The 139,441-nt window shown below is 52.7% G+C and overlaps 4 protein-coding genes, 1 non-coding gene and 1 pseudogene across 7 annotated transcripts in view; 3 read left to right on the top strand and 3 right to left on the bottom strand.

Annotated features, from left to right (window-relative positions):
• HEXIM2 (HEXIM P-TEFb complex subunit 2) overlaps positions 1 to 2,417 on the top strand; it is an 8,688-nt gene extending 6,271 nt beyond the window's left edge. Inside the window, 1 exon segment of the mRNA XM_059997758.1 lies at positions 1,428 to 2,417. Coding sequence (XP_059853741.1) covers positions 1,428 to 2,216 — 789 coding nt within the window. The 3' untranslated portion in view covers positions 2,217 to 2,417.
• A 26,758-nt stretch (positions 2,418 to 29,175) lies between these two features.
• Positions 29,176 to 54,853, top strand: FMNL1 (formin like 1). Of its 2 annotated transcripts, XM_059998760.1 has the most exons (27): positions 29,176 to 29,367; positions 38,669 to 38,752; positions 40,308 to 40,421; positions 41,164 to 41,237; positions 41,591 to 41,674; positions 42,011 to 42,148; positions 42,446 to 42,463; positions 43,981 to 44,089; positions 45,061 to 45,137; positions 45,348 to 45,441; positions 46,317 to 46,391; positions 46,706 to 46,816; positions 47,912 to 48,061; positions 48,554 to 48,655; positions 48,835 to 49,087; positions 49,341 to 49,640; positions 49,842 to 49,966; positions 50,631 to 50,833; positions 51,290 to 51,524; positions 51,685 to 51,753; positions 52,288 to 52,368; positions 52,458 to 52,587; positions 52,723 to 52,886; positions 53,141 to 53,242; positions 53,391 to 53,486; positions 53,757 to 53,877; positions 54,386 to 54,853. In XM_059998760.1, the coding sequence occupies exons 1-27, from the start codon at positions 29,239 to 29,241 to the stop codon at positions 54,487 to 54,489; spliced, it is 3,342 nt and encodes a 1,113-aa protein (XP_059854743.1). In that variant the 5' UTR covers positions 29,176 to 29,238; the 3' UTR covers positions 54,490 to 54,853. The 2 variants fall into 2 exon arrangements, with proteins under 2 accessions (XP_059854743.1, XP_059854744.1); XM_059998761.1 differs by lacking the exon at positions 42,446 to 42,463.
• Positions 54,854 to 54,917: 64 nt separating this feature from the next.
• LOC132414952 (uncharacterized) lies at positions 54,918 to 60,175 on the bottom strand (annotated as a pseudogene).
• LOC132415592 (U6 spliceosomal RNA) lies at positions 57,237 to 57,343 on the top strand. The gene has a single exon (XR_009517315.1). It is a non-coding gene; the product is annotated as a U6 spliceosomal RNA (small nuclear RNA).
• A 1,454-nt stretch (positions 60,176 to 61,629) lies between the features above and the next one.
• Positions 61,630 to 73,049, bottom strand: SPATA32 (spermatogenesis associated 32). The gene is made up of 6 exons (XM_059997952.1): positions 73,011 to 73,049; positions 72,813 to 72,909; positions 63,878 to 63,932; positions 63,023 to 63,077; positions 61,909 to 62,706; positions 61,630 to 61,830 (listed from the first exon to the last, which is right to left on the bottom strand). Exons 1-6 carry the CDS (start codon positions 73,047 to 73,049, stop codon positions 61,630 to 61,632), a joined length of 1,245 nt encoding a protein of 414 aa, XP_059853935.1.
• An 884-nt stretch (positions 73,050 to 73,933) lies between these two features.
• Positions 73,934 to 116,959, bottom strand: MAP3K14 (mitogen-activated protein kinase kinase kinase 14). 2 transcript variants are annotated; one of them, XM_059998753.1, is made up of 17 exons: positions 116,856 to 116,907; positions 96,183 to 96,315; positions 93,435 to 93,710; positions 92,160 to 92,229; positions 90,825 to 91,035; positions 90,083 to 90,703; positions 89,373 to 89,510; positions 83,451 to 83,580; positions 82,868 to 82,999; positions 82,318 to 82,422; positions 80,849 to 81,012; positions 80,217 to 80,367; positions 78,042 to 78,431; positions 77,771 to 77,877; positions 77,192 to 77,336; positions 75,916 to 76,016; positions 73,934 to 75,553 (listed from the first exon to the last, which is right to left on the bottom strand). In XM_059998753.1, exons 3-17 carry the CDS (start codon positions 93,688 to 93,690, stop codon positions 75,389 to 75,391), a joined length of 2,886 nt encoding a protein of 961 aa, XP_059854736.1. In that variant the 5' UTR covers positions 93,691 to 93,710; positions 96,183 to 96,315; positions 116,856 to 116,907; the 3' UTR covers positions 73,934 to 75,388. The 2 variants fall into 2 exon arrangements, with proteins under 2 accessions (XP_059854736.1, XP_059854737.1); XM_059998754.1 differs by lacking the exon at positions 96,183 to 96,315 and having other exon boundaries at positions 116,856 to 116,959.
• Between the last annotated feature and the right edge of the window lie 22,482 nt (positions 116,960 to 139,441).

Raw genomic sequence — 139,441 nt, 5'->3', positions numbered from 1 at the left:
ACTTTGGGGTCTCCAAAACGCACGTTAACACACCTCCAGCTCTTAAACAGGGCTGCGTGCACCCCCCAGTACACTCCCTACGCTCGAGTAGACTCTTAAACAGGGCTGCATGCACCCCCCAGTACACCCCCTACACTCGTGTAGACTCTTAAACAGGGCTGCGTGCACCCCCCAGTACACTCCCTACACTCGTGTAGACCCATGCTCAGATGTCTCTGAACCGTGTTGAACATTATAAAACACTGTGCCAGTGGTGGTGGTTATTATTAGAATTCCCCAAACCACAAACTTCCAGCAATTCATTCTCCTCCCCCAGACTCAGTACTTCCACCCTCACCACGGCAGAGATAAACAGATGCCCTGAACACACGCACGCTTGACAGAATCCTTTCCGCCTCTTAGATAAGGTGTAGAATTCTCTGGGCTACAGACTGGAGATTGGCCCTTCCTCTCCCTAGTGCTTTCCTGCCGCTCATGTAGAAGAGTGATACCAACTTGCCTGGAATAAATACACTCCATTCACCCTAGAATGACAGAAGCGAGAGTGTCATGTTCCAATATCTTTTGGATCCCCCCCCCACTTCTGGGCTTATGTCATTTAACATATATTTATTGAACACTCACCTTGGGCCATGCTTAGCGACACAGTGGTGAGCTGAACAGACACGACACATTCTTCTAGGAGAAAGACAAGTGGTAAATGGTAATGTGCTAAATGCTAAGTGGGACATTAACTGTCACATGACAGGGAGTCACCGGGAAGGGGAATGGGGGCTACTTAGATAGGGTGGTCAGGGAGGGCCTCTCTGAAGAGCTGACATTGGAACTTAACCCTAAAGGATGAAAAAGAATCAGTTATGCAAGTAGCTGGAAGCAGGATTGGCAACATGATTTGTGGGGTCAGTGCAAAGGGCTCTTGATTCAAAAATTACTAAGAAGTTCAAGACAATGACAGCAGAGCATTAAGCAAGGCGTGGGGCTTTTCTGAATGGGGGGCTCTGGGGGACTGTACAGGCCACTTGCAAGGAAACCAGCTCTGTCTGAAAGATAAGCTTTCTAGGAAGAGGGAAGAGCAAGCGCCGTTTGGGCTTCTGATCAACCAATAATATATCAGGAGCCGCTTCCCATCCCATTTCAAAGAGTATTGAATGTCTGCTCTGTGCCAGGTGCTGTTTCAGGCGTTGAAATTACAGAGTGAAATACACAGGCAAGATTCTGGCTCTCACCATGAGTTTGCTTGGGGAGGGTTGGGGGACAGACAGCAGACAGGTAAGCCCAGAAACAGACAAATGGTTGTAGAAGGTGCGAGGCTAGAGAGGGACCAAGTGAGCTGGGTGTAGGCAGGTCGGCTTCAGGCTGGATGAACAGAGGATTGTACCATGGGACGGGCCATCTGTGATCTGTCCTCCATTTTCCTCTCTCTTTAGACCTCTCGTGTTCCTGGGAGCCCCAAAACATCCCCCGAGCCTCATGACCCTGGAGGTTCCCTGCCCCTGACACCCCGGGTGGAGAGCCACTCAGAGGAGGAAGATCCTCCCGGCAGTGGCCTAGGCTGGAACGGTAGGGGTCCCCGGGCCCAGAGCCCAGGGCGCTGCTCAGTGGAGGCCGTCCTGGCGCGGAAGAAGCACCGCCGGCGGCCTTCAAAGCGCAAGCGGCACTGGCGGCCCTACCTGGAGCTGAGCTGGGCCGAGAAGCAACAGCGGGATGAGAGGCAGAGCCAGCGGGCCTCCCGGGTCCGAGAGGAGATGTTCGCCAAAGGCCAGCCCGTGGCGCCCTACAATACCACCCAGTTCCTGATGAACGACAGAGACCCCGAGGAGCCCAACCTGGATGTGCCCCAAGGGGCCTCCCACCCAGGCTCCAGTGGGGAGAGTGAGGCCGGGGACAGCGACTCGAGGGGCCGAGCCCATGGGGAGTTCCAGCAGAGGGATTTCTCCGAGGCCTATGAGCGCTACCACACTGAGAGCCTGCAGGGCCGTAGCAAGCAGGAGCTGGTGCGCGACTACCTGGATCTGGAGCGGCGGCTGTCGCAGGCCGAGGAGGAGACGAGGAGGCTGCAGCAGCTGCGGGGCTGCACCAGCCAGCAGCCCTGTCGCCAGGTGGAGGAGCTGGCCGCCGAGGTAGAGAGGCTCCGGACGGAGAACCAGCGGCTTCGGCAGGAGAATGAGATGTGGAACCGAGAAGGTGGCCGCCGTGGTGGGGAGCGGGGCACCTAGGGGTGCCCCCCCATCCAGGCTGACCCAAGGAGAAGGTCCCGTTTTGTACACACTCAGGCCAGCCGAGTCTCAAGGAGGCAGGTCTCAGCACCTCTGCGCCCCCTGAGAACAGCTAATTTAGGTTCCGGCTTCCATCTTGTCGTTTCCACAGTTTGTTCTTTGATGTCATCTTATTTTTCACAAAGGAATTAAATGATTTTGGTGAGATCACTTGGGAGTGGCTAGCATTGATTTCACTAGGGCTGCTCTGAGAATCAAAGCACTTCCATCGCAGAGAGGCCTGGGGCTGCCCCCAGCCTGGGAGGACAGCAGACCCCTGCATCGGGGGCTTCTCAGCGTCTCCAGAGTGCCTGAAATCTGCTCCACGTATCTGGGGGCCATCAGACTGCTCTGAAGGTTTTAGAGAGGGGAAGGCAGAGGCGGGAGGGGTCTCAGTCAGGAGTCACCAGGTTCAGCCAGAGCCTGACTTAAGATGCAAGATCGCTGTGAGGACCTGGGAACTCCCCCGGGAGGGGAGAGGGCTAGGCCCAAGTACAGGGGTTTCTTCAGGGTTTGTTCCCAGGCTCCCTGTATTTTCCCTGTCCTTCCCACAGTGTAGACGGCTGGGCTGGACAAGGTCTGGGTGCCTTGTGTCTCTCTGTGCTTGACAGCCTCCCATCACCCAGCTGGGGGTTGGGCAGGAGGTTAGGTTTGCCCCCTGACCTCCTAGAAGAGCGCTTACAAGTAAGCGCTCAAGGGGACTTTTCTCCTGATGGAAAATAAGCCCAAGGCTGGATGGACAGGGGATCGATCCTTAGCAGAGCCGGAGGCTTGGCCTTCGGGGTGCCATCCTGCTGCTTTTAGCCTAATCACCTGTGTGGTTAATTCCCTCTGAGGTGAGCCCCTCACCTGTCTGTCTGATAGAGAGCTGAGTCAGCCCGGATATGCCACCAACCCACCAGCAGTCTTGGGCTCTGAAGCGAGCTCACACGCCCCTCACACGCAGACCCACCTCTCCCCAGACACCTTGTCTCTTGTTCTTGTGCTGCGGAGTGTCAGGCTGCGGTGGTGGAGGGGAAGTTAGTCAACTCACCAGTGAGCCTGTATTGGCTCTGCCACCGTGCACAGGGAGGGGCAGAGGCCTGGCGGGCCCGGCCTAACCTCGGTTCCAGGAGAGCTCATCTTGACAGGCCACACTGGGCGAGAGAAGGGCTCAGGCCTGGGAGCCGCTGGGATGGAAATGTTGAAAAATCCTGTGTGTTGCCAGGACAACTTTCATTTCTGCCCTGTCACACCCAGACCTCTCCAGCGTCTTCTACAGCGAAGTAAGGCCAGAACGGATCCTAGGAAGGGATGGGTTTTAAGAGAGCAAAATCTCCCATCTTTGGGGTCTCCCCCCACCCAACCCTGGCTGGGAGTCCTAGCCCCCTCCCCTTTGATCCCACACACCTCTGTCAGGAAGGGCTAGAGGAAAGATTGTCCCCACTTTGCAGATGGAAAACCCAAGGCTCAGAGAGGAAGCGGCTTTTGGATTCCAGGAAAGCTGGCCCTAGGCCGGCCTTCCCCTGTGGGGTGCTAGCCAGGGACCTGAAGGCCCCTGGGCAGGGTGCAGGCAGCCTCCCAGCTGCTGCATTCCTCAGCGTGGAGCTGGAGGGAGAGGGGAGGGCCAGGGCCAGGACAAGGTTGTTTACCCGGAGGCGCGCGCGCGCGCGTGTGTAAAAGTAACTAGGAGGGGAGAGGAGATTCCAGAGGGCTGCCGGAGTGTGGGGGAGGGCTGTGGGTGCAGCGTCGAGGGAGAGGGTGCTGGAGGTGTATCCCTGAGCAGGCAGGAGCTGCACACGGGGGAGGGGAGAGGTGAGGAGCTTGGCCTTTCTTGGTCAAGGAGCTGAGGAGCCTGGAAAGAGAAAAGCTGCTGCAACCCCAACAGACAGACAGACAGACAGACACACACACACACACACACACACAATGGCTGAAGGGCTCTGGGTCAGGGTCACACTGAGGTGGGTTCATTTTCCCAAGGCTGGTGGGGCCCAGGATGGGGCAAGAAAACAGAGGAGCAAAACAAAAACAAAACCAGAGCAGAAGGGTGTGGGATGGGAGAGTGTCAGGAGGGGCCGAGAGGGATCAGTGAAGAGTCAGTGCCACCTCCTTCCCCCCACCTGGGTCCCTGACCTCAGTACCCAGAACCCAGGGTACAGCTGGCGTGACTCGGGGATCGGCACTGGGGAGGGCCAGCTCAGCCCCGGTGGCCAGATGTGGGTTCTTTTTGCTTTTCCCTCTCGAGCTGCCTGGTCCTGGGACCCCACCTCAGTGAGGAAGCTCCAGTTTACAGCCTTCACCACCCTATCTGCTGGGGAAACCGGGCTTAGACACACTCCCCTTTTCTCCCCAGGCCTTTCCAGAGCAGATGCTCAGTGCCTCATTCCCTCATGGCCATTTGCTTTCCAGGACCATCTCGGTCAGCTGGGCCGGGGGAGGGAGGCCCAGAGAGGCAGGTAGTTCCCAGGAGGGATTTCGTACCCTGGTCTGGGATCCTCCTTTCTTCCCCACCCCAGGTGGACACCCCTGTGTCCAGTGGACAGTCCCTGCCTGCAGTGGGGTCAGAGAATGAGAGGTGATGGGGTGCACAGAGCAGCTGAGGCGGCGGGAGGAGCTGCCAGGACGTGGGGAAGGGGGTCTGAGGTGAAGTAGTTCGGTATGAGTGAAGAGGGTGGCCAGTTCCCATTGCGCCCCGTTGGGCGCGGGCAAGGATGGCACTGGCCCTTTAAGTGGGGATGCCAGTCAAGGCCCTCCCCCAGCCAACCCAATTCGAGGGCACACTGAGCATGTGCAGGAGCTGTGGGAGCCGGAGGGGAGGGAAGTGGCTGGAGAGTTTCCGGAGGGAGCACCTCTCCCCCCCCTTACTTCCTGTAGCTGCCCCCTCTCTCCTTCCTGGGTCTGACAAAGGAGCCCACGGTGCTCAGCCAATCCCTTCCCCCCCATCCTAGACCCCCGGTGGGTGCTGTCCTCTGGGGGCTCTGGGGCCTGCAAGGGGGTGACAGGTGGCCCCTCAGCCCTGGGAGGTCTCCGCAGCCCCCCTGCTGCCCGGAGGTGGCACCCACACGCAGCTCAGTGCTGTCCTCACTTCCCCGCTGTGGGAGGGTGGTGGGTGCTCTTCCTGCTGCTTAATGTGTTCGATTTCATTCCATTGGTGCCAGGATTTCTAAAGGAACTGCCTACCTTGATGATGCTCTGCTCTGAAAATTAAAAGCATTTAAGAAGATGAGGTCCCTGCCCCCACCCCCGGGAGCATCCAGTCTAAAGTCTGAGAGGAAGCAAACGGCTCGCAGGCTAAAAGCGCCTGCCCCGCTCCCCCTCCTGGTTCTCCCTCCTTCCTCTAAAGGGCAAGGGCTCCCAAGTTCATGGGATCAAACTCTGCTTCCTCAACCAGCTGCATCCTCCAGGCCACCCTCCCCTGCAGCCTAGGAAACCGCCCCCCTCAAGCCTTTCCCCCACCTCCAACTCCCCTGTTTCTGCAACGACGTCCTCCTTCCTCCCTCACATCAGGCTCTCCTTCCCTTCCCCCTTTGGCACTTGCCCACTCTTCTTCCTGTAATCTCTTATCTACAGGTACCCTTTTTTCTTTTTTTTCTTTCTTTATTTTTTTGCCGTGCCCCAGCGGCTTGCGGGATCTTAGTTCCCCCGACCAGGGATCGAACCCGCGCCCCTGGCCGTGAAAGCGCAGAGTCCTGACCACTGGACGGCCAGGGAATTCCCCAGGTACCCTTATTTTCAATTGAGGTGAAATTCACGTAACATAAAATCAACCATTTTAAAGTGAACAATTCAGTGGCGTTTAGTACCTTCACAATGGGTACAACTGCCACCTCCGTCTAGTTCCAAACATTATCAACCCAAAAGGAAGCGCCGTCCCCATTTCTGCCCAGGCAGCCATCAACCTGCGTCTGTCTGTATGGTTTTACTTATTCTGGGTATTCCGGTGGTAGAGACAAGAGGGAAAGACTCGTCTTCTGGGGCCTGTATACCGAAAAGCACAGATTCCCTGAGGGCCTTCTGTGAAGGGAACGGTGGACCAGGAGTCCCGAGCCCTGTGATCCATCCCAGTTCTGCTTCTAACTCAGGAGCCTCCCCTCCCCTGTTCAACGGGGCTGGGGGGGCTTCAGGCCAGGATCCTGGGCCCTCCAAGGGCTTACCCCTGCTGGGAGCTTCTGTCTGGGATTGTGATGCCGGGCCTGAAAAATCTTCCTCTTTGGGCTTCCCTGGTGGCGCAGTTGTTGAGAGTCCGCCTGCCGATGCAGGGAACGCGGGTTCGTGCCCTGGCCCGGGAAGATCCCACCTGCTGCGGAGCGGCTGGGCCTGTGGGCCGTGGCCGCTGAGCTTGCGCGTCCGGAGCCTGTGCTCTGCGGCGGGAGAGGCCACAACGGTGAGGCGCCCGCGTACCGCAAAAAAGAAAAACAAAAAACCTTCCTCTTTAATACTCTTGGCTCCTTGCTGCCGGGTCCAGGCACTGAAGGTGGCCCCAGGAGACTGTGTGATTAGTATCGTGGGGTTTGGGGTCAGAGGCATGAGATGAGGAAACTTCGGCTCAGAGAGGTTGAGAAACTTGCCCAAGGTCCCACAACTCCTGCTTCACTGGGGTAGCAGCTGGTGCTATCTGATTGTATTCGAGCTCTTGACCACTGTGTTCTCCTGTTTTCAAAGAGATGAAGGAAGTTAAGGGCTTAGCAAAGCGCCAGCCGTGTGGGAAGTGCTCTCAACTGGAAGCAGCCATACATTTTACTACTTTGCGGAGCCTTGCATAGCCCTGAAGTGAATAGCTCCATTCCAAGGTGGTTCTTGGGAGCTCCCCTCACCCCCCCTTACCTCATCTTTGTCCTCCACTGGCCTCCTTAGGAGGACAGCTTCTGTGGGGACTGAGGGGCTGCCTGCACCCTGAGCCTTTAAGGCAGGCGGGAGTGAGAAAGCGTGGCTCCCCTCTCCCCTAGAGAAGGAGATGTTATTGCTGCTTTCAGCAGAGCTCAGTTCACCCATTTCTCCATGGCTGAACGTCCACCCCTGCCCCGCAAGCAAAAAGGACTTTGTGGACCCAGGGGAGGGAGGGGACTGCATAGGCCTGGCCTGGCAGCGGACAGACTGAACAGCTGGCTCCCCAGTTGGCCACTGTGTCCAGGCTGCCTGTGAGCATGGACATTCCAGAGACCACCTGCCCCAGAGATCCTCCCGGGACCCCATCCAAGATGGAAACGCCCAGATCAGCCCCCTGGGCACCTGCTGTCTCCTGCCTCAGGACAACCAGGATGGGCCCCCTCCCCTGCCCCATCCCTACCCCACTCCAGTGGCTCTGAGAGGAAGTTCCCAAGGAGACTAAGTTGTGAGGAGACGTGATGAGCGTGTCCAGAGCCTACCGCGGCCACAGCCCAAGGTTACACGGAGAAGGAAGGGAAAGGGGTCTTTGGGGGTCTATAGTCTGTCCTGGCTCCTGATCCTTCCAGCACCCTCCTTGGGGTTCTCCTTAGGCCCACACACACCCAGTCAGCCATTCAGACTCCTTTACCATAGTGTGAGGACTTGGACACAGGGAAGCTGCCGGATTTCTCACAGCCGTGCCCGGAACCAAGCCCTGTGGCTGCCCAACTGGCCAGCATCCTCTCTTACTGTTGTGCCCTCAGCCCCACTGTCCTCTCTGGCTGGACTTCCCTTCCTTGGCTTCTCCGTCCCAGCCTCAGCCATTTCCCTCTTGGGCCTTTGATAAACAGGATCTTTTCCTCTGGGCCCCTCGTCCAACTGTCCTCACTTGTAATCCACATCAACTGTGTTTGTAGCCACAGGCAACACCCCTCCCTGGATTCACCCCACTTCCAGGATCCTTCTCAGCTCCCCTTCCTCAGCTGCCTCTCCCCCCTCCTCCCCTGGGCTTCAGATGCTAGACGCCTTTTTTTAACCTTCCGCATGAATTCCCCAAATCTTAACACTATTGAAAAAGTCTTTTCATCACGATTTGAAATTCCATGCTTGTCAAAAACTACCTTCACAAATGCATTTGTGAGTTTTCTATTCCACTAATTTTAAATCTATCTCATTTATTGATAAACTAATCACATTAAAAAATTCTTATCGCTACTTAATACGCTTTAATATCTGATAGCTCTATTGTCTCTCCTTACCCTTCTTTTACTAAAAATTCCTGGATATTCTTAGATTTAAAATTTTTCTAGAGTACATTTAAAAGCAGTATGTCCACTGCCTGCCGATGCAGGGGATGTGGGTTCATGCCCCGGTCCGGGAAGATCCCACATGCCGCAGAGCGGCTGGGACCGTGAGCCATGGCCGCTGAGCCTGCGCGTCCGGAGACTGTGCCCCGCAACGGGAGAGGCCACAACAGTGAGAGGCCCGCGCACCGCAAAAAAAAAAAAAAAAAAAAAAAAAGGCAGTATGTCCAGATACCCTCCCCAAAGCATATCTTTATGTATCTATATATAAAGATATAGATAGATATGCAGATATAGACACAGATATAGGTATCGTGGAAGGAAGCATGTGAGAGAGTTCTAGATGTTACCTAGTTCAATATCCTGTCTTTAGGCTGAATTAAATATCTTTCTAAATCTGTGACTCTTTCTTACATTCTTTTTTTTTTTTTAATAAATTCATTTATTTATTTATTTTTGGCTGCTTTGGGTCTTTGTTGCTGCACGTGGGGGCTACTCTTCATTGTGGTGCACAGGCTTCTCATTGCGGTGGCTTCTCTTGTTGCAGAGCCCGGGCTCTAGGTGCATGGGCTTCAGTAGTTGTGGCTCACGGGCTCAGTAGTCGTGGGTCGTGGGCTCTAGAGTGCGGGCTCAGTAGTTGTGGCACATGGGCTTAGTTGCTCCACGGCACATGGGATCTTCCCGGATCAGGGCTGGAATCTGTGTCCCCTGCATTGGCAGGTGGATTCTTAACAACTGTGCCACCAGGGAAGTCCCTCTCTTATGTTCTTTAACCTTTTTTTTTTTTTGGCCACACCACGTGGTTTGCAGGATCTTAGATCCCAGGATCCCATCAAACTTCTCCCCCTGCAGTGGAAGCTCTGTGCCTTAACCACTGGACCCCCCAGGGAACTCCCAGTCATTGGAATTTTAAAGGCTTGGTGCTGGGGTGGGGTGTGGGCGTAAAGTGCAGGTTCAGCCAGGGCTGAGAACTAGAGTTCTAAGAGTTCCGAATGTTCTCTCTGCCCAGCTTGCCTTGGCCAGGTGTGTAGGTGCCTGGCATCTGTCCACATCCCTAGGAGACTCCAAGATGGCATGACCTCCAGTGGGCAGACGCCAGCAGTGAGTCAGGGTGTCAGGGTGTTTGGGGAGCCTTGAAGGGCAGACCAGGGGATGGGCAGAGCTCAGGTTAAAGAGCAAGGAGGAATTTCCACCAATCAGTGGAGGGTCCAAACTGTCCCTGGAGACTCGCAGCCTCCATCACTGGATGTGCCAGAGCTCATGAGGAAAGGCAGGAAGTGAGACCAGAAAACACGCTGAGGGCCCCTTCAGCAATCAGATTCTGAAATTCTGCCTGGCAGAGAATCATTGCCTCATGGCCACAGCGGCACAACCACTTGTGGTTTGTGTGCGATGACGATTCTGCCCCATCTGGGCGGGGCTGGGGTGGGAGCTCTGGACTGGGGATTACCCGGCCTTCTGCTACTGGCATCCGTCTGTGAGCAAGTGTTGTGTATGAGTCCGCCTGAAGTTTCAGGATCATATGCTATCCTTGCTTCCCTTTTTAGTGCCTTCTTGATTATCTCCTGTCCCATTTTTCCTTGCTTACCCAGAGCAGAGGTAGGGAGGGAGGAGGCCACTAGGAGGCTGGGCAAGGAGGGTTCTCTAGGACCAGCTGGGCTTCTCCAGTGCAGAGGTGAAGAGCACAGACTCTGGCATGGGACTACTCAGGTTCAATTCTGCCTTATTCTGTCCACTGCTGCTCCCCACCCACTGCAGAGTAGGAGAGGCACCTTCCCCGTCACCTCTCTGGACACATACGTCCTCCTCTGCTGGTGAAGAGACGCCGTCTCTCACCAGAAGCACCATTTTTTCATCCAACAGATATTTACTGGCTGCGTTAGTCTTCTAGGGCTGCCATAACAAAGTCATGAACTGAGTGGCTTGAGACTGTAACGTCTCACAGTTCTGGAGGTTAGCAGTCTGAAGCCAAGGTGTAGGCAGGCCGTGCTCCCTCTGAGACCTGTAGGGTAGCAGTCCCCAACGTTTCTGGCACTAGGGACTGGTTTCGTGGAAGACAGTTTTTGCATGGTCAGGGGGCATGGGTCAGGTGGTGATGCGAGCAATGAGGAGCGGCAGATGAAACTTCGCTCACTTGCCCACCCCTCACTTCCTGCTGTGCAGCCTGTTTCCTAATAGGCCTCAGACCGGTATGGGGCGGGGAGGGGGGGTGTAGTTGGGGACCCCGGCAGGGGAAGAAGTTTCCTTGCCTCTTCTTAGGTTCTGGAGGTTTGCTGGCAATCTTTGGCATTCCTCGGCGTGTAGATGCATCTCTCTGATTCTTTGTCTTCCCTCTCTGTGTGTCTGTCTCTGTGTCCAAATTTCCCCCTTTTTTTTTTGTTTTGCGGTACGTGGGCCTCTCACCGTTGCGGCCTCTCCCGTTGCGGAGCACAGGCTCCAGACGCGCAGGCTCAGCGGCCATGGCTCATGGGCCCCGCTGCTCCGCGGCATGTGGGATCCTCCCGGACCGGGGCACAAACCCGTGTCCCCTGCATCGGCAGGCGGACTCTCAACCACTGCGCCACCAGGGAAGCCCCAAATTTCCCCCTTTTATAAGGACACTAGTCTTGTTGGATTAGAGCTCACCCTGATAACCTCATTTTAACTTGATTTACCTATGTAAAGGCCTTATTTCCAAATAAGGTTACATTTTGAGGTATTGGGGTTTGGACTTCAGCATATATTTTTTGTAGGCGGGGGACACAAGTCAGTTCATAATAGTAGGTGTCTGTGCTGTGCCAGGCACTGTGCCAGGCACTGGGGGGTAGCACAGTGATGGACACAGCTCCTGCCCTCATGGAGCTCACCTTCTCTTGTTGTCTTTTTTCCCCTACAGCTTCTTATTTATTACTAACTCTTGTTGGTGAATCACACTTGAGTGTTCAAAGCGCTTTCATTCACGTGAGTTTCTTTGGGCGATATGACGAGGTCCCCACTTCACAGATGGGGAGACTGAGTTTTGGAGTGACTTGTTCAGGGTCACGTGACTAAGCAGTAGTAATGCCAGTAATGACAATATTCAGCAATTGCTAGATTCCAACCAGTGCAAGTGTCACACACTACATCACACACTTGATCCCCTCAAGCATTTTTCAAGATGAGGAAATTGAAGTCAGTTACCCAATGTCATGGGCTGATAAGAGGTTGCACCGGGACTTAAACCCAGATGGTCCAGTTCCAGCGTCCATGCTCTTAGCCACCACCACATGGCTCACTACAGCGAGATGCAGCCTCGTGCCTTTTTCTCTGCCCTCTGCTCCGCACCAGCAGTCAAACCTGATTTCTCAATGTGCCCTCCATGCCTAGCAGAGAGCAAGTCACCTCTGTTCTTTCTTATTGAACTTCTCTAAAGCTCTTTCTCCCTTCCTGCTGTCTTCTTGTCCATCTCACTCTGGACACAGTTGCTTTTTTAAATGTTTAATTTATTACATAATATTTTAGACATAAAACAAACACCTCACCACCCAGTTAAGGAAATAGCAGTATTGCTATTATTGTTGAAGCCCCAGCAGCAATCCCTCCTCAACTGCATTCCATACCCTAAAGGGAACCAGGATCCTAGATTGACGACAGTCATTTCCACACATCTTTAGAAACACAACATTGCTTTTGACTGACAGTAAGGGATTTTTGAGTTTGATTCTTGACAAGGAAACATAGCAGGAGGTGGGGATCAAGGTGGAGGTGTAGCTTGAACTGACTCTTTTTTTAAAAAATAAATTTATTTATTTATTTATTTTTGGCTGTGTTGGGTCTTCGTTGCTGCACGCGGGCTTTCTCTAGTTGTGGCAAGTGGGGGCTACTCTTCATCGCGGTGCGTAGGCTTCTCATTGCGGTGGCTTCTCTTGTTGCGGAGCTCGGGCTCTAGGCACGCGGGCTTCAGTAGCTGTGGCTCGCGGGCTCCAGAGCGCAGGCTCCGTAGTTCTGGTGCACGGGCTTAGTTGCTCCGTGGTATGTGGGATCTTTCTGGACCAGGGCTCGAACCTGTGTCCCCTTCACTGGCAAGCGGATTCTTTTATTTATTTATTTTTAACATCTTTATTGGAGTATAACTGCTTTACAGTGGTGTGTTAGTTTCTGCTGTATAATAAAGTGAATCAGCTATACATAAACATATATCCCCATATCTCCTCCCTCTTGGGTCTCCCTCCCACCCTCCCTATCACACCCTTCTAGGTTGTCACAAAGCACTGAGCTGATCTCCCTATGCGGCTGATCTCCGCAGGCTATGCGGCTGCTTCCCACCGGCTATCTATTTTACATCTGGTAGTATTTATAAGTCCATGCCACTCTCTCACTTCGTCCCAGCTTACCCTTCCCTCTCCCCGTGTCCTCAAGTCCACTCTCTACCTCTGCGTCTTTGTTCCTGTTCTGCGTCTTTATTCATGTTAGGTGGATTCTTAACCACTGTGCCACCAGGGAAGTCCCTGAACTGACTCTCTTTTGAAAATACATTCCGGGGCTTCCCTCGTGGTGCAGTGGTTGAGAATCCGCCTGCCAATGCAGACGACACGGGTTGGAGCTCGGTCTGGGAAGATCCCACATGTCGCGGAGCAACTAAGCCCGGGAGCCACAACTACTGAGCTCGCGTGCTGCAACTACTGAAGCCCATGCGCCTAAAGCCCATGCTCCGTAGCAAGAGAAGCCACTGCAATGAGAAGCCTGCGCACCACAATGAAGAGTAGCCCCCATTCGTCACAACTAGAGAAAGCCGGAGCGCAGCAACGAAGACCCAACACAGTCAAAAATAAATAAATAAATAAAATAAATAAATGTATTTAAAAAAAAGAGAATACATTCCGATGAAATATTTTAGACACAGAAAGGTATATAGGATGATAGACTGAACCTCCTCCTTAGGAAATAAAACATTAAAAAGAATCCCTAGGGTTTTCCTCCCTGATCGCATCCTCCCAGATGAACCACCCACCTGAATTTAGGGCTTATTTTGAGCTGAATCCTGGGGGAGGAGCAGGGGCTTGCAGTCAGGTGGGGGTGGGAAAGGGCATCACTATCAGAGAGAACGGCAGGGCAAAGGCTCGGAGGAAGGAGTTTGGCAAGCGGGTGTTGGGCACGATGGCAAGCTGGGTACGGGTGGGGGAGGAGGTTGTTTGGGAGGTAGCAGGCAGCCCCGCCCTCCTCAGGGACCTCACTTCCGTAATTCCCTCTGTCATTGCCCTAATTACATGGACTCACAGTGAGCTGTTAGCTTCACTCTGAGATCCTAAGGGTAGTGACCCTCTTAGTCATCTTTGTCACCCCTGCATCTAACATGGTGGGTGGCACAAATGGGGAATTTAGTAAATTTATTAATTTATTTATTTGGTGGCGCCGCACATCTCGCGAGATCTCATTTCCCCAACCAGGGATTGAACCCAGGCCACAGAAGTGAAAGCCCAAAATTCTAACCACTAGGCAACCAGGAAATTCCTTATTAATTTGTTTTCTCTCTCTTTCTCTTTTTTTTTTTTTAGCCCACCGCCTGGCACGTGGGATCTTAATTCCCAAACCAGGGATGGAACCCGTGCTCCCTGCAGTGGAAGCACGGAGTTTGAACCACTGGACCGCCGGGGAAGTCCCCCTATTAAATTTAAATTGGTAACTGAGTGAATTAGTAACTGTTTAACTGATCGCAGCCTGCCTTGGTCGGGGGTGCTGGTGGCAAGAAGGCAGTCTGAATGGAAAGTCTGAATGAGAGTTTTGGAAGAGAATCGTCATCTTTTTCCCCATCAAGTACAGCGTGGCACTGCCTTCATCTATGTTACCAAGCAGAGACCGTGCTGGAAGGCACATCAGTGAGGGGGAGACATCTGCTGTGCAGACAGGTGTGTGATGATGTGATGGATGACAAGACGGGCTTCTCCCAGCTCTGGCCGCCACCAGTGTCACTCACAACCCTTCAAAAACTGTTAGCTCTGGAGGTAAGTGAATAATCAGTCTCCCACAGGAGTAGGTAGGACCTATTTCTCTTCCTTAAAAATAACCCCCTCCCCTGTGTTCATCAGGCAGTTAAACTCTGCTGATTGCTGTAGAGGCAGCCGCTTGTTTGCATTCCTAGAAGACCCTCTCAGGGCTGGGCATGCTTCGGTGGGTTTTGAGTGGTGAGAAGTGCTTTTCTCAAGAGTCTACATTCCACAAGGGGCCTAACAAACAGATAAAACGCATCTGCAATTAGCGGCATCTCTTCACACACAAAGAATTAATGTGCTGAAGGCTGTTTGTTTATTCTCTTGCATGCGTCAGATATGACCCACAATCCTGTTTTGGTCAAACCTTGGCTTAGAAAGCCCCCTTTTTCTGTTCCATGGAGAGATTAAATGCACTAATACAAAAAAAAAAAAAAAAAAATTGAACAACCGTACAGATAAATCTTAAAAGGTTTCGGATAAACAGCAAGTTATTAAAAGATTTTGGCAGTATGATTCGCAGAAATTTAGGCCACCAGATTCTGAATTTGCAGAGTTCCGATTAATGAAGCCGTTTTGTTCCTTCTCTGTACCCTGTAATTCAGTAATTCTGTAATTCATCTCAGATACAGAGAGTGCTGAGTGAGGCTGGGGCCTGCATTATGGCTGTTCCCTCCCAGCCTCCCCGGACTTGAAGGCTGGGGAACAGTGTGTGGGGTGTGCCCTGGACTTGGGATTTGGCGTGGGGAGACCTGACATTGAACTTTGGCTCCGACGATTTTACTGGCCAAGTGATCTTTCATTCACCGACATTTGTTGAGTGCCAGGCACTAGATTGTCACCAGAAAGACAAAGATAAATAAGACACAATTCCCCCCCCACACACACTTTTGTTTTCCTTTTTTAACGCTGAGGGGTACTTTTAAATATGTCAGGCAATCAGAAAAGTATAAAGGATACAGAATAATAAAATGAACACCCACGATAAGAACAACCTAGCTTCTGAAAAAAAGCTAGAAAAACATTTGAGGTCCCTTGTGCATAACTGAGTCCCCTGTCTCCCCCTAAAATGGAGCCTCTGTTCTGCATTTGGGGTTTATCATCCCCCTGCATGTCTGTTATTTGTACAACCTGGGTATGTATGCTTAAACAAAATGTAGTGTTAGGTGCTTTAAAAATTTCTATGAATCATACGACCCAAATCTTTTCATAATGTGGTCTTTGCACAAAAATGTTTTCAGATTTATTGATGGGATACAAGTAGCTCAATTCATTTGTCTTTTCTATCTTAGTGTATACTTTTTATTGAAGTATAACATTTATTCAAACAGGTGCATAACTCATTTGTACAGCTTAATGAATTTTCATAAGGTCAATACACCTGTGTAACCACACCCAATAAAGAAACAGGACACTACCAGCACCCCAGATCTCCCCAAGCCTCGCTTTTAATCACCAAGGGCAACCTCTATCCTGACCTCTAACATAGACAAGTTGGCTGTTTTGGGACCTTCTGTGAAAATAAACATGCTATATGTACCTTTTCTGTGCTCGGTTTCTTCCCACCAACATTATGTCCGTGAGATTTATCTATGTTGCTATGAGGAGCAGGTGATCATTTTTCATTGCTGTATAGTATTCCATTGCATGAATATCCTAAAATGCATGAATTCATTCTGCTGCTGCTGTGCATTTGGGTTGTCTCCAGTTTTGCGTGGATTATGATGAGTGCTGCTATGGAAATTATCTTACATATCTTTTAGTGCCCATGTGCACACATTCCTCTGGGGCATATATCTAGGAGTGAAAGTGCTGGGTCGTACTGTATGCATACAATTAGCTTTGACAGCAACTGCTAAATGGTTTTCCACTTCTACCAACTGAGTATGAGAGTTCCTTTGCTCCACATCCTTGGCCAACACTTGGTGTCTGCTCTTTTCATTTTAGCCATTCTGGTGGGGAAGGGCTTCTTTTTTTAAGTTAAATTTACTGTGCTAAGCACTTTCTATGCATTTTCTTATTTTACTGTCACATCAACCTCATGCGGAGGGTACTGCCATTAGCCCTGTTTTATAGATGAGAAAACTGAACTTGAAGAAATGAAGGAACTTCCTTAAGGCCACATAGTGAGGACAAGAGCAGGGCTCCCAGGTTTCACTGTCTCCCATCAAGTGGTCTGGAACCCGCTCTGGCACGGGTGGGGGGACCCAGGAAGACAACTGCAGTAACTGAGACATCATGTGAGGTGCAGGGGTCACCCCAAAGCTGAATGAGATCAACCCCACTGGGAGAGTCAGGAAGAGTCACAGTGGAGCACTGGATTGAAGTGGATCCCTGGACAAGCCAACTTAGAGTAATAGTGCCCGTCTCCAGTGGTCCTAGTGAGGATTTTTTTTTGGTTGTGAGGGCGGATTTAAAGTGCTGGCATTAGCTAAGACTCCTTGTACCTCGCACAGAGCTGGTGCTCAGTGAAGGGCTCTTGTAGGCCTTAGTGATCACACAGGATTTGGAGAACTTCACACAGTTAAATGGTCCTTCCTGCAGCCAGAGGGATGGACCAAATGACCTCTCTAGGCCCCTTTCACCCCGAGTCTGGGAGTGCCGGGGAAGAGTGGGAGTAAAGGGCAAGCTCCACCTCCCAGGCAGGGGAGACCTCTGAATGCCCACCCCAGCCCCCTCTACTGCAGAAGGGCTGTGAGAGCAACTCCCTTCCACACAGGAAAAAATAACCTCACTGGGCATCAGGGCATCTCTCCACCCACCTCAGCACCCTGTCACCCCCTCTCCATCTCCATCCTGATCCCTGGACCCAGCAGAAGGAGCTGGAGTCTAGGAAAAACAACTCCTGGAGAAAGGCCCAGGGAGGCTGGGGGTGGGCTGACGGGGTGCACAAGTTTTGAAAGCCCTGGGGCCGCTCAATTGGGAAAAGGAGGAGGGGGAGGGGAGTGAAAGGGGGAGAAGAGGAGGAGGAGAGGGAGATGGGGCAGAGAAAAGGGGAGGATTAATTTGCTGCTCGGATTCTAGGGCCAAGGACTGAAGCCTGTTCCTGCTTATCCCCTCCCCTCCTCCACCGGGCGTCAACCAAGAGAATTGCCTTTAGGACATCCAAGGTGGGGGAGGGGGTGCGGGGAAGCTGAGGCCCCCGGAGTGGGAAGTGCAAGGATGTAGGGGGAGCAAGGGTGTGCGAGGCTGTTTACAGACCCCAGTGGGCTGGGTTCTGGAAAACACCCCACGGCTGACCCTCTCCAGGTGCCGCCTGAGCCCCTGCCAGGTTCTGCCAGCGCTGGCTCAACAGCGACACCTGCTGGCCGGGCCCCTCCCTGCGGGGCGGGGCTTCCCCTCCGCCCAGGGAGCCCAGCGGGTGAGTCACTCCTGGCTGGATTGGCGACCGAGCGCACCAGCTGTCGGATCAGAAAATGTCGCGGCCGAGGCGTGTCCCCCAGCGGCGTGCCTCGTCTCTTCGGGTCGCCGTCCCCGGCCCTAATGCTGCCCTGTACACCCAGGACACCGACCGAGGGTCCGCCCTGGGCCAGCCCAAGGTCAGCGTTGGAGCAAAAGAGCAGGATAATGGGCGCTAACCTCAGGAGGCTCCTGGTTTGGGTAGAGTTTTTTTTTGTTTTTTAAAAGTTTTTATTTGGAAAAATTTTAAGCTTACAGAAGAGCTGCAATAAGATACAAAGATCCTTCATATACGCCTTACCCAGATTCACCAATTGTTAAAATTTTGTCCCAATTGCTCCCTCTCTTATTCTCTGTGAAATATATATTTAATATTTGTTTATTTATTCCCTGAACCGAGAGAAGTGGCAACCGTCATGCCCATTTACCTGTACATACTTTAGCGGGTATTTCCTAAGAACAAGGACATTCTCTTGCATAAGCACTCTTTTCAACTTTGGGAAATTTCAAGTTGATACAATACTTTCATCTAATTTACTGTTCATATTCCAATTTTACCAATTGATTCAATAGGGTCCTTTAGAGTATTTTTTTCCCTCTAGTGTACGATCCAAACCAGGATTATGGATTGCATACAACTGTCATGTTTCTTAAGCTTCTTTAATCTGGAACAATTCCTTATCTTTTTTCATCTTTTGTGACATTTTTTCAGAGTAGACCGCCCTGCCTTTTCTTCTTTTAATTGAGTGTTCCTCATTTGGGGTTCGTCTGCTGTTTCCTTAGGGGTAGATTCAATCTACACACCCTGGGAGAGAATACTACGTAAGCAATATTTTATGTTCTTGAGGTGGGATTCTCCACCTTAAGGAGTTCGTGGAACTCCTGAACCTCTAAGGATTAACCCATGAGTTATCTGTAAAAACTTGAACCAGATTTTCAACACAGGTTAAGAATGGCACCATAAATTATGTGTGTGTGTTTTCTGTCTGCTGGTGGCTGGCTTAGATTTTTTTTTGCGGTACGCGGGCCTCTTACTGCTGTGACCCCTCCCGTTGCGGAGCACAGGCTCTGGACGCGCAGGCTCAGCGGCCATGGTTCACGGGCCCAGCCGCTCCGCGGCATGTGGGATCCTCCTGGACCCGGGGCACGAACCCGTGTCCCCTGCATCGGCAGGCAGGCGGACTCTCAACCACTGCACCACCAGGGAAGCTCTGGCTTAGATTTTGACCCTCTCTTCTCCCCTCACCTCCCTCCTGCTGCCAAACTTGCCCTTGAAATTCAGAGCTCCCATGGAAAGCATTATTCTTTTTGAAGGCTACTAGGGACACCCTGATTGCTCAACTCAATCGTCTTCATAGTCCTTACCCTCTTGACCTCCTCCCAGGGCTGGAATCTAATCCTCCTCCCTGACACCCCCCAGGCCCTGCTTCCCCAGTCTCTGCCCATCCTCCCTCCTCAACAAATGATGGAGTGCTGGCTGGGCCTGCTGGCTTCTCTGGGAGTCAGCCTTGCAAGTGTGGTTTATCCGGGGAAATCTGCAGGTCCTGGTCTTTGTTGTAGCCTCCCCACACCCCAGTGGGGACATCCTCCCCGTTCTTGTCCTCAGATGGGTCTCTGGACTCATTCGCCTCCCTGTGAGAGCTCAGCCTTCTCACGGCGTCTACATCCCCTCTCTTCTTCACTAACATAGGAGGGCAGGACTGGTCCAGTGTCCACCCCCTGTCTGGCCCAGTGGATGCCCCTCAGATTCTAGGAATCCCAAATGGAACTGTTTATTTCTCTCCCCCTGTGACTCCTCCTTCGTCCTTGTCCCTGTTGTGACCCACCATCTCCCCATTATGTCCTCCCCAAACATGAGCTGTTTTTCACCCTTACATCAAAGCCATGTCTTCCCTCCTTCCCCACCCCTCTGCTTCTCTCTCCTGGTCTGTTGTTCTGTTTTGTTTTGAAATCCCTAACTGGTCTTCAGTTCTTCCTTCTCTTTCTGATGTGCCCAGCTGGCCGTGTCTCTCTTGCCCCTCCTGCCCCCATCAGCCACCAGCTCAAGTCTCATATCCTTAGCATGCCCTCCAGGACCTTGAGGATTGGGCCTGTGGATCCTTCCAGACTCCCACCCTCCCCCCTCTAATCCCATGCCCCTCATTCCAGTGGCCACTGGACCTTTGCATATGCACATGCTGTTCTCTCTGTTTGAATGGCCATTCACATTCCTTTTTCCACCTCCACCCACTAATTTGGTCAAGTGCTCAAATGACACCCTCTTTGTGAAGACTTCCTGACATCCTCAGGCTGTGCGGCCTTTACATCTGGGCAAGAGGGGTGCAGCTCTGACCTCTTCCAGGTGAGGAGCTCACTGGGAGGCCTGCCTCACCGTCTGGACCAGCGCTGTTCAGTAGAACTTTCTGCGGTAATAGAAATATTCTTTTTTTTTTTTTTTTTAGAAATATTCTTTATCTGTGCTGTGGCCACCAGCCACATGTGGTTGTTGAGCACTTGATATGTAGTTCAGTGGGACGGAGAAATTTTATTTAATTTTAAATAGTTTAAATCAAAATGCAAGTAGTTACATGTGGCTAGTGGCTACCATATTGGATCACCCAGGGCTAGCACATGCCTTAGGGACCTGTTACCTCTGGTTCCCTACCCAGAGGGTCCCAAGCCTGCTTCCAGGGCCAACACAGGCCACCCTCCAGGTTTATTCTCCTGAGGGCAGACTGTACAGCTGGTGTGCACAGCTCTAGTGGTACAGGTGGGTCAGGGTGCTTGGAAGGGTGTGGGTGTGGAAGGGGCTTGGCTATGCAGCCTGAGGGGTGTGTGTGTGTGTGTGTGTGTGTGTGTGTGTGATTGTGGCTCCTCTTAGTGCAGGACAGAGCCGGGGGTGTTCCAGTGCAGAGCTCTAGTCTGAGGATTTATTTTTATAACTGGCTTCCCAGGTCCTCTTGAAGGTGTATTTACAAGGGTGAGAGGATAGAATGTATTTATCTGGGTTGGCTTGCTGTATTTACTTATTTAATATTTATTTATTTGGCTGGTTTGGGTCTTTTTTGTTTTAAAGAATCATCTTTTTTTTAAAAAATTTATTTATTTTTGGCTGCGTTGGGTCTTTGTTGCTGCACGCGGACTTTCTCTAGTTGCGGTGAGCCGGGGCTACTCTTCGTTGCGGTGCGCGGGCTTCTCATTGCGGTGGCTTCTCTTGTTGCGGAGCACGGGCTCTAGGTGCGCAGGCTTCAGTATTTGTGGCACACGGGCTCAGTAGTTGTGGCTCGCGGGCTCTAGAGCGCAGGCTCAGTAGTTGTGGCGCACAGGCTTAGTTGCTCCGCTGCATGTGGGATCCTTCCGGACCAGGGCTCGAACCCGTGTCCCCTGCGTTGGCAGGCGGATTCTTAACCACTGCGCCACCAGGGAAGTCCCTGGTTTGGGTCTTAGTTGACGCATGCAGGATCTTCGTTGCCCCGTGCAGGATCTTTGTTGTGGCATGTGGGATCTTTAGTTGCGTCATGCGGGATCTTTAGTTGCGGCCTGTGAACTCTTAGTTGCGGCATGTGGGATCTAGTTCCCTGACCAGGGATTGAACCTGGGCCCCCTGCATTGGGAGCGTGGAGTCTTAGCCGCTGGACCACCAGGGAAGTCCCTGGGCTGGCTTGCTTTATAACTGTTAAACATTTAGATGAATTGTAAGTGGGCTCCAGTTGACTTCTTGTCCTGGATCCACAAGCGTCAGGAGTGGAGCTGGGGTTAGTTTCCTCTTCTGTGTCCCGTGGGGCACACAGAACCTCCCTCACGCCCCCCACTCTCAGCTGTGAGCTCTTCCGAGTCAGGCCCAGTGTTAATTCTTCTCTCTTCCCCGGTGCCCGGCAGGCTGTGGGCTCACCAGACAGGCTGTTGGCCCACCAGAGGTTGTTATCGAGTAAAGCGGTTCCGCTGCTTTGCCCAAGGCCTTGTCCTGATCTTGGCTTTCATCACAGTGACCTCTGGGTCGGCGGACTGGCTGAGAGGGAGACCTTTGAAAACCAGCTGTCCCTGGATTGGGAGACATGGTAGGGAGAGCAGGGCCCCGAAACCTGGATTCTTGTCTCTGCTCTGCCACTTTCTTGACCTTGGACAAGTCACATTATCTCTCTGAGCCCTAGTCCCCTCATCTGTAAAAAAATGGGGATAATAACACCAACCTTAGCATGTTACCATGAGAATCAAACTAAGCTAAATAAGACCTTTTCACAGACGCTGTGCCTGTATGCAGCAGGTCTTCCATAAATGTCCCTCAGTCAGCATTCATTAAACATTTACTGTGTGCCAGGCAAAAGGCTTTGTTTCCCATCATAGGTGAGGTGACCTCTAGCCTGGAGGGTGGGTCTGGGTGCTCCCCGTGGCTCCCTCAGGCCGCCCTCGCCTCTCAGCTGGGCAGCTCTGGGCACCTGTGTGCCCCACTTCATTTGGCCGCTGGTCAAATGGGGCCCCATCTGCCCCAGTTTGTGTGGACTTCAGGGCCCTGCATGAAAGACCACGTTTTGCACTTCTGGCTGGGCTAGCAGAGCTGGTTGAGACAGACCAACCGACGGACAGACCTATGACGGCTGTGGTTTGTGGCCTCTCGGCTCAGCCAGACAGCTTGGAGCTTGAGACTCGAGCAAACGCCTCCTTGGCGGACTATTTCGAAGATGAAGACAGTTGATCTGAGATTAAGATTTACTGTTAACTGACAAGCCCGTCCCCGCCTCCCTCAGCCGTCCATTCAGGGGCACTGTGAACGCGAGAGGGCCAACCTGAGTCTGCATCCCGGCGGTGCCGTTTTCCGACTAGGTGACTTGGGCTCCCTCACCATTAGCAGCCTCAGTGGCCTCATTAGGAAAGTGGGACCAGAATAATCCCCAACTCACAGGGTTGTTGTTTGTAACTCATCCTTTGGGTCTTCCCTTCCCAGACTCAGTGATTACCTTCAAACTCAGCCTTTCACACTTTCTCCTCCTCCTCTGACCTCAAGACTGACTAATGGGGACTTCCCTGGTGCCGCAGTGGTTATGGATCTGCCTGCCAGTACAGGGGACACAGGTTTGAGCCCTGGTCCAGGAAGATCCCACATGCCGTGGAGCAACTAGGCCCGTGAGCCACAACTACTGAGCCTGTGCTCTAGAGCCCGCGAGCCACAACTACTGAGCCCATGTGCCACAACTACTGAAGCCCGTGCGCCCTAGCTCTCATGCTCCCCAACAAAGACAAGCCACCACAATGAGAAGCCCGTGCACCGCAATGAAGGGTAGCCCCTGCTCGTGCAGCTAGAGAAAGCCGTGCGCAGCAATGAAGACCCAACGCAGCCAAAAAAAAATGACTGACTACTGCCAAGTTTGTTTTACAGAACCTCCCCAAATATTCTAGATAATTTCTAATTTCTTGTATGAGTTCTTCAACGCATAAATTATTTAGAAGTGCATTTTGACATTTTCAAATTCATGGGGTCGCCTTTGGTTCTTGATTTCCTTTTTTTTTGGCCGCCGTGGCTTGTGGCATCTTAGTTCCCCCACCAGGAATTGAACCTGGGCCCCCTGGAGTGGAAGCAGGGAGTCCTCACCACTGGACCACCAGGGAATTTCCAATTGACTTCTAATTTAATTATATTGCTGTCAGATAATGAGGTCTGAATGATTTTTTTGAATTAGTGGGGACTTGCCTTATGATCTGATATGTGGTCACTTTTGTAAATGTGTGACTGAAAGCAACAGTCTGTTCTCCAGTAGTCCACTGGAGTATTCAAAGTATTCAATTAGGGACTTCCCTGGTGGCGCAGTGGTTAAGAATCTGCCTGCCAATGCAGGGGACACAGGTTTGAGCCTTGGTCCGGGAAGATCCCACATGCTGCGGAGCAACTAAGCCCGTGTGCCACAGCTACTGAGCCTGCGCTCTAGAGCCGGTGAGCCACAACTACTGAAGCCCGCGTGCTACAACTACTGAAGCCTGCACACCTAGAGCCCGTGCTCCGCAACAAGAGAAGCCACCGCAATGAGAAGGCCTTTCACCGCAATGAAGAGCAGCCCCTGCTTACCGCACCTAGAGAAAGCCCGCGCGCAGCAATGAAGACCCAACGCAGCCAAAATAAAGAAAGAAAGAAAGAAAAAAAAGAAATGCATTGAGAAGTCTTGCTCCCACCTCTGCCCTGTCCACCCTGTTTCCCCAGAACCTTATAGATTGCCACTTTTATTACCTTCCCTACGTAAATTCAAGCAAAGGCAAACATTTATTCTTATTTCCACCTCCTTTTCTTATACAAAAGTTAACATACTATATATACTGTTCTGCATCATAGTTTTGCTTCAAAGTATATCCTGAGGATCTTTCCATATCAGTAATTCTCTCTCTTTTTTTTTTTTTTTTTTACAGTGGCATAGTCTTCCACGGGGGGGATATACCATTTTACCACAGTTCATTAAACCCTTCGCCATCTAATATAGTAGCCACATGTGGCTATTTACACTGAAAATTGCAATTAAGTAAAATTTGAAATTCACTTCCTCAGTTGCACTTAGTAGCTACATGTAGCTAGCAGCTACCATATTGTACAGCACAGAGAACATTTCCATCGTCGCAGAAAGTTCTATTGAGTTGCTGGTTGAACTAATCCCCTATAGCTGAACATCTGACTTACTTCCAGTCTTTAAGAGCTGAGGGATGATGAGTCCCATCCCTGGGATGCAAGAGAGCTAAGTGAGAACTGCCTAGGGAATGCTGGACCTTCAACCTCAGATCTCGAAATCTTGGAGGCTCCTGCAAGAGAAGCACTTTTGGGTTTTTTTGGCCACACGGCGTGGCCTGAGGGGATCTTAGTTCCCTGACCAGGGATCAAACCTGTGCCCCCTGCAATGGAAGCACAGAGTCCTAACCACTGGACCGCCAGGGAATTCTCAAGATGAGGGCTTTTGGGTTTGAGGCAGAGGCTTGACCAGGGCCTGGAAACAAGAGTGACCCTTAAGGACAGGCTTCATGCTTAACCCTAACCCTCTACTTCCTTCTCCAGTCCTACCAAAATGCAGTCCTATTTTCTTTCATTTAATATTTAAGTCCTGTGCTGGGGAGACAGGTTCAGAAAAGACACAGTTTCTGTCTTGAAGAAAGAGAAAGATCATCACCTGCCTTGTGACAAAGACTTTCAAAGAGGCCTTGTCAAAACCCAAAAGGCCTGAAAATATCCTGTTAGTTAGGGTGGTTGAAACAGGTGATCTCATCCATTGCTGGAGGTTGCAAATTGGTGCAAACTTTTTGGAAGTCAATTCCAAATCTATCCAAATTCCAGTGAAAACCTATCTGAAATTTAAAAGCACATAACCTTTGACCCAGCAATGTCATATCTATAAATTTGTCTTACAGATACACACATAAGTGCAAAACAATTATATGTACCAAGATATTTCCTGAAGGAGCCATTGTTTATAGTAACAAAAGGCTGACATGCCCTAAATGTCCACTAGGTAGAGAATAGCAAAATAAATTGGGACACAAGCAACCTAAGTGTCCATCGACAGATGAATGGATAAAGAAGATGTGGCACATATATACAATGGAATATTACTCAGCCATGAAAAGAAACAAAATTGAGTTATTTGTAGTGAGGTGGGTGGACCTAGGGTCTGTCATACGGAGTGAAGTAGGTCAGAAAGAGAAAAACAAATACCGTATGCTAACACATATATATGGAATCTAAAAGAAAAAGGTTCTGATGAACCTAGGGGCAGGACAGGAATAAAGACGCAGATGTAGAGAATGGACTTGAGGACACGGGGAGGGGGAAGGGTAAGCTGGGACAAAGTGAGAGAGTGGCATGGACATATATACCTCACCAAATGTAAAACAGATAGCTAGTGGGAAGCAGCCGCATAACACAGGGAGATCAGCTCGGTGCTTTGTGACCCCCTAGAGGGGTGGGAGGGAGATGCAAGAGGGAGGAGATATGGGGATACATGTATATGTATAGCTGATTCACTTTGTTATACAGCAGAAGCTAACACAACATTGTAAAGCAACTATACTCTAATAAATATGTTAAAAAATTGTTGAAAAAAATAATAAATTGTGACACATTCCATATGCTGGAAGACTAGATTTTGTGGAGGCAGATATATTATTAAGTGAAAATAGCAAGGTGTCATGCAGTGTGGAATGTGTGCTATCATTTGTGTCAAACACGCACACACACACACACACACACACAATACTGTTTGTATATATCCAAAATATCTCTGGAAAGATACATTAAAATTGTTTTTCTTTTAAACTGTACACATGTATTACCTTTAAAAAAAAAAAAAGAGGCACCAACTGAGTAACGGGGAGCAGGGATGGGGAGGGAGGATATTCCTGGGCAAACCTGCTCAGTCACCTGAGCTCCGAGTGTGCCCAGTGACTGCACAATCATTGCATCGGAGGTGACAAGGCGACAGCAATTCAGAAATGTCACCCATGCTGTGACTCCATCTCTATCACCTCTGGAGGCCTCGCCCTGTCTTGGCTGTCATACCGCCTGTGCCCAGCAGGGGGAAGCACAGACCCACCAAAGTATTGGTCCCAAACTTCAAGCATCCCTTCTAGGATTTCCTCCTCTGTAGACCAGGATTGGAAAGACACTTCCTGCCAAGCCAACCAAATCTATTAGGTAATAATTGATTAAAATTCCTCCGCCCCCCTTTCTTTGTACCTTACAGTTCTGATCAGCATGAGAGAGAGATAATGTAGGCTTGTTGGGCTGATCATTTTCCACACAACGGGTCCTACTTAGCCCAGGCTTATTTCCATCAGGCCTTGGGTGGGCAGTGGTTGGCAATGGCCTGAGCAACCCCAGGGACCGAGGGTGCAGGCTGGCAGCTATTAAGTCATTAGAGGCTCCTCACCCCCCTGGGATTTTCAGCTGTGGGGCACAACTCCCACTCTTGTCCTACCCATTCAAAGAAGTAGTTCTAAGCAAGAGTAAGCACGAACACCTGCCACCACAGGCTGACTCTCCCAGTCACTCTCCCAGATGTGTTTAGAGTGTGTCCCAGGGACAGAGAGTCTTCTCATCTGCCACAGAATCTTCAGGAGTGAGCACAGTCCTGGGCACAGAGCTAGTGCTAAGTAAAGCCTTGTTAAATGGAAAGAGATAGTCATTGAGGAGAACAGGGACTAAATTCTTTAAATAAAAAAGAAAGAAAGAAAGGAAAGAAAGAAAGGGAGAGAGAGAGAGGTCTTAGCTAACCTCAAGGGCAAGAATCCAAGGGCAAGACTGTGGTCTGCTCTAGGCTGGAGGTGAGGGCAGTGGGCACAGAATGGATCACCTTCTCAGCACACCCAAGGAATATCCTGCTTTGTCTTACTTTGTGGGTCCCTGCCTGGGACATGAAATAAGTGATGACATCTCTCACCCACCAGAGGTGCTGGTGACCTTGGCAGAAGAAAGGCTTAAGTCAGGTCAGCCTGGGGGAAGGGACTGGCTCATTCCAGGGCCTTCCTTAAGATTAGATAAATTCCCAGCTCCTGCTTAAACTTCGGTGGTTCTGAATTTGAGAGGGAGGGCAGAAGGAAGAGGAAGCTATAGTGGAGGGGATATTTATGGCCCCTGCCTGGCCTAGAGAAAATCCAGGGCTCATTACTGGGCCCCCGGTCCTCAATGCCTTGATGGTGCAAGGAACGACCAACTGGGGATCCCCACAAATTATAATAGATGGGGGCTTCCCTGGTGGCGCAGTGGTTGAGAGTCCACCTGCCGATGCAGGGGACACGGGTTCATGCCCCCGTCCGGGAAGATCCCACATGCTGCCGAGAGGCTGGGCCCATGAGCCATGGCCGCGGAGCCTGCGCATCCGGAGCCTGTGTTCCACAACGGGAGAGGCCACAACAGTGAGAGGCCCGCGTACCGCAAAAAAAAAAAATAATACTAAAAAAATAATAATAATAGATGGGAGTGGGAAGAGCAACTGAAAGAGAAAAGCCTCAAATTCAGGCTGGAGATTGTGCCCAGACCTGGGGTTCCAACCCCCCCCCTCACCCCGCCTCACCGCAATACTCTCTCATCCTCCGGTCCATCCTCAATGAGAGGGCCAAAGGGAGGAAGGGGCAGCAGCTCCAAGGCATTGTAGATTTTGGAGGTGGAGAGAAAGGAGGCCTGTTTCTGCCCTTTATTAGCTGTGTGCCCTTCGGCAAGTCACTTAACCACTCTGAGCCTCAATTTCCCCCTCTAAAATGAGGATATCAATACCTACCTTCCCTGGTCATTGTCAGGATGAATGAAAGAAGACCTCTGGAAGTATTTCTGTAATTGCCAGACATCAGAGATTGTTATACGTCAAGGCAAGCGAGAGGCCACCGTAGGTCTCTGGAGGTGACAGCTTCAAGATTTTTTCCCCCTCTGCGGTTCCTGCTCCTTTCCCAGCGTGGATGCTGGCTTTAATCCTCCCGTTCCCCAATACCCGCGCTTCTCCTTGAGACCGCCTTGGTGGCCCCCAGATTTTCGCAGCCTGCCTTTTTCCTTGGGCGCCCCCATTCTAAAAGCACTGGGGATGCCGGCGCAGGCGCAGAGTTGGTCCAGAGTGGACAGGTCGCGGGGGTCTCCGCTGGCCTGGATCTGCGCCCCCCGCCCTGCTTTGGGATTCTTATTTGCAGATGGTTCTCTGTGGTCTTCAGCTCGGTCCTGGGCTAAACAGAGGAGGGGAGAAACAAGGGGTGGGGGGCCTGGAAGGGGGTTCCCACCTTCTCCGGCGGGAACCCGAGAGGGGGACGCAGCCGTTGCGTCCCAACGCCGCACCGTCATGGGTCTCCAAGCCACTCTCATAAGTGGTGGCAGTCCTCGACACCGATGATTGCCCCCTCAGTCCCCCAGGCCGTGACCCCCTTCACCCAGACCCCGCCAGTCGCCCGGCTCCTAGCGAGCGGGAGCCTGCGGTTCTAGGACCCCGAGGCGCGGCCGAGCGCGCCGCCGCCTCTGCCTCGCCTCGGTTGCTCCCGCTGCGGCAGGTGAAGCGGCGCCGGCCGCCCCCTCTGCGGCAGGTGAAGCGGGTCGGTAGCCCCCTCTCCGTCACGCCATGGCTGCGGCCGACCCCCGGCAGGCGCCCGGCGCCCTCCCCCTCCCTCCAGCCCGCCCCCCTGGGGCTGGGTGCGTAGCGGCGGCGGAGGCGAAATGCGGTTTGCGCGCACAGGGAGCGACAGCAGAAGTTAGAAGATCGCCGAGGGGGGAGCCCGTGCCGCAGCTTCCTGCCCCCGGCCCAGCCCTCTGGCCCCGGCGGCCTGCAGCCTGACTTCCTCCCCCGACCCCGCAGCTCGCCGCCCGGCTCCTCGGACGGGGCCGCCCCGATGGGACGCCGCGCCCCGGCCCTTGCGCGCCGCTGAGCCGAGCGCCCGCGTCGCCGAGCCCCCGCCGCCGCCGAGAGCCGCTGCCCTCCTCGCCCCCCAGGCCGGGAGCCTCATCCGCCCTCCCCGGGAAAGCTGGATTTCCGAGGCTGGAGGCGTCTGGCCGACTGGGTGGGGACCACCATGGGCAACGCGGCCGGCAGCGCGGAGCAGCCCGCGAGCCCCGCAGCGCTGTCCCCCAAGCATCCCGCGGTGCCCAAGCAGCCGATGCCCGCGGCCGGAGAGCTGGAGGAGAGGTTTAACCGGGTCCTGGTGAGTGTGGCCCGCTGTGCGCGGGGCGCGGGCGGGGGGCGGCAGGGGCTCGCCACGCGTCCCCGCCCCCGGGGGCTCAGGTACCGCTTGGAGATCTCCGGCAGCTTGGTGGCGGCCCCTCCAGGGGGTGGGAGTGACAGTGGTTTCTTAAAAAGTGACTTAGCACTCTCCCCCCAAAACTTTCTTCTGCAACCGTCCAGTCTCCCTCCCCAAGATACCCCCTCCCACAGCGCTTCTGGGTCTAAAGGTCTAAACAAAAATGTCCTGTGAGGAAGTTGGGAGCGCAGCACGCGGGTGGGGAGGTGTCCCGGAGCACCCCCTTCCCCACTGCATGCAGGCCCAGCCACAGGGTGCAATAGCATCTACTTGTGTCTCAGGGTCAAAGACATAAGGGGTTATATTTTAACCTCCTAGGAGCTGGAAACTGAGTAGAGGTGTTTGGTCCTGATCCGCTGGTGCCTGAGCTGCTGGGAGCTGGGTTGTCAGATCATGCAGTTGGGGGTGTCTGTGTTTCTCCCTCACTGCATGTCCGGGAGAGCTTGTCTGTGGGTCCTTATCTTGTGCGTCCCCTCACACCCACTGGAGGGATGAAGGTTAGGAAGGGCGGGGTCAGGATGGGTTGGTCACTCTGGCTTGGGGTGGAGCAAAAGTCTGGAAGCCCCTCTCCCTCACTGTCACCTGCTCCAGGGGATTGGGGGGCTTGGGGACTAGGCCACCGGGGAGGAAGCCATCCACTGAGCCTAGAGGCAGTTGGGATGGATTTGGTGGGTAGGGGCTCCAGAGCAAAGCCAGGTTCTCTAAGACCTGGTAGAAGAAGGGAGGGGAAATGGCCACTCATTCTCACTTCCCTCTCCCTATCTCAACCCTGTCCCAGGCTCCTTCCCTAACTAATTGCCTGGTGGCCTGTCTGCTGTCAGCTCCCTTGCCAGACCCTGGGTGACAGGCAAATAAGGCCGTGCTTTTCCCCAGAGGCACTTCCAAGTCCGAGCAGGCTAGCACTGCAGGTCTGAGGGTGGGGCCGAGGTAGAGGCAGGCAGCAGAGCCACGCAGGCTGGTGGCCCTGTTGATTCTTCGTCTTCTCCACCTCCTTGACATCATTTCCCCTCCCCTGGCCTGCCTTGAGGCCCTACTTGCCAGATCCCCTGTGTGGCCCCTCCTCCCAGTTCCAGGAAGTCTTGTCTGATGCCCCCTCCCAGGAGAAAGGCTGGGAGGGATTTGAAGGAGCTGTAGGGTGGGGCGGGGTCTGAGCTGTCCCCGTGAAGGCACCTTGTTTGATTCGGGGAGAGGGAGGGACACTGAGGGACACCTCACATCAGGCTAGTCCCCAAATACCCCACCTCTCCACCTGCTTCCCTTTCCCCAAATCCATGTCTTCACAAAGCTGAGTTGAGCGGAGCAGAAGGGGGAGGGGGAAGAATGAGATAGACGGTTTCTGGGGGCCATCTGGGGAGCCTGAGTTGGTGGTGGATCCCTGGACCTTGGCCAGCCTGACTTTCCCCCTAAGTGTGTGTCTATGGACGGGGGGGATGGGCTCTCAGGGTGAAGTCCAGGTCCCAGTCCGTTCTCTGTTACACACACCTAAGGGGGAGGAGCTGGGTGAGTAATTCAGACCACCGGAAAATCCAAAAGTCAAGTGGTGAGGTTCTGATGCCTGTGTAGGACTTGACTGCCGCGCTTGCGTGTGTTTTGGCCTTAGCTCCGATTGGCTGAGTCTGACGCTAAGTGCCGCTGGGAGTCCCTGAGAACCGGGGCGTGGAGGGTGAAGGCCCAGAGAGGGGTCCGAAGGTGTCCCGGTGGAGAAAGCGGTGGTGGCTAGGCAGAAATCTAGGGCAGCAGCGCCCACTGGGGTTCACCGCCCCCCTCCCCAAGGAACCCCAGTGTGTTTACACCTCCCCCTTCTTCCTGGTGATGGGTCAGCCTGTCCCATGTCCTGTACTCACAGAAGGCACCCAACCCAAGGTCACTTGGCTAAGAACCTCGTTCGGCACTCCTCACCACCGTGCCCTGGGACTATACCCTTGGCCCCTGCCTGAGGCTGGTGGGGGGGTGGGGTGGGGGAGGTGGGGGGGTGGATGCAGATTTGGCTAAAACTATAGTCCCAGTGACGGGGATTACAGGGAGAGCCTCCATCTGAGCACTGCCTCCTGGGCCAGAGCTGAGCCCTGTCCTCAGTGAATGTCTAAAGAAGAGGGCTTCCCTGGTGGCGCAGTGGTTAAGAATCCGCCTGCCAATGCAGGGGACACGGGTTCGAGCCCTGGTCCAGGAAGATCCCACATGCCGCGCAGCTAAGTCCGTGCGCCACAACTACTGAGCCTGCGCTCTAGAGCCCGCGAGCCACAGCTACTGAAGCCCGAGCGCCTAGAGCCTGTGCTCTGCAGCAAGAGAAGCCACCGCAATGAGAAGCCCGCGCACCGCAATGAAAGAAAATGAAAGAAAGGGTAGCTCCCGCTCGCCACAACTAGAGAAAGCCCGTGCGCAGCAACGAAGACCCAACGCAGCCAAATAAATAAATAAATATAAAATCCTTAGGAAAAAAAATTAATAAAAGGAGAAGAGCCTCAGACTGCTGAGTGGTGGGCCTCCCACCCCCAGGGATCCCCCAGTCTGGAAGGGGGAAGCATAGCCCTCCCCTTGGGATCTAGTCACATGGCCCCAGGGAACCTCTTCCTTTCACTGGAGCTCAGCCCTTTCATCCCTGGTGGCTGGTAGGATCCTGAAATCTAAAACCACTCCTTGGCTTCTGGCTGTGGAACTCCTCTTATGGGTTAGGGGTATCCCGACCGAGGCCCACTGCCAGACAGGAGACGAGGGTGCTGTTCTCCCTTTCCCCCTGGGCAGCCTTTTTCCCATGCAAGAATGGGTGGTGCGAGCTACTTTTCTGGGGAGGCTCTGAGAGAGAGGGGTGCCCTTGCTTAAATGGTGGTGCGGAGGAAGAGCAGGTTGATCCAGGGTTTCCACCTGCTGCCTTAGCAACAGTGGAGGAGTGACGGCTGCCTGCCGCGATGGTGGGAAAACCTGCGCACCGAGCTCCGTGCTCTCGCCTCTCCTACGCCACGCTGAGCGCTGGGCGTCTTCCAGCCTCTTCAGGCCTTCCCCTGCAGGGGTCAGGGTTTGGGGTGGCAGGGCACTCCTTCCAGGCCTGTTAGAACTGCCAGGCTTACGGCCTGGCCTAGGACACCCCCGATGTGTCTGGGCAGGGAGGCGCCTGTAACTCAGGGGCAAAGGGATCAAGGGAAGGCGCCGTGATGTGCTCGAGGCCAAGTGATGCTGCCATTCAAGAGGAGAGGAATTTGCCTGATGGGGCCTGGCGGCCTGGGGTGCCCTTAGCATGTGGCCAGGCTGCGTGGGGAGGTCAGGGCGGTCCCCGGCAGGGTGTGGGTGCTGGGAGTCCTGCTCTTCGGGGGGCTCCTTCCCCGCTGGGGCTGGGACTGGGGATGAAGGGCAGAGGGGGGCGTCTCCATTCTGTAGGCTGTGACCGAGGCGCTGCCCGCTCAGGCAGCTCCCTCCTCTGGGGTGGGGCAGATGGAGCTGTGGGTCGCTTAGGCCCCGTGCCTCCCGTCTCTGGGGCCTCACGTGGAGGATCCCAGTGGGGCTGTGGCCCCGTGTCAGAGGCTGGGCTGGGCAGAGGCCGTGGGGTGCCATTCCCAGCAGGCAGCGCTGGCACGTGCTGCCCCTGGAAACACATGGATGTGGTAGCATGACTCACAGTGACATCTGGGACCAGTTGGCAAAGAGCTGGGGGAGACGGGCAGGAACAGGTGGGGCTGCTCTTGGGCCACCTCTAAGGTTTTCCTGGGAACATGGAGCCCCGGGAGGTGGCTCAGCCCTCCCTGCCTCTGAGAAGGGCAGGGGTCACTCACAGGAGAGGCTGAGTAGCTTCCTGGGCTCTGGGGTCATGAAGTTTGGCAGTTGAGTTTTGTCTTTGCCACTTACTACCTGTGTGACCTTGAACGAGTTACCCACCTTCTCCGAGCTTCAGTTTTCCTCCCGTGTAAAAAGATAATAAAAATGGTATATGCCAGGGACTTCCCTGGCGGTCCAGTGGTTAACACTCCACACTTCCAGTGCGGGGGGCGTAGGTTCCATCCCTGGTTGGGGAATTAAGATCCCGCGGGCCGTGCAGTGCAGCCCCCCAAAAAGAAAAGGGTATATGCCAGCCTGCTAGGATTGTTGAAGGGATTAACTAGAGTTGAGGGGATTAAATAGAGCGCTTAGCACAATGCCTGACACAGAACAAGTGCTCAGTTAACACTGTCCACTGTGAGGACAGGATGATGTTGAGGCTGATCTGGTCCTCTTCATCTTGGGGCCCTTCGAGGTGAAGGAGCCCAGACCCTGCCTCTTCCCTCCCCCCACCTCCGTTTCCAAGACCAACCAAGGGTGCTGTCTTTAGTCTTCAGCAGTCACAGGTCAGGCTGCCCTCCCTGCCATCAAGCACGTCAGCCACAGAGGGGCCTAGATGAAAACTGCCTGGTGGCCGGAAACCACGAGAGGGAGGGCCCACCTCTCCTGGAGGGTGGGGCAGCGGTGGCACTAACGGTAGCTGTGTGCACATGGGGAGGGGTGGGGAGGCCTCCACTTCCCTCAGAGAGAGGGTGTGCTGGTGAGGGGGGGTTCCCCAGTGAGTAAGAGCTCAGTGTGGGCAACAACAGGAAATGTAGGGTGCTGGGTGGCAGGAAATGGGGCCGGCTGTTCCTGGTTCCTCAGACAGGCGCGGGGGCCAGGCTGTCTGCAGAAGACCCCTGGGAGGCCGGGACCCATGTTTCTCATTGCTCTGAGCGCTCCTTCTTCCGAGGAAACTGAGTCTTCTTACCAGCTTGCCAGCTAGGTCACCTTGGGCAAGCAGCTTAATGGCTCTGTGCCTCAGTTTCCCGTTTGTGGCAAGGGGATTATAATAGTGTCTACTGTGTAGGCTTGTTGTTGAGATTTAAATGAGTTAATAGATGTAAAGCCCTTAGCATGGCATCTAGCACGGATTGAATGTTCGGGGGAATATTAATTATTGTTACTGTCGTTATTCTCCTACCAGCCTGGATTATAAGGGCAGTGCCTGCCCTGACTCCTACCCTGCTTGCCCTTGTTCCTGCCATGGGGACCCTTCAACCCTGACGGGAGAAGCTGTTAACTTTTTGGGGTTCTTAGCACCCTAGGGCTGGGTTACCCCACACCCTCCTCTAAGCCTGGGATTGCTTATAAGAGCCCTAGAAAATCCATATACCAGAATTTTTAAAAGAGGATAACGCTGATTGTTTTTGGAGATGCCCTGAGAGCTCTAAAACCAAGCTTGAAGCCATGTAGAGGTGGGCAGGGGAGATGGATGGGGAAGTGGGGCCGGGGGACAGGGCTGGCTTCTGGATCCATCAGGCTGTGGAATGCCTGTGGGGCTGGTCTGAGACGGGCTGGTGCCTAAGTTCAAGGGCATCCTGGGGCTTGAAGGGCTGGGCTTCCTAGGGAGAGGGTGGGCGGGTGGGTTGGGACGTAGTCTCAGCTCAAACTAAAAGTGAAACTGGAGGGTGTGACTGTGTCCACATGTAGCTGGAGCCCCTTCAGTCTCCAGGGACACCTGCCCACATGTCAGTGTCGGGATGGGGGGCCGCTTACAAGGGGCTGGCCTTGGGTGTGCAGGGCTGGAGGCCCTTCTGACACACAGAGAGGGGGCAGGGAAGCAGGGGAATGATCCCCACCCATTCTAATAGGAGGAGCAGGGAAACAGCTCCTTCTCTTGGCCACACCCTGAGAGGTGAACCCTATCTCCCTCTTCGAAAAGTGTGAAGGGCAGCAGCGGGTGGAAGCTGGAGGCTCAGTTCATTTCTGGCCAAGCCTTGGAGACAGGTCCGCTTCTCCGAATGTTTTCACCAACTTCTGTCCGCCACACAGCCCTCACCTTGGGGTCTTCAGTGGACTCCCCTGACCCCCCCCAACCTGTGACATGCCTCTTCATAGTGGTACGTCCCTGAAGAGTATTATTACGTCAAAACACAGCTTCTAACCTAGGGGCAGAACAGGAATAAAGACACAGACATAGAGAATGAACTTGAGTACACAGGGAGGGGGAAGGGTAAGCTGGGACGAAGTGAGAGAGTGGCATGGACATATATACACTGCCAAATGTAAAATAGATAGCTAGTGGGAAGCAGCCGCATAGCACAGGGAGATCAGCTCGGTGGTTTGTGTCCACCTAGAGGCATGGGATAGGGAGGGTGGGAGGGAGATGCAAGAGGGAGGAGATATGGGGATATATGCATATGTATAGCTGATTCACTTTGTTATATAGCAGAAGCTAACACACCATTGTTAAGCAATTATACTCCAATAAAGATGTTAAAAAAAACAAAAACAAACGAACAAAAAAACCCCACACAGCTTCTCACTGAAGGGTTCCCGGGAGCCCTGTGAGTCTGAGGTAGGAGGGAAGTGTGCCCATTTTACGGAGGAGGAAGTTGAGGCTCAAGGAGACAAAGAAGCAGTCAGGCTAGGTGGGCCCAGAGCCTGGGTCCCCTGAATCCCGCTTGGGTTCCTCCACATCACAGCCGCACCCCCCCACAGGAGGCGGGTGTTCCCTCCCCCCGCACGCGCCCCCCCAACCCCCCGCCACGCACACCTGGACTTCCTGGTCCTTCCCTGTCCCATCTGAGGGCCATCAGCCAACCTTCTGCTTGTCTCCCAGTCCCCAGTCTCCCAGTCCCCTGCCTCCTTGCTAAGGGCCCCGAGTCTGGGGGTCTGTCACTGTTTCCAGGATGGCCTCACCCCACTCTGAGTGAGTGGCATTGCTGGTCCCTCTCCTGCTTCCTCGGGTACCCGTCTCCTCTGTGGGCACAGCCGAGGAACAGCTGCTAATTAGTGCTCAGCGCTGTCAGAGCTATTTCTGATTTCCGAGCCTAAATTTAGCCCGTCTGGCAGGCTGGCATGTAGGCCCGGGGGCCTGAGGAGGCCCAGGTGGGGAAGGGGCAAAGGGGTGCCCTGCCCTCCACCACTGCTGGGACGGGGCGCTGACCCAGCAGAGACCTCCCCCTCCCCAGTAATAACCGCGGGCTGAACTGGGAGAGTGGACCTGGGCGCTAGTTCTGGGTTGGCTCAGGGCTCAAAGTCAGCCTGGCTCCCCTCTTACTGGGTTCGTGACCTTGGGCAGGTGACTGGACTAATCTGTGCTGCACCTGTGGGATGGGACTAATAGCAGTGCCAGTAATGGTGGTGAGAGTGGAAGGCTGCCATGTGTGAGCAGGGCTGGTAAGCCTTCGGGCAAAGCTGGCACCGCAGTCGTTGGAGTCATTATGATGATTAGTTGCTGTCTCTAGAAGCGCCACTGGGGCCATTCCTGGAGCCAGCAAGTCCCCAGGGTGGGTGAGAGCCCAGAAGGACCCGCGTCAGGAAGCCGCGATCCCCTCTAAGGCTCAGCTGCTGAGCCCTCCCCCTCACTCCTCTGTACCCTCCTTCCCCCGACACCACCTCCTCCTCCTCCGTGCACTCCTCTGCGCCCTCCTTCCCCCCCCCCACCACCTCCTCCTCCGTGCTGGCCGCTCTGGCATCGCCTGCCTTCTCTCTCTGCTTCCTCCACCCCCCTCAGCCTTGGCCCCCACCCCCACCTCGGCCCTGCCCCACCCTGGGTCTCTGTAGGGTGGGGATGGATCTGGAGGGACCAGGGAGAAAGAGAGAGAGACAGAGACAGAGAATGGCCCCAGGGAGGCCTCCCTGGCCAGGTACATCCTTCCCTGGGCTCCAGGGCCCCTTCCTGGGCAGTCCCTCCCATGGGGCAGGAGCTGTCCTGGCTGTTGGCAGGTTGGGGGAGGGCAGCCGATGAGACCGCAGGCGGTTTCCTCAATCTGGGCTCACTTTCGCAACGGGGGAGAGGAATGACGTATCGCCATGCCCAGCCGGCCCGGGGCGGGAGGGCCTGGTGGGTGGGCAGTTTCACCTCTCAAGTGGGGCCCGGGCCGGAAAGCTTGGGCAACCGGGGCAGAGGGTACAAAGCTTCCTGTTGCCTGGGGCCGACCTAAGGCAGTGATTTTCGGGGTGAGGTCTGGCCGGAGACCCCGAATTAGGCTTAGCACCCGGGAGGGGAAGCTGGCTGAGAAGCCTTGGGTGGGTGTGGCCCCTTCTCTGCTCCAGCTGTGGCCTCCTCTCAGGGCCACGTGACTGAGGATGTGTAGTCTGAGCCATCAGAGCTGGTGACAGGGGCCTCTTCTACCCTGGGTTGGGGCTCCCTGGGGCTCCCACATCCCCAGTACAGACTAAGCTCCTCGAGGGCCAGAACTGTCTTTTGGAGCCTGACATATAGTAGACCCTCAATAAACCTGGGGTTTACTGAATCGGGGTGAACGGGCATCATCTGCTGGTTCTTTTAGGGAGACACGCCAAGTCCTGGGGGTCCAGGGAGCTCCTAGCGCTGGTGGCACCTGGTGATTCCGTAGCACCAGGAGAGACACTAAGCCTGTCCTGTGGGGAGAAGTTCGGCAGGCATATTGTACCCTTGTCATCTGTGGCTGGGGGAGGAGGACCCAGGCAGAGCAGTGCTGACCTTTCTTAGCTCTCGAGGGGAGTCCCAGCCTGGGCCACCAGCACCACAGACCCAGCGTGCTGGCTGCTCTCCCTGGTTCCTGTAACTGGGTGACCTTCCCCTGGAATCCACCTGGGCCCTGCAGCCACCATGCACCTGCTTGGAACTCCCTGCCCATCTGACCTCATCTCCCTCGGTCTGTCCCAAAGTGACCAAGTGGGAGGGGGCTGGAGAGGGCCGGGGGCTGCTGGCTGCTGTCCTTGCAGAGGCTTTGTGGTGTTTGTGAGACACTGGTGCCCTGGGCTGGGACCACGTACACGTGTTGTCTGGTGGCATGTGGGAACGGGGCACAGTCCACGCCTGGCCACACTTGGGCCTGGCCAGAGACGGTCCCTGTTAGCTTCCCATGCAGATGGGAGAAGAGATGGTACCCCCTTATCACATGTGGGGAAACGAGCCCAGAGGTGCCTGAGGTCCCAGGAAGTTAGGCTGCGAACCCATGCTCCTGCCTCCGTGCCAGTTGTGCCCGGGGGGGGCGATTTAGGGGTGATGGAGACCAGGCCCTGGCGTCAGGCAGATTTGGATTCAAATCCCAGTGTCACTTTCTAGCTGTTGGGCCTTCGGAAAGGTGCTCCATCTCTGGGCCTCGGTGTTCTCGTGGTCTAATGCTACTTATTTCCGGGGGTGAGGTGGTGACGGGACTCATGTGAATGACAGGCCTACTAGGGAGCTGGCCTCTAGTGGTCCTCTCCCCCTCGGGTTAGGGTCCCGGACTCAGCATCTTTATCTTGTCGTCTTTCTCCCCAGAACTGCATGAACTTGCCCCCGGACAAGGTCCAGCTGCTGAGCCAGTATGACAACGAGAAGAAATGGGAGCTCATCTGTGACCAGGTGGGCACAGGCCCATGCCGTCATCGGGGCGCCCTGTCCTGGCCAGGCTGGGGCTGGCAGGAGAGGGGACACTGCCACGCTGCCGCAGGGCCAAGACCCTGCCCAGAGGCCAGCGTAACGTCTGGGGAGGGTGCTGAGGGCATGTGCAGGACTCTGGAATCCCCCTGTGTTGGGCCTGGGCCTCCCCAGGGACCTTATGAGTCACGAGCAGGGCTGGGTCTGCCTTCTGAAGAGCTGACGGGGGCTGGTCCAGGGTACTGGCCGGGGCAGCCGGAGCCGTGTCCCCATCCTCCTTGCTGAGCTTCCCAGGGCAGGCTCTGTCCACCCTCCAGCTCTGGGCTGGGGAAGAGAGGGACAGCCCTAGGGCTGGACATCTTCATTCCACCCCGTGGGAGGTGGGGAGGAGGGTCAGGAATTCCTGTCCTCCTTTGACCTTGGATCCAGAGGAGCTGTTCCCCAAGTCAGCCAGCTCCCGAGTGGCAGAGCAGGGACTAGAGGCCCCGTCTCCTGGTTCTCAGTCGCTGCCTGGGCTTGCCACCTTCGTGGCTCTCTTGGCTGCCCCGGCCCCTTCAGCTGTGGGGCTGCTGTCTGAGGTAGCAGGGAGGATGCCTGCTGTGGCAGGGAGGGGCCTGGCTGCCACAGTGATTCAGAGAGGGAGGGAGGCGGGCCTGTGGCCCTGGAGGCTGGGGGTGGGGATTTGGGGAGCAGGGAGCCTCTCCTGGGAGCCAGGGCTGGGCCTTCGGCTTCTGCTAGTGGACCAGGATGGGATGAGCTGGCAGGGCGGGAGTCTGGGGGGTGAGGGCAGGGCTATGGGGAGAAGGTGGGAAGCTGCCTCCGGAGGCTTTGGGGCTGGGGTAGGGGTCCCTGCCCCTTTGGCCTGGCATCTCAGGTTGAGCTCACAGAGGCCTGGGAGAAGTGGGAGGTTGAGGGGGGTGGCTAGGCATATCTGAGGGGTCTGGACTGGGAAGGGTGGGAGCTCCTTTGGGTGGAGGCCCTCTAGTGGGGCCCCTGCCTCTTGTGTGAGTGGCTCCTGGAGCCCTGGATGGGGTGGGGGAGTTAAGGATTGTTTTGTTGAGCACAGGTCACGTGCTCGCGCGTGTGCACTCACACACACAGGTGAACACGACGACTGGGGCGGAGCCCTGCGGGAGGGGCCCCCATCCTGCTAGGAGCTGGGCGCTTCATAAGGCCCTTCCAGAGTGTTCTTCCTCCTGGTACTCCCACTTCTGGGCTGGGATGTGGCCCAGGGAGGGCACAGGGCTGGGAGGGTGTCAGTCACTGGCCTGCCTGAGTCTCCCCCTCCAGGGTGGGGTGTATAGTTGGACTGACCCCTCCACACTCCATCCAGGCTGTTCTAGGCCTGTGGCCATAAACCAAGGGACGGCCTGGCCGGGGACTGGGGTCTTTTCAAGTGGTAGGCCGAATGTTTGGGTTTATGCCTTTGGTATTCAGGGGGGTCTTAAGGCAGCCTGGGACCTTGGGTCGGAGCTGACAAAGGGACTCTGGGACAAGGGTTGGCCATTTGCCCCTTGTACATCCTATTCCATCTCCGCAGGAGCGGTTTCAGGTCAAGAACCCCCCTGAAGCCTATATCCAGAAGCTGAAGAGCTACCTGGAAATCGGTGGGGTCAGCCGCAAGGTAGCAGCAGATTGGATGTCCAACTTAGGGGTATATGTCGCCCGCTTTTTCTCTGTCCCTTTCCCTCTGCACTTTCCAAGCTCTGGGCAGCTGGAGTAACTGTATGTATAGGCTTTTCTGCAGGCTTCTGTGGGTGCGTGGACGCGTGTGTGTGCGTTTTCACAGGGGACTGAGAGTGCCCTGGGCGTGCACTTTCACGGGTTCCTCTGCAGCTCCTAGTTGTACTCAGATGTGTACACTTGTGTGTACTTGTGTAGTGTGTGTGCATAGGCATGGATGTGCGTGTGTGTATTACGTACATCCTTTTGTGTCCACATATGGATGTATGTGTATCCTTGAGTCTTTGTATAGGGGTGTGTGTGTGTGTGTGTGTGTACCCCATGTGTCTGTGTGTGGATATGTGAGTATCTTATGTCTGTGTACCCACTGTACTTGTGTATGGATATGCACGTGTGTGTGTACCCAGGGTGTTCATGTTTGAATGTGTGTGTACCCTTTGTCCTCATATATGGGTGTGTGTGTGCACGCGCGTGTTGTGTGTCTGTGTCTAGAGACGTGTGTGCCTCTTTCGTGTCTGTGCGTGGCCGTGGTGCGCACCCTGTGTGTCTGTATGGGGGGGCGTATGTGTGGCCTGAGTATGCTTATTCCGCTGGGCAGGTGTGTGGAGGTGGTCTAGACTGCCGAGTGTGAAAGGCCAGCTGTCGGGGTGGGCAGGCACTGTGGGCTGAGGCCTGCGCTCCACCCACCAGACTCCCCTGTTCTTGGCTCCCAGTTTAAGAGGAGAGTCCAGGAGTCCACCCAGGTGCTACGGGAGTTGGAGACCTCCCTGAGGACCAACCACATTGGGTGAGCAAGGGCTCAGATTTCCCTGGGGAGATCGGGGGAGGGGGAGAGCTCTGGCAGCAGGCAGCCCCTGGGTTCCCCTTTTTATCCCCCCATCCCCCCCAGAGGCTGTGCCTATGGGCCCCCTCCAGGCTGGGTGTCCTCTCTTGCCCACCCTCTGCCTGCCCCTTGAGGCATGGCTGGGCTGTGGGTCCTGCCCGAGGCCTCTACCATCATCGCCTGGCGTCACTGGGTCTTGCAAGGCTGTTGTCTTCCTGGGAAAGGGCAGCCCAGGGGCCCTTGCTGTGCCCGTTCTGTGCCAACACTGGGCAGGACCTCCTTCCTGGGCGGCACTCAGGGAGCCCTGTGCCCTGCAGGTGGGTGCAGGAGTTCCTCAACGAGGAGAACCGTGGCCTGGATGTGCTGCTCGAGTACCTGGCCTTCGTGCAGTGCTCTGTCACGTAAGCCTGGCCCTGCCCTGGTGCCCACCCCCAGAGTCCGTGCCTTCCTGCGCCTCGCCCACTCCTCGGGCCGCTTCCAGGCAACTTAGCCTGGGTCCACCCTGGAGCCCTGCAGTTGGCTTGAGCAAGGCCCCTTCCTGACGGCCTGCCGTGGACGGGGAGGGAGGTGGCCTGCGGTGGCCAGCTGGGACCTGCTAGGCCCAGCACAGCGCCAAGAACACAGCCTCCTCCGCCCGCCCCCAGTCTCTCCTGCAGCTCTGTCTCTCCCTGGGTTCCCCCCACCCCCTCTGAGGTGCCCTGCAGTGTTGGCCTCCATCCCCAGTCTAACCCCCACAGGTACTACATGGAGAGCACAGACAATGGGGCCCCGGGCTCTGAGAAGAGCAAGCCGCTGGAGCAGTCGGTGGAAGATCTCAGCAAGGGCCCGCCCTCATCCTTGCTGCCACAGCCCAAGAGCCGCCACCTGACCATCAAGTATGTGGGCCCCCTGGCGGGGTGGCAGGTGGCGGGGTGAATGGAGAATTCACCCCTGGACGGCTGTACCCAGCCTGCTCCACCAGGGCCCTGGGGGTGGTGAGAGGGGTAGCCTGGCATCGGGGATCAGAGTAAGGGCCTCACCCAGGGCTCGGGAAATGTGTGTGTTAAGAGGCCTCTGGAGTGCACCTAGAGGCTGGAACCTCAGTGGGATCTGAGATAAGAGGGGTGGTTTCAGGGTCGGTGGGACCCCTTTTGTATCATCTAACCCCCTGTTTTCTCCCATGCGGACTCCAGATGCCCCCCTTCTCCCCGGTACGTAGCCACCTAGGGGCAGGTGCATGCCTGGTCAGCTTCCAGGGTGGTGGTGGGGTTGGGTGAGGTGTTCAACTCAGGTGACACCCCTGGATTCAGCTGCTTCGGATACGTCAGCCCACCCTAACTAATGACATCCTGCTGGGAGGTGGGGAGAGGGAAGGAGATGGCCCTGGAGCCTCATGTGGACCCCAGGTACCTTCCTTCCCACTCTGGGTCTAGGAAACCAACTTCATCTTAAGTTCTAAACTCTCACAATATATTTCTTTGTTCATTCATTCATTCATTCAACAAACATTTTTTTTTAGCATTTACTATGTACCAGGCATGGTGGTAGATTCTCAGGTGACAGATTACCCTGCCCTTGGGAGCCTTCCATCTAGTAGGAGACGGTGTGTGACAGGTTGTCATGGAAGTATGACTGGGAACTCTGAGTAGGGAGGTGGCCACTGCCTGGGGCACCAGGAAGGCTTCCCAGAAGAGATGACATTGGAACTGTGTCTTGCAGTTGGATACAGGCTTTAGAAGCAGTGGTGGGAACAGGCAAGGGCATTCCAGGCAGAAGGAACAGCACAAGCAAAGAGTCAGAGGCACGTTTGAGCAATGACGGGAAAAGGGAGATGTGGCAGGAAGAGCGAGGAGTGGGGCCTTCCAGTATTGACTGGTGGTTCTGCGACAATGGAAAAAATCATGTTTCTTTTAGCGAAAAATCAGCAAAACCATTCATAGAGCACTTACTACGTGCCAGGCGCTGTTCTAAGCTCATTTCATAGTCCCAACAACCCTATCAGGAAGGTACTGTTATTACCATTCCTATTTTACAAAAGAGGAAACTGAGGCCCGGGGAGATTAAGTAACATGCATGCCTAGTAATCAGTGAGCTGGGATTTGACCCATGGCTGTCTGAATTGTCAAGATGCAAGGTAAACTCACGTGGCTGTGAGCGCCACCTTGTGGAGAGTATTTTCATGGCCGTTCACAAGCTTTGGCGGTCTTTTCCCTCTATAAGCTCTCCATCCCCACAACACAGCAACTTTTTTTTTTTTTTTTTTTTTTGCCGTATTCGGGCCTCTCACTGTTGTGGCCTCTCCCGTTGCGGAGCACAGGCTCCGGACGCGCAGGCTCAGCGGCCATGGCCCACGGGCCCAGCCGCTCCGCGGCATGTGGGATCCTCCCGGACCGGGGCACGAACCCGTGTTCCCTGCATCGGCAGGCGGACTCTCAACCACTGCGCCACCAGGGAAGCCCCAGCAACCCTTTTTAATACCAAGTCGATGTTAGGGGGTCTTTGCTTCCCTGACCCCCCCCTCTTCACCTCCCCCCCGGAAATGCCAGGCCCCAGGCCTAAGAACTGAGGAAGACTTCTGGCCCTCAGCTGGCCTCTCTGGTTGGGTGGACGGGAAGCAGACGTTTCCAGATGTGCCCCCTCTTACTCCAGTGGCCATCTGAGTGATAGGGGGGAATAGGAAGCTGGGTTTGAGACTCTGACCCCTGCTGCCTCCTCCCCACCTGCCCAGGCTGACTCCGGCCCATAGCAGGAAGGCCCTGAGGAATTCCCGCATCATCAGCCAGAAGGATGACGTCCACATCTGCATCATGTGTCTGCGTGCCATCATGAACTACCAGGTTGGTCAGTGGGCCCGGGGCATTGACACTGACTGTCCTCCCTGGGGGCTGCCTAAGCTGCCGAGGTTCTGGGACCAACTGTCCCCCACCCTGTCCCCACTGGAGAACCCTGGGGATCTGGGCTGTTAGTGCAGGGTCTTGAGGCTGATGAGTCTTGAGGGGAAGCCCAGATTTCTGCACCTTCCTGGTCAGGTCCCTTAGAATACCCTGGACATGGCTGGGGGCATGGCTATGCCTCACGTGGGGGCTTAGGCACCCCACTAAGAAAGGCTGCACACCAGGGAGAGCAGCCTCTGGGTTATTTCATTTGGAGGGGTGATTGGTGAAGCCGTTCCTCCCTCACTCAGCTGGCCTTAAAGGACTCACTTTGTCCAAGGTACTGAGTCTTGACACTGGCTTTTGAGCAACAGCATTTATTTATTTATTATTATTTTTAAATTAATTAATTAATTAATTATTGGCTGTGTTGGGTCTTTGTTGCTGCGTGCAGGCTTTCTCTAGTTGTGGCGAGCGGGGCTACTGTTCGTCGCAGTGCGTGGGCTTCTCACTGCGGTGGTTTCTCTTGCTGCGGAGCACGGGTTCTAGATGCGCGGGCTTCAGTAGCTGTGGCTCGTGGGCTCTAGAGCTCAGGCTCAGTAGTTGTGGCGCACGGGCTTAGTTGCTCTGCGGCATGTGGGATCTTCCCGGACTGAGGATCACACCCGTGTCCCCTGCCTTGGCAGGCGGATTCTTAACCACTGCGCCACCAGGGAAGTCCCAGACAAAGGTATTTAAAAAGAGGGACCAGGCTTTGGCTGCCACCCAGGAGGTCGTGGTTGGATATAAAGAACTTCCTGGGAATTCCCTGGTGGTCCAGTGGTTAGGAATCCACGCTCTCACTGCCGGGGGCCTGGGTTCACGTAGCCAAAAAAAAAAAAAAAAAAGAACCCTGGGGGTCTGCCTGGAGGAGCTGACCTCTCCTTTCTCCCCAGTCTGGCTTCAGCCTCGTCATGAACCACCCAGCCTGTGTCAATGAGATTGCTCTGAGCCTCAACAACAAGAACCCTAGGTGATTTCCAGGCCCCTAACCTTTTTCCATGTCTAGTTTCTCCTCCTACTTCACCCCTTGCCTACTCTGTCCCCTCAGTTCTCAGGACCACTACCCAGGCTCATTCCCACCCCATCAGCTCCCCTGTCCTCCCCCCTAGCCAAGCCCACATCCACCTTTGCTGTGGGGCCTGCCTGTTCGCAAGGGACAGCCTGCCCCTTCTCTCCCCAGAACCAAGGCTCTGGTGCTGGAGCTGCTGGCGGCAGTGTGCCTGGTTCGGGGAGGACACGATATCATCCTTTCCGCCTTTGACAACTTCAAGGAGGTAATGGAGCCCCCACCCAAACATGTACCTGCCCTCTAGTGTTGCTTGGAGCCCTGTTGCTGCCAATTGTGGCTTCTGCTGGGGACAGCTAGGGACGCTGGGTGGGTATTTGGGGAGTTTCCTCATCTGAAGGGAAGGTACAGGGTCACGCAGGGGCACTGCCTGGGGCGACAGGGACAACTATGGGGATCTGCTGAACCTCTGCTCAAACTGGCCTTGATCCACACATCTCGGAGTTGCTGACTCTGGTTAACAGGCTCGCAAGAAGTAGCTGCATGAGAATATGATGCATAAGGCAGCACAGGATCAATGCATCCCTTTAATGAATATTCGTCAAGGGGCTACAATGTGTCAGGCACAGAGTGGGCACTTGGGATACATTAGTGAACACAAGAAACAAAGAAGGCAGTAGAAGACAGATAATCAGCGGTATAATAAATAAGCAAATTACACAGTCTATGAAGAAATCGTAAATGCTCTGGGGAAAAAAGTCAGGGAAGCTGTCAGGGGAGGGGGAACTGGTTGCCGGGTGGTTAGGAAGCCTCATTGAGAAGGTAAGATTTGAGCAAAGTTGTGAGGGAAGTGAGGGATTGATGTGGTGGCTGTCTTGAGTAAGGGCACATCAGGCAGGTGGAAGAGCAGGTGCAAAGGCCCTGAGGTAGGAATGTGCCAGGACGCCAGTGTGGCCAGAATGGGTCAGTGTTGGGGAGGGCTGTGAGAGATCAAGAGGGAATTGAGGTTTTGAGCAGAAGAGTGACATGGCCCGACTTAGATTTAACTTGAGAGGCGCTCACAGAAGCATAAAGGGGGCAGCTGGAAGATAGCTTAGGAGGTGTGTCACTGGGACCTCAGTGACAGCCATTCCTCCTACCCAGGTGTGTGGGGAGCAGCACCGCTTTGAAAAGCTGATGGAATATTTCCGGAACGAGGACAGCAACATTGACTTCATGGTGAGCTCAGGAGCCCAGCCTGGGCCAGGTCACCCTAGGGTGCCAGGAGCAGTTAGGAGCCTGGGTATCTGGGATCTGGGCTCAGCTCCTGCAGATATGAGGACTGAGTGGTTGGTGGGGGAGGGGCGGATGTCAGTGAGGGGGAGGCTGGGAGGAGGGTACGTGGGAGAGATATGGGTGGGACAAAGCTGGATCAGTGGGGTGAGAAATGTGGCAAGGGTGGGGGACTTGGGGTTAAACTGGGGGGGGGGTGGAAGTCACTGAGAACCCCCCACCAAGAGGATCACAGACCTGCTCACTGCCCCACCTCCCAGGTGGCCTGCATGCAATTCATCAACATTGTGGTGCATTCGGTGGAGAACATGAACTTCCGCGTCTTCCTGCAATATGAGTTCACCCACCTGGGCCTGGACCTGTACTTGGAGGTGAGCCCTGCACTCCCCCCAGGACTTAACCACTTGCTTGCTGCAGAGGATGGCTCAGTGGTTAGCACAGATGCCGGGGTCAGGCAGACCTGGGTTCAAGGTTCAAATCCTGACTCTGCCACCTCCTAGCTCATGTGACCTTAGATAGGTCTCTTCTCGCTAAGCCTCACTTTTCCCATCTGTAAGATGGGAGAATCGTAGCAATAATAAAGACCGTAACTGTATAGAGCCTGCCGCAAAATAGGCACTCAGACCATGGGGCTGCTGTCGCAGGTGCTAGGACGGGCTCTAGGTGGCCCTCGGTCTGGCTCTGGGAGCACCAGACTCAGATAGGCCTACACTGGGGAGCACAGAGATACTGGGCCAGAGCAGGAGCTGGCTCATGCTGTATGGGGCTGGGTCGTGGGGGAGTTCCTCGCTCTGGGGAAGATGGGCAGAGGGGCTTGGTACTTCGTGGCTCAGCCTGAGCAGAGAGGTTGTAGCTTTCTTCTGATTTCTTTGTGAGGCGTCCCAGAGGAGCAGGGCCTTCGGGATTGGATTTTTGAAAGCCAGGATCCACAAAAGGTGAAAAGCAGGCTAGGGTGATATGTCCATTCAATGGAATATTATTCAGCCACGAAAAGGAGCAAAGTAGTGATACATGGTAGAACGTGGATGGGCCTTGAAAACATTACGCTATTATGCTCAGTGAAAGAAGCCAGACACAGAGGCCATATATTGTACGCTTCCTTTATACGAAATGTTCAGAATAGGTAAGTCCATAGAGACAGAAAGATTGGTGGTTGCCAGGGGCTGGGAGAGGAGAGGATGGGGAGTGACTGCTAACAGGTACAGGGTGTCTTTTTGGGGTGATGAAAATGTTCTGAAATTAGATAGTGGTGATGGTTTGCACAGCCTTGTGAATATACTAAAAACTACTGAATTGTACGCTTTAAAATAGTGAATTTTATGGTATATGAATTATATCTCAATAAAAAATAAAGAAACAGAAGTGGGCTAGGGCTCAGGCCCCTTTGTCTGGGCTCCGGTGGTGATGGGGGTACTGGAAAGATCCCTCACACCAGGCCTCAACCTGAGCCTTCCATCTGGGGACAGAGGCTTCGGCTCACGGAGAGTGACAAGCTGCAGGTGCAGATTCAGGCCTACTTGGACAATGTTTTTGATGTGGGTGCGCTGCTGGAGGACACTGAGACCAAGAATGCTGTGCTGGAGCACGTGGAGGAGCTGCAGGAGCAGGTGGCCCTGGTGAGAGCTGCTCCTGAACTTGGCCCAGCACAGAGTAGGCCCACAGAGCCCCACACGGATATCGGCCACTGGTTCTAGGCATGAGCTGGGGGCCCCTGAGTTTCACCTGAATCCTTTGGGTGCCTTTCTCCATGAATGAATATTCATTGAGCTCCTCCACTGGGCTGGACCTCTGAGGAAGGCAGGTCTCCTCTTCTCCAGGTGCTCGGACCCCAGGCCCTGGTTTGGGTGGAATTGGGTGCCTGGGGCCCCTGCCAGCTCCCTCCCTCATCGGTGGTGCCTTGGTTTCCCCTCCTGAGAGCACTTCAGTGCTCTCAGTACCTCACCTACTTGGGTTCAAGTGCCAGGCTCGGCTGCCCCGCGGCACCCCAGGGCTAAGCACATCCGGAAGCCTCCCCTAGCCCTCCAGGCAGGCATGCCTGGTGCCGCCCCCTCGGTGCCCATGCCAATGCCCGGCTGCGGGTGGGAGCTCACCATGTGCTGGTGCCACAGCTGACAGAGCGGCTTCGGGACGCGGAGAACGAATCCATGGCCAAGATAGCAGAACTGGAAAAGCAGCTAAGCCAGACCCGAAAGGAGTTGGAGACCCTGCGGGTGAGGTTGGGGGGACGGGGGGTTGGGGGGTGGGTGGGCCGGGCCAGGGGTGGGACGGACTTCCAAGAACAGACCATTTGGGGCTTCTAGGCTTGACACCTCCCTCCACCCCGGCAAGAAAATGGGGGCTCTGTGCCAGGCTTGCCGGTGGTTACTAACCCCCCACCGGCGGCTCGCAGGAGCGCTTCAGTGAATCGACCCCCATGGGCACCTCCAGAGGTCCCTCTGAGCCTGAGAAAGTGCCTGCCCCTGCCCCGGCGCGGCCCTCAGCGCTAGAGCTGAAGGTGGAGGAGCTGGAGGAAAAGGGGTTGATCCGTATCCTGAGGGGGCCCGGGGATGCCGTCTCCATCGAGATCCTCCCGGTCGCTGTGGCAACTCCGAGCGGCAGCGATGCCCCGACTCCGAGGGTGCCCATCGGCTCCCCCAGCCCAGGTGTGCAGGGGCTTCAAGCCGGGTGGGGTAGGAATGGCAGAACCGGGACGTGCATGAGGAGCCTGGGGACATCTCAGGCGGGGAGAGGTGGGAGGGGTAGGTTTGGATTGTGGGCGTGGCTCAGGCAGGTGCGGGTGGGTCGCAATGAGCCCAGTGCGCATGTGTAGGGCGGGGAGGCGGAGACATGACCCCTCAACCTAAGAAATTGACACGCCCTTCTCCCCGCCCCCTCCTCGGTTCTCGCTGGGCTCAGAACTCCCACCTGCAGCAGAGCCGGTTCCCGGAGCAGCAACCCCACCGCCGCCGCTGCCGCCCCCACTACCTGGTCTCCCCTCCCAGCAGGATGCCACGCCCCTGGCGCCCCCACCGGCCCCGCCCCTCCCAGGCAGTCCGGAGCCCCCGCCCCCGCCGCCGCTGCCGGGAGACCAGCCGCCCCCACCCCCGCCGCCACCGCTGCCTACGGGCGCTGACGGTTCGGTGCCTCCACCGCCCCCACCGCCTGCGGGAGGTCCCTCGGCTGCTCTTGGAGGGCCTGGCTCAGAGATGGGCCCGGGTGAGTAGACTGCCCAGGGCATGGGGACGAGGCGGGGGTGCGGTGGGGGGTACTCTGGCTTCAGTATCCTCCAGGACCCTCTGTCTGTGGGCCTCCTACTGCCTCCAGTCTGCTCTGTGTGTCCTCACTGGGCCTGGGCCCCGGTTCCTTCCAGCCATGGCACCCACTACTGCCCCAGTGACCACTCCCTCTCTGTCCCAGGAATGATGGCCAAGAAACCCATCCAGACCAAGTTCAGAATGCCCCTCTTAAACTGGGTGGCCCTGAAACCCAATCAGATCACAGGCACTGTCTTCACTGAGCTCAATGACGAGAAGGTGCTGCAGGTGAGTGGTCCTGCCTTGCTGCCAGTGTGGGCACCAGAGAAGGGGGGGACCTGCCTGGATCATGCTGGGCACTGGGGGTGGTCACCTCCTCTACCCCATTTTATGGAGACCCAGGAATGGGGGTCAAACTAAACTGGACTAGTGCATCTCGTAGGCAGTGTGTCCTGGCTCCCTTGGAGGCTTTCCCTCCATGCCTGCAGAGGGGCTCATCCCTCCCCTAAGTCTGGCCTCTCTCCTGCTTTCAGGCCCCTCTCCCACCACCTTCCCACAGACAACCAGGGCCTCAGCCCTTCTAATTACACTTTCAGTTTTCCGAAAGGTTGTGTTCTGTTGCCTCCAGGCCATTGTTCATGCTGTTCCTCTGCCTGGAATGCCCTTCCCTTTCCTCTTTTTAACCCTGGCCAATTTGGCTCTTGCTTCAGCTGAAGCGGCTTGGAGTCTGGGTCCCCTGGATGGGGTGCTGTTCCTGCCCCTCCTTGGTGCTCCATGTGCTTCGCCTGTATCCCTCATCAAGGTGCATGGTCAGGCTGCGTACTGGTTTGTTTCTCTGCTGGTGGCCTGGTCAGGGCTGGATAGATGGCTCTAGCTCCAAGCACGGCGCTCAGCCAGGAACGCACCAGCCCCCGGCCCCGCCCAGCCCCACCTCCTCTTTCTGCACCCTCAGGAGCTGGACATGAGTGACTTTGAGCAGCAGTTCAAGACAAAGTCCCAAGGCCCCAATGTAGACCTTAGCACCCTCAAGAGTAAGGCATCCCAGAAGGCCCCCAGCAAAGCCACGCTCATCGAGGCCAACCGGGCCAAGAACCTGGCCATCACCCTGCGCAAGGGCAACCTGGGGGCGGACCGCATCTGCCAGGCCATCGAGACGTGAGTACCTCTGCCCCAGGCTTAGAGGTAGCGCAGCCCCTCTGCTAGGCCGGGGTTGTTAGGCAGATAGTAAAAGAGCCCCAACTATGGAACAGAGTCCATCGAGTTTCATACCAGGGCTGGTCGGAGAGTAGGGCAGGGAACTGTGTTCCCATTTTCAGTTAAGAAAACTGAGGTCATACTGTGAGTCCGTGCCCAGATGGAGATGTTCCTTTTGCCTTCTTGCCTCCTTACACTGAGGCCCAAGCATTTACAGCCTGGACGCCGCCACTGATGTATGATTGGGACTCCGGGCTTCCTAGGTCCCAGCATCCCTTGACTGTTACCTCTTATTCCCTGAAGCTGTTGGCAATAGCAAATAGTTAAGTTCATTTATTCAATCAAGTAAGGGGGTAGGAGTGGTCCTGCTCTCAAGAACTGGTGAGTGTGGAGTGATACCGGCCCCTCCCCTCACAGGTACGACCTACAGACCCTTGGCCTGGACTTCCTGGAGTTGCTGACCCGCTTCCTGCCCACAGAGTATGAACATAGCCTCATTGCCCGTTTCGAGCGGGAGCAGCGACCCATAGAGGAGCTGTCAGAGGAGGACCGTTTCATGCTGCGCTTCAGCCGCATCCCCCGCCTGCCCGAGCGCATGAACACGCTCACCTTCCTGGGCAACTTCCCAGACACTGCCCAGCTGCTCATGCCGGTGTGCGCGGGCTGGCAGGGCGATGCGGCCTGGGCTGGGATTGGGGAGGAGGCAGCTTGCAGCCTGGTCTCCAAGAGGGCATCTGGGAGTACTTGAGCCTCCTATAGGCTTCCCCCCACTCTCGCCCCAACTTACCATGCCTCCCCCATCCCACCCCCAGCAACTGAATGCCATCATTGCAGCCTCAATGTCCATCAAGTCCTCGGACAAACTCCGCCAGATCCTGGAGGTGAGAGCCTAGGGCAAGGGTCTAGGAGGCGGGGCCAACCCATGATGCCTTGCCTGTTCTGGGTTGTGTGAGAGGGAGACCCAGGCCCTGCCCTAAGTCCCTGGGATGCAACAACTATAAGGTTCCCACTTCTAACATCCAGGCTCAGAAGGGCAAAGCTAAGGTGGGGATGGGGGCCATGTTACAACAGCGCACCTCACACCCTGCCTGAGGGTTCATTAGCAGAGCATCGTGTTGTCGGGGAACCAACAGATATGGCTGTGAGGGGGATGGTGACCCCACAGCCTTGGAGGAGGTGTTGGCAGCACAGTTTGGGGTAAGGTGACAGGTGACAAAATTGGGTGTGCCATGGTGTTGGCTGTGCACACGTGTCAGACACGCATATGCGTGCGTCATGGACCTGAGGCATCCATGCTGAGTGCAGGGCTTGCTCTTTACCACCTTTTCTCCTTGTGCAATTTACACTTCAGGGGGTTTCCTCAGCCCCAGCACCTGGCTGAGCTCTCCCTGCCACCCCCACCCCGCCTCTTGCAGATCGTCCTGGCTTTCGGCAACTACATGAACAGCAGCAGGCGTGGGGCAGCCTATGGCTTCCGGCTCCAGAGTCTGGATGCGGTGAGGGGGCGGGGCAAGGAGGGGGTCCCCTGGCCCGGGGGCTGGGGGATGGCTGGTGGCCTGGGGCTTACAGAAGGTCCTCGCTGCAGCTGCTGGAGATGAAGTCGACTGACCGCAAGCAGACGCTGCTGCACTACCTGGTGAAGGTCATTGCTGAGAAGTACCCACAGCTCACAGGTTTCCACAGCGACCTGCACTTTCTGGACAAGGCAGGCTCAGGTATGGGTGGGGGGAGGGGCTCAGCCCTGGGGACGGATACAGGTTGGGAGAAAGCAACGGGACCACAGGAGGTAACTGGATGGGAATGCTGCCTCTCTGAGTCCCTGCTTCTCTACTGCCCCACCTCCCACTCAGTGTCCCTGGACAGCGTGCTGGCCGACGTGCGCTCCCTGCAGCGAGGCCTGGAGTTGACCCAGCGGGAGTTTGTGCGGCAGGATGACTGCGCAGTGCTCAAGGAGTTCCTGAGGGCCAACTCGCCCATCATGGATAAGCTGCTGGCAGACAGCAAGACGGCTCAGGTGGGCTGGGGCTGACCCGGCCCGGGAGGTGGGGAAGCTGGGGTGGGGGGTGAAGGACTACCTAGGTGGGGTTGTGTAGCCAAGGCTTGGAGCGCTGTGACCACAGCAGGGACGCCTTGGGGGGATGGGGCAGGAGGGAGCATCCGTCTGCCTGGAGGAGGAGAGACGAAGTGGCCAGTGTCTTAAGGGGGTACAGAGCAGTGGTCAGGCTCCGAGGGGTCTGTGCTGGTGGGGCTGACAGGCTGTGCCCGCAGGAAGCCTACGAGTCTGTGGTGGAGTACTTCGGAGAGAACCCCAAGACCACGTCCCCCTCCACGTTCTTTTCCCTCTTCAGTCGCTTCATCAAAGCCTATAAGGTATGTGTGTTTGGTGGGCAGGCTGGGACCCCTGCAGGGCATTGCAGCCTCTCCACCTGGGCAGTGGGAGTGGTAGGGGTTATTTCTGCTGGGGGGCGGGATAGGGAAGGGAGGACTCCCCTTACGCAGACCTGCCTTGGCCCCTCAGAGAGCCGAGCAGGAGGTGGAACAGTGGAAGAAAGCAGCAGCCGCCCAGGAGGCGGGCACCGACACCCCGGAAAAAGGGGAGCCCCCCGCACCCAAGGTAGGCAGCTGCCCCTGCGCTTAGTACTGGGATCCAATGATGCTTGGTATCCTCACCCCAAAGATCTGGCCCTCCTGCACACCCTTATTTTTATGGACTGACTCTGCCCAAGGCTAGGATGCCCCAGTAGCCTGGGGTGGAAATGGGTTCCTTTTCCTCAAGCCAGCTCCTCTTACCATGGGGGACCAGGCAGATGGTCTAGGGTTTAGTGGCACAGTGGGGGAAGGGGATCCTGGAGTTGGAGCTATATACCCTCGCCCTCCTCCCCAGTCCCCACCCAAGATCCGGCGGCAACAGATGGACCTCATCTCTGAGCTGAAACGGAAGCAGCAGAAGGAGCCACTCATCTACGAGAGTGACCGTGATGGGGCCATTGAAGATATCATCACAGGTGAGGACTTGGTGGGGCCTGTCCCGTCCTTGGTCTGTCCTATGCTGTCCTCCATCTGCCGCCCAACCCTGGGGGTCTGGCTGCCTCACTGCCTCTTTGCTACTTTTCTTTTTTTCCTTTTCCCTTTCTCTCCCCTCCTCCCTTCCAACCCTCAGTGCTCAAGACGGTGCCCTTCACTGCTCGCACCGGCAAGAGGACGTCCAGGCTCCTCTGTGAGGCCAGCCTGGGAGAGGAGATCCCCCTCTAGCCCCCAGGTACCCAGCGGCCTGGCCTCTGATCCCAGTGGCTGCCCACAGCCCTGGGGGTCCTTGGGGGGACTGAGTCATGCTGCCCTCCCCTGGACCATGCATGGCTGGGCTGTGTTGGAGGGAGGTCTGATAAACAAACAGGCTCCCTCCCACGTGCACACAACCTGTGTCCCTAGAGGGGTGAGGCCTGTGCCCTGGAGTGGTGTCCCAACCCTGGGCAGACTCCTGAAAAGGTAAATGTCTCTCCTCTCCGCCACCAGATCTGCGGAACCAGCCCTACATCCGCACAGACACAGGCCGTCGCAGCGCTCGTCGGCGCCCCCCCGGACCCCCCGTTCAGGTCACCTCCGACCTCTCCCTGTAGCCACTATTTCTGCAGATGGACCGGGAGGCTGGGAGGGGGTGCAGGGAAGGTGGCAAGCCAGGACTCAAGGAAGGTGGTCCTCAGCTCTGCTGGGCGGGGCAGTCTCCTCCGCCGAGGTCCACACCATGCGCCCACCTCAGATAGGCGGGTGCACCCTCATCTGGCCACTGGGGGCAGCATCTCTGGCCCCTCCCCCCAAATGCTGCTTGCAGCACCCCTTTTCCCCCAATAGCCGTACTTAGCCTCAGCCGGAGCCTGGCCTGTAACTTATTAAGTGCAACCTCGCGCCCCCTCCACCCCCCCCACCCCGCCCCAACTCCGGGGACTCCCCGTGGACCTTATTTTTATACAAGATTAATAAAGACGTTTGCAAAAGATCCGCGTCCGCTCCGTGCCCGCCCCCACCAGGCGCAACGTGTTTTCGCTCAGCAAACGCTTTACTTGTACAAGTTCTTCATAGCAGGTCTCTGCAAACAGGCTGGAGAGGGGGAGAAGGGCTGCTTCTGCACTAGAGTTGGGGGGGAGGGAGCCAGCTTCGAAGGGCGCGTATACCCTAGCGTCTGGCCCACGAACCCTGCGGAAGCTCGGAGGGGGCGTGCAGAGGGTCAAGCTTGCTGCTCGGGTTAGAGACGCAGGGTTAGCGCCACCTCAGTCCACCTTTCTGCCGGCCCCGCCCCATTTCCGTCAGTCCCGCCTCCTACCTGGGTCCCCGGCCTCGTTTTCTTATGCCCCGCCGTATCCTTAGTCGCGCCCTTGAGTGATTTATTGCATCTCCGCCAGTCAGGTCCCAATTTCTTGGAGTTCTTCCACTCTTCGCCTGCCCCGCCCCTCCCCGTCTGTCTGCCCCGCCCCTCACACGGCCCGCCCCTTATCTGCAGGACCCGGCCCCGCCCGCTGGCCCTGCCTCTTTCGTCTTTCACCTTGGCCGAGCCGCCCACGGTTGGGGCGGCGCTTGGGTTGGCTGGGCTGGTAGGACTTGGGAAGTCGGACGTCTGGGCGCGGGGTTCGGTTCCGCGTGTGGAATTCTGACTGCGTCCGCCCGTTCAGGTTAGGTATCTGGGAGTAGGCGCTGCGTGCACCTGGGGCGAGGAAGCCGGTAGGAGGAAAAGGAGCGGCCAGTTCTGAGAGCGGGTCCCGAGAAAGAGTCCCCAGTCCCGCAGGTCCCCGCCCAGCCTGGGGCGCACCCGCTTTGTGCAGTCCGTGCAGCGAGCACGCCAGCTCGGCACTGGAAAGGCCGCTAAGGTGCGCGGCCTGGCGGAAGATCGCGAGGCCCGCCTGAGAGCGCGAGGTGCGGCCGTGGCCGCCGGACCCGCCCTTCCGGTTCGAGTTCAGCCGCAGAGACCGCTGCTTCTTGGAGTAGTGGCTTGAAGGAGGAAAGTGGGTAGCCGCCTCAGACAGCGCCTCCCCCAGTCCTCTCCATCTCACCGGTGGGGAAACCAAAGCAGGACAGAAAGCCACTTTGGTCTGGGGGCAAGTTGGGACCCAGGAAACTGACCCAGAATTCAGGGCTCCCGTCTCTGGGCCAGGGACATCTGGGGACTCCTGCAGGGGCAGAGTCTGCTCCCCCCATCTTGGGCCCTGAAGCTGGGTCCAGTTGTGCCCACCTCATCACCTCCTGTACCGACTTGAAGGGCACAAAGCCCAGACTCAGCTTGAACAGCATCTCTAAGAAGAGCGTTTGCAAGCCCTGGGGATCACAGACCCGGCTGTTCCTCACCTTGCCTAGGGCCAGAGAACATGCGGACAGGTAAGGAAGAGCCTCCCCCTGGCCAGGTCCACTCCTGCCCCACCAGCCTTGCCCCTCACCCAAGCACTGAGCGAGTCGGTGGCTGTCAGTGAGGACAACCAGGAAGTCTTTGAAGCTTACGGTTCCATCACCTGGGAAGAGAGAGAGGAGGGGGTGCCGAAGGTGCCCACCCCGCCAAAGCCCTACTCTGCGTACGCGTTAGGGGCTTGCCAGCAGTTCGAGGCATAGAGCATCCAGTCCTGCCTCTGGCCAAGCGTTGTCCCAGGTTGAGTGGGGGAGAAATAGCCCTTGCCCTTGGGAGCCCCAAGTCAGGATGATTATCACAACAGGAATGTTTAGGGGCTCCGGGATAGGCATGTTGATCAGGGCAGGCTTCCTGGAAGAGGGAAATTTAGAATAGGACCAGGCCCAGGATTTTGTGGGCAAGGGAGGCGTTCTTCAGGGCTAGAGGTGGGAGAGGACAGGCGGGCAGGGACAGGGTCACCCACCATCCAAGTCTGCCTGCCGTAGAACCTCACACATCTCCTGCGGGCTTAGCTGGACACCCACATGGCACTGGGCAGCTTTCTGCTGCGCGTGTCCGTGGTGCCTGTCGGGCTGGAGCTGAACAGTTTGAAGACATCCTGGAATGCTGAGGGTGGGGAGGGGGGCAGGTGGGCAAGGTGAACCACAGGCACAGGAACCCTGAGATTCACCCACTCTAGCTCAGATGGGACTGAGGACTTGGGTTCACCAACCCCCTGTGCATTGTAACTTAATGGAGAACAGTGGCTGCTGTGTGTTGGCACTTGTTAAGTGTCCATTCAATTCTCATGTCCAAAAATTGAACTCAGGGCCCAGGTTCGATCTCTGGTCAGGGAACTAGATCCTGCATGCCGCAGCTAAAGATCCCGCATGCTGCAATGAAGATTCCCGTACGTGGCAACGAAGATCCCGCGTGCCGCGACTAAGACCCGGTGCAGCCAGATAAATAAATAAATATTTTAAAAACAACGACAACATGCTCGCTTCGGCAGCACATATACTAAAATTGGAATGATACAGAGAAGATTAGCATGGCCCCTGTGCAAGGATGACACGCAAATTCATGAAGCGTTCCACATTTTTTATATGTACATATGTATAGCTGATTCACTTTGTTGTACAGCAGAAACTAACACAACATTGTAAAGCAATTATACTCCAATAAAGATGTTAAAAAATAAATAGATAAAATATATGTAACATAAAAAACATGTAATGACCATTCTCAGTTCACAGGCAGTACAAAAAGAGGCCAAATGCTGGACCTGGTCCAAGACTTGTAGCTTGCTAACCCCTATGTTACTGTATATCTGTTGCAATTCTAAGGATCTATAAATATTAAATCATTCTAGTGATCCTATGAAAAAAAAACCCAAACAACAACAGAAACAAACAACAAAATAACTCATGTCCAAGGCCACACCACCAGTAGGGGCACTGCTGGGCTTTGGACTCGGGCAGTCTGGCTCTGGAGCTACGATGCCGAGAGGCTCCAGGAGCCCTGCTGGCACCTGGCCTGTAGTAGGCACTGCAAATTATTATTATTATTATTTTAACATCTTTATTGGGGTATAATTGCTTTACAATGGTGTGTTAGTTTCTGCTTTATAACAAAGTGAATCAGTTATACATATACATATGTTCCCATATCTCTTCCCTCTTGCGTCTCCCTCCCTCCCTCCCTATCCCACCCCTCCAGGCGGTCACAAAGCACCTAACCGATCTCCCTGTGCCATGCGGCTGCTTCCCACTAGCTATCTATCTTACGTTTGTTAGTGTATATATGTCCATGCCTCTCTCTCGCCCTGTCACAGCTCACCCTTCCCCCTCCCCATATCCTCAAGTCCGTTCTCCAGTAGGTCTGTGTCTTTACTCCTGTCTTACCCCTAGGTTCTTCATGACATTTTTTTTCTTAAATTCCATATATATGTGTTAGCATACGGTATTTGTCTTTCTCGTTCTGACTTCACTCTGTATGACAGACTCTGGGTCTACAATGGAATATTACTCAGCCATAAAAAGAAACGAAATTGAGCTATTTGTAATGAGGTGGATAGACCTAGAGGCACTGCAAATTATTGATGATGAATAGAATGATTCTGCTTTGAGGGGCCCCTGCCAGTATCAGGGCATGATCTTTGCAGGGACATTGGGTCCCCCAAATGTAGAAATGATTCCTTCTACCCCTACTCCCACAGCTCCAAACCCCAGCGGGGCAGGGACCTCAGATTCTTGTTTTCCATCCTTTCTCCCAGTTTCCCTTCTTCCTTTCATCCTGTTCGTCCATCCACCATCCATCCATCCACCATCCAAATACCTTGCTATCCACCAATCCCATCCCTCCTTCCCTCCTTCACACACACACACACACACACACACACACACACACACACACACAGAGCAACAAGCCCTGGGATTGCAGAGATGAGCAAATTAGGCTGGCATGGAGAGGTTACAATACAATCACTGGCTTCTCACTGTGTCCCCAGCCTCTGGGCAGGCAACTCCATTGTATTCTGCTCCGAGCACCCCCTAGTTTTCCTCCCTGCTCCCAGCCCTGAGGCCCTCACCTGCCAGCTGCCCGGGTGTCAGGGGTAGCAGATTCTTGTCTGCAAAGCTGCCTCGTGGGAAGGAGGCTGGAAAGGCTTTTGTACCTGCTGCAGAGAGATGCCAGGGCCAGGCAGGCCTTTCCCCAAACCCAGCACCCCAGGCCTGGCCTCAGTCCCTGTTCTCACTTCTCAGACCCAGCGCTTGGGCCTGTCTGTATTGTACGGGTGGCCGCAAGGCCCTTGAACTCCCTCGCCGCCTGGGAGGGCTGCTCAGCCCGCGGCTGTGGCCGCTGCTGCTTCTGTCTGGGTCAGCAGGGTACGCGCTGCTGCAGCCTCCTCCCCTGCGTCCTCCCGGCCTGCTCCTCTCCTGGGTCTCATGTGAGCAGTCTTTGAGGCTTCTGTGGAGGCCTTGGAGGCGGGGAGAAGACAGGGCCGAAGGGCCCAGCCCACTTGAGTGCCCGACTCCAGGGGACCTGAGACCAGACCTGTGGGTGCACAGCTTCCCCTCCCAGGACCCGCGCCGCCCCCGCCAGCCTGCAGCCACAGTCCTCTCCCTGGGGGATTCCGGGGGCAGTAGCTTGGAGGAGTGGCGGACCTTCCCGCTGCCCACGTCACCTGGACGTTCTCTTTGCCGATGGTGACATCTTGGTCTTCCATCCTCTGCTGCCTGAAGGGCAGTCACAGGCTCGGAGGCCGGTCCAGTGTCCCAGGTCCACAGTCCCCAAGCTGGCTTCCGGGTGGGTCTTAACAACTTTTGGCAGGGGTGCCCTTCTCCCTCCCACTGGCCTGCGCCTCTCTGCTGGGGAACCTGCAGTTTTCGTCTTTTGTGTTTCTGCCTCCCTTAAGGCACGTAAATTTGTGACTCCACTTGGAAGCTAACAGGATGGCTGAGGCCCAGGGGAGAAGCAGGCCCCAGAGGCCCCAAGTCAAGGCGTGGGAGGGTGGGATCTAGCCAAGTTGGGGCTGTGGCCCACCTTACCCCAGGACCCCCGGGAGGGCAGGGACCCTTCCTCCAAACGACGCAAACCCACAAACCACGTTAACAAAATACTTTGGGAAGATGCATCCCAACAGCCAGACACTCACCTCTGGGTCTCTTCATCCTTCCTTCCAGCCTCCTGCCCCCTTCTCTGGCCCTGGCCCATTCTTAACTGCTCACCCCTTCCTAATCCCATTCTCCCAGGCCCTGGGCACCTCCCTCCTCAGCCCCGTCTCAAGGTGGGGCAGGATTCTGAGGACCTGCAAGGTGATTTCACTGCATCGGGAGCCTTGGCCCAGGGTAGGTCTCAGGCTCACCAGGTCCCAAGCCTCGATGCTGCCTCCCCTTCTCTTCCTCCCCAACTTCCCTCTTCCTGCCCATGTCCATCCCCGCACTCCAAGTTCTCTTCCCTCCTTTGCTGCCCTCTCCTCTTCCAGAAGCTTCTCCACATTGCCTGTCCTCCCCTGCCGTGGGGAGGCTTGTGCGTTTGTGTGCATGTGTGTGAGTCACAGGTCCTGTGTGTGTGCCTGTGTGCACGGCACGTGTGGAACATGCTTCCTCGATCTGCATGTGGCTGTGTCATGCTGACCACGTGTGTAACGTGCTGGTCAGCTGCTGGGGTGTGTGTGTGTGTGTGTGTGTGTGTGTGTGTGTGTGTGTCTGGGTTGCATGCAGAAGTGCATCATTACACACGGGCTCTCCCCTACGCTGGAGGTACCTCGGACTCAAGGCGGTGGCCCCTGGAGGACCAATCCTTTAGCTTCATTCTTGCCCTCCTTCAAGCCCTGGACACCACCCCTTTACCATGCCAGGCCTTCCCCATGGAGAGAAGCAGGAAGAACTCCTTCCAGAAGCCGTCTCACCTGCCCAGCCCCACCCCCAGCAGGCTCTCGCCTCAGGCGATCCCAACGTGCCCCCCTTTTACATCTAAGAAACAGAAGCCTCAGAAAGGGCACCACTGAGGCCTCCCCTAGTCACGAGTCTGCTGCTGGCTGGGAGGTCCGGCTGGGTGCAGGGGAAGTGGGACCACCCATGGGGAGTGAGCAGGCACAAAACAGGGCTGGCAGAGCCCCCAGGGGGCAGGGGCTGCTGGGGTAGCTACAGTGGGGGTGGCGTCCCTAAAAAACTCGAGACCAGGATGCCGCAGCCAGAGGAGTTCACTGGTCCAGGAGCATTTGCACAAAATGTCTGAGCCGGGGGCCAGCACCGTAGGCTTTACTGGTTTTGTCTAGTCTTCTCTGGGGAAGTGGGGGACGACAGCTTAAAATGGATTTTCAGCAATAATGGACCCCCTCCCGAACTGCAACGCAAAAGAGAGAGAGAGAGAGTCACTTGGGCCTTGGTGGGAAGGTCAAAAGAGAGGGGTGGGCCCAGAGGCCTCTCGGAGGAAGGCCCTGGGGCTAAGAGGGCCTCCTCCTGCCATGCGGGTGGGCGGCTGGTGTTCTGTGGTGTTCATTCAACACCAGGAAGCACGGGGTGCTGGGGAACCCCGTTTCCTCATTCCTGGCTTGATGGAGGTGTCCTGGGCCCAGAGCTGGGGCCATCGGGTTCTCAGTAGGGAAGATACTAGCCTGAGCATTTCCAGTGAGGGTGAGGCTGTCTGTGCTCTGGGTGAGAAGCCCCCTAACGCTAGGACGACATTCTAGTTCCCTCTTTGAACCCAGGTCCTTGTCCCTGCCCTGAAGCAGGTTGAGGTCTTGAGGTTGAGACATCACAGCCCACCCATCCCCCAGCCAGTCCCTCATTCCACTGTCCCCACCCCCACCTGGCTGTGTGAGGAATGGGGCCACCTGCACATCATAACACAGCCCCCTCCCGGGGGAGCTTTGGGCCAGCCTCACTTACTCTTTCCCGGCTCCTTGCGGCTGAGGGGACATGTTTGGGGGCTGGAGAAACTTCACCTCCCCTTCAATGGTGGCCTTCTTGAACCCTAGCTTGCTGAAATCAAGGTAAGGGTGAGGGAAGTGCTTGTCTTCCTGCTTCGAAGCATCGTGCGGCTCCCTGGTTTCTCGTGGTTCCTCTGGTGGCTTCTCTAGCGCATCCTGAGGGAGGTTTTCCTGCTTCGAAGCATCGTGCGGCTCCCTGGTTTCTCGTGGTTCCTCTGGTGGCTTCTCCAGCGCATCCTGAGGGAGGTTTTCCTGCTCTGGCTCGTCCACAGTGGGCTGGGCAGTGTGATCCACAGTGGGCTCTGTGGAAAGCGTCATGTCCATCTGGAGTGGGGCTTTGATCACATGCCCCAAATTGGGCAAGTCCATCCTGCTGGAGGAGGCCATGGCCAGGGAAGATGCGAAGTCGATCAGCTCTGCCAGGCCGATGGTTTGTGTGGAGGCGGACGGCTGGGGGCTTGGAGGCTGCTGGGAGACTTCGTCTGGAAGAGCTGGCTGGGCACTGGGGGCCTGGCTCTGCTTCTCGGAGCACACAGTGTCCTTGGGGGCCGACGGCTGGTCTGGGTGGCAGGCGGTCTCTTTTGTGCTCTCCTTGATGGGCTGCATGCTGATCGCCTGTTGCAGGCTGTGTTCTGAGGCCTGGACGAACTTGTCTGCCCAGAAGAAGTGTTTGGAGGTCTGCACACAGATGGAGCGGTGGTCGGTGGATAGCGGGTCCTCCTCTGTGGTACTCGGGTAGCTGGAGATTGACCTCATACTCCATTGGCTGATGTCCTGCTGCATTAGCCCCTCCATGTAGGGGTGGAGTGACTCTGTCTTATACCCCTGCGGCTCAGGGTCTTCACTGAAGGGTTCCAAGTTAACCACCTTCATCTTGGGCTCGGTGTCCAGCTTGGCCTCGGGCTGGAGCATGACAACCGGGCGCACCTCTGGCTGCGGGAAAGGCTTGGGCTTCCGTTCCGGCTCCAGTTCTGGGTCTAGGCGCGGGACCTCTTTGTCTAGGGACTCCAGCTCTAGCAATTCTTTCTCCAGCTGAAAGGTTTCAACAGAAAGCTGAGGAGGCGCCTGCCCCCCAAGGTCCTCCCCGACACCCATTCCCTGCCCTGCCCCCCTCATGCTTCTTCTCACTTCCTTTCCCACACTTGCCTCTTCCAAGTGACCTGCCTAGGGCAGGGAGGCGGTGTGGGCAGCTGGTGAGGGCGGGTGTGCGTGCTCGTGCTGACATTGGTGCCAGGGTCCCAGAATTGTCCAGCGTAGGGGCTGGTCGGGCTTTAGAGAAGACAGGCCCCAAAGAGCCCTGCCCCTGGACCCCCACCTCCCCATAAGATGTGACGCTGCCCATTGTTACCTCCATGTCATCTTCCTCTTGTACTGACTGGAACTGGTTTTGGTTTATGCCACCCCTAAGACAGAAGGAGACAGAGTGGGTGACAGGGCTCCGTGGGGTGGCTTCAGGGGACGGTGTCTGGAGCCCTTAAGACCCGAGCTGGCAAGATGCCCTCAGCTCACTCCCCTGTCTGTGCCCACTCCCACCAAAAATTCCAGACTCACTCTCAAACTTCAGTGAGTTCTGGAAGTGCCTAGAGAGCTGGCCAAGTTGCCCCCTGCCACCCGCAAAAGAGGGATACAGTTGGTTGGAGGTGAGGCCCAGGAATCTTCATTTTAATCCAGCATCCCAGTGAGCCAGTGCCCTTGAAAGCGGCTCCCCACAGAAAGAAAAGCCCAGAGCAACGCCCTCTCCGGGACCTGCCCGCTCTCAGCTTGGCAGATCTGAAATGCAGGGGTGTGTATGGAGGGTGCCCTTGGTTCCTGTTGGTATTTTGCCATCATCTTGGCCGTCCCCTTCAGTGCTCAGCCACTGTGACCCCTCTCCTTCCTTAGGCAACTGCCCACCCTTCCCTTGGACAGCTGTCCTCAGAGAAAGGCAGCTCTAAGGGGTCAGGTCCCATCCATGTCTTGGGTGCGCCCCACCACCCCTCAGTCCTCCTCCAACGTCAGGGGCTGGGGGCAGAAGCAGAGGAGGATATGACCCCCACCCCCTGCTGCCTTTTGGCCTGGATACTGCCCTTGGGGAGATTTTGGAAACGGGCAAGATAGAGGAAGATCTTGGGTGGGTACACATGAAAACCTCACAGCCATGGCAGCTGGTGATCTTGGAGGGTTGGGGAGAGGTCCTACGACGATGGGGGGGACTAGTTCTCACTGTGTATCCACAATGTCCACCGACTCCTTGTCACAGCAGGGAAATCCGTTGGCACCTGGCAGGGAGAAGGAGGTGAGGGCAGGGGAGCTGCAGGCGGGGACAGTCCCTGAGGGGTTCTGGAGTCCGGACTGAAGGTGCTGCTCCAGCCACCCCCTCCCTCCCTGTCCCTCACCTAAGCCCATGTGCCGTCCCCTCCTCCACGTCTGCTCCCTCCACCTTCCGTGATCCATCACTGTCCTCCATTAGGGCGAATACTAACCGCGGTCACTTCCCGTTCATTGAGGGCTTCTAGCCCAGGTATTGTGAGGAGCACTTTATATGCTTCAGTTCATTGAATCAACACAAAAAATGAGAAGAGGTTCATTTGCCCAAAGTCCCTCAGCTGATCATTCAGGAAGTCAGGACCTGAATGCAGATTTCACTCAAGAAACTCTTTACTCCCCTGTCCCGCATGCCGTCCTACCCTGGAGCCTACAACTGTGTGGGGTTCCTCATCACACCCCAGATGAACTTCACCTTTCTCCATTCCTGCCCCTCTGCCCCCTTTCTCCACTCTCTCTGGCCAGGCTTCAGATTTGCCATTCACTCTAACCCTGGCCTCTCCTGCCCTGAAATCTGTCCTCTCTTCCCCTGGCTTCTCACACCATCACACCCTGGGGTCATCCATCTCCAACTCTGGGCCAGAGTTCTCACCCCAGGTGCTTAATTTGAGGTGATGTTGACACCCATCTGGTTATTTATGAGCTCCAGTCATCCTCTGCAGGAGAGACTGACTCCCTGGGGGAGCCCCCCCACCCCGCCCCAGTCCCCTTCCTGGAAGCTTGTATCTTTTATTGCAGAAGCTTCTTTTTCACCTTTTGGGGATAGGAGCCACCAGGCTGTCCCATTCTCTGCTCCCCAGCGTACTGGATAGAAGTTGTTGGTGGGGCCATCATGGCAATGGGCAAGCTGAGTCCCTACGAGCCTGGAGTGTGGCAGGAAGTGACAGCCTTGGCTCTGGCTGAGAAGAATTGCTCCCAGGATTAGACCAGAAGGATTAGAATGTGCTGTGGCCTCTCCCTAGAGATGTAGAGGCTGGAGAGTGTCCTTGAATGGCCGGTGTTGTTCCTGGGATTTGGCTTCCTCCATGTTCAGCCTGGGCCTGGGATCCAGAGTGCTGGGCTAAGAGTACACCAGGGACAGGCTCACAGTGGTGGGCTCAGTGGTCTCTTCGGAACCCATCACCTCCTTGACCACCATGCTTCCTTCGACCATCCCTTGGCTTTCTCCCCACGTCTCGCTTCCTCTGCAATTCTACCTGCCCCAAATGCTGCTGTTCCTCAGGCTTCTGACGTCAGAGCCTTCTTTTGCTTGCTTTACAAAGTTTCCCTGGGAAATTTAATCAACACCTTCAGCCTTAACCCTTCCATAAACAGCAACTGGATATGGATAGAAGGGGAGAAATTATTATGGTGTAAACCTCATTGCAGCACTGGGGGATGGAAGCAAAAGTCTGAGGTTGATTCAACTTGGGGCCTCTGTACCCAACTTGGGGATGTTCTATTAGGGATTCAAGTGACATTCTGTAGTGCGTGAAATCATTTCAATGTCCAATTTTGGGTTGCTATTATATAGAAATGTATTGATCTCGTATCCTGTAACCATCCTAAAATCTTATTAGTTCTAGTAACTTTTTTTAGATTCCATAGGGTTTTCTATGTAAACAATAATGTTCGTGACTCAACAGTCTTACTTCTTCGTTCCCAACCTGGATGTCTCTAATTTCCTTCTCTTGCCTTATTGCACTGAGAAGAATCTCCAGTAAAATGTTGAAGAGAATTGAGAGTGGACATCCTTGCTTTGCTCCTGAGCTTAGGGTGAAAGCATTCAGTATTTCACCATGAAGTACAATGTTATAATTTTTCTCATAGATACCCTTTATCAGGTTGAGGAAGTTCCCTTCTATTCCTAGTTTACTTAATTTTTAAATAGGAAGGGATGTTGGATTTTATCTGATGCTTTTTCTGAATTTATTGAGATTATCATATGGTTTTTCTTTTATATTCTGTTAATATATTATGTAAGTTATATATAGCATATATTATGTTAACATATGTTACGTATTATTCTGTTAATGATCCTTTTATAATTTGTTTATGGTGAAATAAATAGATCTAAAAAATTTATTTATTTATTTATTTATTTATGGCTGTGTTGGGTCTTCATTGCCACATGCGGGCTTTCTCTAGTTGCGGTGAGCGGGGGCTACTCTTCGTTGTGGTGCGTGGGCTTCTCATTGCAGTGGCTTCTCTTGTTGCGGAGCACAGGCTCTAGGCGTGCGGGCTTCAGTAGTTGTGGCACGTGGGCTCAGTAGTTGTGGTGCACGGGCTGAGTTGCTCCGCGGCATGTGGGGTCTTCCCGGACCAGGGCTCAAACCCATGTCCCCTGCATTGGCAGGCGGATTCTTAACCACTGCGCCACCAGGGAAGCCCTAAATTGATTTTTTTAGATGTTAACTCAATCTTGCATTCCTGGGACAAATCTCATTTGATCATGATGTATTATCTTTTTATACATCGTTGAATTTGATTTGCTAGCTTTCAAAAAGGATTTTCACATACATGTTCACGAGGTATATTGGTGTGTAATTTTCTTTTCTTATTATGTCTTTGTTAGGTTTTGATACGCTGGCCTCATAGAATGAGTTGAGAAGTATCCCCTCTTCAATTTTCTGAAACAGATTGTGTAAAATTGATATTATTTCTTCTTATTTTTGGTAGAAATCACAAATGAAGCTTGTGGACCTGGGCTTGGAGTTTCCTTGTGTGAAGATTTTTAATTACAAATTCAACTTTCAAAAATAGATACAGGGCTATTTAGCCTATCTATTTCTTCTTTTTTATTGTGGTAAAATATACATGGCATAAATTGCCCTTTTAAAACTATTTTTAAGTACACAGTTCAGTGGCATCAAGTACATTCACATTGTTGTGCAACCAGCACTATCCACCCCCAGAATATCTATTCTTCTTGAGTCAGCTTTTGGAGTTTGTAATGTTTTTTTAAAGGAATTTATCCATTTCACCTAAGTTGTCAAATTTATTGGCACAATTTGTTCCTAATATTCCCTTGTTATCTTTTTCATATCTAAAGAATCTGTAGTGATGTCACCTCTTTCATCCCTCATGCTAGTAAATTTTGTCCTTCTTTTTTTCTTTTTCATTTTATCTGGAGATTTATCAATTTTGTTGGTCTTTTTTTTTTTTTTTTTTTTGCGGTACACGGGCCTCTCACTGTTGCGGCCTCTCCCGTTGTGGAGCACAGGCTCCGGATGCGCAGGCTTAGCGGCCATGGCTCACGGGCCTAGCTGCTCCGCGGCATGTGGGATCTTCCCGGACCGGGGCCCGAACCCGTGTCCCCTGCATCGGCAGGCAGACTCTCAACCACTGAGCCACCAGGGAAGCCCTGTTGGTCTTCTTGAACCAGCCAGAGATATGTCGGATCCCTGTCTGGTCACCCTAAAGTGACATCTGCCAGGCAATAGGCTCCTGAAGTCATAGGTTCCCAATCAGCTTTTTATGATTTCACTATTACACATGAACAACCAAGCATCACCAGGCATTTGAGAAAACTGCTAACATAGGAGTGACAGACCAAGAGAAAAAAGCACTCCAGAGTACGAGAGGTAATTTGAGAAACTGAAGGAAACTGAAAAATTCTGATCATCTTCAGAGATTCAGAAATGAAGATATTCAACAATATATATTACATCCAGAAAACAAGAACAGGATACTATTTAAAAAGAATTAAGAAAAGAAAGAGCTTTTTGGCAAATAGAATTGGAAAATAAAATACAGAGAATATTCCTAGAAAGTAGAACCAAAATATCAAGACAATGTGAGAGAAAAGGATCAAAAGGAAATCTGGGGCTTCCCTGGTGGCGCAATGGTTAGGAATCTGCCTGCAAATGCAGGGGACACGGGCTTGAGCCCTGGTCTGGGAAGATCCCACATGCTGCAGAGCAACTAAGCCCGTGTGCCACAACTACGGAGCCTGCGCTCTAGAGCCTGTGAGCCACAACTACTGAAGCCCACGCACCTAGAGCCTGTGCTTCACCACAAGAGAAGCCACTGCAATGAGAAGCCCGCACACCACAATGAAGAGCAGCCCCCCACTCATCGCACCTAGAGAAAGCCCACGTGCAGCAATGAAGACCCAATGCAGCCAAAAATAAATAAATAAAATAAAGTTAAAAGGAAATCTAATTCTGGGTTATAGAAAGGGGATTCAGAAAGAATGGAGAACATGGAGAAGAAAAGAGAAATCAATATTTCCCTGAGCTGAAGGATGTCATTGGCTTAAAAGTGTTTACTGAATGCCCAGCACTACAGATGTCAAAAGATCTTTGTTGTAAAAGTTCATTGCACCAAGAACAAAGGATTCCTAAATGTTTCTAAGTGGAAAAACAAGTCACCTACAAGGGGAGGAGAATCATACTGGCAGCAGAGTTAGCAACAAAGCTTGTCTTTAAAATTTCTGAGGAAAATGGTTTTTAACCTAGAATTCTATATCCAGCCCAACTATCAATTCAGTCATGGAAAACTCAGAAAATTTACCTCCTCTTTTTTTTTTGGGGGGGGGGGAAGTTATTTGAGGATGTGCTAAAGCAAAATAAAGGTGTAAAACAACAGAGTCAGGAATGAAATAGTGTGTCCACCCCCAGAAAGAAGCTAAGTCCCAGATGTTAACTGTATAGAGGCCTACAACCAGTACACATTTGTGCAGGAGAATAGAGGATCCTGGGCAGTAGGTCTCTGAAATAAAGAAGACCTGACAAGGTAGTTGGCTAGATGTAGAGGTTGAAGAAAACAAAGACTATAATAAAAGCAAAGAGTACAAGGAAAAGGCCACTAAAAACTCCAGGAAAAACAAAAAGCTGTATGAGAAAGAAAAGGTAGTTGTGGTAACTTTTCTGGCCCTGCAGTGAACAGTTGTTATGTAGTCACAATAAGGTAAATCCTGTTTATTAACTTTCAACTTTTAGAATCAATATATAAACAAAATTTGGAAAACATAATTATGGTTATGGGACAATATGAATGTTACCAACCTTGATATTAAAAAAACCCAGAAATACAGGTTAGAGGCTTTGGGAGGTGTAAGGCAGGGAGGAAAGCTGAAGGGAAAGGTAGGGTCACTACAAACTTCATCTTACTATGTGTGGTGTCAAAAGATATTCTCTAAAGTTGATGAAAAAAATAAAGATATAAGTATATTAAATTTACAAAAGTTATCAGCATATCTAAAAACAATTGAAGTTGGGAGGATGGGACAGGGTGGCGCCATTAGAGCAAGAAAGTGGTAATGTCTAGAGCTGATAAACCAAGAAAAAGCCTGTGAGCTTGTAGAGAGATGAGAAGGTAACTAGGCAGAAAAACCGTTCACATGAAACAAGAGTGGTTGCTCTGAGGAGTGAGGCTGGGGGTGTGTGGTATAGGGGATTCTTGTTTCTCATCACTGAATAAGCTCTTCAGTACTATTTAACCACATGCATATATTTCTATGATAAAGTTAAAAGAAAATGTTGAGCCCCAGGTACTGGCCAGGCACTGTGCTAGGGGCGGAGGAGCTAGTGATGAACATACACAGTCTCTGCCCCCTTGGAGCTTTCAAGCCTGTGGCTGTGACTGCAGGAGACCCTCCAATCTCTATTTCTTACTCTCACTTCTCCTGAGTTCTAGACTCAAACTGCAATCACTGATTACACATTTCTCCTTCAGGAGGCCTCAACTTCACCTTGTCCAAAACACTACGGATTCCTTGTCAAAGCCTGGAATTCCCCTGTTTCCTATTGTGACGTTGCTCAGGATTCGCCTCTTCCTGAAGACCTTCCAGATTCTACCTCGAGGTGCTGAGCTAGGGACTCCTCGTCCAGTTGCCCCCACCCCACCCCACCCCTGCAGACTTCTATCTAAGCACACAGCTTCTTTCTGACCCTCAGTTAGAGGTGGGTCGGGTGCGTGGGTTTCTCACTTTGAATCTCTGATCCTCTACACAGAGAGTCAGATATAACGTGGATGCTTAGCAAAGGTCTGTGCAAAAATATGGTTTCCTTATCCCTCTCACCCTGCCAAACCCTGCGGTGTATCCCCCATTTCTGACCTCAACTTCACACCCTGGTGTCCAGACTCTAGCCTGGCCAACACGGTTCTGCATGTCTGACCTGTCTTCCTTTCCAATCTCTCATCTCTCGATAACCTCTGCCTGATTCATCCTTCATCCTATCACCCCAATTAGAGACCTGGGTCATTTGTGACCCTCTCACTTCCCCAGCTTCTGGCCTTCCCACCACCGCTGTTGCTGACCTTCTCTTCTGACACCAAAGTCAACACAAACCCAGGACTCACTACCCCTCAAAACTCAGCTCTGAGTGCTTTGCACACATTCGATCCTCAGAGCCACTCTATGCACAGGTGGCCGCGACTCTCCTCTTACAGATGAGGAAGCTTGCACAAGTCACACAGCTCTTAAGAGCAGTACCATGACCTGAACACAAGTCGGACTGGCTCCAAACCCTGTGGTGCTAACCATTGTGCTGTCTGAAATTTCTTTAGGCCTCTAGATGGACCACTGAACCATGTGCCCCCACCCCCATCCCCACTGGGCATCTCAATGACTGCAGAGTGAGCCTGCTGCATCACCCCTGCCTCTGCTCACGTCTAGACTCTAGGGTGGCCTCAAAGATCCTGCATGGTCTGACCTCTGCCTTCTTTTTTCATCTCCTGGTATCCAGTTCCTTGCCTTGCCCCAAGCCCAAGACACCCTGGAGCATGGCAGGGTCTTTTGTGCCCCAGTGCCTTTGCACATGCTATTTCTGATACTCAGAAAGTCTCTCTCCTGACAAAATCCTGCTCATGCCTGACAGCCCAAATCTCCATTGTCGTCGTCTCAGTGATAATCCTAGCTATCCAACCTACCTTTTAATTTTTAGTTAACTCATCAGACTCAGGGCCTAGCACAATGCTAAGCCCTTACAAATAATAAATACTAGCGAGGGTGTGGAGAAAAAGAAACTGTCCTATACTGTTGGTGGGAATGTTCTCACTATGGAGAACAGTATGGAGGTCCCTTAAAAAACTAAAAATAGAGTTACCATATGATCCTGCAATCCCACTCCTGGGCATATATCTGGAGAAAACTCTAATTCAAAAAGATACATGCACCTCAATGTTCATTGCAGCACTATTTACAATAGCCAACGCATGGAAGCAACCTAAATATCCATGGACAGATGAATGGATAAAGAAGATGTGGTATATATATATATATATATATATATATATATATACACACACACAATGGAATATTACTCAGCCATTAAAAATGCTGAAATAATGCCACTTGCGCAACATGGATGGACCTAGAGATTATCATACTAAGTGAAATAAGAGAGACAAAGAAAGACAAATATCATATGATATTGCTTATATGTAGACTCTAAAAAAAAAAGATACAAACAAACTTATTTACAAACTAGAAAGAGACTCACAGGCACGGAAAACAAACTTATGGTTACCAAAGGAAAAGCGGGGGCGGGGGGGTAGGGATAACATATACACACTACTATATATTAAAATAGATAACCAACAAGGACTCACTGTATAGCACAGGGAAGTATACTCAACATTTTGTAATAGCCTATAAGGGAAAAGGACCTGAAAAAAAATATATAACAATTACTGTGCTGTACACCTGAAACTAATATGACATTGTAAATCAACTATACAATTAAAAACTAAAATAGGACTTCCCTGGTGGTGCAGTGGTTAAGAATCTGCCTGCCAGTGCGGGGGACACGGGTTTGAGCCCTGGTCTGGGAAGATCCCACATGCCGCGGAGCAACTGAGACCGTGAGCCATAACTACTGAGCTCGCGTGCCACAACTACTGAAGCCCACGCATCTAGAGCCCGTGCTCCACAACAAAGAGAAGCCACCGCAATGAGAAGCCCGCGCGCTCCAACGAAGAGTAGCTCCTGCTCGCTGAAAGCCCGCGCACAGCAATGAAGATCCAACGTAGCCATAAATAAATAAATAAATTTATAAGTAGATTTATAAATAAATTTATAAAATAAAATACTGTTCTCTGCTGAGATTAAAAAAAGAAAGAAAAAAGAAAAAAAGAGTAAGTCCTGAAGGGGTTGCAGTAAATGTTGCAGGAGTGATTTAAGTTGTTTGCATCAATTTGTTTGCCTTAGGCATTTGGGACGGGGGTGGGGGGGGGAAGCTGCTCTCTGGTAGTTGGTTCTTGGCACATTTTGAAGGCTGGCCTATGTCCTCCTGGGAGAGAAGGTCTTGAGAAGAAATCTTCCATTTCGGGGGAGGGGGGGATCTGAGCCCCCATTATTAGAAACCTGGGAGATCCAGGGCCCTGAGGGGCAAACATCTTTGCTTGTTGGTACGGAGAAGAGTGCAAAGCACAACGGATGCGCTCAGTAAACATCTGTTGAAGCAGATTGCTTTTCCTTGCACAAGCTCCAAGCATCAACCAGGAACAACTTGATTTGATTTGGGGGTGGTTCTCGGCAGTTTGGGATAATTCATGTGTCGTTTCTGGGCACAGGGCCACTGCTCTTTCTGGGTACCCTGAAGCCCTCCAAGAACCCGCCGGGTCTGCAGCCTCCACCCCTCGGTGTGCATGTGTGTACACACACGCTTGTGCACCGCGCAGGACCAACGCTGGGTGGGTGTGGTGGTCAGGGTAGCACCGCCCCTCATCCTCGCTGGGATCGTGAGGGTTTTGGCTGGGGTCGACCTTCCTTTCAGGCGCCAGGCAGGGGCCCCGGCCAATCCCCGCCCCCGGCGCCCCGCCCCTCACTTTAACTTTTCCCGCCCGGCCCCGCCCCGGCCGTCCCTCCGCGCCCGGCCCCGCCTCGCCGCGCGCCCGCCCGCTCCCACCTGTCACCCCCATGCTGACCGAGGCTCTGTCTGAGAGGCGGGGAGCGGGCTGGTGGCTGCTAACGCCTCCGCCTCCAGTGCGCTCTTTGGTGGCGGGCTGTGGAGGGCGGTGGAGATGCCGGGGGCGCCGGCGTCTGTGATGTCGCCGCCTCTGTGACATCCCTGCCGCGACCGCTGCGTGCAGGGAACAGCGCTCACGATCCCGGCGAGTGGGTGGGCTTGGCGGTTGGGGGGCATCTTCCGGAGTGGGCTGCCCCACCTCGCCCCGCAGCCAGCCGGATGCCCCTCTCCTGGAGACATGGGGCGGCCCTGCTCTCTGCAGCAGGCCCAGATTGGTGGAGGGCGGCGACCTGTAAGCCTGGGGTCTGCTAGGCTGAACTTTGCACCTGCCCTGGGCACACTGGCACAAGGCCGCTGCCCCTTCTGTGCGCCCAGGACCCTCCAAGAACCTGCTGAACCTGCCACCTTTACCCCAAGTTGTGCACGTGTGTCCAGTGCACACACACAGGGACACAGCTTTGGGGTGCAGAGCCAGATTAGATAAGGCACCCTGTGCGCTGGTGGCATCCATCCTCAGACAGGTCCTCTCCCACCACCAGGGAACCGACTTTGGGAAAGTCATCTCTGATCACCTGCAGACACTTGGGTGGCTGGAAGGGCTGGGAGTGCAGGCTCACTCCCAGTTCAGTTCCCAGGAAGCCAGGCCTCAGGGACAGAGGAGTGGCAGGGGGGGGGCGGGGGGCGGGGGGATGTCTTTGTTCTGGGCATGTGGTCTGCCCCCACCTAACCCTGCTGGGTCAGTGCCCAGGCTCGACACCCTCCTCCTCCTCCCCTCAGCCTGGCAGTGTTCTGCCAGGGACTTCCCTGCTGTCACCGGGTGGGGCATCTTGCCTAACTGGTCTGAATGGATAGCTCAGAGGCGGAACTGGAAGCACCAACCGGGAGGAGTGGTGGGAAAAGCAGCCCCATTCAAGGGCTGAGAACAGTCCTTGCCTACGGGGCAAGACTGGACAAGGTCCCAGCAAGAAGGCGCAAGGAGGCTGCTGTCAGGATGTGAGGTTCAGCACACAGGCAGGCGCGAGTGGAGACAACCGTGGCCCAAACACACTTATTACCTCAAACTTTATTGCCCACGAGGAGTTCTCTACCGTCTCAACTCTGCAGGACCAAGGCTGCAGTTCTTCATGCATGGGGGGGCCGGGGGTCTCTCCCTGGGGAGCAGCATGGCTCAATGTGGAGAGCTGGGCAGAGGCCACCTTGGCAAAACGTGGGGATGAGCTTCTCCCCAGATGGAACCTCAGGGGACATCCCCTCACCCCACAACAATTCACAGTTGATTAATGCTACATGAGTGCTGATCAGCTCCCCCGGAAAGAAGAGGCTAGGTTGGGGTGATGGTAGGGGGTGCTCACCTTAAAGAAACCTGAAGGAGGTTTGAGGGGTCACATGCATGGAGAAGGGTCAAGAGCTGAGTCCCTTCACCCCATCTCCTGGCCTGCTTGTGCTCATGCAGAACCGCTGGCCTGCCCTCCTGGAGGGCAGCCATGAAAGTGCTTGAGGTCATCAGAGTGCAAAGTGCAGCTGGCAGTGCCCCCAAGACCAGGGGCAGCAGGACCAGTGAGTGTCTCGGGAAGCTCACGTGAGGCTGTTGAGAGCCGTGGCCTGGGTAACAGTAGCACCTGCATCTGCCGCCTTCTCTCGAGTCTATCGTGCTCTGTCCTCAGACGGTTCCCGTCAGGTAGGTCTCATGTCGCCCTTCGCTACTACAGATGAGGGAGCTGAGTGCCAGCTGCGCAGGGGCGGTGCTGGGCCTGCGGTTGGGGCTCGGGGCCTGCTGCTCCGGGAAAGACTCGTGGCCAGCAGCGAAGGGGCATGTGCTTAGGGACTGAGAACCATGTCACTCGAACGCCTTCTCTGGTCCTTGCTGAAGCTGAGCTCAGCTCAGGGCCTGGGTTGCGGCTCCCTGAGAAGTGTGGTGTTTTCTCCCAGGGAGACCCCCAGTGTCAGGCATTCCTCCCTCCCTGACCTGGTCTGAAAAACACCTAGAGATAGAAGGGGGCCTGATGGCCAGGCAAGGCCGGCCAAGGGCATCAGAGGGCCCCCTCCATTAACCCAAGGGTAGGCACACCTGCTGCCCCAGTCCTGTACTGGGCCTGGGGGTAGGTCATTAGATGCTCATACCTGCCTGGAACCCGAGGGAGGGGCTCACCCACCTCCCTGGGACCTGGGCCGGAAGCCACTCTCCCCTGACTGCCAGCAAGTGGTCACTGATCCTAATGGGTCAGGCCAGCTTGTCAGGACCAAGGCAGAGAAGACCCTCTTTGTTCCCCATGGGAAGAGGCCTCCTGTCTTCCTCCTCCTCCTCCTCATGTGGGCTCAGGAAGGACACAGGTGGGAGATCCTGGGAGGTGTTCTGCTAGCCCCACCTCACTGCTGCCAGCCCCTGGTCCCACCGCTGAGCCACAAGCTGGCAGGCCCCTGGGAGGAGGCAGGCTGAGCCTGTGTCTCGGGGGCAGCGCTGAGCACCGAGAAGGAAGGTCACTTCTGGCCAAGTGGAGCCAGTGGTGGAAGGCTGGTTAGGGCCTGTTCTCCAGCTGGCCATGCTTGACCCTCCAGCTCCAGGCGAAGCTGCCGTCAGGGGCCAGGGTGCACTGCAGGTCGATGCCCGAGTCCGGCACCTCCATGTCGTAGCGCACGGGCTGCCCGTCCTTGGTCACCAAGCTGAAGGCTGAGGCTGGGATCTGCGGGCAGAGCAAACGAATGGGTCTGAGAGTGGCAAGGGGCACCGAAGGTTCCTAGAAGTGCGGTGCTGACGGCCTCCTGCCGTGCTGGCAGACACCTCCCTCCAGCCGAGTAGGCAGCCCTGAGGTATCAGCTGCCTTTCCTTCTGGAACACTTGCAGAACCTCTCCTGGCCCAAGTGTGGATCCTGAGGACCCTTCAATCACCACGGCCAGTCTTGCCCTGGGACCCCAGGGGACATCTGGGGCCAGCTATTTCCTCTGGTGCCATTTCTACTTATTCAAAAGCCTCCTTCCTGGAGGACTGGGCTAGGTGCACTGGGTTCTGGGGCTCTGCCCCTAAGCGTGTACCTGCCCCCTTACCTGGCTGCTGATGCCGGTTGCGATGTCTCCCACCTTGACCCGGTGGAATTCCCGGATGTGCAGGTGTTCGCCATTGAGAGACTGTATTTGGACTTTCACACCTAGAAGGCAGGTAAGGTGACCGTCAGGGGAGTGGCTGCTAGCTCCCTAAGGCGCCCTGTGTAGGGGGAAGCAGGGTGGCTGTGGGGAAGCTGCAGAGATGACATGGAGGATGGAGTGGCTGCAATGTTATACCCCTGCTAGCTCTTACTGGCCATTTCCTGTCAACACCAGGAATTTGGCCTGCACAGTGCAAATATCTAGGGTTGGCTCCTGTGGGGAAGTAGTATTTCAACTTACAAAGCAGAAAGGAACTGGAAACAAAGATTCTTAAATTAGATTGTGGGCAAATTAGATTTTAAGTCCCTGAGGTGGAGCGGCCTGTGGCCAGGCATGGGGGCTTGATGCCATGAGTCTCACTGTCCCCAGGGAACCGTAAGCTGATGAAACCCTCATTCTATCAAAATCACAACATGACCTCTGCAACCATGCTTGAAAACAGAGTTCTACATATGTTGTCCTTCTCATCTTCTGACTTCAAATGTCAGAGGAGGATCTCAGCAAACCTACTACTGAGTTTTTTTTTTTTTAATATTTATTTATTTTTGGCTGCGTTGGGTCTTTGTAGCTGTGCACGGGCTTTCTCTAGTTGCGGAGAGCAGCGGCTACTCTTTGTTGCAGTGCGCAGGCTTCTCATTGCGGTGGCTTCTCTTGCTGCGGAGCACGAGCTCTTGGTGCATGGGCTTCAGTAGTTGTGGCTCATGGGCTCTAGAGCTCAGACTCAGTAGTTGTGGCGCACGGGCTTTGTTGCTCTGTGGCATGTGGGATCTTCCCGGACCAGGGCTCAAACCCGTGTCCCCTGCACTGGCAGGCGGATTCTTAACCACTGTACCACGAGGGAAGCCCCTATTGCTGACCTCTTGATTAAAACGCTCATGGGGTCCCATTCTTCCTTTTCCCTTTAGAAGACATTAATCGCTCAGCTTTGGGACTCCAGGCCAGGAAAGACTGCTCTCTGCCCCAAGCTAGAGGCCTTCTGGGACTCTATCAACTGCTCACAAGGGGCAATGGTCCTTGACTGCCCCATGAGGAAAGGCTCTGGGTGATCAGGGCCTTTACTCTAAACCAACTTAATGGCCAGGTACCTCAGATTCTGGGTGCCAGGTGCCTTCCTCTCCCTTCCCCACTGTGCCCCACTCTCAGACTCCCCAGTCCCAGGCGGATCAGGGGACTGTACCGTTGAAATAGCTCGGCGTGTCGGTGGGCCGCCCCCGGGCCAGCACCATGTTCCAGCTGGAGCTGCGGGCCTCCGCCTGGCTGCCCCACGAGTGCACGCCGGAACTCAGGGTGTCCCGCGAGCTCTGAGAGGCCTTGGACGGGTTCTGAAACAGAAGTGGGCACAGACTCAGACCCCCGGGCTCAGGGAGCCATCTCTGGCCTTGGTCTGATTTGGCGAGGAAGTGCCCATGTCCTAGGCTGGAGCGTGGCTCTCCTGAGCATTGGGGCTCAGCACAGGGCTGAGCTCCTGAGGGGCCCTTGGGCTGGAGGAGGGTGAACAGTAATTCTATGGGCACCAAAGCCAAGCCTTTCCCCTCACTATCCTAGTAGCCAAACCAGTCCCTAATTCCCGGGTGTGTTGGAGATGGACCGTCTCATTCTGAGAAACCAGGACCCCTGCCCCAGTGAGGACCCCTCCCAGAAGGAACGGGCACCCCTGTCACCTGCCCTTTACCCACTACTTGCACATGGCCCCTTCACTGGCCGGACACAGAGCCACCTGCCCTGTGCCCCGGCTCCTGGCCCACGGCCGACTCACCTTCTCACTGTCATCTGACAGGGAGAGGCTGTCGACGCTGAGGCATGACAGGATTTGCTCCTGTTCCTCCAAAGAAAACGGCTGCGACAGGCTGTTCAGAAATAATTCTGCAGAGAAAGGCAGAAGACCTTGTGAAAGACTGGGAGGGTCCGGCTGTGCCGTCGGTGTTCTTCTGCACAGATTGCTGACCCTGGGGAAGAGGACGAAGCCCAGGCCTTGGTGCAGGGCCCAGGCCAGTGCTCAGGGACCTGGATGCTGTGGCTGCCCGTACCTATTTCCAGCTGTTGCAGCTCTTGCTCGGGGAAGGTTGCCTTCCGCTCTGGTGAGCTGGAGTTCTTGGCTGGGGCCGGATCCAGGGAGGACAGAGCCAGTGGTTCCCACGTCCTGGACTCTTCTTTGCCCCAGTGCAGGCTGGGAGACTTGTTCTGCTCTGGGGGCTCTGGGGGTGGAGGAGGCTGGAGCTTAGGGGCCCCGCCTGCTGCATCCTCAGCTGGCTGGGGCCCCGGGTCCCCTGGTGAGAGCTCCCCTGGAGACAGCTCCACTGGCGGGGCACGTAGGGTCTGGTGAGGGTGCCCTTGGCTTGACGGTGGGTGGGCTTGGAGTGGCGGCGGATGTCTTGGTTCTTTGTACTCTCCCCTCCAAGGGCTCCTCAGACCTCCCACTACAAAACAGAGAGCACACGTGGTGAGGTGGAAATGGGCCAGGCCAGGTGGCCTTTCCTGAGCAGAAGAGGGCCAGAAGCGGGCAGTGAGAGTGGCCTTTTGCCCGGCCAGGACATGACTTCGGAGGGCAGTGTGTGGTCTCCAGAGGAGGCCTCTTCCGTAAGATGGCCCTGATGATGGGACTACGACAGTATTTCTTTTATTCCATTTTCCTCCTAGGTAACAACTGCAAATTTAAAAATTACAGAATTGGCTCCAGAGAAGGACTTTGTTAATATTAATAGTAAAGAGAAGATTTAAAAATAGCTCTGGGGTAATGCCAACTCACAGTTCCCAGGCGAATGGGCCTCGCTGACCCTCCGTCTCTCTTACCCCTCCCTTCCCGATAGTCAGTGCTTCCTGAAGACACCACTCCTCTGGAGTGGAAGGCAATTCAGCCCTGGGGCCATTACAACTACCATCTAGGTTTGGCGTCAGGGGGCTCTGCAAGGTCTCTCTTCTGTTTTACTTATTCCCTTTTGTTCCCATAACCACTGTCTCTCCCTTGCCACCCCCTACCCCGCCCCCGGCTGATGTTCTCTTATGTTCAACATGTCATTTTCGGTTTGATCGAATTCTTGCAAAGCATGTGTTATTTTTATTTATCAATTTTTTTAATACATTTATTTTATTTTTGGCTGCATTGGGTCTTTGTTGCTGCGCGTGGGCCTTTTCTCTAGTTGTGGCGAGCGGGGGCTACGCTCCGTTGCGGTGTGCGGGCTTCTCATTGCGGTGGCTTCTCTTGTTGCGGAGCACGGGCTCTAGGCGTGTGGGCTTCAGTAGGTGTGGCACGCGGGCTCAGCCGTTGTGGCTCGCAGGCTCTAGAGCGCAGGCTCAGTAGTTGTGGCACGCGGGCTCTAGAGTGCGGGCTCAGTAGTTGTGGCGCACGGGCTTAGATGCTCCGCGGCATGTGGGATCTTCCCGGACCAGGGCTCAAACCCACGTCCCCCGCATTGGCAGGCGGATTCTTAACCACTGCGCCACCAGGGAAGCCCTATTTATCAATTTTTAATTTCCAGAAAAGGCACTGTGTTCTAGGCCTTGCTCTGTTGGTCCTCTTTGCAGCCAGCACTGCGGCTTGAAGATCCAGCCAGGTTGCCCCGTGAGCAGAGTTGCTTTAATTGCTGTGAGCGCTGCGTGGAGCATCCTCCACCCCCCACCCCCACCTTTGGCCTCTCCAAGCTCCCAGGGAGGGACACCCGACTCCCCTCCCACAAACGACACTGCAGCGTGCATCCGCAGGCGTGTCCCCTTATGGATCTGGGCAGAGTTTCTTTGGCGGTGCGCCCTGGAGTGGGGTGCTGGGTCCCGGGTCTGCAGACGTCTGCCGGAGTGCTGCCAGGTGCTCTCCAGCAGAGCGCAAAGGCCACTGTCCCTCATCCCCACCAACACTTGGCGTGACACCAACTTCCTGATTTTCCCCACACAAATGGCTAGAAAGTGATACCTGGCTTTATTTCACATTCTCTGATACTGAGTTCAAGCCTCCCTTTATACGTTGTAACCCCTTGCCCCATCTCTGAGCACAGCCTCTGCATCAAGACACAGTACTAAGCACAGTACAAGGCACAGTACTAAGCACTTCGACTCACGTGACCTCAGTCTCCCTAACAAGCCTGAGGTCGGTGTCAGGCCCATGCTCTAGACGGGGGAACCAAGGCTCTGAGAGGCTGAGTACCTTGCTCTTGGCCACTACACGACCCCGCCGCCTCTCTCGCCCCCTGCAGCCAGCATGGGGCTCTTACCATGCTGCAGCGCCAGGCTGACCTTCCCCCCCAGCTCTGCGGCAGACGCTCGGTGGACAGGCTCTTTCCTGAGCCCTTCCTGGATGGCCTGGGCTGTGAGGGGGGCACAGGAGGGCGGGATCTCCCTCACAGGCGGAGGCTCGCTGGCAATCTGGGGGTCAAAAGGCAACATATGAGGCCCGCCTCCCCGTCACTTCCTGGCCCCCGGCTTTCTGTTCTTGCTCCTCCCCACTCTCCCCTGCCCTGCTGTGCTGGGGTTGGTCACAAGGACCAGAGTGGCCTGGTCTAGAGTGAGGGCTGGGACTGTTCCAAGAAAAGGTAGGACAGCACAGAGCCGGGGGGTGAGGCACCCATGACCCCCAGGCCCAGCCTGTCAGGAGGCAGGCAGAGGTGGCCCGGGGTGTGGACGCAAGAGAGCCCTGAACCATGGACCCAAGAAGACCCCTCACCTAGGATCTGCCCTTGGACCCTCAGATTCCAGTAGCCAAGTATTTTAGTCAGGATCCCACACTTATGATGAGGCCTCTGCTTGCTCCCATCTGCCACTGAAGAGCGGCCCAAACGGGAGGCCACATCAAGCCTGCAGCCCGGGCCCCGCGGCCCTGCTGGCGGCCCCAGGCGCTGTCACGGACCTTGAGGCACAGCGGCCCTCGGAAGTACTGGGTCCAAGGGTGGCAGCCATTGAGCATGTGCAGCATCATGCAGCAGCTGCTCCAGACGTCCACCTTGGCGTCACAGGGCTTGCCCATCACCACCTCTGGCGCCATGTGGGTCTCTGTCCCGGGGATGTAGTCCCCTGAGAAGGTGAGGAGAGACAGAAGAGGCAACTGTGAACTCTGACGGGCAGAAGCCTCAGCAATGACCACCCGAGTCAATTCCTGAAACACCCTGACTGTCTCAGAGTACTTTAAACAGAGATAGAGCCTCCAGATCAAACTTGCTGGGGCTGGGCCAAGTCGGGGATTGTGCTGGGGACTAGGACAAAGAATATATCATCCAAAACACGGGCTCTGCCCGTGGACCAAACCCTTAAAGTGCTTTCCCAAAAGCGGGGAGGGGCCTAGACACTGGAAATTCGGTTGTAGGAGACTGATTAGTGGTATGATGTTCCTAAAATGTAGGTTAAAAAAAAACAAAAAGGAAAAAGAAAACTTATATGCATAAAAGACTAGAAAGATTGATGCCAGATGTGAACAGTATTTTTTTCCAGCGGTTTGTAGTTTTGCTTAGCTTGACTTTCTGCAAAAGATATTAGAAAAGATATTTTTGTAATAAGAAGAAAACACTAGAGTTATTTCAAAGTGGAGGGCAGGTGTCCATGTGCAATTTACATCTTCAGAATTACCAACAGTCCTTTAACAACAAAGAATCACTTCTAAAAGACTGTTTTTCCTTTGGTCAAAATGAAATAATTTTATGCTAATGCTATAAATAAAAAAGCAGGGCACAAAATCGTGTTATAATGGCCTTAACTATGTACGGAAAAAAAAAAAGACCTGGAGGGAATTATCTAAAATATTCATGATTATCTCTCTGGGCAAGAGGAATGGTGAGAATTCTTTTTTCCTCCCCTTCCATACCACTTAACACTGTAGTCACCAAATATTTTACAGTGGGTATGGATTATTTTGATAACCAGAAGAATGTAAGTTAAAAACAGGGATTTCTTCAGCTACTGAGCCCCAGCCCCTTGGTCAGCCTTCCCATTTTGCTTTCAGAAACTGTGCTCTCAGAGACACAGGAGGGCTGAGGTCGCAGGCTGGGAGCACAGCTCCCCAGGAAAGGCTGGACGAGAGGGGTGGAGCTCTGGGGGCTCTGAGGTAGGAGACCTGGGGACCTCGGGCGAGGCACCCAGCCTTTCTGTTCCCCTCCCTGTATAACAGGAACAGCAGAAACACGCACCTGATGTGCATCATTGCATTTAAGCCTAACAACAAAAGCCTCATAACCTAGGGCTGCTGTGGGGCTGAAGCATCCTGGTGGACCTAAAGTGCTCACATCTCTGATTGCCATTGAGGAAGTACAGAAGGCACATGGCTAATGCGTAGTAAAGGCTACTGGCTATTATCATTGTGGGGAGCGGTGGCGGGGAGGGGCGTACCTGTGAGCAAAGACTTCCCCAGGCCATCGGGTTGAAGGCACACAGCATGGCCGAAGTCGCAGAGGGCTGCGTGGCTCCCATCGCTGGACAGGAGCACATTGTCGGCTGCCAGGCCACCCCCGGGAAGAAGAGGAACAGGTGAGTCACCAAGGGCCCCAGCCCAATCTGCGCCTCCGGCGAGGCGACTTTCTGGCTGACCCTGCATGGCACCTGCTGCTTCTGATTAGTTTCATTAGTCATGGAGGGAGGGAGGAGGGAATCAGTTCAGCCTGGAGGCAGGCAGCAGGCAGGATCTCTGAGGGTGAGGGGACAGTGCCACTCAGCTCTGCTGTCCCCACCCTCCCCCAGTGGTCACCAGTGCGGTAGGAGCTTGATCTGCTGTTCTCTGTGGGCATTGCCCACTGGAAACTACAGTGCCAGGCTGAGGGCTGGGAGAACACACTTCCCCTTCCTACTGGAGCAGGCCCAGAAGACCTGGGAGGAAACCAGGCAGGGTGGGGTGAGGAAGGAGCCCCACGGGGACCAGGGCCACAGGCGCCCTGAGCCTTACCTTTCACATCTCCGTGTAGAATCCTTCGGGTATGGAGGTATTCCAGCCCTTCCAGAGCCTGGCCCAGGTAATAAAGGGCCCGGTCCTCCGGCAGGCAGCCCCTCTGCTTTATGAGCTGGCCCAGCGAGCCACCTAGGAGACCAATGGCTAGTCTTTACATGGGGCTTTTCCAGGCCTGCAAGCCAGCCAAGGGCAAGGGCCTCCGAAGGGCAGGTGGTAGAAAGCAGGCCTTTCTTGCTCATGTCACAGGGTCAAGAGAGTAAAAACGGATTGACTGGGCTTCCCTGGTGGCGCAGTGGTTGGGAGTCCGCCTGCCGATGCAGGGGACGCGGGTTCGTGCCCCGGTCCGGGAGGATCCCACATGCCGCGGAGTGGCTAGGCCCGTGAGCCACGGCCGCTGAGCCTGCGCGTCCGGAGCCTGTGCTCCGCAGCGGGAGAGGCCACGACAGTGAGAGGCTCACGTACCGCAAAAAAACAAAACAAAAAACCGGACTGACTGGGGACGAGGGTCAACCTGGGCAAGACTCGGGGAAACCCTTGGCCCTGAATGTGGAGGGAGAAGGAGCGGCGGCTGGCTCCTTACCTTCTAGAAGCTCCATGAAGATGTTGACCCAAGGACCTTCCTTCACAGCTCCATACAAAGGGACGATTCTGGGTGAGGTCAATCCCGCACATGCCATCAACTCCTCAGCCCGAAACACTTCAACTCGCACCTGGAAGGGCCCAGAGGTGGGTGTGAATCAGGGTGACGGACCAGGGCTGTTTCCCTGGCATCCTGTCAGGACCCTTGAAGCTCCCTGCACAGAGGCCGCTGATGTTCCCGGTGACGATTCTGAGGCCAGGCAGGGGCCCTAGTGGGCCTACTGGACGCTTAGAGACTAAACTGTGCCCCCTGGGGGTCGGGGTCAACGCCTAGCACTTGATTAAAGTTCTTCAGTGCTGATGCCTATGGAAATATAGTCACAAAAACTACAATCCTTATCCAGGCCCCTGGCATGCTGCCCACCCTCAGAGATCTGCCAAACACAGAACTTTCTTTTCCTCAGCCCAAATGTCTGGACAGTTTCTAGGTCATGGGACATTTTCTGTATCAACATCCACTTCTACTCCTAAGATGCTGGGCTTCTGTAGCCAGAGTTGATGCGGCCAAGATTCTGCCTCTGTCAGTGCCCCTGGACCCTCAGCATCCTTCTCAGCACTTATTATTTGCTCATAATTATTTGCCTTTTCCCCTGAGGGCTGAAATGTCCATGTGGATGGGGTAGTGCTTGTTTACTCTGTTTGCAGCTGTTTCCCCAGAATCTGGGCATAGGAGAGGATTCTCCTGTGGGGAGGGGTTTGGCCAAGGCCCCTCTTACAGGGGCCTGGCAGGCCAGGGACCACCCACTCCTTTCTGCAGGGACCAGCATGACATGGAGGGAAGAAATAGGCCTTGGATACAAACATCCTGGGCTGAGACCCTGGCCCGGCCATTTCCAGAGGTAGATCACTTCCCCCAAGCTATGTGCCTCCACATGTGAACGGTGGGGACAGTGGCATCTGCTCCAGGGTGGGTCGAGTGGGGGTCTGGAGGGGTGATAACCAGCACCAGGCCTGGCAACTAGTGGGTGCTCAGGAAATGCCAGTTCCCCGCCTCCTCCCTCCAGCTCAAATAAGAGCAGCTTACTAAATGCTTACACTTGCTAACACAGACTTGTCCTTTCCGGCTGCAGCTGGTTCTCATGTCAGCCCTGAGAAGCGCCACCAGGGGGCACGAGTGGTAACAAAACCAGCCTGGAAGCCGTCAGTCAGGGCCTCTGGCAGTTTTCTTCCGAGACCTGCGGACTTGTGCAGCTTTTGGACTTTAGCCTATCAGTGGAAAATGTCCCTCTTCTGGTTACTTGCAGAATATCTGGTTTGGTTAATCAACTCACATGAACTTTGACTCCCTGTCAGTGTTTCCAGCTCTGAACCTGAGTTGGAACTAATTCACCAACCGGACTGGTATTAGCAAACGTCTTTAACCCTACTGTTCCCGAACTGTGGGGTGAAGCGCGCTGGGGCACCGCAGAGAACTTGGAAGGGGGCTACAGGGTATTCTGCATTTGAGGGAAACAGCAACGATTGACATCTGGGGACACCACACAAACTACTAGCGTGAGACAGTTCAGTTTCAACGATCGAACTGCATTCTTTTGACGATATATCTTTATGAAGCTAGGTTTTTGGAGGTTGTTGTGACAGAAAGGTACTTCAGGGGGATGATGTGGAGCAGGAAATGAAAGTGACAGTGTCCAATGATTTCTGAGTTGGAGAAGTTGTGCCTGCCCAACAAGGCATGCATCCCGTTAGTAAATAACGCTTGTTTAAGAGCAAAATTTATCTCTCAGTTTATGTGTGTTGTTATTCAAATGCCTACTAGGTTATTAGGATAAAGACTTATTATTTGACCCAATTATTTAATAAATGGAACTGGTCAGTACTTGTTTTGGCCTGGAGCACCTTGAAAAAATGACTGAGACATTAAGGGTTGTGAACCAAGGAAGTCTGGGAGCCTCGGCTTTAACTGTGAAGAAATCCGTAAGTCCTCTGGAGTGTCCCAGGAATATTAAAACCCTTCCCAACCACCCAGATCAGAGGGGGTTGGAAGGGACACTTCAAAACACAAGGCGCGTTAGAAGTCTGGGCCAGCCCCAGGGAGAGCAGGCTGAAAGGGCGGTCCCAAGGGAGAAATGACGGCCTCCTGGTCCAGGCCAGCTGCCCGTCCGGCCACCTCTCCTCCCTGGACTTCAGTGTCCGCGTCTGTCAAGTGAAGGCTGGACTCTGATGAGGATGTTAATTAATGAGGACTAATATTTAATGCCCACTTAACACGTGCCAGGTACTGTGCTCAGCACTTCATAAGCATTAGTCGTTTACATCTTACGATAGCCTAGGAGGTGATATCATCTCATTTTACAGACAAGGAAGCTGAAGACTGGACCAGTAATCTGCTCAAGGTCACTGGATATAAAGTAGCAAAGCTGGGATTTTGGTGGGGGAAGCCTGACTCCAGAGGTCCCAGCTACCCCACCTCGCTGAAGGCCCTTCCAGGTATATTAGCTTTTACATCTGGGACGTTTTTACCTACGTTCAGGCACGCGCCTACCCAGGTGGAAACATGGTCAGCAATCACCTAACTGCCAAATCCACAAGCCCCTTCGCTCTGCTTAACTGCCTGCACGCTTTACACTGCGGATCGCTTTTTCCTTCTTGAAACTTTCCCTCTTGTTTTCTTTAGTATTCGTATCCATTTTATTTCATCGGTAAAAAAGGGAGTAACAGCAACTCTAATAAGTTCTTTTAAAGATCCCAGGAACATAAATATGTGAAGGTGACTCACACAGTATTTGGCACCTAGCTTTCCGCCTTATTTCGCCATCACCATCGAGATATTCTCCCCTCGGTCCTTGTTCTGATTTCCTTCTCAACACTTGTCCTGGCTGACTTCACCATGTCCCCGGCTGATGGCTGCTTCTACCACCGTTACACCATGTAAGTGTCCACCCCCCATTACAATCTGAGCTCCTTCAGGTCAGGCGTGTGGATTCCACACCTCTGTCTCCCTGGCACAGCATCTGGCACAGAACAGGTGCTTGGTAACAACAGCTGGCTGGACTTGGCCAAGGCCACACTACCCCAGATCAGAGCAGAGGCAAAAGGAGGCTCCCAGAACTCCATGCTCGAGTCAGATGTTCTCAAACGCACAGTTCTTAACCCTCTTTGAGCCACAGACCCCTTTGAAAATCTAATAAATAAAAAATGTGTGTGTGTCCACATTTGCCACACACATACATACTTTAGAATAAAGTTCCAGGAATTCATGGATCTTATGACTTCATCCACTGACTAGGTTAAGAACTTACACACTGGCTGTTAAAAAGCACTGGACAGGGCTTCCCTGGTGGCGCAGTGGTTGAGAGTCCGCCTGCCGATGCAGGGGACGCGGGTTCGTGCCCTGGTCCCGGAGGATCCCACATGCTGCGAAGCAGCTGGGCCCGTGAGCCATGGCCGCTGAGCCTGCGCGTCCGGAGCCTGTGCTCCACAACGGGAGAGGCCACAACGGTGAGAGGCTCGCGTACCGCAAAAAAAAAAAAAAAAAAAAAACAAAAAACAACAAAGCACTGGACAGATGTATATGTACCGATAAGGAAATCTATCCATGATACACTATTACATGAAAAAACATGGTACAGAACAACAAATGAGTGCGATCTCATTTCAATAAAAGAAACAACTACATGTTTATATATGCATAACAAGTCTAAAAAAAGATTTATGTCAAAGGCTGGTTACCTCAAAAGGGGACTGGGCAACAGAGGGACTTCTGCTTTTTGGGTATCATTCTTTTACAATGAGCCTCAATTAATTTGAAATTAAAAGTAAGCTCAAACAAAACCCTAACCCCACCCCCACCCCCAAACCCTACATTAAGCCCTGGACTTGTGACCAATCAACATCTGACCAGGGGCCATGAATGTTCTAGAAGGAGGGCCAATGGGGTGCTGATGTCACCACAGGATACTCCACATCCTGGATCCTCCCTAGGGAGCGTCAGAGGGTGTGCAGACTTGCTCTGACCCCCTGTGCGGCTTGACCTCTGATCCTTGGTCCCCACCCTCCACCCCTACCCGCTAGCAGGGAACTGTTTCTGGGATCTTCCAGCTGAAATCGCTAAAGGACACTACTGCCTCCCCTACCCCGCTGCCCTGGATGGAGAGAAAGGAGGGGTGGTCTGCCCGACCAAAGGCAGCTGTGTGAGCTGCCAAAAGCCAGCCCCGCTAAGATCCTGGATGGGGGAGGCGGAGCTCTGAGAAGGGCTGGCTCTGGTGGGCTGGGGCAGCAGCTCTGGGCTGGCAAGTCTGTGCCTTGTGCTTGGAGCTTGTCCGACTGCCTTGGGGAGGTGAGAAATGGAGTCTCTGTCCTCTTCTACTATATTAGGGTTGTTTACCTTGTTGCCTGGGACTCTGAGAACCTCAGCAGGGGAACAGCTGAGGAGCCTGGTGACTAAGCTCCCCAGCATGGGCGCTCATCTCCAGGACACTTCACACTCTCTTGCCCTCCTCCCACCCGCCTCTCAGGAGGAACAGCTGAGCCTTCTCCGGTGGCCTGGGGAGGGGACTGCAGCTGAGGAGGTCAGGCACGTGGCCTTGGCATCCCAGCGAAAGATGATGACCCGTGCTGGCAAGAACTAAGCACGTGTTCTGGCCGGTGGGGGTGGGCAGGGGTGGAGCTGGCTTATTTGACACAGTAGGTCTGAAGCTTGGGGTAATACCTACGGATAGTCCCCTCTCTCATCCCATCACCCCGAGGCCCAAACTTTAGAACTCTAACACCTGGTCACACACAAGCCAGGGAAGCCAGGTTTACTCACAACACAGTCTGTACCATCGCCCCTTAAAGTCACAGGCACCCAAGACAGTGGCGGCAGCAGTGTCTACTCTGCGTGGGATGCACCTGCCTGGGCTGGCTGTTTGGTCCCTTTCCTTTTGGGGATCAGAGTGTCCTTGACAAAAGCCATTTGAAAGCAAGGTCCATCTTTGAATTAGCTTATTTCACGCTGCCCAAGGGCCAAGGAAATGGCCCATGGAAATGTTTCTGATTTCCACCTTAGGAAGTCCTTGGTGCTAGCCCTCAGGCTGAGTTGGGGTCAAGGACAAGGTGGCTTCTAGTCAAGGTGAGAGGAGAGGAGGAGAAATGGTATCTGAAGGAGAGCACGACTGACACCCTCAAGGACTGCTAGGCCTGGGCAGTGTGATCTGACAGAAGGAGGCCTCAGTTCCAGGCCCAGCTGTGCAGCTGTGGGCAAGGTGCAGACCCTCTCTGGTCTCCAGTTCTAACATCAGTGAGACGAGGGAGTGGGAGAGGTGACTCAGGCCTCTGCCTCTAATCAAAATCCTAGAAGCATGAGTCTTCCTCCCCTGTCCCTTCCCGAAGAGAGGTTCAAAGCCAAACTCTACAGTTGGACAAGCCTGGGGCTTCTTGCTAAGTCTCGTTTCCTCATGTCCATCTCGCAGGACCTAGCACCTCCGGCCGACAAGCGGCAGAGCCCAAACTCAAGTCAGATCTGACTCCCAAGGTGCACGGCCTCCGTCGGGAAGCACCTGTTAGGTGGAGGCTATGCTCTTGCTATTACCTTCTGGTCCACTATGTAGTTTAGGGGTTTCAGCTCAACATGAATTTCATGACAATCCAACCATCTTCCAGGTTTTGATGTGCTCTAGGGGCCTGGCATCAGGAGTGGCCCAGGCTGCGTGCACACTCTCATGCTCCCTCGCATACACACACACCAAGTGTGGCACCCAGGCGGGGACACATGACCTGGACTGTCCCCTTCCAGCTCCAGCTGACCCAGGGCAGCCAGGATAGCCAGACGCCGTTAAAGAGTCAGGCCCACGGCCTCCCTGTGCTAACCCTGAAAGGAAGCAGAGGGAACGCGACAGGGCTCCTGTCCGCCTTCCTTCCTCAGCCCCGGAGCCCGGCATACCTTTTTGACGGCACACTGGAAGCCGGTTTGCTTGTCCTCCATCCTGTGGACCTCTCCGAAGGAGCCTCTGCCCAGGCAGGGCTGGCGCGTGGCCCAATGGATGTCCTCTCGGTACTCATAATCCACCGGCTTGAGTTTCTGGGGTTGGCGGGAGACAGAGGCCGGTTTCAGTGGCCAGGGCAGTGGAGGGACGAAGGGTTACAGTGAGGAAGGCTCTCCAACTGGTGGCCCTTGCCAGGCTGCTGGGCTGAGCCCTCGCATCCAAGAACACCAGCAGGTCTGAGGCAGAGCTCGGGGTCGGGGTGTGGGGACGGACCCAGAGAGGGGGGTGCAGGAGTCAGGCGAAGGCAAGGGGGAGCTTCACGGGCGGAGGCAAGCCGACCCTTGTGATGAGGAAACCTCCTCCCCAGACTTGTGATTGTGGGGCAGAAACGGAATTGTCAACCGCCTTGACCATGAGAAAAAGTGCCTCAGGAGCTAAGTGGTAGAGGAAAGGGAAGGACAGTGAAGAGGGGCGGGGGACAAGGGACAGTGTGTCAGAGATGGACAGGATAACACCCAGAAATCTAAGTTTGGGAAAATCACATAACATTACACAGTGACCCAGGAAGAGAACTAGAGGAAAAGGGGAAGGGAAGGGGGGTAGTGAAGGTGGACGGCCTTGGAGGTGGAGGCGGTGGTAGGTGTACGTGTGTTTGGGGACTACTCGCCTCAATAAGCAGGACCCCCTCACTGTCCTCGGTTTCAGGGCTGGGCTCCCGAGGCTTGGAGCCCCCCACCAACCAGGTCTTGGCCAGGCTGGCCAGGCTGCGGGCCTGGCCGGAGCTCACGCTGCCTTGCAGAGCGTGCACGAGGTACTCCTCCATGGACAGCTTGTCACTCGAGCCATGAGACGGGCAGCTGGGCTTCACATGTGGGCCAGGCAGGGGCTTCTGGCCGTCTACACAGGCCAGTCTGCCCAGGGGAGGGCCGGGCAGGGGCTGCTGGCTGTCTACACAGTTTGCCAGTTTGCCTAGGAAGAAGGACTCTAAGGGGTGAGGTTTCCAGGGCTGGAGAGGGTGGAACGGGAAGGGGTGGGGCCGTCTGCTGTAGGGGAAGGGGTGCGCGGGCTGGGGCAGGGGGCCTACGTCCTGGGGGTGGTGGAGTTTCCACACGTGGTTTAGGCACTGCAGGGGGCTGATCAGTTTGTGGAGTTCCGGTCGAGGCAGCGCTGGCCGCAGGCCCTCCCCGAGTTTCTTAAACCAGAGATGGCCAAGGCCTGGCTCCTTCAGAGGCTTGGAGAACTGGGGGGTGTTTCTAACATACGGGGTGCCTAGCGGAGACTCATCCTCCTGCGGGGGAAACACAGCTGTTAGGACATGGGGCTGGGGCCAAGGCACAGGTGCTGTTCCGAAGGCCCATGAGCCCAGGGGGCGCCCGGCACAGGGGTCTGGGCTTAGGGGCGGGTCTCACCTGAACCGGGACCGTGCAGCTCTCCTGCTCAGGGGTTCTGGGGAGGGGTCTGGCCAAGGCCACTCCTGCCTGAGCCAGGGACTTGGAGCTCTTCTTCTTGCGTTTCCTCCGGGCTTTGCTGCGACGCTTCCCCTTCCAACACACGCGGGCCATTTTGCCCTCGGTCGAGTGGGCCACATTGTTGGGGATTTGATCAAGACTCTCGGACTGGCTGTCAGCAAGGGGACACAGAGACGCATTCTGAGTGTGAGGGGGCAGGGAGACAGAATGGCTCAGGTAGCTGCGGCTGGAGTCATACAGACCCAAGGTCAAATCCCAGCTTGGTCAGGACTTGTGTGAACGTGGGAAAGTTCCTAAGCCCCAAAGACCTTTAGGCTCCTCACTGATAAAATGGAGGTGGCGTTTCCTGCCGGGCAGGGCGAAGATGGGGTTTAAATGAAATAGCTCATTTAAAAAGCCTGCCTCGGTGTCGGGCCCCACGGCAAGCTTCCGATCAACAGTGGTTGTTACTAAAGTGAGGGTGCACACCGCTCTTCTGGGTGGAGGGGGAGACATGGTTCTCTCCCTGCTCTCCAAGGGGGGCTTGCCCTTGAGAGGTCCCGGCAGCGGGGCATGTGGCTCAGAGGGCCACAGCCCATGGCAGGCATTCTCGGCTCTGAGTTGGCTTCTGCTGCCTCCAAAGCAGGGGCAGCTGAGGTTGGTTACTTTCCCGCTAGCAGTTCCCAAATTCCAACGATAAAGAAGTCCACCTGGTGGCAGGGGAGGAACTGTTTCCAGGTTCAACCTCCAGCTGCCAAAAATCTTCTTTGGGGCTGGGGAGGCTGGGAACAGGCCGAGCCTCACTTGGCCTCCTTTCTACAGGGCCACCGAGCTGCAAGTCTGTCCCTGCCTGGTTCCAAGCCCTCATCCCTCCTTGGGTGTGTCTCACAGAAGGAAAGACACAGCAGGTTTCTCCCCGAGTTAGAGCGGCTTCTCTGGGCCTGCACTCGTGGTCACGCACCAGCGGCAAAGTGCCTCCTGTTCCCAGCATCCTCCCTACTGATGGGAACCGAAGGGGAGCAGCAAGGACTCCGAGGAGGAGAATAAAAATAAAACGTCAAGCTGATGTGACCCTGATGTGACCCAGAGGCAGTCACCCACACGCTGGGAAAAGCTTTTGAAAAGCTTATTTGGCTGCGAGAGCAGCTCAGCGAGGAAGCCTGGGTGGGTTCCAGGAGCCAAACCACAGGTGCTGAAGGAAGGAGCCAGGGGTCACTTGCGAGCGGCCTGGGCAAGCAGCTGGGGTGGGGACGCCCCCGCGGCAGCTCCCTGCCACCCCACTCAAGCTGACCTTACCTGTACTGTTTCGAGCCAGCGATGAAGATCCGTTCTGAGAAGGTGGGGCTGAACTCTTGGCTATTCTCACCTTTTAAGTAAAGGCAAAGGGGTTGGATGAGCAGAAAGGAGAGAGAAAGAACAGGGGAGAGGCACTTAGAGGAGAGGCACTTTGCAGATACCCTCCCGGCCACTCCTCCTTCCCAGACCCCTTCTGCCTGGCGGCTCACCTCCTCTCACTGGCAGCCTCACCCCTCCCTCCCAGCCTGAGGGTCAAGGCACAGGGCGTGCCTACAATATGGGATCACAGGGTGCCCACCTCACTTCACGTACTGTGAGGTGTGAGATGATCTATATAAAACACTCAACTCAGTGCCTGGCACACGGTAACAGCTCAACAAATATACACTATTACATATAACGCGTGTGTGCGCGCACGCGTGTGCAGTACTACCATTACCATGTCACTCACTCCACTTTAATTTTTATTCTCTCATCTCTCGTCAAAGGCCAGCCAGAAGGAAGCGGAAGATGAGGGGAAGGATGTGTGTATGTGAGAAAATACCATTATGAGCTGTAGGTCTCGCCAGGCTCCACCCAAGGAAACCTCCTGGGGTGGAGGGTAGGTGTCGGGTAGAGAGGGGATTCCTGGCCCTCCCCACGCCCCTGGGAGTTTCTCAGGCTCCGGTGGCAGCCACTGCTCCAAGCCATCTTGAGGTATTGTGAGTGGAAGCAGAAAGGATCAGCCCGGGAAGCCCCGCAGACCCTGCATCGGCCTTGCAGGCCCGAGGGCAGGCGTTCATTCTTTGCGGGGGTTGGGGGGCGGCAAGCACCGGCGTGGAAGGAGGTGAAGGGCCCAGGGCCCAGAGAGGCTTTCCGGGACACCTGGCCTTTCCTGCCTGGGCCTCTCCAGAGATGCTCAGGCTGCCCAAGGTCCCAGCAGAAGGCCTGCCTGATGGCCCTGCAGAGAGGGCCCAGGACCTTGGAGCCCAAGCATTCCTGTCTCCCAGCTCCCTTCCCCTGCTCTGGTCACGAGCAAGGCCTCTGTCTGCCACTTCTCCCTTCTTGGGCTTCACTCCCCTGCACTGTTCGAGCTCCCACTTCACACTGATCCTTGGCTTAATTCCCAGGTGTGTCTTGCAAGTCTTCTATGGTGGTCACCTTGACTTCCCTCTTCCACAGGGGGACCCCGAGTCCAGCCCCATCGGTGCCCAACCACCCTTGCACAAGCGCTGCACCCACTGCAGGCTCCCCACCTGCCCTCTCTGCCAACACTCCCAGCCCAGGGCTCCTTACATTCGGCCTGGGCGATGATGGAGATGGCAGCCGGCCCGCCCTCGGAGCCTTCCTTGGCTGTGCCTTTGGTGATCACGTCGTTCAGGATCTCCCACTTCCCGCAGAACATGGGGCTCTTCTCCACGGCCTCGAGCTTGTGGACGGAGCTCTGCTTCGTCTCTGTTGCCTGTGTCTTCTCCTTGGCTTTGGCGAACTCCTTCTGCTGTCCGACCGCGGAGCCGGGGGCGCCTGGGCAGGCCATTTCCATCACTGCCATCTCCCAGGCTCACGCTCACCCTGTGAGAGACCACACACAGAGCAGGTCACCCCCAGACCCCGAGGCGCCCAGGTGTCAGGCTTGGGTGGGAGGAGAAAAGCAGGGGGCAAAGGGTCTCTACTTCCTCATGCCACACATAGCTATCCCTCCAAATGTTCCAAATGGCAACCTCACCATTGTTCCACGTGGGGTGAGCCCCCCAGCCCTACTGGCCCCTCCACAGTAAATGGCCCCTCTCTCCACCCCACAAGGGGAACTCCAGCCTGCCTCCTCCAGGAGAGATGTGGACCAACATCTGGGTTGGTTCTTTCTTGCCTTTATGAATAATGGCTGCATCTTTTTCTGTTGTTTGTTTTGTGGTGAACTTTGCTTCCCCAGAACAGGGTGGTGGATCCTATACTCCAAAACCATCAGTCACATTACTGATTCCGCAGACGCCTTGCTTCGTAGAGGACATGCCTGCACCATCCATGATGGCTCTTCTCCAAGTGGAGAGAACCAAGGTTTTGTTTTGTCCCCTAGCTAGAGGTAGATACATGTATGTATATGTGTGTGTGCACACGTGTGTGTACACAGGCATCCAGATCTGTGTGTGTGTGTATATAGAGAGAGAGACTTGTGTGTACATTTATATGGACATTACGTGCACACACATAAACGAAATCTTGTAAACTGAAAAACCAGTGTGCAAATGGCAATACCAGCACTTGGCTCCTTTCACGAGATGCATCTGTTTGTGGCTCTCCAGAAGGAACTGACATGCTTCCTTCTGTAATGTCCAAACTCATTTGCTGAAAACCTCTCCTAAGTATCAGTTTTCTTTCAGGCAACATTAGTAGTGGAATTTATATTAGAGCCCTGGACACCAACCGACACCTCTAGAAATATGAGGACAAAGCGCAAGACGTCACCTCTCTCTGGGCTCCATCTCTACCAGCTCTCCGTTCCCGTAGAGCCAGAGGGGAGAGAGAGCCCACTGTTGTGACAATCTGTGCAAGCAGCACGTGGGCTACGGTTGTCATGGAAGAGAATGGCACCGCCCTGAGGTTGTTACCATTTGGGAGCCTTTTTAAAGACTGGGGCGTGGACTCCCAAGGGCAGGGCCCTTCTGGGTCGTGACTTGCTTGAGACAAAGCCTGAGAAGGCATCAACTGCAGACAGGCCTCTAATAAGTGCTCTCTGACGGCAGCCTGGTCCTAAGGCTGTTACTAACAGATGCGGTCTTCCCTGCGGTAGCTCCATTCATCCCGGATCACTCCTCCATCTGCTCTTGCACGAGAAAGGCAGACCGTGGGAAGCCGACCCTCCAACACCTCTGACCTTCTGCCGGATCAGGCTGGAAGCTTACAAGAGACAGTGGGATGCTGGGAAACACTAGGCTGAAACCTCCTTTCTACTGCGTCTGCCTCACCACAGTGGCTACGAAAGGCTGAGTCAGCTTGACTGGGGTGTGGGTGTGGGGGTGCCTTCAAGGGCCTTCTAGCTTTGAACTCAGCAGCTCCAGCTTTCAGCCTGGATGCCTGGGTGTGGTCCTGCAGGCCCGAAGCTCAGGAGGCTGAATGGGTGGCCTCATTGTTTCTTGATGACCTTAAGAAGTCTAAGGGGTATTCTGACTTCAATTAGGTGAAAGCCCTGCAAGGCAGGCTGTTTCACTTGTAACCATACTGTCATCCCAGCCCACACCTCCACAGCCCCTTCCATCTCCAAAAAGGACTTGATCCAGGGCCTAGAGTAGGGCCCACCTCTCTCAGCCTCTTTATAAGGGAAATGAGATCTTAAAAACAGACCCCAAGGCCTTCAAACCTAATAGTATTAGAAGCGTGCCTATAGGGACATTGCTTTAATCGCCTCATTAAAAAAATTTTTTTTGTTTATTTGGCTGCACTGGGTCTTAGTTGCAGCATGCGGGCTCCTTTAGTTGTGGCATGCATGTGGGATCTAGTTCCCTGACCCTGCATTGAGAGCACGGAGACCGCTGGACCACCAGGGAAGTCCCTCTCCTCACTTTTATTTGAAGAATTGCAGGCTTAATTAGGCGGAGACTTGCCCCAGATCACCCAGCCTGTGTGGGGCAGTGCGGGGCCAGACCTAGTGGGCTGTGCTGCCCACTCCCCAGTCCCCTGGGCTGCAGGCAAACACAAGGAGGAAAGTCGTGGTCCTCCCCAGGCAGAAGGCTTCTGAGGGTGAGAGGTGGTGTTGCCTGTGTAGAGCAGAGTGGGGCATAGATGAAACAGCCGGTGCCAGCTGCATGGCGGAATCAAAGGGTGATGCTGAGCATTGGGGATGAAGAGAGAGTTTCATCTGACGGTGAGAGAAATGAGGCCAGCAGTCAATCTTGCTCCGAGGGTAAGATCTTAAACCCAGATGTTTAGAGGTCTATAGAGCTGCACTCAGGCTCAAGTGGCCTGTCCTGCCTGACATGGCTCATCCTGAGCTGGAGCTCCTCCAGACAGGCTGTGGGGCACCCCCTCCCCCAGAAGCTGCCCTTTCACCTTGGTGGCTAGGTAGGCTCCTGATCCTCCTTCCAGGAGCACTCCAGGCTCCCTTGTCCCAGAGAAGCCGAGGCTGAGGCAGCTGAGCTTGGGGCCTCCTCCTCTGTAGTTCCCTGATGACTCATCCGGCAGCCTATCAGGCAGAGAGAGGAACAAGGCGGCCTGAGAAGCTAACCCAGCAGCTGGCAGCTGAATCTGTGAAGGGCACGGGGAAAACAGGGCTGACCCTCACCTCCCAGGGGCACGAAATCTCGGCCCGGGAGCTGTACAGCTTCTCCTGTGTCTGGCTTTCCTGTGCCACATGACCATGACTCAGACCCTCACCGACAGTCTCCAAGTTCAAGAGGCTATTTTCAGGACACTTTGGCCTGACAGCAGCTCTCCGACACATACACACGCTTGCTTCCTCACTCTTCCCCACTTCTACATGGGTTCTGATCTACAAAAAATGGGGTTCTGCACTAAGCCTGGGGCTGCTGATTGGGTGGCCTGCCCAGCTCTGGGCTTCGGTCCCTGGCTCGTTGCCCCAGCCCAGAGCCCCGCAGCTTTGCCCCTTCTCTCTCACTCCTGCAGCTTGTGGGAAGTGAGGACTAAGTGGGAGCCCGTTGTGTCTCTGCCTTTGAAGGCAAGTCAAAATCCTGATCCATTACTCAGCTGGACTCTCTCCACAGCTCCACTCGGGCCCCAGATGCATTCTTCCCTCTGCTCTCTGTATCGGAGCCGAGGACATGAGCAGTGACAATAGCCACACCCTCTCAGCTCACCCACAAGGCTATGAAAACACAAGGGGAAAGGAAAGGGGCAGAACTCATTCAGTATTCTTTCAGGGCCTGATCCACATACACTGCCTATTCTCTCTTCTGTGGTGCCTCTATGACCCCCTGGAGGGATCCGGGGGTAGGAATGAGCGGGATGGTACCAGATTAACCCTGGGCTCAAGCTCAACTCCCTCACCAGCTAGTAAAGATCTTCTGTCCAAGTTGAGGTGTTCTTAATGTGGGTTCAAGGAGGTCTGGGAGCCCTAGACACTATTTTTGTTTTTTTCCAGGGAAGAGGTCCATAGCTTTCATCATATCCTCCAAGGGTCTGACATTCCTCAGAAAGTTGCTCTAGTCTCCCCAGAAGATCGAGGCCAGGGCAAAATGCTTGCTCTGCCTCCACATTTTTACGCCGAGGGAAAGCTCACTAATGTAGTGCCTTCCTACCTCAGTGCAAGTTAGAATGACCACCTCAGATGCACTCGCCCTAGGTCTACTGAATCAGCCACTGGGCACTAGGCCCAGGATCTGTGCTTTTGACAAGTTCTCTGGATGATTCCAATGCCCAGAGGCCAGGCACTGCCATCTGACCCCCGCTCTATACTGTAAGGCTGCACTGTCCAACATGGCAGCCACTAGCCACATGGCTATTTACATTTAAATCAATTCATTTAAAATAAAATTTAAAAATCAGTTCCTCAGTTACACTAGCTACCGTATATGGCAGTGCACACAGAGGACATTTCCATCACTGCAGAAGGTTCTATTAGACAGTTCTCATCTGAGGCTATGAGAGCAATGCTTTCTCTGACAGCAAAATTTCTGTTCCTAGGATTCTGGGACAGGAATGGGGTTTAGACTAAATGAGTGCTTGATTAACTGGAAGGTGCGAGAATAATGTTTAAAATTTTGATGACAACCTTTCTAAAATGTATCATATTTCAGTTCCCTGTTTTAGTAAGGTCAGTAAAAACACTAGATTAGGAACCACGAGATATGAGGTCAAGCCTTGGAAGCTTTTTTTAAAAAGCAGCAGGACCATTTTTATTAAATGAAATCCACCTCAACCCCCACAATATAAAAGAGCAAGAAATGTGCAACTGCTACGTAATTCACATTAGAAACAGCTGCTCTGCTGAAGAAGGTGGGCAAGGGCCACACATACTCAGCTTCCCTTCATCCACCACAGACCTCCCCAGAATCCTAGGTCTCCAAGAAAAAGAGTCTGAAAACTAGTGGCCTAGGAAACCTTTTGAGGTTCCTTCTAGTTTCCCAAATGCCACTGATTTGTCAGGATTATTTGAGGGCTGGATGACTCCAATTCAGAACGATAATTGTCAATATCTACTAAGCACGGCCATTATTAATGTCAATTTCAGATGTGAAAAGGGAGGCTTTAGAGAAGTTCAGTAGCCTGTCAGAACAGTCACACAGGGACAAGTTGCAGAAGTGGGGCTGAACGTGCACTGCTGCCTCCCCAGCCTTCATGCTAAACCTTGAGCAGGCCACGGAGTTTCTTCTCATAGCTTCTTCAGAGCTGCATTGAGGGCTGAAGGAGGTAGAGTACATGCAATGCCAATCACCTTGCCTGGCCAATAGAAGCTCATAAACACCCTCACTGAGACAATGGGACTTCTTTGTTTCAGCATCATACAGCCAAGGTGTCAAGCCTTACCTAAGGCACTCAACACCTTCAGCCTTGATTCTCTGTATATCAAAGAGAAATATAGGGCCATCTTGAAAATGTCCACTGAGGGGCCAGGGCAGACCAGGGCAAATCCCTCTCATGATATTTCATCTGGAAATAAAAACTTGTCCTTCTCTGAATGCCCAGAGGGGACAAATAACAGAAGTAGAGGAACTCAACTTCCTTAATAAGATACTAGTTGAAAACCAATCTCATTCTGACGCTTCCTCTTTTAAGCCTTCAGCTTGCCCGGCTACTAGGCCACATTGGGCCAGCCTCTGCCTATCAAGAACAAGGGGTGTGCAGGAAGGGGAACCAAGGGCAAGCGCTGGGCAGAGTAACCTGGCCAGGCAAAACGGCTATCTGGCCAGGCAGACCCAGAGATCCCCATGTGTTCTCAATCCCAGCTCCCTTTTCTGCCCTGCCTATCCTCCCCAAGCCCCTACCCTCAGCCTCTGTTCCAGCCACACTGCTCCTTTCACTTCCCTGAGCAGGGCAGCAACGGGTGAGCCTGATTCTTTTCTTCTGCTCATCCCGTTCCCTGTAAAGAGTGTCTTCTTCCTTTATTACTATCTGTCCAGATCTCACCTATCCTTTATAACCTATCTCCTCAATGAAACCGTTTCCGGTAGGCTCCCGCATTCACTCAACAGGTATTAAATGACAGTCTCCTAAGTGCCAGGGACTGTCACAGTCACTACCATTCATTAAACATCTTCTGTGTGTTGGGCATGTGCTAGGGGCTTTATCCATGTTATTGATGAACCTCACAGCAACACTGCAAGGTTGGTAATATTTTTACAGATGAAGAAACTAAGGCTCTGAGAGGTAAACTGCCTGCAGAAACTAATAAGGCCCAATTTATACAACTAGAGCATCTAACATGGGGTTAGGGCTAAAGGCAGGACACTCCTGGCCCTTTCCCCTGGGACCCAAGGATCCTTAGTTCCTTTCTAGGATAAAAGTTGTTGGCAAAGGTACCTGGAACTTCGGGAACTGAGCAATATTACTACCCATGTGCATATTACTACCCCTATTTTACTCGCAGGATCTGCCCACTGTTGGTAATAATTTCTTAGCCTATGTAGGCAGGAAGGACAAGAACTAAAAATGAGGGGTCTCATCAGTAAGGGCTGGATCACCAATAAATTGGTCAGACTTCTAGTGGAGTTACTCCAGTACGTGTTCCTGGGATGTTACCAGTTTTCATTTGATTAGTTTTAACAGGTCATTTCATTTTCTTAATACAATTAAAAAAAAAAATCCACACAATACACAAACACAGCAACAAGAGTTCCAGGAAAGATGGTACTATCTTCAGGGAAAGAAGCACTGAAGGCTGTGCTTTGGCAAGCAGAAAAGTAAACCAGAGAAGAAATGGGATGCAAGAAACAATGGTAGGCATAGGAATCGATACGATATGTTGGTCAATTTAATTAACAATTGAATGTAAAAAAAATTAGTTTCACCCTGAGAAAACCATAATTCAAAAAGAGACATGTACAACAATGTTCACTGCAGCACTATTTACAATAGCCTAGACATGGAACCAACCTAAATGTCCATCGACAGATGAATGCATAAAGAAGATGTGACACATATATACAATGGAATGTTACTCAGCCATAAAAAGGAACGAAATTGAGTTATTTGTAGTGAGGTGGATGGATCTAGAGTCTGTCACACAGAGTGAAGTTAGTCAGAAAGAGAAAAACAAATACCATATGCTAACGCATATATGTGGAGTCTAAAAAAAAAAAAGGAAAATGGTACTGATGAACCTAGTTGCAGGGCAGGAATAAAGATGTAGACATAGAGAATGGACCTGAGGACAGGGCGTGGAAGGGGGAAGCTGGAGCGAAGTGAGAATAGCATCAACATATATACACGGCCGAATGTAAAATAGTTAGCTAGTGGGAAGCAGCAGCACAGCACAGGGAGATAAGTTTGGTGCTTTGCAATGACCTAGAGGGGTGGGATAGGGAGGATGGGAGGGAGGCTCAAGAGGGAGGGGATATGGGGACATATGTATGCATATGGCTGATCTACTTTGGTGTAAAACAGAAACTAACACAGTATTGTGAAGCAATTATACTCCAATAAAGATCTATTAAAAAAAAAGAATTTAATCTACATAAGCACATATGGTCTACATTAAAAAAATTATTTTATAATGTAAAAGAGAAACAGAAATAACTTGCTCATTTTACCACTAAAAACAAAAACTACATTTGATAGCCATGAACATTTTGCCAAATAGAAAATGTCCAAGAACAGATAGATGAAACAAACAAATCAATGGAAAGTATTTCTCAAACAGACTAAAATTATATGTGATTAAATGAGGAAACTTTTAGATTGAACAATATGAAGTCATCATTTTTATAAGTCAAAAATAGTAAACAATCCAGTAGTTTTACATTTTTCTATCAAATATATAGGATGGTTTCTACATTATACAAGCCTTTGGGAAAATAGCAAAAATAAAGAAATTTTAAAATCTCAAAAAAAAATTAGTTTAGGGCTTCCCTGGTGGCGCAGTGGTTGAGAGTCCGCCTGCCGATGCAGGGGACACAGGTTCGTGCCCCGGTCCGGGAAGATCCCACATGCCGCGGAGCAGCTGGGCCCGTGAGCCATGGCTGCTGAGCCTGTGCGTCCGGAGCCTGTGCTCCGCAATGGGAGAGGCCACAACAGTGAGAGGCCCGCGTACCGCAAAAAAAAAAAAAAAAAAAAAAAAAAAAATTAGTTTAAAGCACTTTAAAACATTAAGTTTTCAAGTCAGACAATCAGGATTTTAAAAGATCCCTCTAGATGCTAACTAAAAGAGACGAAACAAAATTATACAGAAAGATTGAGAACAAAGGATGCAAAGAGATATGCCAGGCCAATACTAACCAAAAACATTTAATGTTAATATCAGACCAAATACTTAAGACAAAAAGATATAACAATCACTTATATGCATGCAACAAGGAGCCTCTAAATCCAGAGACTTGTGGCAGGTTGAGGCTTTCTGGATGAGTAAGGTCTTGCCTTCGGAGTGTCCTGTCACACTGCAGAGAACTGCAGGATCTTATAACACAGAATTCTTTGAACATGTATTGGTCTGCTGGGTATAGGGGCTTTGCTGAGCACTGGGTGTACGCTGAGGGAGAAGATGCAGCAGCCCATTGAGGAGCTTACAGTCTACTGGGGAAAGAGACAAGTAGTCTCTTACCACACAGAGATGCAATGACAGCACAGACACATAGCAGATGCAGTGGGAACACATGGAGGGACAGCTAGCCCAGCCTGGTGGGGATCAGGAAAGGCTTCTTAAAGCAGGTGACACCTGGGCTGAGTCTCAAGGGGTGAGTGAGAAGTTCCCAAGAAAAAAGGAGAGGGTATTCCAAGTAGAGGGGATGGCAAAAGTTAAGGAACAGGGGTGAATCTATGTAGGAATCACAAACAGCTTGAAGTTGTTGGTGAGCAAAGCTTGTCGAGAGCTGCAGGAGATGAGGTTGCCTGTGGAGTTCAGGTACCAGATCATGGAATTGTGCTTGGTCCTGATACACCCCCAGGGGTGAAATTCTCATAAGAGTGAGAGGCGTCTAATTCAGGGGCAGAGTTCCAGATGGAGGAACCTACAGCCTAAGGGCAGATGGTGGATGCTGGGCATTAAATGAAAATCCTGCCATTGGGACAGAACCCTCCACCACCTGCCCAGCCTGGGCTGATAAAATCACAAGTTACAGGCCTCTGGAAGGCTTGCTAATTTCCCCTTCGGCAGAGAAAGGGAGTGGGCACTGGGACCTAGAAACAGACATCGGAAGAAGGAGCACCCTGAGTGAAACGCAGCTGGAGGAATCTCAACACCTGCCTCCTCGCCAGCTTGAGGCCTGCTTCCCAGGAGAGCAAGTTCTACATAAGCATTTCCCATTAAAGAGGATATGAAATGTGAATGTAATACATTAATCATTAAAATCTTACAGGTCAGTTATAAAAAAGAAACCTGTCACGCCCACAAAACTCAATCTCACTGCCAGTTCCATAGGTCAAACTGCCAGGTAGATGAATTTATGACCATCCCTAATTCCCACCACACATCAAGGGTAACCAGCTCTGTCTGTCATACAGAGTGAAGTAAGTCAGAAAGAGAAAAACAAATATCATATGCTAACACATATATATGGAATCTAAAAAAAAAAAAAATGGGGCTTCCCTGGTGGCGCAGTGGTTGAGAGTCCGCCTGCCGATGCAGGGGACACGGGTTCGTGTCCCGGTCCCGGAAGATCCCACATGCCGCGGAGCGGCTGGGCCCGTGAGCCATGGCCGCTGAGCCTGCGCGTCTGGAGCCTGTGCTCCACAAAGGGAGAGGCCACAACAGTGAGAGGCCCGCGTACCGCAAAAAAAAAAAAAAAAAAAAAAAAAAAAAAATGGTTCTGATGAACTTAGGGGCAGGACAGGAATAAAGACGCAGATGTAGAGAATGGACTTGAGGACACGGGGAGGGGGAAGGGTAAGCTGGGACGAAGTGAGAGAGTGGCATGGACATATATACACTACCAAATGTAAAATAGATAGCTAGTGAGAAGCAGCCGCACAGCACAGGGAGATCAGCTCGTTTCTCTGTGACCATCCAGAGGGGTGGGATAGGGAGGGTGGGAGGGAGACACAAGAGGGAGGAGATATGGGGATACATGTATATGTATAGCTGATTCACTTTGTTATACAGCAGAAACTAACACAACATTGTAAAGCAATTATACTCCAATAAAGATGTTAAAAAAAAAAAAAGGTTAACCAGCCCCACATGTGCAGGAACACCGCTGTCTACAGGCCCTTTCAAATGTTTAAGACACGAAGTCACCTCACTATTCTATTAGCACAGGCCTTACCCACTTCCAGCTTCTCCCTGACCCCTCCCATCTCACAATGAGGCCACGCTAATCTTAAATCATGATGTCCTTAAGATAACCTCAAGCTCAAAGACATCTGTTGGCTGTGCACTGCTTACGGGTCTGGTCCCAACTCTGTGGTCCATAATCTGTCTTACCACTGTTTCCTTAAACACAGGGTTTGGCTCTGGCCAGTGTGATCTCTCAACACCCCGCTGGCTACTCAGATCTACAGGTCTCCGTGTGTGCTTCGTTCTTGTGTGGGCCGTGCTGCACATCCTGCTTGTCCTTCCCAGGCGAAGCTCAGGCCTTCCACCTCCAGGAAGTCCCCGCTGATAGCATCTGGTCTCCTTACTCTCCTCACCCTCACTCCCTTTACTCGTTAAATAAAATAATGTAGGTGAAAGAACTCTAAATGTGATAAATCATCATACACCAAGGGAAGATAGCCATTTCTTGTGCGCACAACTCCATAATTGCAATCTAGGAGGTATGGAGCAGATAGAAATATGGGAAAAGATGTATAAAGACGTTCAGTGTATTGTTATAATAGTAAAACACTGAAACAAAAATGTCTAATTACACGGGGAGGATAATTATTAAATAAGTCATAGTACATCCATTAAAAATGCTTACAAATAATATTTAACCATATGGAAAAATGCTTATGGGATACAACGTTAACAGAAAAAGGATACAGAATTATATCTAAGGTATGATCCCACCTAGCATGTGTCTGTATATTTTATCAACATTTATAAAAATGCAGACACCTAGCACAGACATGCAGCAATGGTTCTCCCTTGGTGGTGGTAATATTCTTTATACTTTTCTAATTTTTCCACATTTTTTACAGTGAGGACGTACTACTTTTCCCAGTCTTCATTTTTCAACACATGTTTCCAAATGGTAAAAATAAAATACAGAAAGGATAAACAATGAGAAATATAAGTCCCTCCCACCACTCCCTCATTCTTCTGAGGGGATCCCCATTACCAGTTTCTTACATATCCCTCCAGAGATGTTCTCTGCGAGGTATTACTTTTACAGTGAAAACAAGCTATAACTAAAATAAGGTCTCTTGGTATGGGATGAGAACTTAGGAGGCGTCTGGTCCACATCTGTGACTGGGGCTTCATAAATACGTGACGACTGCTTCCTCACCCCGCACACACACACCACACACACAGGAAATCTTGCCAGAAACTTGGGGGCTGTTCAGTGAGTTCTGGCAGCAGGGCCGCTAAAACAGAAGCTGGAGATGGGTAAGCTTGTCCCTCCTGGTTTTGGTTTTCATTTCACGCTCTTTCTAGTTTTCCCTGGGGGACTGTGAGTTTCATCCGTTGGGACTCAAGAAGCAGGAAGGTGCTCAGCGATCGCTGTGCCAGCCGTCCTCAACTCTGATGGCCAGTGCTTCCCTGCTTTTACTTTATAACCATCCAATGACAAGTGTATGCAGCGGTGAAGATGCTGGGTAAGACATGCTCGTGGGCACAAGTGGCCCCATAAAGAGTGGGAAACAGCAGAACTGGACCTGAGAGAAAACCACTGGCCCCTCGGTGGCTGCTGATGTCAAGGGGTGGGATCTGAGGGCTGGTCCCAACCCGGGGAACCTGAAAGAGGCAAGGGTTTCAGGCTAGTATATCTGACACTGCTTCCTTGTATATCTGACACTGCTCTTTCTTTTCAAAAAAAAGAAAAAAATTATTTTGTTTTCAAGTACAAATATAATACTTGTTCATTATAAAAAATTAAACAATACAAAAAGTGTATATATTAAAAAAAAAAAATCCCTGCACCATTCCCTTCTCCCTGCAATGTTAGAAACAGGTTTGGTGTAAACCCCTCTAGTTCCATTACTGTACATATACGAACATAGAGTTTGGGACTTTTTTTTTTTTTTTTTTTGCGGTACGCGGGCCTCTCACTGTTGTGGCCTCTCTCGTTGCGGAGCACAGGCTCTGGATGCGCAGGTTCAGCGGCCATGGCTCACGGGCCCAGCCGCTCCGCGGCATGTGGGATCTTCCCGGACCGGGGCACGAACCCGCGTCCCCTGCATCGGCAGGCGGACTCTCAACCACTGCGCCACCAGGGAAGCCCTGGGACCATTTTTAAAATAAACATAGGATTATACATACATAATATTCTATACGTTGCTTCTTTCACTTAACAATGAATTATGAATACTGTTCCATTTCAGTGTATGTAGGTCTATCTCATTCTTTTTAATGGTTCCATAAGATTTTATGGTACAGATGTACTATCATTTTCTCACTTTTTCTTCTATGGGTGGATTTTCAAATTGTTTCCATTTTTTATTCTTGTAAGTAATATTGCAAAACAACACCTTTATTCACTTCTTTGTGCGCTTTTCTTTCTTTTTTTTTTTCAGCCGTGCCGCACAGCTTGCGGCTTGTGGGATCTTAGTTCCCTGACCAGGGACTGAACCCATGCCCTCGGCAGTGAAAATGCAGAGTCCTAAACACTGGACCACCAGGGAATTCCCTCTTTGTGCACTCTTACAAGTAACTCTAGGTGGTAAATTGCTGGGATCAGAATTCCTGGGTAACCCTTTTCTTAGTGGGTTAGTGGCCCTTTCTTCTCTCCTGTTTCTATGTGTCAGGGAAGTAGGCAGCATCCATCAGTTAAGCACAGGTGGTTACCAAACACTACACTAGTTATTTGCTAGAAAGACTATCCTTGCCCTCAAGGTGCTTATCTAGTCGGTGCAAATGGGTGGATGGATAAATAGATGATCAAGGAATCTCAAAATGACCTTGAGATCAGAAGGGCCCTGGACATCATTTATTCCAACATAGCACTCAATGATCCTGAGGGATGGCCATCCAGCTACTTAACAGGATGGTCTTGCCATCAGAAGATCTGAGTTTGGGGGCTTCCCTGGTGGCGCAGTGGTTGAGAGTCCTCCTGCCGATGCAGGGGACGTGGGTTCGTGCCCCAGTCCGGGAAGATCCCACATGCCGTGGAGCGGCTGGGCCCGTGAGCCATGGCCGCTGAGCCTGCGCGTCCGGAGCCTGTGCTCCGCAACGGGAGAGGCCACAATAGTGAGAGGCCCACGTACAGCAAAAAAAGAAAAAAAAAGATCTGAGTTTGAATCTGGTGTATAACCATGGGCAGATAACGTAATCTGAGACTCAGGTATCTCATCTGTTAAATAAGGATCCTCAAACGTACATAACAGGATTTTACAGGACAATTAAACACAAGAAACAATGTTTAAATGCCCAGCAGGGTGCCTGGCACACAGGGGATGCTCTAGAAACATTAGCAGAACCTCCAGTGAGCGGGAAGCTGTTACAAGATGAGCAGTCCTTTCCGGGACTGGAAGTGCCAGTTGTTTGACAGTCCTCGCCTGTGCAGAGTTGAAACCACCAGCCAGCAGCCCTAGCGTTGGAAGGAAAGTCTGGAATGGGCACAGTCAAAGGAGGAGGGGAGCATCCCAAGAGCAGGGAGGCAGGAGCGGCCAGCAGGAAAAGGACCACCCATGACAGGGGTGTTGTTTGTTTGTTTGGGTTTTTTTTGGCTTCGCCTTGCATGTGGGATCTTAGTTCCCTGACCAGGGCTTGAACCTGTGTCCCCTGCAGTGGAAGCGCAGAGCCCTAACCACTGGACTGCCAGGGAATTCCTGAGGGGGTTGTTCTTTGAAGAGCATTCTGCACACGCCATCCAGCCTCTCTCTCCTGGCAGTGCCTCAGCTCTGAATGGACTCAAGAGTGACCCACCAGTGCACAATGAACAAGGACCCAGAAGTCCTCGGCACCTAGAGCCGAAATCAGTTGTCCTGTGGACATCTTTGGGTGTTTTCAACAACCTGCTGCTATATGTATACACAGAATTACATGCCGGTTGTCAATAATAATAAAAATAATAATGACAGCTGTTATTGTTTGCTATGTATTAGGTACATTAGGCAATGCTTGCTATGTATTACATGTGTGTTACTTCTTGAATCCTCACAATAACTCTAGTATCATCCCCCTTAGATGGAGGAATAAATTGAGGCTCAGTAGGTCAAGTAATTTTCCCATGGTCACACTGCAAGGAAGTGGCAGAAAAGCAGGATTTGCACGTGGGACTCTTTTATGTCAAAGTCCATACTCTTAACCATGACACTGAATCCATTTTCAAACGATTCAAGCTTTAAAAATTGGGACCCAAATGCAGAAGCTGCCACAAGCCAAAGGTTTGTTAATGAGAAACCCAGGGACTGACCCAGGAGGAAGCATCTCAGTTAGGAAGCATAAACACAGCCAGCCTCTGTTTTGGAAAAAGCAACTTTAAAATGGCAATGGGGATCAGAGACTCCAAGCATGTGGCAGGCCTGTGTTCCTTAGCCCACCCATGCCCAGCACAGCTGGACCCATCCCAGGGACCGACAGTATGAAAACGTTCAAATTCACCATTCATTTTATATATAAAGCCTGGCTCCAGGCTTCTTGAGCCTATTTTACTGTTTTTTGTTTTTGTTTTTAATAGCAAAGCCTCGAGCATCAGTTACTAAATTCATAAACACGGTTATTACTTTGTCTCCAGGCCCTGATATAGGGTATTGTATACACTTTAAAAGTAAAGTATTACAACGACATTTTCAATTCAACTTTCAAATCCTTTGCATGAGGAGAGCCAACAGTATATAGAAAAGATGCCACTGGGGCATCACTGATCCACAGAGGCAGTTACGCAGGAGAATGGAGGGGCGGGGTAGTATTGAGAAAAACCTCAACCACTTCATTTTCTACAATACACAGCAAGGAATTTTTAATGTATGTTATATACAAAAGTTTCATAGGATCACTGAAATCTGTAGGTTGGCGTATTTTGTGTAACTGAATATTCTGATTAAGTGGGGCTGCAGCATGTACCACTCAATAACGATCAGTTTCCGAAGATTATAGTGCAGTTAACTGCCCTCAACACTAAAATCGTGCCAAACACAACCAGCTTTCTTTGATGAGTCAAAATGTACTTCTGGATCTTGCCAAGCCTTGAGGTCATCATTGCAAGCAAGGTCTGCTTGTGAAAAACTTTTCCTTATTTAACTTTTCAGATTGGATTCTGAGCAAGGAGCAGTTCCCTGGGCTATGGTCAATCCTGCTGCAACACAACCACTTCCCTCCTCTGTTGGTTGGTAACTCTGCTTTTCACAGGTGGGACTGGCTTCAAGCAGGGTCTACCTGTTTTCGGAGATGGAGGAAGACGGGCTCAGCCTCTTTGGAAGGGAAGAGGCTTCAAGTTCATTGTAGTTATTAGTGACTGGTCCTGAAATTGAGGAACTAGTTTGAGGAACTTCAGAATAAACAAGAAACCCAAACAACTTGGCTTTCCACAGAAGGCTTCCAACATATAGGGGTAAATGGAAGGAAGTACACAGTCCAGCTCCGCCCTTTAGCAGTGGCACCCTGATCATGGCCTCGTTTCAGATGCTGCCCTACACATCCTTTGACAGACTGGCCTGAGTGAGCAGCTTGAGTACATGTCCCTTTCAACACAGGGTCACATTCTTGTCCTCCTCCAGGAAGGGAGGAAAGGGTTTGGGACCTGTGGTATGACAGGGAATGTTCGCAGATGATCTCTGGAAGGCAGACTCTTTATTTATATTTTTATTATTATTTTTAAAAAGTTTTATTTTTGGCTGCGCTGGGTCTTCACTGCTGCGTGCGGGCTTTCTCTAGTCGTGGTGAGCGGGGGCTACTCTTCGTTGCGGTGGGCGGGCTTCTCATTGCGGTGGCTTCTCTTGTTGCGGAGCACGGGCTCTAGGCGTGCGGGCTTCAGTAGTTGTGGCACGTGGGCTCAGTAGTTGTGGCTCGTGGGCTCTAGAGCGCAGGCTCAGTAGTTGTGGTGCATGGGCTTAGTTGCTCCGCGGCATGTGGGATCTTCCCGGCCTAGGGCTCGAACCCGTGTCTCCTGCATTGGCAGGAGGATTCTTAACCACTGTGCCACCAGGGAAGTACCTCCATTTCTAATCTTAATTGGCAATAGCATCCTCATTTGAGGCTGGCAAAGCCCCCTCCCTCCCAAGCCTCCCACCTATCCCTAGTATTGACCAGGACTAATTCCGTTCTGATAAAAGGAAATGTCGCAGTCAGCAGAAGGTGGGTGGTGGATCTCAGATACAACAGCTCTTTGCACTTATGGGGGCCACCATCTAGATGTGACATCAAGCTTTGCCCACAAGAAAGAGCCTCTTCACTGAGAGGAGCTGGACGGATCCCGAGGGAATGATGCCCAACTATTCTGGGTCTTCTGGCTACCTGCACACCACAGGTAACACAACAGGAGAAAGATGCAGAGGAGCTTCTTGGTGCCCAGTGGGTTTGTAGCCTCACAATCAATCATTCATAGCTACTAAAGACCCACTTTGGGTACGATACTGCCTGGTGAGGTAGGACAGTGACCTACAGGTGTAGGCAACCTTTGAGACTTCTGGGTAACCCTGCCCAGAATTGTATTTTCTTATCAACCTTCACCTCCTTTTGGTTACACGAACCTCATGGTACAAGAGAGTGTCAAGTAAGTAGATTTCCGTTTAGTTTTTCTTAGACTCAGAGCAGCTGCCGCTTTGGCTCCACCCTCCCCAGGTCTGGCAAAGCTTGAAGAAAGGCCGGGAGTGATGGGATTGGGTGTGGATATATAGGAGAAGCTAGTTAAAAGATACAATTCCTACTCCAGGAGTAGTTCTTTTGTTCAAGGAGCAGCACAGCACAGTGCAAAGAGCCTGGACTTTAGTTCAGATTCTGCAATTAACTAGCCGTGTGGCCTAGGGCAACTCAGCTTCTTGGGGTCACCATTTTCTCGTTTGTAAAACAGAGCACACAAACGGTTATGATCATTTCCAGGCTATAACTCAAAGAGCTCTTTCTTGACAGAGTGGTTCAGGCCTAAGGTCACTCAGCCATGCCCACCCAAAGTGACTGCTGGCTAGTCCAGATGGATGAGGTGCGGGTAGGGGGCCTGGAAGGGAGCCTGCAACAGATAAAGGAAACAAGGTAATACTAGCTCTTCCCTGTGGCTTCAGTGAAGTCAAGCCCACCTGGTGGGGTGATCTGGACATTGCTTAGAGGTCCTTGACCCTCAGCAGTCAAGTTCAACACCAACTGCACTGGTCTAGAACACAGAGTCCGAACAAACTCTTTGCCTTGAAGGATACCTGGCCACGGCTTTAGTGGTAAGAGGGTCAGAAGGCACAGCACCCAAAAACCAGGTGGAAGAGATGGCTCAGGAGTTCCCTCTGCCGCTTCTTTCTTTTCTTTTCTTTTCTTTTTTTTTTTTGCGGTACGTGGGCCTCTCACTGTTGTGGCCTCTCCCATTGCGGAGCACAGGCTCCGGACGCGCAGGCTCAGCGGCCATGGCTCACGGGCCCAGCCGCTCCGCGGCATGTGGGATCTTCCCGGACTGGGGCACGAACCCGTGTCCCCTGCATCGGCAGGCGGACTCTCAACCACTGTGCCACCAGGGAAGCCCTCTTTCTTTTCTTTTTAAATAAATATATTTATTTTATTTTTGGCTGTGTTGGGTCTTCATTGCTGCGCGTAGGCTTTTCTCTAGTTGTGGTGAGTGGGGGCTACTCTTCGTTGTGGTGCGCGGGGCTTCTCATTGCAGTGGCTTCTCTTGTTGCGGAGCACGGGCTCTAGGCGTGTGGGCTTCAGAAGTTGTGGCACGTGGGCTCAGTAGTTGTGGCTCGCAGACTCTAGAGCACAGGCTCAGTAGTTGTGGCACACGGGCTTAGTTGCTCCATGGCATGTGGGATCTTCCCAGACCAGGGCTCGAACCCGTGTTCCCTGCATTGGCAGGCGGATTCTAAACCGCTGTGCCACCAGGGAAGCCCTGCGCCTTCTTTCTGAGTCCAAACACTGGCTCCAGAAGTATGGCAGGCTCAGAATTCCAAAGTCTCCTGAAAGCCAGGGTTGAATCTAGCCTTCCTAATCACTGGAACTCTTCAGAGCCTCCAACTCAGGTGGCGAAAAGGAAAGCAGGTAGAAAAGGGTTCCCCAAAAGGCCTTTTACACCAAAGTATGGTATGTATCTCTCTGCTTTTTGCCAAGGGGTTTCCCAGCTCCCTAGAGCCAAAGCTCCCCTCCTGCTTCTTTGTTGACTCTCACTGCAAGTGGGCTATTTTCCACCCTCAAGGTGGCTGGACTCAAGAGTGCAGTGACACTGCTGATCTGGGCTCTGTGCCGGGTCCACATGAACCCCCTGCCGGGGGATCCATCTCTCTGTCAGTCCACAAGCCCCGGGAGCCTTCGGTTTGCTTCCTTACCCCTGCCTCCAAAGCCCTTGGACCGAAATGAACATGATCTTTGGCAGAGGGCTTCTCAACAAGGTCTGTTCAAGACTTCCTCTGCGACTGAGCTGGGGAATAAATCGCCTGTCACCTACACCCCTGCAAGGGTGACTCACCTTCCAGAGAAAGTGCTCTGCTCACCTAAGCAAAGCTGCCTGGAAAATGACTAAGGCGCCTATCAAATGCACCCTGTGGGGCCGACCAGTTACCGAGCTGGGCCCAGACACACTCTGCCTCTCACCTCCAGCCTGAAGTGAAGTGTGGAGCTGCCACTCCAGATCTGCTGGTTTCATTTTCATCTGAACTGAGCTCCACACGAGGCTTGACATCCGGTAATCTATTTTTTCTAAAAACTAAGTTCACTTTAGAAATGACTCTTTGGCCACGAAGGCAGCTTCCCCAAGAGAAAACAAAATGTTATTTAAAGGCAACGTCAGCCTGGTGGGAGCCTGTATTTTTGTTTTGTATTAAGAAGGGGAAAAAAAAGAATTTAAAATATAATGTGAAACTGGTTTTTTTCTTGGGTGATTTAAAGGGAAATCTGCAAGTCCCTGACTGCGGATCCAGGGCCCCCAGACTGGCAATAAGTCGACAAAGCGTAGTGAGCTGAGGCTGCCACATGGTGGTGGGAACCTTGCCCCACAGAACCCAGGTTTCTCAGAGAAGAATGAGTCCTTGCTGACTTATATTCTACACAGTGTTTTCCTTTTGTTCCCCTCCAGAGTTAAGGCTAGGACTTCGCTGCACGGGGGACACAGGACGGCCCTAGAGAGGCTCAGCTCTGCCTCTTGCTCAGAGTCCTGGGAGGGCCGAGGGTGGCCAAGGGTTAGGTTCGCCAACTCTGACCAGGCGGAGCCGGAGCTTTTTTAGACTCGTTTGGAGGGTGGTAAGGGCAGGAAAACCTGACAGCTAAACCCTCTAGACAGAAGAAATGTCCCCCAGGAGGTCCTGCTGAGAAAATGACTGCCCTTATCAGGCAGTGTGACCCTTCCTGACGTCATCTTACAGAAAACAGGTCTAGTCAAAGTGTTAATCGGCAACTACTAGTACTGCGATTACTACTACAACCACCATCAGCAGTTATAGCCATTGTGTCCTATGACTTATTCTGTGCCAGGCACCAAGCTCAGCACTTTACATACATTCTCTCCTTTTCTACTGAAAACAACACCACGAAGTATTTACAGACGAGGCACCCAATGCTTAGAGAAGAGAAGTGATTTGCCACAGGCAGACAGTGGCAGACCTGGACCTGACCCGACAGCCTAAACCCCCAAGTTGGATACGAAGATGCCGTGGACTTGCTCTACCGCTCCTGGCAAATCACTTGACCACTCTGCTTTAATTTCTGCATCTGTAAAATGGGGATAAGCAGACTCGCCCAGAGGATGCTCTATTCATCTTTTAGACTTTTGTTAATAATAATTATTATGGACAATGAATATCAATTAATAATTAATTAACACTTATTAATTAATACTTGTTAACATAAATAGATAAATAAAGCAGCTACCCTGGTTTAGTTATATTCAAAACTGACCTGTTTTGGAAAAAAAAAAGAAAACAACTTACCCTTTCATGAGTAAGTTAGTAGAAGAGGCAGTGAACTAGATATCAAGAAACGTGGGTTTAGCTTCTAGGCATGACACTGATTTCCTGAGTAATCTCATCCCCTTTATTTCCTTACTAGGCCTCACATTCCTGATCTTTTGTCTCTGCCTCTCTTTACGGGAGTATTGTGAGAAAATACAGAAAATAGCCACTAAGTACCATTACTCTGGATGCCATACAATTTCAAGGGATGTATGTCAGGAGGATAAGAGATTAAAGGGTATAAAATAGCAAGGGAAAGGGGATCTTAGTTTTTTTTTTAATTCAAGTATAGTTGATTTACAATGTGTTAATTTCTGGTGTATAGAAAAGCGATTCAGTTATACATATATATATTCTTTTTCATATTCTTTTCCATTATGGTTTATCACAGGATATTGAATATAGTTCCCTGTGCTATACAATGGGACCTTGTTGTTTATCCATTCTATATGTAATAGCTTGCATCTGCTCACCCCAAACTCCCAATCCAATCCCGCCCCCCCACCTTGGCATCCACAGGAAGGGGGATCTTTTAAACTACTGATAGAGTACAAAGAAGGGTGCACAGGCTTCTGAGAAAAAGTGACTTTTCTCTGCATTGTCACTCAGGCAGTAAGACAAGGCCAGAACTGAAGACCTCAAATGCAACATACTTCAGTGTCTCGCTCAGCTCAACTGAAATGTTCTACCACACGATCTGCCCTATGTTTGGCCTTCCATTTCTAATCTACTGCTTTCAACATTTCAGTCAGCATCACCAAGCAAATGCAAAGCCTTCACACGTGCATCACTCTAAACGCTCACCTAGTCCTTGAAGGTGCTCAACCCCCGTTCCTTTCCCTGCTGAAGGATCTCAGGCATGCGGCGGCCAGAGAGGCTGGCTTATCCTTAAAGCTCCCTAAATCCACTGACAGGGAACTGTCCCCCTTCCCGCCAATTTCACGCTGGTGCCATCAAAAGTGCCCATAAGGCTCAGATGTTTCCAGTTTAACTGAAATACTAAAATGGGGCAAACAGGAAGCATCAGACACAACTGCGGTAGTGACTTATTAATCATGAAAGCAGAATTTTAGTTGCATTTTAACCTTTTGCCAGGAAAAAAAAAAAAACACCTCTGAGATGATGGAAGCCATTGGTACAAAAGATGCTGCCTATGTGTGTATCAAGCTGACTTACACTTTTGATTTAGGACTGAATTTGGTTTTAAGATTTCTTAATTACTCTCCCAGAAAAAAACATGTGTCAGGTCAACCAACATGAATCTCTCAGCTCTTCATCAAGGCAGGCAGGCCTGTTAGGAAAGCTCATGTGCTGCCCATAGAGACAGGAAAAAAATAGGAAATTAAAAGTGACTTTGCAGGCCAAAGTGATAGGACACTCTTAAGAGGGTGCCAACAATGAGGAAAACAGCTCTGAATCGGGCTTTACCTCTTTCACGTATCTACAGGTCTCTCACCAGACCCTGGTCAGGGTGAACTGTTACCACGCACCAAACAAAATCACAACAGCTGCCTGGAGTTGGACAACCAATCAGGGCAGGCCTGCTTCTCAACATTAAGTGATATACAAACACTCCAGGCAGGTCACAATGGAGTCAGTGTTCAACAGGAGAACCAAAATGAGGAACCAAACCTCTGTCTGTTGAGGCGAAATGGCCAACCAGACATTTTTGTTTAATAGATGAAGGCTCATTTGGCAGGGTCTCTGTGGTGCCGCTCCCACAAACTCTAACTGACAATACCAGGGGCGAAAAACCCCCTTCAGAGCTAACTGCTCCTTATACTCTGAAAACGGTCAGAAGGCGACCTAAAGCTTGGCGGCTTCCCGCTGTCTGATTTCACAAAAGTGCTGGAACATATACCTGGGTATATATTTCTAAAATTAAAGTCAGAGACTAGTACTTTTACTTTGAGGCCTTCTGAGAAGTTCACCACACCCTTCAAAATAAACGAGGATGTCCTCAAGGTGTCTCAAAATCTCACATGTCTGGCATTGCTGCACCAAAGGAACTGACTTTGACATCACTTAAAAAACAGCAAGAGTAAATCCAAACACTTTGTAAGACAAGCACCTGTTCTCTCATGTTAAAAGCATAAATACCCCAGCGAACACTTCTCCCTCTGTCCTGCATCTTAAGTCCCATAATGTGGTCCTGGTCCAGGGTAAGGAGCCTGGGAAAGACCCCAGTGGCCCAGGTTCAAGTCTTCACCCTGAGTCCTAGCTATGAGGCATTAGGCAAGATCTATTTACACCCCCGCCCCCAACAAACACACACCTGCCTCAGGTGCCTCACCTCTAAAGCAGGACAATACTATCTTATCACACAGACATCTGAAGGAAAAAGGAGGTTGCAGGTATGAAGATACTAAGTAAAAAAACACATCACTAATGTTAAGATACTATCTCCCTCTCATCTTTCAGAAAGACCATGTTTCTAGTCAAGGGGTTTTCAACATTTTTCCTGGAATAAACTTCAGACTTCTATTTTGTATTAGGCCCCACCTCTCATCATTTAGCTTCATCTGCTTTTCAAGTTCTTAATCAAGGGACAGGTACTCACCGTCCCCCAGTTAAAAAATAATAATTTTACCATTTACACCACTGATTTCTGTCTCTTTTCTCCATTCATCCCCTAGTCCACCCTTAGGACTGAGAGCAATATTTTAACTTCAATTAGGAAAAATCGGCTTTTTCTGAAGTTACCCAGCACCGAGGAGGTTCCCGGGCAGGTGGGGCTCTCTGTGCCTCACAAGTGGCCTCCTTCTGCCTGGTGCCCGGTGGCTGCAGGATGCCAGGGCCACGATGGGCTTCCAAGATGGGATATTTTATCTGAGCCGACAGATAAAGTCCTGAGTGGAGTGGACAGAAGAACTACAGAGGGGTCAGGGAGAGAAAGAGGATATGCTGCGAGTAGCCTGCACTGCCCCGCTGGGTGGCAAGGGCAGGTTCTGCCTCTTCTCCCAGGCTCGGGGTGTGACCCCAGAACTTCCCAGGAAAGGCCTGAGGTTTTCACTGCCCGGACAGGTGGTAGGGCTCACGGACCCGGCGCACCTGGGCGTTAGGCACCTTCCGCCCGGTGCCGAGGTGAGCCCTCATCCTGGGGGGCATCCAGGGAACAGAGCAGGAGGGGCAGGCCCGGCGGTGGGGCAGCTTGGCGCGGAGGAACAAGGATGTTGGAGAAGGGGAAGCAAGGCGTCCCTGCGCGCGCTTCGGCCGAGCGTGTGGCCTGCGGGTGTGCTGGTTGAGCACGGCGTGAGACCGTGGCCCCGGCAGCGTGCGTGAGGGAGCGCCGGCGGCCGGCCGCCAGGGCCGAGGGCCCGCGCGCGAGTGGGTCCCCCGGCCGCGTCGCTGACCCCCACCATTCCGGGGCGGCGGGCCAGGCCGCAGCCCGGCCCCGGGTTGAGAAGCGACCCATCCCCTCTGCCCCTCGCCCCGGGACTCGCTCCAGTCACCTACCGGCCGAGCGCCGATCTCCCCCACCAGCGAGTGTCACGCTCCGCTCGTCCACGATCTCCCGCCGCCGGTCGCCGACCGCTGCTCTCAGGGCCCACGGTCGCCCCGCCCCGCCCCGCCTCGGGCCCCGCCCCCTCACCGCCTTCCCGGCCATCCCCGGGGCCACGCCTCCGCCGGCGGCAGCAAATTTGCCTCGCTTCGCGCCTCCTTGCTTTGGCCTCACCTAGACCCTTGGCCCCGCCCACTCCTCCAATCTAACCAATGAGACAGCGCGTCCCAGCCGGTTCTGTCCTACTGCCCCAAGCAACGATTGGTTAACGAGGCCTCGTTTCCAGGAATGGGCACTATTTCCGGACAGTGTTTATAGAGAAGAGATCGCTGGGCTGACGGATCGACAGAAGGCGGAGGCGGTAGGGGTGTTGGTGTAACTACACATGCGCGCTCGGCTTCTGGCAGTCTTCAGGGTTGCTTTCTTCTGGAGGTTACGGGAAGGAAGGGTGAGCGTGCGCATGCGTGGGCCCCCCTCCCCAACCTAGGACCTGGTTACCTAGGAGACGGCGAGGCGTGCTCTCTCTCCAGGCTTTGGTTGTGTTTCCTCTTTGCTCCGGGCCGTAGCGGCTGAGGCAGGTGTGTTGGTTGTGGAGGGAGCGGGGCGGGGCAGGGGTGTGTATTTAGAAACACTTATATTGAGCACTTGCTGTGAGCCTGGTGCTGTAGAGTCTCTGAGGATAAGATAGGTTCTAGTGCCTGCCCTCGAGGAGGTTGGGGGGCTAAAGGCCTACGCAGGTCAGACCTGTGTGTTGAAACCCAGGTCTGGTGAGAGCGTGCGGCTGGCGTGGTGCAATCCCTTTCCACAGCCAGAGAAGCAACGTGGTGTGAGCGCTGCGTGAAGCATCTCCTCGCTGGGTTTACAGGTTATGGAGCCAGAAAGAAGATTAGAGCTTTACTTATTTAAAAAAAGGACTTGGAGTCTGGATATGCACCAAGGTGTCAACAATGCTTTTCTCTGAATGGTGGGTGGGGGTGGGCGTTGGGGAAGGGGTAGGGGAGGTGCTTAAGGGAGGTATGGATATTTTTTCTTTTCTAACTTTTGCTTTTCCATATTTTCCAGCGTTTCCACAGTGAGCTTGTATTTTATTTATAATAAAGAAAATATTTCCACGCTTAAAAAAAGTTTGCAAAATAAAAGATATGCCCCTACCTGGGCACCCCACCCCAATAAGTGGTCTACAACAGGCAGGTGTGGTAAGTGGCTCTAATGGTACAGGTAAGCAGGCCCCATTCAAGGCTGTCTGGGGAAGTAAGGATCACCCAATCTCTGGAAGTGTTGGAGCCAAGACCTGCTCAGGACCACTTTGCAGACAGTGGTTCATAGCTTGAAGTCTGTTTCTGGAGATCTGCATCCAACAGACATCTTGGTTGTCAGGGGATACGGAAGACCATTTAGGCAGAAAACTTAACCATCTAGAGGCCTCACCCACTCACTCAGGCTATAGATAAGTTTTGTTTGGCTGGCCCAATGTTTTTTTTCAATTGAATTTGAATGCCTTCGAGCAGAGCCTGCAGTTCCTCACAGCCCCAGTCCCCCGTTGTCTTACACTCAACCACTTAACCTATGTCATTTGCCTGGCCACTAAAGTGTTTGCGGTCATGGTCCAGATAGAGCCCATACTTTGGAGCTGGACAGTCTCTGTTGCATAAACTGGCTCTGCTACTGACTGACGTGGGAAATGATGGGTAAGAAAGAAGCTGGGGGCCCTTAAAGCTGCTTCCAACCACAGGGTTTTCATTTCTGTGACTCAGGGAGAGGTAGAGCTTGGCCAGATGGTGGGTTACAGGTCAGTATCAGCAAGCCTGGATGCAGGGCTTGCCTCTTCCACCACCTGTTTGCCTCTGGGCACACCGCTTCTCCAGAAAGATGTGGGCACAGGGCCAGAGCCTGCAGACATTCCCTGGCCTGCCTTTGCCTTCTCCCTCTTTCACCATTCCTTCTTTACGACACCCAGTGCCCATGTACTTTACCCAGCTTCCCTCGACACTTCTCTCGGTCCCCGCGACGACCCACCCACCCTATCAATATTATCTGTCTTTAAATCTATGCACTAACACTAATGTGTATTACTGGGAGAGAGTGAACCTGTTGACCCAAAGTTGCAACTCCCAAGAGGAATTTCACATCAGGTTGCAGGAGAGGAACAAACCTCTACAGACTAGTGAGGACAAGATTTGGGACTCCTGGTTTCAGCTACTTTCCCCAGGCCTTTCCAAGCCCAACTGTGTGTGAGGTGAGGTAAGAAACAACATGATACTCACTGCAAGTGAGCACTGAGCACTTCTGAGCCTTGAAATGCTGGCATCTTCTGGAAGGAGAGCTTCAGGGTAAAATTAGTTCCTTCCAGCCCAGCTAGTTGAGTCACGACAACCTGGGAAGGCTTCTAGCCCTGAGTCAGTTGTGCAGCCTCAGCTCTGCTTTAAATAAAATAAGTTGGTATTTATGGGATGACTCACACCTGGAGCAGTGAGCTGGGTTCTCAGCACTCAAGGATTTCCGCATCCCACTCCCATGGTTCAAGTCCGGCAATGGAAGGGCAAGACTATGCTCTTCCACAAAGAATAGTAGCTTCTGTTTTTTGAGAGCTTATAAAAAATAAACCATATGTTTCTAAGTGCTTTGTATGCATAATAACCTTGCTAAATATTCACTCCTGTCTAGGGTTTCCCAACCTGGCACCACTGACATTTTGGATTGGATAGTTCTTTGTTGTGGGGAGGCTATCATATATATTATACGATGTTTAAGAGCATTCCTGCCCTCTGCCCACTTGATGCCAGTAACACCACCCTCCTACACCCAGTTGTGACAAGAAAAAAAATGTCTTCAGACATTGACAGGTGTCCCAAAGGGAGCAAAAGTGCCCCCAGTTGAGAACCTTTGCAGTCTAACCTCACAGAATAATAACTATTATTATCATCCCCACTTCACAGATGAGGAAACTGAGGCTCAGAGAAAAGTGACTTGCCCAAGGTCACTTCACTGTAATAGAAGATCTGGGATTTAAACCAGGTGTGACCCAGAGCCCCTGCTCTCCTGCATGCAGGACTCTGCAAAGAGACTGTGGGCTTCAAGGAGCAAATTGCCCAATCACTTCTGTAGAAGAGTGATGAAGAGTGAGTGAATTCTGTGCATCAGTGAGAGAATGCCATTCTTGGATCATTTCTCCTTTTCTGTTTGCTTTGGAAGAAAGGCAATTATATTCTGGTTTTTATTGCCTTGGTCAGCGCAGTTCATGGTGTCCAGCAATGTCTAGTGGGAAAGTAGCTAGTGAATCATCTCTGTGTCCGTGGGTCTTAGGCCCCACTTTCCTGGGAGATCCTGAAGTTATGCTTGAAAAGAACTCGGATGTGAGGCTGAGATCAGAGAGGACTGGGGGGTGGGAATGGATGTTCCTGAAGGAGAAGCAGCTTTCTTTCTCCATCAGGGACCTGGCCGAGGCTGCAGCTGTAGTGCTGTTGCTGCCCTCCCGGGCTTGGACCTGCCCTGTTGCTGCCACCCAGTCCAGAGGTATTGGTGGGACTAGGGAGGCAGGAGAGGGAATGGGTTCAGGCAGTGGTGTCCTGGGGCTCTCTTCCTATCCTGCCGCCAGGAACTCATGTTGCTTGAAATCAGACATGTTGGGAGTATTTACACCATAGAAATTAGCAAACAATATAAACCAGGCCTACCTACCCACAAGCTGGTTGTTCAGCATTTACCAGCGCACCATTGCATGCAGGTTCTGGATCCTGATTGACTCTCACTAATTCTGCTTAACAGGGGGAGATGGAAGGGGGCATGGCGAGCCACAGAGCTATGGGACAAGAGGAGGAGCCCCGGTGACGTGGCTGAGGAGAGACGTGTTCATCTCCACAAAGGACGGAGCTGCCTGGGTGGGGGTCTCTGGAACACTGGGCAAAATTGACCTTACCAAGAGGTCATCTCCTGGGCGTACCTGAGACCCCTCCTGACCTTGGAGCCCTCTTAGGCTTCTTAGGGAGCCCTGGGTTAAGGCTTGACTCAAATTCTTCTCACTTCCTGATGGGTTATCCCCTGCTAGCTCACCTCTCTGCCTCCAGTCTCCTCTCAACGTCATTCTCAACCCTTCTGGTGGATTTAATCCTCCTAAGAGACCACTTAGGTCATGTGTTCTAGCCCCAGTGTCTCCACATCTCTTGCCTTTCAATTCCTCACCTTTACCTTTTTCTTCTCAACCTCCAAATGTTATCGAGTCTCCCCAGCCAAAAAACAGACCGGTAAAGAAAAAAAAACCCTTCCCCTGTCTCAACTTTCCCCTCTCAACTCCCAAACTTCTTGGTACTCCTGGTGTCTGCTTCATCTCCCACTTGTGTGTAACCCCGGCGGTCTGTTTTTTGCCCACTATCCCTTCTCTCCATGGATACCCCACTAACCGCCTCTGAGTCAGATGACCTTGTCTTAGCTCCCATATGCAGCCAGCTACAGATGTGATGCTCCGGGCACCTACTGTGTCAGGCCCTGGGGAGGGAGTGCGGGACCTCCAGACCAGTCCCTGCCCTGCCCTTAGGGAACACCCTTCCCAAGGGTGGACAGACCTTGAAAGGTGACTACAGATGAGGACCGAAATCATTCCAGGTGATGAGGATGTTGAGAGGATGGACAGAGTGTACTGTATCATGCAGGGCCCAACCAGGGAAACAGAACTCATTCCGAGTTTTTAAACATGGAATTTCACACAAGGAATTGGTTACACAGAGGTTGGAAGAGCTGAGAAACCCAGGAGGAGATGGCAAGGTAACCAGGAATCCACTATTAGTCCTGGGTTGGGGGGAAAACAGTGTAATCAGTGGCGGGGGGGCCAGGGTCACTTGGAAGAAGTTGGAACCACAGAGAAGATACAATCCACTTCCATAGATACCACTCAGGACTGAGCGGGATGAAGATTCTCCTCTCCTTCCACGTTCCACCCTCTGGTCTCCTGCCAGAGCCTCTCATTGGTCCGGAGCCTGCAGGGGTCAGTCACCTGCAGTGCAGAGCAGAGAAGGTGAGGACCAGATGGGAGGGCAACAGCCCAGGACCACCACCAGGATGGGATGGGAGAGGATGAGGGGGCGACTGACTTAGTGGAGGGGGCTCAGAGAAGGCTTCCCTGAGGAACTAAGCTGAGACCTGCAAGGTGAAGGGGAATTGGAGGAGAAAACGTTCCGAGCAATAACTGACATTTTAAAAAGACTAATTTTTTTAGAGCATGAGGTTCCCAGCAAAATTGAGCAGAAGGTGCAGAGATTTGCTATCTACCCCCTGCCCCCGCACACGCACAGCCTTCGCACTATCAGCATCACACACCAGAGTGGTACCTTTGTTACAGTCGATGAACCTACATTGACACGTTGTAATCACCCAAAGTCCACAGTTTATATTAGGGTTCACTTTTGCTGTTGTATGGTCTATAATACAGTCTATGGGTTTGGACAAGTGTATGATGACATGTATTCATTATTATAATACCATACAGAGTATTTTCACTGCCCTGAAAATCCTCTGTGCTCTGCATGTTCATTCCTCCCTCCTCCCACCCCACCACCCCAAACCCTGGCAGCCACTGATATTTTTACTATCTCCATAGTAATAAATAAATAAATTGTGATACATCCAACCAATGAAATACCATTCAGCGCTAAAACGGAATGAGCTATCCAACATGAAATGACTTAAATGCATATTACTTAAAAGACTTCTATGCGTATTACTAAGGGAAAGAGGACAATATGAAAAGATTCCATATTGTATGATTCCAACTATATGACATTCTGGAAAAGGCAAAAGTATGGAGACAGTAAGAAGGTCAGTGGTATTTTTTTGCCCATTCTCTTCCTGAGGCTTCACGGATACTGTACTTTCTGTCTCTGTTTCTTTCTCCAGTTCTTTTTTTTTGTTTTTTCGGCCGTGCTGCGCGGCTTGTGGGATCTTAGTTCCCTGGCATTCCCTCTTTCTCCCATTCTTAAAGACTGAGGCACACCCCAAGTTTCAGTCCCAAGCCCCCCACTTCTCTGCACTTTCTCCTTTGGAGTTCTCATCCACTCCTAACTTCACTTAATCATTCCACAAACATTAATTGAGCACCTGGTGTGTGCCAGACACTTGAGTTGGCCCCTGGTGACAGTGAGAGATGAATGAGTCATGAGGCCCGCCCTCCAGGAGGAGATGGACAATGTGGCAATACAATGTGGACTGTAGTAGGAAGTCCTGGGTGAGGTAAGAACACATAGAAGAGATCAAAGAAGGCTTCCTGGAGGAGGTGACCCTTGAGCCGATTGCTGCCAGGTACGCTAGCAGTGAGCCAGGTGAATGAGGCGGGAAGAACATTCAGGTGGAAGGAATAACATGTGCACAGGCAGACAAGGGGCCTGTCAAGGCACATTGTGGACTTGGGTGTGGAATGCAAGGGATGCGGGGAGAGAGAGAGCCTCAGGCTGGCCCCGCAGGCTTTGATCTGGATTGCAGAGGGCCTTACATACTTAGTAGGCTGGGCTGGGGAAAAGACAACATTTCTAGAACACAATTTCATTAAAAAATTTTTTTTCTTTTTTCATCTTTATTGGAGTATAATTGCTTTACAATGATGTGTTAGTTTCTGCTGTACAACAAAGTGAATCAGCTATGTGTATACATATATCCCCATATCCCCTTCCTCTTGAGCCTCCCTCCCTCCCTCCCTATCCCACCCCTCTAGGTGGTCACAGAGCACCGAGCTGATCTCCCTGTGCAATGCAGCAGCTTCCCACTAGCCATCCATTTTACACTTGGTAGTGTAAATGTGTTGTTGCTACTCTCTCACTTCGTCCCAGCTTCCCTTCCCCCCCCTGCCCCCACCCCCCCACCCCGTGTCCTCAAGTCCGTAGAGCACATTTTTAGAGACGCTTCTCTGTCTGCAGTGTGAAAGGGTCGGGGTGGTGGTGGAGCACGTTACAAACTAGGAGGCTAGTCGGGGGGCTTTGTAGTAAACCAGGTGAGAGACAGTGGGGGCTGGACTCGGGCAGTGCAAGGGAATGGGGAGCCAGGACAGTCTAGCAGAATATGGAGAGATTCAGAATTGAGAAAAGAAGTCAGCTGGTAGGGTGTGGACCAAGGGTGGGAGCAGTGAGTCTGGGCTGATACTGCTGAGGTCAGGACCCATAGGAGGAGACAGGTTCTGGGAAGAAGAGGAGTATCGGCTTTGGACATATTGTAGCTGAGGTACATCTGGTCCCATCAATTGTCCTTCTTGACTGTTCACTTCCAAATTAACACCTTCAGCTCTGACCTCGATCCTGAGCTCCAGACCGGAATTTCCAGGGGCCCGTAGAGCATTTCCACCTTCTAGCCAGTCGCCTGTCATCTCTACCTCTACGTAGTCCCCCAAACCTGTGCCTCGCCCATCTCCTTCTGTTAGTGACGTCACCACCGTCCCCGGGAGTGTCATCGCCTTCTCTCGCCGACTCACCCCGAGCCACACGGATTCTGCCTGCATAACGCCCTTTGAGTCTGTGGCCTCTCTTTGGCTCCTCTTTCTGCCAGTGCCCCTGTGATGTCCCACCGTTTCCTCTTGCTTCTGTCATTTCCATTCCGATCCTTCCTACTGTCTGTCTGACACTCCCTTGCTCAAAATTTTCAGTGCCTGCCCATTGCCTACTGGTAAAGTACATGCTTGTTCTCTGGCTCTCAAGGTCCTCACAGTCCAGCCCCCACTTACCTTTTTGGCTCTTAATTTTCACAACTTCCTGGCAGACACCCTTACCATCGCCCCAAACCACGCCACGTCTTGTGCGTCCAGACCACAGGCCGTCCTGCAGACTGCAATGCGTCTTCTCCTGCCTCTGCCTGTCAAATCACACCCATCCCTCAAGGCCCCGATGAAATGCTTCCTCTCCACACACCATATTTCCCAGGTAATTGTCTGCCTCATCTCTCTTAACAGACAGCACCTTAAGGGCAGCTTTTCATCACCGTATGAGGAGTTGGTATTCACTAAATGTGTGTTGAACTGAATTGGCTCAAAAAACATTCCTCAGATCAAGAACCTGTTGTGGTTCCTCATATTGTCCACCACTTCAAACCTGTTCCTAGTGGCTTCCCAGGCTCCGTCTTAGGTATCTAACCTTATTCCCCCACGGTTCCCCCAAATATGTCCCTTGTTCAATTTCAACTCTATGCTAGAAGTGTGAAAGATAGAAAAATGAATAAAATACACCTTCCCTGCCTTCCCTTCCCGTATCTACCAGGGTGGATAAACTATGCCTACTAATAACTACTATCAGTTTAAAATAATATCTTTCACTCCTGAGTTATCCTGCCTCTCCTTCTTTAAGATTGAAATTCTAATTTTGTTCGTATTGGTGACCTGCTCCTTTTTAAATGCTTACTGGACTCCCTTGAAGCTAGGATGGCCATGTGACAAAATTCTGGCCAGTGAGATGTACGTGGAAGTCTCTGGGTGGGGCTTCTGGGAAAACTTCCTAAAGGGGACCAACCCAGCTGGCACACACCCTTTGTCTTTTGTCCTTTGTCTTATTATCCTTCTTTAGTCTAGAATGTAGACCCACTGCCAGGAGGTATAGCAGCCAGTATTTGAGCATAAGCATGGAAACTTCATCCTCTGATGGCAGAGCAGAAAGCTAGATGGGCTTTGAGTCCCTGACGGTTCCTTCAGTAGTTGCGGCACGTGGACTCAGTAGCTGCGGCTAGAGGGCTCTAGAGCGCAGGCTCAGTAGTTGTGGCTCGTGGGCTTAGTTGCTCCTCGCCATGTGGGATTTTCCTGGACCAGGGCTTGAACCCGTGTCCCCTGCATTGGCAGGCAGATTCTTAACCACTGTGCCACTGGGGAAGTCCTCCAGTTCATTTTTCAAACCTCCAGTCCTCCAGGTTTGTCTATTCCTTGAATAGTGGATGTGTGCACTTTGTACAAATTTCAAAAGAGTGTGCTTCTCCCACCTCTGGCCCCAGGTTTCCCTCTTTTGAAGCAACCATTCAAAAATATAGTTTCTTGTGTATTTTTCCAGACGTGTTTCGTGCATCTACAAACACATAAATTCAGGTAGCCTCTTTTTTAAAAAGTAACGCACGTGGACTTCCCTGGTGGTGCAGTGGTTAAGAATCCGCCTGCCAATGCAGGGGACATGGGCTTGAGCCCTTGTCCGGGAAGATCCAGCTAAGACGCAGCTAAGCCCGTGCATCACAACTACTGAGCCTGTGCTTTAGAGCCCGCGAGCCACAACCAATGAGCCTGCGTGCCAGAACTACTGAAGCCCACGTGCCTAGAGCCCGTGCTCCGCAACAAGAGAAGCCACCGCAATGAGAAGCCTGCCCGCCGCAACAAAGGGTGGCCCCCGCTCGCTGCAACTAGAGAAAACCCGTGCGCATCAACAAAGACCCAACACAGCCAAAAATAAATAAATTTATATATATAAAAAAAAAGTAACGGAAGCATGCTATACACAACAGCTCTGTACTTTATTTCACTTTACATATCAGTGAGTTCCACATCGTACATGCTTCATTCTACCCCATTGTATGTCTGGTATGTAATTTACCTGGTCCCCTATTGATGGAGTTACCTGTTTCCAACCCATTTCCTACTATAAGAATTGTTGCAGTAAATATCTTTGTACCTATTTCATTTTGCATATTAATTCATCCATGCATTCCACAAATGTTATTGAGCACTTGCTATGCACCAGGCCAGCTCTAGGCACGGTGTGTGTGTGTGCGTATGTGTGTGTGTGTGTGTGCAGAGTAGTGAGCACAACAGGCCCAGTCCTTGCATCATGGAGCTGACAATCTATAGTGGAGAAAGCTACAGGATAGATTCCTAGAAGTGGGTCACACTTTCTTTCAATCCTTCTAATGATGTCAGGAAGAATCTCACTTGGGTAAGAAAGTCTCACTAGTGCCAAAATGTCTTTAATATTATCTTTCTCTAATACTTGCTAATCTCTTCAAGACAGAGTGTTGGTCTCCGATTAGAGTCTTTGGCCAGAGCCTAGCTAGAGTTTCATAACAATGTTTGGTTTTTATTGGATATAGCTTTACATAGATTTTCCATCTACAATCAAAATATGAAGGTTCCTTCCAAAATAATTTAAGTTAAAAAACAAGGTGAGTCAATTTAGAGAAGAATGCTGAGTAAATAATAACATAGGTGGGAATTCAGAGGTGGAAAAAACCCGCAAAACCCGCGAAGGTGTTATTCAAATGACTGAGGTGGGGAAATCACTGATGGAAACGAAGCAAGGAGAAAAGGTGAGGCTCTTTCTACTGTATTTGGTGTTTATTTTTGTATCCTCACTCATCTTTGGTGTTGAAATGGACTTGCATCCGTATTTCTTCATAGGCAGCTTATTTGTTTATCATTTACTATTTGCTTGGTAATTCTTATGCTTAAATTGCACTGAGCTTCTGGTCATGAAAGGGTTTTTTGGTTTTGTTTTGTTTTGTTTTTTGGTTGAACTGTTCCAATTTGCATTCTCTCACAAAATCTCTTCCACTTGGGTTCCCCAGACGCCCTAGCCTCTATTGCCGCCCCTGGAGATATTTGGAAACGCCTCTGCCAGGGGCGTTCATGCAGCACCCTTAGTCAGATTTTCTTAATCTGGTTGAGGCTTGCTCAATAATGCTCTTCAAATATAAGATGATGAAACAACCAAACCCAAGTAGGCCTTTGAGGAGATCTCAAAGCCAGAACCTTCTGGACAATCCCCACAGCTTGTTAGCTAAAGACACAATTAGCTGGGTTGTTGCCAATGTAAACAAGAGTACCTTTCACAAATGGGCTCTTTATGCCCAGTAGGTGGTAGAAAGCCTCTGGCAGAGGTTGCTGGCTATGGTCAGAGGGTGCCTCAGGCCCTGGAGCAGAGAAACTTTCTGGTGGGAGCTAAGAGGGGCCGCCGTCGAATGGAGGGGTGAGGTTGCAGGTGAGAGCAAGGAGCATCTGGGGACTTCGAAAATGAAAAACAAAAAATAAGGCCCTCCATTAATGACTAAATCCTTGAACTTTGAAATGTGGTGGAGATTAATTATTGAAAATTACTGAGGAACTACCTCATACTAGGCATTGATTTAAGTATTTTGTGAGTACTTAACTCAGTGGTTCTCAAACTTTTTTGGCTGCCTCAAAAATTCTTGAAAACCCCCAAAGAGCTTTTATTTCTGTGGATTATATCTGGTGGTGTGATGCTTAATAACTGGTTCTCTGGGAGAAAAATTCTGATGTGTAACATTTGCCAGTTCCCATGGTGTAAATACTTCCACTGTGACCCATTTTAAGATTCCCCCTGACGTAACTGAATGTGAAATGGGGAGAGATGTGCACAATCAACTCTCCCAAGCCAGGGCAAGCTGACTCCAGCACCCTGCTGGGATGTTTATCAATATCTAAGGTATTAGAAATTAAAATTGAGAACAAGTTAAACTATGCATCCATTAGAAATACTAATCACAAACCCATTGCATGTCAGTATAAATAACATTTTTTGCAAAAATAACTGTTATTTTCCAAAATAAAAAATATTTAGTGAAGAGGGTGACATTTTTTTAAAAAATATTTTTACAATTCCCTGTAACGTCTAGTTCAATCAAAGACAGTTTGATTCACACATCTTCTGCATTCAATCTGTTGTGATGTCATACATCATATGGTCTCTGGAAAACACTGGAGAGCAATGAAGGTAAATAATATTTTACTATTACTATGAAAATAGTTTTGACCTTTTGGACCCCCAGACAAAATCCTGAGGACATCCAAGGGTCCCTGGACCACACTTTAAAAGCATGTACTGAATCAGGGACATAGTGATTAAACTGGTGGTTGCCAAGGGGGAGGGGGGTGGGAGAGTGTTGGAGTGGGAGTTTGGGGTTAGCAGATGCAAACTGGTATATGTAGAATGGATAAACAACAAGGTCAGGCTTCCCTGGTGGAGCAGTGGTTAAGAATCTGCCTGCCATTGCAGGGGACACGAGTTCAAGCCCCGGTCCGGAAAGATCCCACATGCCGCGGAGCAACTAAGCCCATGTGCCACAGCTACTGAAGCTCGTGCACCTAGAGCCCGTGCTCTGCAACAAGAGAAGCCACCGCAATGCGAAGCCCGCGCACTGCAATGAAGAGTAGCCCCTGCTCGCTGCAACTGGAGAAAGCCCACGTGCAGCAGCAAAGACCCAACGCAGCCAAAAATAAAATAAATTAATTAAAAAACAACAACAAGGTCCTACTGTATAGCACAGGGAACTATATTCAATATCCTGTGATAAGGCATAATGGAAAAGAATATGAAAAAGAATATATATATATTATATATAATATATATATAATATATATAACCGAGTCACCTGCAGTACAGCAATAATTAACACCACATTGTAATTCAACTATACTTCAATAAAAAATAAATTAAAAAAAAACAAGAAATGGGCTTCCCTGGTGGCACAGTTGTTGAGAGTCTGCCTGCCAATGCAGGGGACACGGGTTCATGCCCCGGTCCGGTAGTGTCCCACATGCCGCAGAGCGGCTGGGCCCGTGAGCCATGGCCGCTGAGCCTGCGTGTCCAGAGCCTGTGCTCCGCAGTGGGAGAGGCCACAACAGTGAGAGGTCCGCATACCACAAAAAAAACCCTCAAAAAACAAGAATTGCTGTACTAATACGTTTACTTTTTCCAAACAGCCCAATGAGGCAGGTTTCTTATTATCCCGATTTAACAGATGGGGAAACTGAGGCACAGAGAAGTTGAGTAACTTACCCAAGGACACTTCGCTAGAAAGTGGCAGAGTTAGGATTCAAAGTCAGTTTATAGAGATGAGATTCAGTTGGTGACTGTCACTAGATGTGTGATCTTGGAGACAGTTAGTCTGAGTCTGAGGCGTTGTCATTTGATTAACCCGTTGTCATGAGGGAGGAGACGACTTCCTCCCACACACAGGTCTCACTGAGGGGTCCCTCATCTGTACTTCTTTAGCTTTCTCACTTTTTTCTGCCCACATAGCACTTTACCCCACACTATTGTGGAATCATTTAATTGTCCCTTTGGACTGTACACTCCATGAGGGCAGACACTGCATCTACCTTGATTACAATGGTTTTATCAGGGTCTGGACCAGGTGCTTGAAAATCTTTGCTGAAGAAAGAAATGAATAAATAAATGCATAGACATTTTATGTGAAGGCAGGATGAGTCCCTCCTACCCAGAATTCCCCTCTGTGGCCCCAAAGAGGGAGGAGTGAGGATAGGGGAGGGGAAGGGGGTTCTAATGCACTTATATACACTTATCCAAAACTGTTGCATCACCAGAATCACAGGATGAATCACAGGCTAGAAACGTCTCTTCCTAAAAACTCCAAAGCAATTCAGATCATCCTCTGTTTTGCCTGGAGTTACCTCTACTCAATCTTCCCATCACTTGGCTCTCAGACATTCCATTTAGCAGTCCTTCCAGCTAGTCTTCATCCTTCTGGAAAAATTCTGCATCTCCCCCTGTTCTGCTTGGTGGGATGGGGAGCTCTCTGCCTTTTCCTTTCACATCGCAGGCTTTGTATGTTATCAGCAACCCCCGTACCCTTTTCTGTTCCACCTTTTTATTTCATCACCTGTGGAAAGGGTCAGGCATTCAAGTGTGAAGGTGTTATTGTTCCAGTGCTCCATACCTCTTGGTACCTAATTAGTGGCTGCATTTCTGGAGGCTGGGGACCCTGGGGAGATGCAGCCTGGCAGGTGGGAACCAGCTAGATGGAGGCCGCCTCCTTAGGCTGGAGCCTCTCAGCTTCCTCTTTCGCTATCTATATACGGTCCTTTCCAGCACTGTGACCTTCTAGGATTCTCAGAAGCCTCTGAAGAGAAGTGTAATTGTGGGGGAAGGAGGGAGGCAGCACGGAGACCATCAACCAGGATTCTGCCTGGAAGGTCATGGGGCTGAGCTCCGGCACCAGAGACCTTTAAGAAAAGCAACAAGGAACTGAGAAAACAGCCAGGAGTCTGCTCAGCCTGGAGTTTCTGGAATTCTGCTTTGTGTGTGTTTCCCTCAGCTGCCAACGCTCCTCTGACTAACAAGAGATGAGAATGGGAAGCGAGAGGGCGGGTGGAGAGGTAGCTTGGCCTGGCGGCTCTCCTGGGCGCTGCCCGCTCTGCAGACCGGCTCCAGGTTTCCTCCAGGAGCTGACCTGGGTCTCCCAAGAACCTCACCCATGAGGGTGGGTGGCTGCCTGCTGTGTAAGGTGTGGGGCAAGTCTACAAGTCAGGTTCTCTTCCCACCCAGGATCCAGCTCTCTGCCCACCTGGTCTGGAGCAGGCCGCCAATCTGAGGCCACTGTCTCTAGAAGGCCAGCTTTACAACATGACCTCTACCCAGGAAGGGAGATATGACCCCAGGGCCATTTTTAGGATTCGGTACTTGTCATCTTGGAAGGCACCTAACCTGGCCTGGGCCGCAGGACTGATGGATTTCAGGAGGAGGCGGGAGGGGGAGGGAGTGGAGCAGCAGTGGTGTCAGGGTCGGGGGCAGTTCTTAGGGATATGGGTACAACTGGGATCAGAGCCATTCCTGGGGTTGCAGACAAACCCAAGGATCCTTTTTCCTCCCTCCGCCCAACATTAGTGCAAGTGAAATCTTGCTAAAATAAAAATCAAGGGTAACCTTGGTGTACTCTCGCCTTCTCATACTATATCACAAGAGCCCTTCCCACATCTGTCTCTTCCTCTGACCTGTGAGCTCCTGGAAGACAGAGGGCTGGTTGCATTCACCTCTATATCCCAGTGTCCTGCCCTGGGCCTGGCACACAGGGAGGGCTCCGCAGGTCCTCCATGAATGAATGAACAAATGAATGAAGCCATAAACAAGAAGAACTATAGTCAGGGATGGGATGTTGTTGGGAGGAGGCAATAAAGCCAGGAGGAGCTACAAGCAAAGGCAGACTGGGGAGGACGGTTGTAGACGCCTGTGTCTTTCTGCTACTTGGCGTTTTAGGGGCTCAGAGCAGCCTCCTCCTCCTCCTCCCCCCCTGCCCTCCAGCTCACCTGGGCTCTAAACTCTCAGATAAGGTGCTTAATCCATCCATTCAACCAATATTTATTCAGCACTGCTGTGACAAGCACTGGGTTCTGCATGATTGGGAATGAGACCTCCACGTTGCCTGCCTCAGGGGGCTCCCAGTCTAGTGTCACTAAATGAGTCATTGCAATGAGCTGTGCCAAGTGCTGTGACCTGGTAGGTCTCATGGAGCTAGGGTGACCGTGCCGTTTAGTATTCTAACTAGGACACTATTGAGAGTAAAAGTGATTGTTGCAGGTTAAGTTCCCCAGGAAGCGGATTTTAAGATGACGACGGGAGGTGGGAGTGGGATTTGCATGCAGAAAGATTATTAGGAGTGCTTTTGGGGTCAATACATGTGGAAAGGAAGGGACAGAAGCCAGACGGGGCAGAGGGAGAAGTTGAGATGTGACACAGTCTGAGTGAAGGTCTCAGCTACGCCCACAGGGAGCCCAGAGTTAAGATGGCCCTTCAGTATCATCTCCAGTTGGGGCCGGGGGCGGGGGGCCTGGCTTGTATAACATCATGTATAACAATGAGCAGTCACTGGATACTTGTGGCCTCTGGAAGGAGGTGTGACCTCGGGGAGGCTGTTTGTTTTCGTTAGCCGAGGCAACGCCCAAAGAGGGCTGACAGCTGAAGGCAGCTTGGGTAGCCAGCCCAACAGCTGGGGATTTGGATGGTGCCTCACAGCATCTGCCACAGGGGCATGATGACGACCATGTCCAGGCAATAGGTGTAACCCAGGAGCGCCTGCTGGATGTTTCAGCTGGAACCCTGTATCAGTGCAGGATGGCGTGAAGCTCCAGGCAACAGGAACAGCATCAGGGCTGGTTCAGTCTGCAACCTCTTCATTGCTCACTCTCCTCCTTTCCTTCATCTGTTTCCTTTGCCTTAGGGGATCATTCGTGGCGTTTGCATGCACTATATCATTCACTTCACATGCATTGTATCACTTGACTTGCAGCGAGAAGGGTGTCATTTTTATTCTCACCCCCGCATCCAAACTATCAGGAAGTCCTTCGACTGTGACCTCCAGAACAGAGCTCCAGACTATTCCCTCTCTCCATCTCCACTTCTTTCCTAACTGCTGACAGTGTTCTGATTTTGAGCCAAGATGGCCAACAGTATGGAGCTGCTGAAAAGACAGGTAACAATGTGAACAACAACAAAAATAAGACAACGGAAGGAGCCTCAAGTAGAGCATATGAACTAAACAAACTTCAGGAAAGCCACGAACACGATGCTCGATCTGGAAAGTCAGCACATTACCTGAAACTTGAGGCTATTCCCTCTCCAGAGTAAATTGAGAGGCAGGAGAGCACAGTGGTTAGCGACACGGCCACTGAGGTCAGAGTGCCTGGGTTCGTGTAACCTCGAGCCAGCTTCTTGATTTCTCTGGGCCTCAGTTACCTTGTCTGTAAGACAGAGGTGATGATAACAGAACTATGGGTAAGACATTTAGAACAGTGCTTGGGGCACACAGGAAGTGCTTCTCCAGGGTCAGCTACTGGTATTACCCTGTGAGCTGCCATCTTGGTCCACGTTCTGCATGGCAGATGTGGCTGTTGGTACCCTTATTGGTCCCCACCTTCCTTCTGCTCCTGTTTCCAACACACCCTACCCCACTCCCACATGGAGTCATTTATCCATTCAACAAATATTTCTTGAGTGCCTACCCATGGTACTGGCCACTAAACTCTTGTTTTAGTCTTCTGCATCTCACAAATCCTTGAGCATCCCACAAGTCCTGCCTTGGGTTTGCTTTTGCTGGAGATGGGAGGCCCTGTCCCCCCCACTCCCATTTCTTGTACACGCTCAGGGTCACCCAGATGTAAAGCCAGTCTCCATGTGACCCAACTACCTCTTGTCCTCCCTTCTAGACCTTCAGCTGCTGGCTGAGAGCATCACAAATGATCCCACGGATCCTTCCTCTTGGACCCCAGAGGGCTCAGTGGGAGGGAAGGCCCTTTGCAGCATGGAGCCCTGCTCTTTCATGTGACCGCATCCTACCTTGTCCTTGGCCTTGTGTACTCTTGGCCTGTGTTTTCTTTTCCTGGATGTCTCTCCTGATGTCAGGAAAGGCCCTGGAAGAGATGAGGGAGGGGTAAACCAGAGAGAGCAGTGGGCAGAGCAAGTGGAAGAAAGAAGTGAGGCCAAGCGAGGAAAGGAGGCTGAAACGGAAGGAGGGAGGGAGGATGCTGATGCAACATGTGACATGAATTTAACACATTGATGCCTTCCTTAATCCACATAATAGCCCTGTGAGGTCAGTACGATTGTCATCCCCGTTTTACAGGGGAGGAGGTAGATGGGTTATGAAACTTGCCCAAAGCCTTATGGCTTGTAAGTGGCAGTGCTGGAATTTGAACTCAGAGTCTGTCTCCACTCCCTGGAGGCGGGAGGGTGCAGAAGTCCCAACAGGGCACCCTGAGGAGGAGGGCGTGCACCTGGCATACAGCTGGCACTCGATGAATAGTGTTGAATGGATGGGGATTCAGGCGGGTTGAGGCTGAACTGACTATATAAATCCCTGGTGTCTGTCGGCACCGGCTAGTGAAGCATCTTAGCTTCCCCACCCCGTAATTCCTCAGCCACCTTGATCAGGGCCCTGAAATCCACCAGCCAGAAGGAGACCTGGATTTACCAGTTCTCAGCTCCCACAGCCCACGCCGGCTGTGTGAGGAGTGGGGAGGCTGTGGTGTGGGCACAGCTTGACGTCGGTCATTTCCTGCCCCTGGGGCCAGAGTTGAGGCACTTAGGCTCGCTTTCCTCCATCAGAAAATAGGAATAGTTGGTCCGTCCTCATAGGGTCTTCGTGGAGATGAAATTGCACAGGGACAGACCCCACAAGGGGCAGAGAGGCAATAAATAGACGCTGTTACACTGCAGCTCCTGGTCACTAGCCCTACTGTGCGGGTGGCCAATGGGGTCTTTACGGTTGACAAAGCCCTTTCAGCTCCCATCTCAGCCTGACTTGGATCCTCTTAGCAGGCGGGCAGGCACTGTAGAACCTCCCTGTCTGTTTCGCAGATGAACAAATTGAAGCCCAGGAAGTCAGAGAGGACGAGGAGGCCTCGCAGAGGTCTGTGGGGGGTCCGAGGGGGTGTCAGGAAGAGAGGGCCCTTCTGGGTCCTGGAGCCCAGTGTGCCTGCCTGCCGGCCCCTCCTCCCTCAGCTGCCGAGCCCATCAGCGTGGCCGGGATCTGCTGGCTCATAACTGGTCCCCGTGTCCCTTTCCAGCAGCAGCCTGACCTCGTCTACTTGAAGAAAAACAGGAAGCTGGGCTCTGCCAGGAATTGGAACACACCCTTCCTCAGCCCTGGGCTGGAGGACACTGTGATGGTGTTGGGGACAGGACACGGGACAGCGTGTGGGGTTGGCGCTCTGCAGCACAAGCCAGGGTGGCTTGGACCCCGCTGCCTCGCTGAGGGGCTGGGCTTAATAGGCTGGGCTTGCTCTGGCTTGGCCTTGCTGAGCGCCCCCAGGGACCAGGAGCATGCGGGAAGGTGGGGTGTCAGGAGGAGGAGCTCCTGACCTTCCTCTCCCAGGTGGGGACATAATTATGGGGCACCAGGGCCACTTATGACTTTTGCCTTTGTGGGCCCCTTCCTTCATTAAAAATACTAAACAGTATATGATACAACTGCCTCGGTATAAAGACGAATAGAATCCAAGCTGGATTCATGATTATATATTCATTATTTTATTCAACTTATCTTTTGATTTTAAAATAAATTAAAATGAAAACATTTGCACGGGCCCCTGAAAGTATTGTGGGCCCCGTGCCTAAAAGATAAGGCAGCTCCGTGGGGGAAGCTTCTTGTGCTTTCCTGTTCTGCAGAAGCTGTGCTCCCCACACATGGCCCCATGACACAGGGATTAGCACTCAGACATTAGAGGGGAATGCCTGGCTCAGCCTAGAAATAGAACCTCGCTGAGCCTCAGTTTTCTCTTCTGTAGAATTGGGCCGTGAGAACATCTGATCTTGTGAAAAGTGTCTGCCCAGGACCTGCTCGGAGGGGGCCCCCCTGCTGTTTTCACAGTGTCTGTGAATTTCAGAGCCCAGGGGGAGACCACAGCAGCTGCAAGGTGCCTGCCTGGCCTTGGGATTGGCGGACAGTCCCAGAGTTCCAACCTCTTTAACTTCTCCCTCCTTTCCTGTCTGTCCCTCTTTGACCTCTGCTTCAGAGTCAGACCCAAGGTAACAATGAATCTAATGAATCGTGTGGGTCCAGCTCACACACCACTTCACCCTATAACCCCATCAGTCCTCACAACAACCCCACGAAGAATGTCTTCTGTGTTTATTCCTCCCATTTCCCCAGAGATGATACTGACCAACAGAGAGGTTAGGTACCTTGTCTAAGGTCACACAGCTGGCAGGGACAGAGCTGGGACAAGAGTTTAGATCTGTCAACCCTGACCTCAGTTGACTCTGTTAAACCTGACACCCCAAGGTGTTCACGGCAACCAGTGTGTGTATGTGTGTGTGTTGGTTCTTGTGACCAAGGAGGTGTCAAGGATTGGAGTGACTGTGGAAGGGCTCAGGACCTTGCTGGGATGTGTTGACAGGGGGTTCATAGATGTAACATGTCTCTTGCTGTCCCCCACGGGGTCCCTGAGGATCTGGACTTTTGTCTTTGCCCTGCTCGGGGCCTGGGCCAGGACCAGCTTCTTGCTGTGCTGCTGCAGACGCACCCCTGCCCCCTCCTTTCTGTGCTCCCGCTGCTCTTCACGCACTGTGTCCTTAGTAGCAACATAGTTAGGCACCTACTGGATACAGAACCCAGGGGAGAAAGTGGCTTAAGAGAACGGCCACTTTTTTTTTTTTTTTTTCTCGGTACGCGAGCCTCTCACTGTTGTGGCCTCTCCCGTTGCGGAGCACGGGCTCCGGACGCGCAGGATCAGCGGCCATGGCTCACGGGCCCAGCCGCTCCACGGCATGTGGGATCTTCCCGGACCGGGGCACGAACCCGCGTCGCCTGCATCGGCAGGCGGACGCTCAACCACTGCGCCACCAGGGAAGCCCAAACGGCCACTATTTTATGTTAGAGCTCCAGAGTCATCTTTAATTTTTTAACTTTTTATTGGACAATAATTTCTTATCTTCAAATATACATAATTTCACAAATAGAAATATATTGAAAAGCTGGTATTCATGTTAGATTTCAGTAAAGAAGTCTTAGCCCCAGGATGAAGAAGAATTCCCAGTTCATAAATATTGTTTAAGTATAAAAACTGATCACTGTGTAGTGTAAAGCAAACTCTTTTTAAAGGCCTTGAAAGACAGACTGAATTTCCATCTGGTGGGGCTGGTTTGGATTAAGGTTTTTATTTCTGTGATGTTTCTAATTAAAGCCTCCCAGCTCTTCTAGCTGAATTAGGCCACGTTGGTCTCTCGTTATTTTGGTATTTCCTAAGAATCTGAGCTGGGGCCGGATGACAAATGTGCTCCTCAGCCCTTTACCCGTGGACTCCGTGGCTTGGTGGCCTGAGGTACCACTGGTCTTGCCCCTCCTTTGCCAGAGGAGGCAGAGGGTAGGGGTGGGGAGGACAGGTCACCCAGCTGATCGGTTTTGAAATGGAAGGGGAATCCATTTGCTGGGGGTGGTCTCTTAATGACCCAGATCTGATCCTGCCACTGTTCTACCTGAAACCCTGAGGGGCCCCTCTGGCTTGTACCCTGCCCCAGCCCAGCAGGACCGTGCCCCTGCCCGCTGGAACCAGCTGGTCCCTTCTCCACATCTCACTTCCTGTCCCTCCGGTTGACACAGGCCCATCATTACTCCCCATTCCAGCCTCCCGGTGGCCTTCTTCACAGCCTTCAGCCTCTGGAATGACCCGTTTATGGGCATGAGTGTTGGCGTGGAGTCTTTAAATTGAGGGCATCTGCCCCGCTGGCCCATAAACTCCCCGAGGGCCAGGACTTGTTCGGTGCCGCTCGCCACTCTACACCCAGCGCTAGCTCAGTGCCCAGCCCTCAAGAGGCACACGGGACATAGTTCTTGACGCCATTACTATGTCTAAGCATAGGGTATTAATCCCTAGAATAATGACTTCAACCACTATTTACGGGAAGGTAAGCTTAGGAGCCACACAGACTTGGGCTCATGTGCCGCGTCTCAGCCAGCCTCAGGTTTGTCATCTTCAAAGTGTGGGTAACAATTGCATCCGGATCACCGGGCAACTGTGGGGAAAGTGAGGCAACGCCCATAAAGCACTTAGCAGAACGCCTGTTGGGGCAGAGCACGCACTGAACAAATGCAAGCGGAGCAGGCTGCTGTGATGGGGATTCTCTCTGGAGACAGGGGTGGGTGAGGGTGAGGGCCCAGGACACACGGACTTTGTCTACATCAGTGGTGAACATCCACCACAGCTGTTCCACTCCGACGTTGGCTTCATGTGATTTAGAATGGCGTTACTGCTGTGGTTCCCAAACTTGGCTATATGCTGCAATCAAAGGGGAGTTAAAAAAAAATCCTAATGCCTGAGCTCAGCTCCAGAGGATTCTGATGTAATTGATCTGGGGCGTGGCCTGGACATTGGGACTTTTGCAATGGCCCCAGGTGATTCTATCATGCAGCCAAGGGTGAGACCTGCTGCCATACCCCACGTGTGACTTCGGTGGCCTCCTACCTCTACACTGCCTTCTTCCCACCTGCCTGAAGTTCGTATTTGACACAGCGCAAAGACTTTCATGGCACAATAAAAAGTAATGGCTTAAAATGCAGAGGACGAATTGAGGAGAGAAAATGGCTGCATTTCTTTCCTACACATGCTCTCAGTCAGCTGTCAGATTCTTTTCTGCTTTCTTAGCAGGAAGGGGATTAGAGCAGAGCGGCTGGGCCCTGGGAGTTGGCAGGGAAAGGAGAGAGAGGGTCTGGTGTCTGGAGACCCACGTCTTAACCTCAGCTTTGCCACCATGTAAATAGAGACAAGTCACCCCTTTCCCTCAACCTGGGTCTCAGTAACTCCTCTCTGAGATGACATTCCTTTGAAAGCCATCATCCTAGAGCCAGGGCCAATTCCACAATCCCTAAGAACCAGCTTTCCAGCCATCCTAAACCCTGCTCATCCACACAGATTCCCTGGACTCTAGCTTGCCCTGCTTCCTGAAATTTTTATTTATTTATTATTTTTATTTCTTATTTTATTTTATTTTTAAAATTTATTTACTTTCGCCTGCGTTGGGTCTTCGTTGCTGCACATGGGCTTTCTCTAGTTGCGTCGAGCGGGGGCTACTCTTCATCGCAGTGCACAGGCTTCTCATTGTGGTGGCTTCTCTTCTTGTGGAGCACGGGCTCTAGGCACGTGGGCTTCAGTAGTTGTGGCACATGGGCTCAGTAGTTGTGGCTCACAGGCTTAGTTGCTCCGCGGCATGTGGGATCTTCCTGGACCAGGGCTTGAACCCGTGTTCCCTGCATTCGCAGGAGGACTCCCAACCACTGCACCACCAGGGAAGTCTCCCTGAAGCTTATTTAACACAGTAGAGTTACTATAAAGCTTAGTTCCCAGAAGACATCACTG

The sequence above is a fragment of the Delphinus delphis genome, chromosome 19 (genome assembly GCF_949987515.2).
Source record: "Delphinus delphis chromosome 19, mDelDel1.2, whole genome shotgun sequence".
Classification (NCBI taxonomy): domain Eukaryota; kingdom Metazoa; phylum Chordata; class Mammalia; order Artiodactyla; family Delphinidae; genus Delphinus; species Delphinus delphis.
The sequence above is the reverse complement of the archived record's forward strand: the minus strand, read 5'-3'. Positions and strand labels throughout refer to the sequence as shown.

Excerpts from the sequence above, each read along its gene's own strand:
- MAP3K14 (XM_059998754.1), bottom strand. The coding sequence starts at position 93,690 with ATGGCAGTGATGGAAATGGCCTGCCCAGGCGCCCCCGGCTCCGCGGTC. Across the intron at positions 90,704-90,824 it reads GCTGCACGGTCCCGGTTCAG|GAGGATGAGTCTCCGCTAGG; the intron begins GTGAGACCCGCC and ends TTTCCCCCGCAG. Across the intron at positions 83,000-83,450 it reads CTTCATGGAGCTTCTAGAAG|GTGGCTCGCTGGGCCAGCTC; the intron begins GTAAGGAGCCAG and ends TTGGTCTCCTAG.
- SPATA32 (XM_059997952.1), bottom strand. The coding sequence starts at position 73,049 with ATGCCCCCCAACCGCCAAGCCCACCCACTCGCCGGGATC. Across the intron at positions 72,910-73,010 it reads CCCACCCACTCGCCGGGATC|CCCGCCACCAAAGAGCGCAC; the intron begins GTGAGCGCTGTT and ends CGCCCTCCACAG. Across the intron at positions 63,078-63,877 it reads GTGGACATTGTGGATACACA|GGGTGGCATAAACCAAAACC; the intron begins GTGAGAACTAGT and ends CTTCTGTCTTAG.
- FMNL1 (XM_059998760.1), top strand. The coding sequence starts at position 29,239 with ATGGGCAACGCGGCCGGCAGCGCGGAGCAGCCCGCGAGCCCCGCAGCG. Across the intron at positions 40,422-41,163 it reads ATTGGATGTCCAACTTAGGG|TTTAAGAGGAGAGTCCAGGA; the intron begins GTATATGTCGCC and ends CTTGGCTCCCAG. Across the intron at positions 52,588-52,722 it reads TCTGGACAAGGCAGGCTCAG|TGTCCCTGGACAGCGTGCTG; the intron begins GTATGGGTGGGG and ends CCTCCCACTCAG.